The sequence below is a fragment of the Amblyomma americanum genome, chromosome 9 (genome assembly GCF_052857255.1).
Source record: "Amblyomma americanum isolate KBUSLIRL-KWMA chromosome 9, ASM5285725v1, whole genome shotgun sequence".
In the NCBI taxonomy this organism is placed as follows: domain Eukaryota; kingdom Metazoa; phylum Arthropoda; class Arachnida; order Ixodida; family Ixodidae; genus Amblyomma; species Amblyomma americanum.
The window spans coordinates 104,494,068-104,622,114 of NC_135505.1; the positions used below are offsets into that span (position 1 = coordinate 104,494,068).

Below are 128,047 nucleotides of genomic sequence, written 5' to 3' on the forward strand. Positions count from 1 at the left end.
AATGCGTGCTTTCTTTTAGTGCTTGCCAAAGGTCATTTATTTTCCTTCACCAGACAGGTACAAGCTGTGTGATCTGTTTCTCAGTTCCTAATTTGATTTTAAGATATTTTTGGTAATCTTGTTTCAAATGTGATAACCTTCAGTTTTAATGATGCCAGCTTTTTGTTGGAGTCTTTTAATGAACTATATTTCTGCATGTTTTCTTGTATTGCTTGCCAAAGTCATTTATTTTGCTTGACTGGAGAGGTACAAACTATGTGATATGTTTCCCAGTTCCTAATTTAATTTAAGATTTTTGATAATTTTGTTTCAGATGTGTGTTAATCTCGAATTTTAATGACATCTGCTTTTTGCTGGTGTCTTTTAATGAACTATATTAATGCGTGCTTTCTTTTAGTACTTGCCAAAGGTCATTTGTTTTCCTTCACCAAAAAGGTACAATCTGTGTTTCTCAGTTCCTAATTTGATTTTAAGATTTTTGATAACCTTGTTTCAGATATGTGATAATCTCGAATATTAGTGACATCTGATTTTTGTTGCTGTCTTTTAATAAACTGTATTTATGCATGCTTTCTTTTTATTACTTGCCAAAGAGTGACATTTATTTTGCTTCACCGGAGAGGTACAAACAGTGGTGTGTTTATCTGATGTGAAAACAATAGCAATCACATTAATAATCAGGGGTCCTCCTGACACTTTGACTTCTGCACCCTTTTGTGTTGTTCGAAAACACATTTATATTTCTTGTATGTGGTTTCTGAGACAAATAAAAAAGAAGATCTACATTCCAAACACGGCTGTATAATGTATTTATTTATCACATTACCCAAAGTGCCTGTTTGGCAGTACAGTGGAGGGAGAGAGTTACAACATAATCATACAATATAGTGGCAGGGAAAAAATTCTCACGGAAAATACATTGCAACATAATTTGATACAAACACAAGCATAAAATTACAGCAATGCGGCAAACAATTCATTAGATTTTGTTGAAATGACTTCCTGGGGCAACTTATTCTATTCATTTATTGTTTTTGGAACAAATGACATTTTTAGTTAATCAGTAGTGCATTTAACTTCTTTTACTTTGAAAGTGTGGTCCCTTTTTGCAGACATATAGTCTGGTGGAAATAATGGTCACGGTCAGTACCTGTTTTAGAATGGTATATAGTTCGGAAGAATTTCTGCCTAAGTTAAGGCGCGCATGTGCTGTGCAATGTCAGTGCAGGTTAAAGATCCCCAGGTGGTGAAATTATTCCGGAGCCCTCTACTCTCTTGCTTCTTTTCTTCTTTTACTCCCTCCTTTATCCCTTCCCTTATGCACAGTTCAGGTGGTCCACCGATATGTGAGACAGATACTGTGCCATTTCGTTTCCCCCAAAACCAATTTTCATTTTCACTTTAGCGGAAGCTACTTGTGCGAATCGGGAAGTTATGGGCTCAATAATTGCTCAGGCAGTCCCTTACATCCGACTGTTGGGTGCCTGCATAAGGCCTGCTGACGGGCTGCGGAAAGTCTTCTGATTCAGTAGCTGAAACAATGGCACCCCAGGAGTCCTCATAGGTTTCTGAATGCTGCTCACAAAAGTTGTGCAGCACGCATGCTGTGAGGGCAACAGTGGGCACAAACTTATAATTTATGTCTGTGCGCTTAAGTAAAACGCGCCAACGCCCCTTCAGCCTGCCAAATGCCTGTTCTACAACATTCCTCCCAGTGTTGTGGTACACGTTGAAGGACTCAGCTTCTTTCGATAGCCTCCCTGTGTAGCCTTTCAAGATCCAGGGCAGTGGGGGATACGCAGGGTCAGCGAGAAGCATGAAGGGAAGAAGCTTCCCCTCAAAGAGCTGGCTGCCCTTTGGCACAACAGTTGGTCGCTGTTCTTGTAGAGTTTGGACATCTTAAATGCTGTTGAGTCATGCGCACTGCCTGGTGCAAGGCATGAAATGCTGCGAAACCTGAATGCAGAAAAAATGGGATGCACGTCAAGACAAAGAAGCTTTTGAAGGCTATCATTTACACCATCTATTAGGTGCTAAAGCACTGGTGCAAAATAAAAGCAATAAGTTTGTATTTGAATTGCACTAAAGGGAAGCAAAACTAGCCAGCAAAACAATGTCAAAAAGGAAATAGAAGTAAATACAAAATATCTTGAAAAAGCAAAAACAAATTGCAGACCACCCTGAATTGCATTCTAAAAACTTTGTGGCATCACTGCCACGAAATGTGCCACTGGACACATCCACAGGAGCTGTGTTGAGCTCGTTTCTGCCATCTTTATATATTTTTTTGCTGTAGCTATGATCCTAATTTCAAATTATTCATGTGTTGCATTCATATAGCTTGTTTTTATTTAGGTGCCAAAAAGTTAGTACAGGTTTAAAAGAAATAGTTCACAAGCAAACTGTACAACACCACTAGATTGCTCAGTGGGAAGTGTGCTGAAAGTCTGCAGTGAGATTTTAAAGGCAAATAGATTACTTATGGATGTCCCACAGTTTAAATAGAACAAGATACATGCACTACAGTACCAACAAATGGATGCCGTGTTAGTCAATCATGATAAGCATATCTTGGGAGAGGTCCTAGCACACAGGAATGTCAAGTTTGAAAATTCGTCATGCCTGTCCTTGCACACAAGCACAACAAAATAATTATCTGGCTTCGAATTTCAGAGTACTTAGTGTGAAACACTTCATCAGCATGCTTCATTACTGTTTTCCGTAAGTTTCAGTTGTTGCTGTTGCATACAAACAGCAAAGCTTAGTTCCAATAACGAATAAACAAATATACTCACAGTCCACGGTCGTCCACGACTGCCTGCATGTTGTAGAATGCCCACATTTTGCGATTAATAAAGTCTCTGTACCCTTTTCTTGGTGCAGTGATAGGAATATGAGTGCCATCAATGGCACCACATATCTGTGGGATGTGGCACTTCTCAGAGAACCTCCTGCCAATCAATGTGGCCTCTTCAGTTGATGGCAGGTAGATAAATTTGTTTGAAAGGTGCCTTTTTACGGTAATGCAGAAAAGGTACAAAAATTTCTGCACAGTGCTTTTGTGAATTCCGAACTGATTTGCAACTACTCGGTACTCACAACAGCTAGCCAGTTTGTACAGTGCAATTGCAATTCTTTTGTCAACTGGCACTGGCTCTCGAACGTAATTACATTCTGGTGACATAAAAGGAGCAAGGGCAGCAACCAATTCACAGAAATTTGCCCGTGACATTCTGAAGTTTTCTTTCCATTCACCATCGTCAAAGTTGGAGCAAACAATATTGTCCCACCAATCACTACTTCTGTTCTTCATCCACATGCGCCGCTTTGGTGGTGGTGCCAGGGATTCCAGTCCTGCAAGATACCTGGTGTTATCAATTTGACACGCACTTTTTTTTTCACTACCTTTTTATGAATATGCACAAACTGCAGGCTAGTGCGTGGATATCACAGTCCTAAAAACGAGTGTCACAAAAGATGCCATGGTGCTACATAAGGTATTGGAAAGCATGAACTCTGGTGCTTGATTTTGAGTATTTCCAATTCGCTTGCTGCTGGCTTTTAGTGCAGTTATTAAAAGTAATCATTGAAAATACAGGATTGCATATTTCTTTAGGTTACTCCATCGTTATGAGGTTAATGAACTTATGCAGCACTTACCAAAATCCTGCTACGTTATATAATTAGTTTTACCACATGTGCTTGCATCCTGCTAACCTATGAAAACCAGAAGCAATTTATGAAAACCTCGCGATTGATGAAGCGTTATAAAGTAACGATGTTTAATATTACGTAATGCGATCATTTGCAGCCGCGTCACCATGCTGTTCAGCACTACACCAAACACAGGAGAACGTATTCCCGTAACAGCGCAGTGCATGTTTGGTAACGAGCTGTACCCCCTTTGTAAAAGCAACGGAGCAACGGGGCTAGCTTTTCAGCCCCCTTACGGCACTCCTACTGAGTGAAAAGTCCCGAAAGGTGAGTACAGGGGTTCTCCTGACCTTACACAGAATTAGAGCTTAAGGTCTGCCATAAGTGTCATGCTACTCGGCTAACATGCAAAACGCGTTGATCGGTTAGTTTTGGAAAAGGCGGCACTTCCGCACTCCATTTTTCGTCTCACACTCCACCGTTAAAACTCATGCAGCCTACTGTATTCGAGGTATGTAGCTTGCGACTTTAGGAATGCCAAATCATCCGCTATATTAGTTTCTGCACTCCAGGATTAGCGAGGACAGGCGTAGAAGAATAGATACTAACCATACATGACGGCGACTTCGTGGACGGACCAACCGGCGGTGAGCGGTGTTCGGCTGTTTGATATACTCCGTATACGTTGACAACGAGCCCGGTAATGAATCACCGCGGCAGAGAGAAGCATATTATGAAAGCTTATCCATGACATCAAAAGGGTCATGAAATAAAGCTGATGGAGAGTGAGCATCATAATCAAAACAGCAGACGACATGGCCATTGCGAACGCGCGGGAACCCGCGGGCCAAAAACAGGAACCGGAAACTTGCACGATAACTGCGAACCTCGACGCTAGGCGCCGCTGCGATACTTACGCGCTTGAACAGAGTTCATGTAGACACCAATCGAGGCGAGTCAGAGGCGGGTCACCTAACCCGACGCTGACTCTACCCGGTCCTGTCGGGTTCATGTAGACAGGGCTTATGAAACCTTCGAGGCACCTTAAGTAATTCCCGGGACATGCATGAAGCGACTGCAGGGACTTTCAAAGACCCTCTGGAGAGAGCTAAGCTTATATGTGAAACCTTCGAGGCATCCTGAGTAATTCCCGCGACATGCTCAGAAGCAAGAAGCGACTGCGGGGACATTCAGAGACCCTCTGGAGAGAGCTAAGCTTATATGTGAAACCTTCGAGGCACTCTGAATAATTTCCGGGCCATGCTCAGAAGCATGAACCGTCTGCAGTGACTTCTGGTAGAAGTCCCTCTGGTAGAAATGATGGGTGCTGGATTCTCGCTTCGAATGGGTGGGACTCAGAACGACCAACTTAGCCTCATCCGAATTGCGCCATCTCATAGATAACGTTCATTTATGAGATACTGTAGACTAAGCGATGGAAAAGTGACAAGCATTTCGACACCCGCAAATATGTTATCCCTTCGTGGAACTGACTCATATGGTCTGCCTCCGTCCAAGCTTCTTTCCGATTCCGCTGGATGTACGATACCAAGGCTCAGTTCTCCTTCGGATCTAATCAGGCGAGGTTAACGGTTCCACCGCAGCCGCAAAGCCACTTGGAGCAGACACGCTCCGTCGATATTTATGAGCGCAGCGACAGGTGACACAGAGTAGCCTAGGAGCGGTACCTTCTCGCACCTATACTCAGCACGACCGCAATCCAGGTATTTCGCTCTCAGTGCTTCGAAGCCTATGTTAAACTCGTGGACAGCCACTCGTGGTTCTTCAGCTGGGAGCGCCAGATTGAGTGGCTTCGACGTCATCTAGCTGTTTTCTGGTGTTCCGGATTCAGCTACGTCGACGTCAGCGGGCAAGCACGCTTTTCTTCGTTTCTCGGCATTGACTCGTTCACTATTCGGTGCTGGTCCTGATGTCCCTGTGGTGCTCGAGAGGTTGCCAACTGCGTCGCTGAGTGCGGTCAGCTTCGCCCTGTTTTCTTCATTAGGCGTGGCAGTTTTGGTGTCATTCTCTGCTGTTCTGTTATCGTTTCGCCCCGGTGTTACTTCGAGCTGCCGTTCAAGAGCTTTACCGAAGGCGTTCATGGTGTGAGAAAGTTTCCCGAGTGCGTCGCTCTGTGCTGCAAGGTTTCTGGCCAACTACTACATACATGCCTTCGTTTCACATGCGTATCCTGAGGCTCGGCTGGACGATGCCAAAGACATTATGTCGTCACCGCAGCTAGTCTGCCCTTCACATTCTGAAGAAGCAGGTGACACCAAGCAGCCCGATTGCAGATGCGCTCGCACGTCGGTGCAGAGAACCGTGGCCGAGCACCTGGGGCAGCTGGCAGAGTGGTGTCGACATTCTTGATGGAAATGACGGATGATCTCCGACGTAGCCACCACAGCCTCGCAGCCATTTGCAGCGTTCCAGCACTTGGCCTGCGTATAAGACATGTGCGAAGAAAATAAACACTGTACACTTTGTTCGGAATTATGCTTTCTGGGCTTTTTTAAAACGAACTAGGAACCCTGCAAACAAGATGTTCCAAAGCAGATTGATTATGCGACCAAGCCGGCAGAAACTGAGTGCATATTGGTCGCCGTAACCTTACACTTAGGTGTAATCAATCAACCAACCAACATTTAGTCACTAAATTTAGCGTGTCTACCTGTTTTGAACGCTTAGGGGCCGCCGCGTTAATAAACTGGACCATTTGGTAGAACTATAGCACGCCCGTGTTCATAGATTATCGCTCACAAATCTTCAATTCAATTCAAGGCAATATGTATGCAAAACGACAGGTTATGCTCGGCAAGGTCAAGTTTTGAGTGCGCTATCAAACAGCTGACCACACTAACGACTGCTTGGCTATTTTTGAAACCACTGCAAACACCTTTTTTTGCCGTTTGCGAACACCTTCATTTATTCACTGTTAATTTCTCTTGAACCATTGTCGCCAGCGCCTTGTTCTCCGCTTTGTTCCCCGCTTCCCTGGAGCAGCGTATAATATATAGGAAGCAAATGATTTTAAAACATTTCATTCGTGGGAAAGTGCTTGGTGCCAAGAGATCTCCTTAAGTGGTCGAGAGTACAGCTACCCTCGACGACATTGTCAGCCGACTCCGCCGCCAGATCTTGCGTTCTTCTGTCAGAGCTGGCGAGCACGGCCTCCCATCGCTCGAGAGAAAGACCTGTAACTAGGTCACCTGTAAGGTGGCTCGATTTTCGATATGATCGTAGGTGGCTCGTTGGCCGCAGTGTTTACAGCTCGGGTTCTATTGATCAGCATAAATGTTAATAAGGTAGAACTTTGGGCTTGTTGGTGCATAACTTTTGAAAAAGACACAGCGCATGAAGACAGGACAGTGCAGAGACAACCCAGGACGAGCGCTAACTGACAACTGCAGGTTTATTTGAAATCCACACTCGAGGAAACCAGTGCGCATGTTCAGCCACGCAACAACAAACGGAAAGATTAGGACGCCGATGCAGTTATCATGAAAACATCACATGTACAAAAATTCGGCGCCCCAGACAAAAGGTAACAACAAACACCCCATTTGATCTTTAACTATAAGCATGAAGAAACATTTTTTTTTGTTTCAATTGAGGAAACAAAATTCTTTATGCAAGAGAGCAAGGGAAGGTTCGCTAACACACTTGTCCCTTCCAGTCATTTGGATGTTAGACGCCTCAAGAATTTCTCTGGCAAGCTGGTCTTTGGCGCGGCCAACAACCTTAGTTTTGTACAAAAGAGGACGGCACCCGCAGTCCCTACAATGCATGGGCAAGTGCCTACCGCATACACCCCCGAGTGAATTGTAATGCTCGCGTAAACGATCATTCAAGAATCGGCCAGTTTGGCCTATGTAGACGCTGCCGCAGCTTAGAGGGATTTCGTACACAACGCAAACAGTGCATTCAACAAATTTAGTAGCATGCTTGATGTTGCAAGCTGGTCTCTTGGCAATATTCCCGCTAGTGGTTTTCCCTTGTCAGTTCTCACGGCAGTGGCAGAAACATTGATGAAGAAATTACGTCTAGAAGAAACGCGGTCTTGTTACCAAAAAGAAAATCATAAAAGAAAATTTGAAGTACTGCCTTACGTCCACAGCGTTTCGCATAATTTAAAAAGAGTAACTGGAAAATTCGGAGTAGATGTGGTTTTCACAGCCCCCCGAAAGCTTCTAGGTCTTTGCGCTCTTTCTAGCAGGAATATTGCCAAGAAACCAGCTTGCAACATCAAGCATGCTACTAAATTTGTTGAGTGTACTGTGTGCGTTGTGTACGAAATCCCTCTAAGCTGCGGCAGCGTCTACATAGGCCAAACTGGCCGATGCTTGAATGATCTTTTACGCGAGCATTCCAATTAACTCGAGGATGTAAGTGGTAGGCACTTCCCATGCATTGTAGGGACTGCGGGTGCCGTCCTCTTTTGTACAAAACTAAGGTTGTTGGCCGCGCCAAAGACCAGCTGGCCAGAGAAATTCTTGAGGCGTCTAACATCCAAATGACTGGAAGGGACAAGTGTGTTAGCGAACCTTCCCTTGCTCTCTTGCATAAAGAATTTTGTTTCCTCAATTAAAAAAAAATGTTTCTTCATGCTGATAGTTAAAGATCAAAGGGGTTGTTTGTTGTTACCTTTTTGCTGGGCGCTGAATTTTTGTAGATGTGATGTTTTCATGATAACTGCATCGGCGTCCTAATCTTTCCGTTTGTTGTTGCGTGGCTGAACATGCGCACTGGTTTCCTCGAGTGTGGATTTCAAATAAACCTGCAGTTGTCAGTTAGCGCTCGTCCTGGGTTGTCTCTGCACTGTCCTGTCTTCATGCGCTGTGTCTTTTTCAAAAGCATAAATGTGCGCGAGGAGTGATGGGGTGCGTATCGATCTTGTCTGTAGACGACGTCACGTAACCTCTTGTTCTTTAGGCAGGGCATTGCGGAGGGAGGAAAGATCATGATACGTGATCATGGGGTACCTTCGTGAAATTCAGGGAGCCAAACTCATCCACTGCCCGATCGACAAAACCTCGGGCTTTATCGTGGGCTGCCTCGTTCGCCGGATTCCCCGGACCACATCATCATCATACCACCATCATCATCGTACAATTACATTATCATAGCCACCGACTACCTAACCCGATACACCGAGTCCCAAGCACTTCCTTCTGCGATGGCTGCTGAGACCGCCCAGTTTTTTATTGAGTGCATTGTGCTCCGTCATGGTGCCCCTGCTGTTTTGATCACTGACCGGGGTGCCGCGTTTCTGGCACAGCTCACACAGGAGATCCTCCGTCTCAGCTGCACCAGCCACCGCCGAACTACGGCGTACCACTCACAAACCAATGGGTTGACGGAGAGGCTGAACAAGGCGATGGCTGACATGATCGCCATGTATGTGGACGTCGCCCATCGCAGTTGGGACGAGGTACTACCTTACGTTACCTTCGCGTATAATACCGCAGTCCAGGAGACGACAGGTATGTCGCCTTTCCAGCTGGTGCATGGCGGACAGGCCACCACAATGCTTGACGCTATGTTGCCACACGAGCCGTCTGTCGACGTAGTCGATGATGTCCGTCTAGTCTGCGAGCGCGCGGAGGAAGCTCGGCAACTCGCTCGACTCCGCCTCCAGCACCAACAGCATACAGACGCTCATCGGTACAATCTCCGTCGACGTGATGTCCATTTTTACCCTGGGGACAAGGTATGGGTGTGGACGCCGGTACGGCGTCGAGGATTCTCCCAGAAACTCATGAAGCGCTACATTACCCCGTATACGGTTCTTCGCCGCATCGGTGAGCTGAACTACGAGGTGCTTCCCGGACTGGGACCGTCGTCTCGCCGTTCCTCCCGCCCTGATATTGTGCACGTTGTCCGGCTTAAACCGTATTACACGCGATAATCGCCTGCATTTTCCACTGCCTTCTACATCGGCCAGCAAGATTTCTGGGCCCCTGTGTGGTTTTCCGCCGCGTGATTTTTGCTCTCGGGTTAGCATCGGGACGATGCTTCTTTATAGAGGGAGGTAGTGTAGCGAAGAGAAAGTTGAAGTGTGATTGCCGCGTGCCGAAGACGACGCTGCTGCTGGCGGACCAGTGTTCTGGTTCGTGTGTTCTTGTGCTCCGGCTATCACCAGCTGGGCTCGCCGCCGGCCTCTACGTCAAGCAAGCCGTGACAATATCATAATGAGCCTGACTACGCCCACTGCATGGCAAAGGCCTCTCCCATGTTTCTCCAATTAACCCTGCCCTTTGCCAGCTGCGCTCACCTTATGCCCGCAAACTTCTTAATCTCATCCGCCCACCTAACTTCGTGCCGCCCCCTGCTACGCTTGCCTTGTCTTGGAATCCACTCCGTTACTCTTAAGGACCAGCGGTATCTTGCCTTCGCATTAGATGCCCTGCCCAAGCCGATTTCTTCCTCTTGATTTCGACTGGGATGTCATTAATCCGCGTTTGTTGCTTCACCCACTCTGCCTGCTTCTGGTCTTTTGACGTTGCACCTACCATTTTGCTTTCTGCCGCTCACTGTGTTGTCCTTAACTTAAGCTGAACCCTTTTCGTTAGCCTCCACTTTTCTCTTGAGGGACAGTGGTACACTGACATTTATGATCTGAGAGAACCTGCCATATGCACTCTATTCCATTCTTATCCTTCTATTTCCGTTGATATTTCGGATCAGCGGTCACCAGTTGCCCTAAGTGAACCTATTCCTTTGCCACTTCCAGCACCTCGCTACCAAGTGTGAACTGTGAGGTGCTGGAACTGGTACTGCCAATTTTCTTGCTACGCGTTTTCACCGCCACAGTTAGTATCTAGCTTTCACGCACCCGCAGTTTGGAGTCAGCATGTTTATGGTTGTTTCATCCGGAGAGAATTACCAGACATATTCAAATATCGTGCTTCTGTCAGAGAAAAAGACTCCTGCTTGCGCGAATAAACATGCATGTTTTCGTTGCTTCATAGCGCTTAAATTTCGAAAGATACTTTGGCGTTCATATCGAACGTGCTTAGTGTTTGTGAATATTCATCGAGGGATTTTTCCAGTGGTTGTAACCGCGCTTTCTATGAATACCTTGGCGGCGGCTCAGCGGCCCCCAGCCAGCTCACTGAAGAGCTGCAAAGAGTTGGCACTGTCGCATCCCACATGGGGGTTCGCTCGGCCAACCCATTCGACAGTGATCGCCACCAAGCAGACCCAGGCGGCGAATCCCAACCCACACCATCGGTGGCCGCCCTGCTTTCGCGCACTCAAGAGGCTTCTATTCCAGGAGCCAGTGGTGACTTTTATATATATATATATATATATATATATATATATATATATATATATATATATATATATATATATATATATATATATATATATTGTACTGCAAGCTCCAAAATATATATTAAATTATTTTTCCTGGAATACATACTCTGTGTATGTACTGCTTTTCTGTTTTTATGCCTAGAGGATTAGATGAGACACTCCAGCAAAATGAATTGCAGCATCCCTGCCTGGCGCTTGTGCCTGACCATTTTTGCTGTTGTAGGCTGCTTCTGTGCTTATTATTTTCTTTTTTCTGTGCATAAAAGCTCTTCTGTTATCATTTAAGTGTGCATAACAGCTGTAGCCATGTCCAATTTTCTGTGGCATCTGTGTTGTCTTGACCTGTCATTAAAATATTTTCCTGTGTGACCAATGTTATCAAAGCTACAGCTAAGAGGTGCGAATGCACTGGCCGAACATATTTTTCAAGATGGTCATCCAAGGAGCATGATTGGCAGTGTACGCGACAAATGTATTCCGGAAATGTTTCCCTTCGAAGCAGGCTAAATGCATGTTTTATGCCTCCTAGCGCTGTTTTGTCACATAAACGAACTCTAACTGAAGCATTGATTGAGTTACTGCACGACCAAAAATGGTAAAATGTCGCCTAAAGGACAATGAAAGCAACGAATTCAAGCGTACAAAAAAGCGCAGAATGCATTTTAAGTACCCACTTCATTGTAAACCATTCAGAGGCTAAGGTAGCCTACAGTACTAGCAAAGATTGAAGTGTTTCTTGATCTAACGCAACATTGCATTGGATTTGCCCTCGTTTCAAGGTCTAATAGCAAGCACTTCCTCCGCATTAGGTGATGCAGAGGACCCGCTGTGGTCCTGGCACTATGAAGAGGGTAGCCCGCAGCAAGATGAGCAAATGGAAAAGGAGCCAGTGGCCATGGCAGCCTCCTTAACATCAGCCACAACGGCAACCGCAGCACCCTCGGTGCTTCCTGCTGCCTCTACAGCAAGGGCAGCAGGTACCAGCCGCATGAGCTCACAGAGGCAGTCGCCTGCGGTGCCACCTGCGCCAAGCGCCTTTTTTGTTCCGGCAACACCGGCAGCCGCAGCACCCTCAGTGCTTCCTGCTGCCTCTGCAGAAAGCGCAGCGGGTACCAGCCGCACTGCGGGCACGCATAGGCAGTCGCTGGTCGAGCAAGAGCTAGCAGCTCGCCTTAATGATAGTTCTGCTGAGAAGGCACAAAAGTGTAAAGAGCACCGGCTGCCGATGCGACTCTTACGAGCAGACCACCGCGACAAGCTTGCAAATCGAGCGGTAATCCATCAGCTTGAGATAGAAAATCTTATACTTAATAATGACATGAAACGGTCGAAAAAGATCCTTTTGGAGCTGCAAATAAAAGCAGTAAAGGGGGAACTTTGATGAGGGTGATGTTGGATGTGGGGCAGGGGGACATAATCTGAAAAATGAAAGCACTGCAACTATGGCCAGGTCGCCTGAGGGAAGGGATGAAGGGGGGGGGGGGGGCATACAAATAAGGAGCCAGACTCTGCGGTGTTCTTTAATGTGCACTGACATCGCATGGAACAAAGGAGTCTGCAATTTGCCCCCTAACGAATGAAGCTGCCACAGCCAAGAGGCTAGTACCATAGCCCCTGAGCCATCGCACCAGGTGAAAAATTTGTAACCTCTTATAGGAGCTCTGAAAGGGGCTCTAATAAAGTTACAATATGACTGTGACGTTAAAGCACGCCAGTTGACGAATGTTGTGTAGCAAGAATTTTTTTAATGCGCTTTGTAGCGGCTGAGCTCTCTGCAGTCAAAATTTGAATTCTCTCCTCTCATCACAGTTTGCACGCTGGAAGGTCGGCGCTTCTCCGGCGGCCCCACCTCCGGGGTGCGAAGCTTCCTGACCCACCAGAGCTACGCGGCTTACTGGCCGCGACCATAGTAGCTGCCCGACGTCTGAAAGAATGTAACCAGTAGCCATCTCTCAACTTGTATACGCATTTGTGAGCGACGGAGAAGGGTGCGAGCATGAAAAAGTCGCCGGGAAGTGCTGGCCAACATTGGCCCGTGATTGTGGGTTCTCTGCTGGTGTAGAGGTGTATTACTTGGCTCGGATGTTCATGACAACCCAATGCAGTGATTGAGAGAGCTGATGTGCTCTCCTCGGAAGGTGTTTCACAGCGCCTTTAAGTCTTGCTTGAATTTCAACCTCATCCAGCTTCACTTAGTTGCTTTTTACTACAGAATGTTTGTGGTGTTTAGGATAATCAAGCTGCCGCATTGCCTCAGTGGTTATGGCGCTCGGCTGCTGACGCAAAAGCCGTAGGTTCGATCCCAGCCGCTGCGGTTGAATTTTGGCGGAGGCGAAATTCTGGACGTTTGTGTACCGTGTGATGTCAGTGCACGTTAACGAACCCCAAGGAGTTTATATTTACGGAGCCATTCACTACTGTGTCCCTCATAACCCGACTCAGTTTGGGACATTAAACCCCCTTAAAGATAGCCAGTTGCTATATCCAGTTTGTAGTATGGTTTTATGCAGGGTAAAAGCATGCAGATTCTGTTTTTTGCTGTCACATGTTTGTGCAGTATGGTTTTAGTAATGTGTTCGGCTTGAACAAAATGTTTTGTCACTCTTATTAATCAGTCGAGGAAAAGAGCGCGGCACTCCTGCCGTGAGTTATTTCATGAGGACGTAACTGCCACTTTGAGGCCGATTTGGCACTCTCTACGGAGTTGGTTGACTGCACTTTTTAAAGCTTCTTGTGGTCCAGCCACTTATTTCCCGGAACCACGGCGGTAGACTAAAAGCTGGTTTAAAAAGCGCCTCTGCTACATTTCCTGTTTGATGTTTTGAAGTGTACGTAGTGCTATTTATTTGCTAATTCCCAGGTTTCCTGCATATCTAAATGAATGCTGTTTTTAAATCCACTTTTCTTCCTTTGTTTGGTACAGTCGTTTTCTAGCAATGTTTTTTTCTAATTATTTCTTTTGCATAGCGCATAGGTTTCTTTACAGCTTTCCATCATGTATGATCATCTGCTGAATCAAATGTACAGTCATGCCATGTTTTTTTACCCCTATTGAAAGGGGCAGTTTTTCTGGGACCAAACTTTTGGATTGTATTTATGCCTCATTCAAATGCAATGTCTGTGTCGAGACAATGGACAGGGTGAAAATGCATATAGCCTATTGGGACATATGTATTTTTGTCTTGTTATTATGGACAGCGATAACAACCAAATTCCAAGTACCTCTACCAGATGTTCTACCACTTGTATATTGATATTGATGGTTTTAAAGCTCCTCGCGATTACACTAACGCTCCCGTGTTTCCCAATTTCCATGTGCCACTAAAGCAGGCTGCAGCCATAAAGCTTTATTTAAAGAATATTTGCTTCTTTTTCTTCACAATGCATTATTACGGCCAACTCACTTTATGGACACTTTTTCTGGGGAACACTGTCAAGCTTTTTTGCTTGTGTGTGATGTTCCTGCCCCAGTGTTGGCCAATGTGGGTATTGCATAAATAAGCAAATAAAATGCAGCAGCAAGTGCACACAGGGTTTTTTCTTCATTTTGTAACAGTGAAATTTACAAAACTTCCTTGAGTTGTGGAAAACACTGTGTTCAACAAACTATGGCATATGCTGAACAAATTTTAAGAGAACCTATAAACTCTCAAACTGCACATAAGAGAAATGGGTGGGAGGGTTTTCTCAGGAGGAGGAGGAAAGGCAGGGAGGTTAACCAGTGAATAATCGGTTTGCTACCCTGCACGGGGAGAAAGTATTGAGGGGAGAAAAAGATGAAGGAGAGAAGACAGTTGCAGGAAATTAAAGTCACTATGTAAAGTCACAGCGTTCAGCAAAATCAGCCTATCGTGCAGGCCAGAAGTCTTCAAAAACCGGAGCAGTGCCTTGCAGGCCTTCACCGCCGTGGCCAGTGGCCGAGAATCTTTGTTTCCGTCTGTGGGTGCAGGTCTAGATGCTGCAGTGCACGGCAGAGAGACTGCCTTTCGGCGCTGTAGACAGGGCATTCACAAAGAATGTGGGCTATAGTCTCATCACACCCGCAGATGGCACAGCAGGGCTGTCACACATACCTATTAACGAGTAGTACTTGGTGAAAGCTACACCAAGCCACAGGCGACGCAACAAAGTTGCTTCACGTCGCGGTACGCTAGATGGAAGCCGAAGCTTTAGATCTCGGTCTAAGGTTTTTAAACGCGTATGCGAGAATTGGCCTGAATTCCACGCTGCAAGCGTGATGTCCCGCAACAGTGCTGCGTCGGCTCCCGTGATGGGGATGGACACACAGTCACCCTCGTCGTGAGCAGTTCGCGCGGTCTCGTCCGCATGGTGGTTGCCTGTGATGCCGCTGTGTCCTGGCAGCCATTGATAAACAATATCGTGCCCTTTGTTGATGGCTGTGTGGTGGAGCTCTCGGATTTCGGCGACAAGTTGTTCATGGAACCCATGACGTAGAGCAGATTGTAGCGCTTGGAGGGCTGCTTTTGAATCAGTGAAAACAGACAATTGCTGTGGTGTTTCTTCACTGATATGCCACTTGAGAGGTTCATTGACTATCATAGCCAACATTACTGGACCCATATTGCCAGCCTTCACCGAGGACAACCGCGTCATTTCCACATTCTTATTTCCAAGTTGACCAGTTCAGTCTTGCACTGGCGTCTGCTAGCCATCCTGATTAGCTTTGTTTGAAGAGAAACTGCCCCAACGGGCCATAGTCATAGGCTTGGTCCTTGTACCGGGATGAATTTATGCTTCAGTTGGCCGTTAGAAAGATAGAACAATGTCCTTTTCACACTTTGGTACCTTTGGCCGCTACGAGTGTAATTTTGTGTGATACAAAGCTTTGCACTGGCATTTTCTCATATCCATAACATATAAGCTGTACGCCCGGGAGGTCACTTGAAATTAGTGGCTTGAGCTAGTGGCTTGCAAAAACCGCTTGTGTCTAACCTCCTAATTTTCCGGCACCACTCATGGATGTGCACAGTAAGTAGGTTTTTCTAAGTGCTGGCACAGGCATTTTTAAACAACAAAATCTAGGCTCCAACTGCCCGTTCTTCCAAGTGACATTGAAATTTGAAGGTTTCTTGGAGGCAGCTGTGTGCACAGTGAGTTGCATGATTCGCCGAATCTTCGTCATAACTTACCCGTGCTTTGTTCAACAATTTACATACTCAAGAGTTCAACAAAGCTCTCTGTGGTAAGGTATTGCAATGGAAGTGAAGGAATGCTGTCACTGACCATAATTTTTTGTAGCTGTGTGGCTGGGTGCAGGTGCATGCTAATCAGCGATTCCTGCCTTGCTTGAAATCTATATGTCCTTAGAGGGTTTCGCTAAGCAATTTGAATGAAATTAGCATTTCTTAGAAGCAGGAAGAATTATAGTACATACGTAATCACATGCCGCCGGGGCTGTAAAAGTCTGAAGGCTTGAACCGGACGCTCGGTGGATCATTTACAAATGTACAACAAGCAAGTAAGTAAGTGTTTATTAAAATAATAATAATAAAAAAAGAAAGGAAAAGATTTTTGCTAGCCTACCATCGATATTGAAGCACCTGAGTTGGGCCAGCAGAAATAAAGGATAGCAGGCAGAATGGAGAAATTAAATGAAAGAGGTGAGGGGACAGGAAGAGAGGATAGGGGGGGGGGAGGTAAAGTACACAAAAACTATTTACACAATAATAAATACATACAGTTTGCGCGCGTGATTAGTTCATGGTGAAACAATAAAAACGCGCACAGCACAATGTTCACTACAGCTGGAGTTGGCGCCCAGCTGTTGGTCGTCCAAGGTAGCACTCGCTGAGCATTCGGTCACTGCGCGTAACTACCTGGCGGACACAACAACAAATAAGGAAATAAAAACTGGTGTAGTGCAACAGTGCATAAAAAAAATGAGTGAAATATGATACAGTACAATATGATACATTATGATACAGATATATGATACAGAAAATGATGAAGTACAGTCTCAGTACAACACTACTAATAGTGTGAAAGCAGAAATGCACAGGTGCAAGAGAAACAGTTTTTCCGCAGGTAATAAGGACGGAAATGCAAGAACCAGAGAAGTGTACAATGCGTATGTCGTGCTATTCATGTCGGCGCATGTTAAACGGCTCCAGTTGTCCTAAATTATTCTCAAGCCTTCCATTAGAGCCTCTTTTATAACTCACGTCATTTCAGGGAATTAAACATCACCATTTGAAATTTTTATACCAATTCTAAGAAATATTTGAAACATGTGCAATGCAACAAGAAACAATATTCCATGGGTAATAGTGAACTTTTGAAGGGAAGGCTAGGATGTAGATTTTTATGTAGAAAAAAGGCAAGGAAAAAGATAGTTGTCCTTCACACATCACTTCTGCAAGCTGTATGTCCAGCATGATGATGCCCCTCAGTGAAAGTACTGGGCAATGATCCTGTCTCTGGTTCTAAAACCACTTGCCGAATCCACTAGTGGCACTGTAGCTGGCGGCTGGGCTGCTCCAGAGACAGGAACAGGCGCAGTACAATCACGAGTGGCATCGTACAGCAGAGTAGGTGGGACGGAGTCCTTGAGCAGCCGGCCCAAGCTGTGCAGCGCCGCACATGCCGTAATCATGATAGGCACCGTGGCCATCTTGATTTGTAGTGTCATGTCGAGGCATGGAAACCTCTTCCACACCCCGAAGGTTCGCTCGATGGTGCATGGCGTTCTTATTTGTGACTTGTTGTACCTGTAGAAAATAAACGTTTTCTTTATTGAGAGCTGCCTTTACCGTTGTTAAAATTACAGCTTGAACTTACTTGTACTGTGGACTTCCTGGTAGAACATCATCTCTCAAAGGAGTCATCAGGTATGGCCTGCATGCATAGCCCATGTCACCAAGGAGGATGCCGGGAATGTCCCCCTGTTCGTACTGCACCCTGGCCCGACTGTTATCAAAAATGCGGCTGTCATGAGCCGGACCGGGCCAGCTGGCAACGAGGTCCAGAAACTGAAGTTTGAAACCTGTGATTGCCTGCAAAATAAATAAATTAGCACGAGTAAGATCGACTTGACCTGCACTGCGGCCAGAATGTTATTCTGCAGTATGGAAGTAAAAGTGTTGGGCAGCTGAATAAAAATGCGTGCTTGTGTAAATCACTTGCATATAACATCAACACTGCTTGTTTTGAGCAATTTATATTCGTGGACACTGCATAAAAAAGTTGCAGCAACAATGCTACATATGCAAAACAACTCACTACCGTAATAGGTTACCTCTGCATTGAAAACAATTAAAGCGAAGGCTTATTTGTGATGAACTATGTTCAGGTAATTATTGTCAAAGCTTACTCTATTCAAAAATAAGAATTAAGTTTGCACACAACACAACATTCCTACGGCCTGTACTCAGCTGCAAATCCAGGAAAAATCGCCGATTTAAACATTTTTCACAGAACTGTTTTTTAGTAGCAACATATTCTTTTGTTATGCTGTTATTGTTGTGATTATCAGCAGCAACAACGTAACGATGGTGAAATTACGAATTTACCTTGTCAGTAGTAACATAACTCGAGAAGGCGAGAAAATTAAAAATACAATTGCGGTAGTAACGCAGCCTCGACCCCTGTTTGCGCCAGGGCAACTGAAATGCTGGCTTCTCCAAGCAAGGTGTCAAAGGGTGGCTGACATACCGTCATTAGCTCAAGGGAAAAAAAAAGATCGCCCTACTTCAATACCTTGGAACCGATTATAGCGCGAAGGGCATTGCGAAGCATTAAATGGTGCCTCCCGCCGAATACTGAACACTATTTTTTTCACATTTCGCCGAACATAAATTTTTTCTTCGCAGAACTTACCAGAACATTGATAAAGAAGTATCCTTTCCTGTTGCGGAAGACTTCTGCGCCATTTCCTCCCGGACTCTTTATCGGGATGTGGGTGCAGTCGATGCAGCCGGTCACGCCAGCGAACTTCGCCACTCCGTAAAATTCCTCCGTAACTCCCGGGGCTTCGGCGGCGCTCGGGAACTTCACGAGCTCCGCGAACAATGTCTCGGCTATCATGTGCGATATGCGCGCAATGATCCGCGACACTGTCGGTTGAGACACGTTCACAAGGTCGCCGGTGACGATCCGGAAGGTCCCCGCGCCGTAGAACCGCAAGGCCATGAGCAGCTGAAGCAGCGGCGGCACCGGGAGACCGCGTTCGTCGGTGTTGGCGCGCAACGGAAGCCTCCCAAGCACCTCCAGCACCGCTTGCTTCGAGAAGCGGTACCTGCTCAAGAATTCGGCGTCGTTGTATATCTCCATGGGGTTTTGCCGATTCCTGAGCACTGGCCGCGGAGCGCGCGCGTACCTGTACGCCCTGTCCTCGGCGATTTCGGCGGCGCGAGCACAGAAGTTGACGAAGTCCGAAAAACTGCGCTAGAACTCGGCCATGTCGAAATGCGGAAAGTGGCACTTAAGCTAGCAGAGAGCCTAGCTTAAGATGTCGGGTCGGTAAGTGCGCCTTTGATCTTGACTTAAGTGAAAGTGCTGTTTATGAAACGCTTTAAGCACCGGAGAGCCACTTAAGTCGTACTTTAAGCTTAAGTGTCGTTCTTGAATACGGCGGTAAGCCTCCTTTTAAGATCTTCTCTTCAGAGAGAAGTTCCTTTTGGACCCTGACCGTGTAAATAATGTAAATAAACACAATTGTATCCTTCCTCCCATGATCCAACGCCTTTAACTCGTCGTCTGTCCTGCCCTGGTGGTGGCGCAGTTCGGAGCAAGCGTCGTTTTTGACCCGTGGTCCCGTCGGGAGCGACTCGAACCCAACACTGCTTAGACGGTTGCACAGCCTGGGAAAATAAGCTGTGCAGGTCGAATGAAGGAGGTGGATGCTGTGTGAATGGGGATGGTGCAGGATATGTGAACGATGGTGCACGCTGTGTGAATAGTAATGCTGGCTTCGCCAATATTCGTGTCGTCAGAGTATGCGTGCCTTGCAGCATTGTAGCGGTAAGGTTAGTCACCAGCTCATTAAAACTGGTGCGCTCTGTATCCAGCAGCTCCTTTTGCTGCTGGAAAATCGAATGCGATTTCCCCTTCAACTGCGCATTGCGCTCCAGGTGCTTGTCCAGTGCCTCCAAAAGCTCCACCATTTTGCTTTGTCTGGCTCTACATCCAGGGTCATGGGGTGACGCGCCACTTTCTACAACTTAAAAAAAAAAGAACCAGTAAAGAAAACATGAACGAACCAAAGTTAGTTTCTGACTACTGCAACACACTATATACAAGTCAGGTGTAGTATTACGCACACTAAAGGGTTTCTTAAAAGCATCTGAACAAAAACTGTAGATTACAACACGAGCTGCTCGCTGGCGATTTCGCATCGTTGTCTTCGCTCCCTTTGGGGAGTACAAATGACTCACGCTCAGGATTCACATCGTTTTGGTAGCAATCCGGGCACATATACAGATTTTTTTTTTGTTAGTAAATGACGGCACAAATGAGGATATGGCAGTGCTTCACGGTGTTGGTTTCAAGCTAAAATCGAAGAATATAGATGCATTGCCAGTCTTCAAAAAAAAAAAACGTGCTTTGGACTTACTTGCAGCAGCTTTACTACAAATTTTGGTCTTAGTCAACCGGTCACTTGTCTTTGTAGGTAGTAAGTATTCTGGTCGTGTATTTTCATTTAACCCAGTCAGACAATCAAAACTTTAAGGCTAGACATTCGTCAAATGCTGCCACCGCATACTGGTTGTTTTTTAGGTATCCGAACTTTTTATCTGAAAGGTGATTTAGAATAACAGGAATCTTACTATCAGATTTAAAGATGACTCACTACTTTAAGATCCCGTGTAAAAATACAACGAAGCTAAGCAATTGCAAACAGAACCCAGAATTTTCCTCTTGTGTGTCCTAAACTCCCCATTAATCTTAATGAGCGAATGCGACGAACTATTTGTTCATCAGTAAAAAAAAGCATTTTATAACACGCGAGGCTGTGTATTCGTTGTGCGTTTCGAATGGTTGGACAATTTCAGATCCAATCTTGCTGTGTCCTGAAAAAAAAATATTGTATTGCTTCTCATGACAGCAAAAGAAATAACTGAACTGTTTTACATTCTACTGGCAGTCATGCAAACGCGGCCTGATTTATTCACATAAGCGTCACAGAATTCAGTGCTCTAAGCACAAACTGTTCAAGAATAAGCAACAGATGCACGCTGGGAAAACTTCGGTTGTCATTCAGGGCGATAAGAAGTGAAAACAAATATAAACAAATTGTCAAAAGCGTACATGTAATAGACGCACCGGTAATTTTGTCATCAATAAAGTAAAAAATATTTCACCACACTGTGTGTCTCGTGTTCTGTGTGCACAAAGTTCCAGGCCATGCACTTTGTAAGAACACTCCACAAACGTTGGCACATGACAGCCGCGATGTCCAACGGCACGAGCTTCAGTCTTCTTCCAGTTATCTTTTTTTGAAACATCTTGTTGAATCAAATATAGCCTGGTTATACGAGCCACAGTCGCTGGTCCGCAGAAGCGAATACTTTTTCCACTCCTGACTGAAATGGACTTTCCGTGCCTGCAAACTGCTGCGTACTCGTCGCTTAGCAAGTGCGTTTCGGTGGGTTTTCTCTGTTGACGCGAGTAAGCAATGCAGTCTTCAGTCTTGTTGCGACTCCTCCGGTTAAAGCAGATAAGATGAACCACGTGTCAGAAATGCCACTGCAGAGAGAATGATAGTGGGAACGGCGGTACTTCTTGCCTTCTTGATTCGATGTGCAGTAGAAGGCGTCTTCCCTATGGTTCGGTAATTATATGCAATATGAGCCCTACCATAGAGCCGCGATGTTAATGGTCAGAAGCAGGACAATCGCGTTGGCCATAAGATTAACACATATTTTACGATCAAGAGCAGCTGCCGTTAAAGGAAACTACAAGAAAGCATTTACGAAAAAAGGAAAATTGCTAATGTTTGAAGCACTTGTCAGCGCTTTGGAATTATCTGTACATATTGGGTTCGTTTAAAACGATAGTGAAAAAGGAACAGCGTGTCTGCATAAACGTAAAGCGAAGCGATTGTCCGAAAGTAGAAGCTAAATAAAAAGATACAGTAAAGAAGTAGATGGAAGATTGGAGTCGTGAATTGGGCCACGGGATGCCCAAGCCCGGTAGCGAAGTGAGGCAGTGTCGTCTGCGTCCTAGAACTTGGCGATGAGGTTCTGGACGACGATCTGCTCTCGCTTCATCCGTTGGGCGACCGACTTGGGCATGGCGGGGATCATGCCGGCCACCACGCCCGTGATGAAGAACACCACGTGCTGCGCGAGGCAAGAAATGCGCGCTAAGCTCGAAATGTTGACTCAAGCGTGAAGAGTCTAGTCTCGAGGGACAATGCGTATAAAGCTTCAGAGTGTCTTTTTACACACCAAAAAATGGCCGTGATGACTAAATTAGGAGGTGAACGCTACACTAGACGAAGTCGTGTGAAGCCCATCACACCTTGACCACTTTTTTATGATTTCATAGAGACTGTCGAATAGGACTAGACACCCCTCAGATCAGTTCATCATTATCATAACCACCACCACCACCATCAGCCTAAGAATACTGTTGAAAAGAACTGTGGGGCAGCGGTGGAAAATGCGGGCAGAGGAGTTGCAATTACGTAAAAAGCAGAAAATAGCTTTTCGACGTTTTCGCCTCCTCCGAGGTCAGGAAATGGCAGTGGTAACACACCCTCTTTTCAAGCACCCATTCCGTGGGCCATCAGAATTATTGGGCCGCACAGGCTGTCATTTCAAGAGCGCTCTTGCCGCGGTCCATAACTTAGAGATTTTCACAAGTCTGCAAAATGAAGGCGTCAATTTTCAGCTGCTACAGCTTACAGTTCACTGAGGTCAACGAAGTTTTTACCGGAGAATTCCACAGTTGGAGCAACCACAAAAAGAGCCAACAAAAAATTTTCTTTTAGGCTGGACATTGCAGTCGAGTAAAGTACCGTACTTTGTTGTTTTTTGAGCACTTTCGGTACTTTGAAAGTCGTGCTGTCTTACATCATAGGAAACCGATCAAAAAGACGACTGATGAAGATAGGAATAAACAAAAAGACGACTAGTTTTTACTTGTTTCCTCTTAAGCATATGTTCTACCTGGTACAGTTTTGACTGTCTTGCTGCCCATTTCGCGAATAGATCAGCGCGTTCATGCCCAGGTCTAAGAATTCACAGGTCTGGTTCCCGTCAAGGAGAGGCTCCAAACTAGACAGGGCTGTAGAAGTAGAACTGCATGATCCTATGACGTTCACGGACACTCTGGCGTTTTACCGCAGCAGTCAAAAGCATTATCAAATACCTTCATCCCCAGATGACAGGAGCTCCGCGAAGGAGTGGCGCACGTAAACACGCTCTCATTCTCTAATTTTTACGTTGTGTCCAACTCTTACCCTGTAAAAACACTACGACTCGCTCTGCCCACCCTGCGAAGCCACGTCAACAATCTACCACGAAATCTGGGAATGCCCGAATTCCGGTGGACTACCCCGATCCCCTCACCCTCTCCTGAGGCATGCCGGGAGGCGCGGCTGATTCAATCTTTGCTCGCTGGATAGCAGGAGCTTATTCGTCGAGCTCATTTCATTGGACGTCCCTACGAAGTACTTGACTGAGGACCCCAATCAAAACATTGATGCCCAAAAACGCCTTTTCAATTATTTTTCTCTAAAATAAACCACTGCCACCACCAATTACAGAAATAAATGCGGCTTCCTAAAAGTTGCCGAAAGGAAAGCTGATAGTCGACGTGGAAGATGTGTAGTATAAGTTTTGTGGAAACAAGCATCAATGAAAATAGCATCATAAACCGTTCTCTGAAGTTGGTGAACCAAAGGTGCGTAACGTACATTCAGTGCAATCTTGCCAAACATTTTTTTTGCTTTGCTCAAGGGTACTGCAGAATCTGGTAGTATTAGATACTGTCTCATCAGAGACACGGATATACCACACTCTACCTCGAAGATGACGACGAAGCACAGTTGGGCGGTTGTGATGACCCAGAAGGTACCGGACAGCTGGTATTCGTTCTCGGTGCCCGGTGGTTCCCGAAACCCCACGTACCTGTCCGAGGAAAATTAAACGCGGATATTGTTTTGCACTGCATGTTGTTATCCTGACGTTCGAGAGCAATAATGGAAATGCTTTATGGAGAGGGTGCTTCGGCTAAGTAGGACTCAGCTTTGAAAATCAGAGTGCGTGATGTTACTATAAATTGCTAAAGGTGGCATGTGTCATCAACTAGCCACCCGTCCACATTTCTGCGGGGTGCAAACACCCGTCTAGTTCAGGATTTTGTGCAGCCTTCTAAACCGGAGGAGATGGTTCCAGACAATCCATTTAATTTTATTGTCATTTGATCTTCTGCCAATGGTCTTATCTCTGCGTAACGTAGGCCATGGGTGAAGACGTCGATGACGCCACTTCATTAAACACGCAACGCGCTTATGCTCCATTTAGAGATGAGCGTAAAGGCTAACGATGATTAAAACTATTTCCTCCGACGGAGACCCTTACTCCCCTCCCCTGACTCGCAGGCCTATGGGACGGGAACCGGGACTTCCGCGACTAAAGGCTCGCGAAGACACGTTGGTTCTTCGTGGCTCCAGCCGCCAGGCGTTGCTGGTCGGCGGGGACCACGCTCCGCAGCAGGGGCTTCTCTATTTGCATTATTGTCCCCAGCGCCCGGGGATTGGCGGAGCATGACGTCACGTTTGATACTTCGGATTAACTTTAGCGGCACTACTCCAGAACCGGAAAAGAAACTGGGTGGACGAATTAGAGCAGCCTGGCCAGTGTGGCAGACAGACCGCGCCCTGACCAGACCGGCTGTGTATGTGATCGGCCGTTTGCTTCCTCATGTCCTGTTGCTTTCGTCACACTGACGGCACAGGGAATTGAAATCAACGACTAAGTATATCGTTATAAAACACTAGACCAGGGGCCGTATTTACAACGTCCCTAGTTTTCGTTGTCAATTTCGTGTCCATTCTGTGCTTTGTCAGTGGTCACTCAAATATACCCGCAGCCTTCAAGCGTCTGTGGCAAACGATCTGCCCATTGGGCGATTGGTGACCGGACATCACTATTCGCTGCACATAGCAGCCAATGGCAGCCAGTGGGCTGGTCCGGTTGCCTACTGCTGACATAGCGCTGTTATGCATATTGCATCAAATTTCAAACAGTGGTAAGGCCCGGTCGCCTTCTACGCAATGACTGGGATGCGTGCCGCACACGCTTGAAAGCCGCGGGTATATCTGAGTGACCAATGAGAGAGGACCGAATGTGCACGACATGGACGACGAAAAATTGACAGCGCAGCGAATGCGCCCCGGGTGTCTTTCTTTTGTGCTCTCATTTAGTGCAAAATTTTCATTGTAAAAAAATATGCTGAATGATAACAACCAAATTCGTATTATCGAAAATAACGTTAGCATGCTTCGTTTACGTTATTTGAACTTCAGTCTACAAACTTCAAAAGTTACCATGTGACTGCGCCATGTTAGCACACTGAGAGCGCCGACATAATGGAAGTTGGCTATATAAGGCCATGCGTACAAACAGACCAACGTTCACGGTGATGGATCCGCGGTGAGCGTGAGAACTTGGTTTGGTTAAAATCCTGATGCTGCAGCACGGACACGGCCACGATTAAGTGCAAGAATCTGTCTATGGTATAGTATGAAACGGTGACGCCATGATGGAGCAGGAGCGAGATCAAGCTCGAGTATGGCTGTTTGTACGCGATGCTGAATTCGCTTCTTGTTGTCTCGTATTTAGTAATAGCGGATATTGCTTCCTACAGCACAGTGCAAAGCCATCTGAATAGCCTACACGCATTGCATGTGAATTCACAAATCAGAAATGAAAAAAAGGTTCATGAGGCAAAGGAGGAGGCGGAATTTTCTTTACGGTACCTGCACTCCCTGACGATGGATCCGTCGAGTGTGCCGTTGTTTGGTCGGTGGACGTCGTCGTAGTCGCTGGTGTCGAAGAGGGCCATCGTGAAGTTGACGTAGCCGCTGAGGCTGAGGCCCTTGCTGTGCCGCACCTGATACACCAGCCGAGGGATGAACTCGCTCGTGAAGGCGATCAGGAACGCCTGCACAAGTACGTGTAAGAACCGCGAGGTGGCACTGTCTTAGGGCTATTTTAGTTTTTTTTTTTCGATGAGCTGTCAGTTTGAGCTGTTCGGAAGGAGCTATCTCCCTGGGAGAAGTTTTCCTTTGCCATTAGGATATACACGTAACGAAGAATGTTTTCAGCGTGAAATGTGAGAGTCGCATTTAGGTGAAAAATTTTAGGGCCTATAGATGTTACGAGCGCAATTTCGTTTTCGTCCCAAGATTCATTTCACACCTTTTTTGGCAGAAATTGCAATTTTTCACATGTAAAAAAAAGAAGTTTGGCACTAGGTTTTTACGCAGCTGGCACGCATAAATAAAACACCAGTTCTAGCTAATCTATTTAGGGTGAAGCCAAGCGGATGTTGCGCAGACAAAACATGATTGCGATTAAAAAAATAGTGGCCTTCTTGTAGCCTTCTTGTAGGCTGTAGTCTTCTTGAAGCTTGTAAGGTTTTAAAAAAGCCACACTATAGTAATTCGTCAGTTCAGGATCAGGAAGCCTCCACAGCTCTTCAGAATGTACGCAGTAGTCTGGCCTGAATTCCACACTTACGTACCATGCGCCTATCTTTGGGGAGTTGGCCTACGGAGGGGCTACCTTCGACCCTAGTTTGAGGTTACCGTGGTACAGCGCACCTTTTTTTTTTGTACCACCATGTTTCATCCCGTTGCCCGCCATTTTTCTGGCTGCATCGGAGGGCACGAAATTCTTTCAGCTTCCGTGAAGACTGAGTCAGCTTGTCAAATTTGTACCCACGGCAGCTCAAGAACCGGCATTACCAAACTGCTATAAGGAGCTATCATTCATTGCCCTCTAAAGAGGTGACTTTGTATCAGAATAGCTATATATATGTCATGCTCACAAATTTCATCCAGGTCTAATAGTCACTCCAAAGAGCCAACAGATGAGTATTTACTTCCTTAATCTACTCAACGGTGCCCGGAAACGTCCGCCGACAACCGCAGAGCGGGTACTCACATTGCAAATTACGGCACAGCGCGCAAGGATCCTCAAGATGGCTTGCCAAGCGCCTGAAAGAAGAGATGGCGAGATATTTCCTAGCAAAGACTTTGATCGATGGCAAAAACTAGTTTTGCGCTTCAACATAGACAACTAAAGCGCGAATTGCAGGGACGTTTCTAAACAAGCTTAATGAAGCTACGTAGCTGCCGAAAAATATGTTCGTAGTGTCGAACGCTGGAATAATTCTTCGTACCTGCCGGAGAGTCGTGCGCTCATCGCTTGATCGCCTGGGTGCTGCTGAATTGCGCCAACAACAGAGTTTCAGTGACAAAAGTGCAGAGGCGCTTTGAGCAGCCAATCACGCTGCTGAATGCGTCTAATGAATATTTCGATGCATGCACACTGTTGTCCAGTAGGGAAAGTTGGCATCCAGTACTCGACCAAGAACCAAACTATTCTTGATTCTTCGGCGATCATAACATATCCCGTGGTTGATCTGCCCAGCAAAGCCCATATTTTCTGGTGTTTCTTTTTGTTTGCCTTTCATTTTGTTTCCAGCGATTGCTAGCTGCTCTCGATTATATAGCTTTGCGGGATGACGTCACGCTGGTGGTGGCAGAAACGGCCTCAGGATGCAACCTATGATGATGATGATAGCGAATTTTTATGGCGCAAGGGCATCTACGGCCAATGAGTGCCATGTCACAAGGTGTTTTCGTCTCCTCAATGTGGGGTCAAAGCCCCATTTCTACCTAAATTCTACTAAAAAAGCCGAGCATCATGCCAGGGGAAAACTTGTACCCTCCGTATCACCAGTGGGCACCCAGTGGTACTGGGGATCGAACCCCGCACCTCCTGCATGCTAAGTGGATGTTCAAACCACTAGGCCACCGCTGCGGTACATGATGCAACATACCTGCATGTACGCTCCTCACGCATTTGACTCACTGGCAGACCGCCGCTAACTATGAGGAATGGTAGAACACGACATAAAATCTAATATGTCTGCCGAGCTTTACCGACGCTGCTTCTGTCCTGGGTAAGATACTTTGCAGTGGTTGTGCGATTAGTGAGTAAAGCATGGTCCCGGTCTCTTACATGCGACCGACGTATTTCGTATTGTACTGGACGAGACAGCACTGCTTGAAGGATGAAGGGGTTTTCGCACCGATGTTCGGCGCCCTCTCGGCGACGGGTCGGCGCAGCCGCTTGCTGTATCGGTACGCGTCCAGTCTGATCTGACTGATGTTGTTGATGAGCGCGAACAGCGGAGCCAGGGGAAAGGCGGCCACGAAGAGGGTGACGAAGCCGAACTGGATCGCTGAGGGGCGAAATGAGTATATGGAGGGTGCTAAGTACTGGCTCAAACGAAGCGCTACGTAATATCTGGCTTGCCATGCGAGGTAAAAGTGTTCAAAACATTTTATATAGCATTGCCTAACATTGCCTAGCGGGGCGCGGCGCCCCGCCAGCCGCACGTTTTGATTTTCGCCGCTCCGGTGACGTCATGGTGCTAATCTTTTTTACTAGCGACTGTACAGCAGTTAGCATTTCTGGAGGCACTGTTAAGACCAGTTTTGGTTGCAACAAAAAGCCGTCCCAAGCATTCTGCTTTCTCTACTGGGGAGAAAGGACGATCACCGAATTTCATATCCACCTCCGAGAACGCCCCTTCCCTCCACGTGCAAAACCCTTAAGTAATGTGGTCACCTGTCATCTATTCACATAACCCTCGTTGCTGATTCCCGCTTACAGAACAGACCTTTTTGCTAGCAGGTAAACAACAAGGTGACTACCGCAGGATTCCCGCATCAGGACATTGTTGTAAAGTGAGTTGAATGTAATAAGTCAATAACAAAAAAAATGAAATGAGGAAGAAAAAAAAGACTGGAGGAAAAAATCACAGGACGGTTACAAGTGCGTAAAGCGAATGTTTGAGCCTGAGGTGCGGTGTGACAGCGAACAATTTTCCGCAAATATGTCCTGTTTGTTTTACTCGCAAAGTCCCAGGACAGCAGCCCAGGACTGCAGTCATACTTTGCAGTTTGAGTTGCAGTGGGTTTCGGAAAAACCCCTTCCCGCAGGCGAGGCGGACGCCCAAGCCACTGGAACACCCGTCGCCTCTCTCTCACCCTATCCCTCCCCCCATTTTTATCTACCGAGTCTTCTCTAAAACTGAAGAGGTTCTCCCTCTCTCCACGATGCAACCTGCCAAACGAGGCAAATAGAAGGCAGTAAATAGCAGGAAGGAAGAAGCTACGAAAGCCTAACGCTGTAAGCCTAACGTCGTCTTGATTTATAATTGTAATTTCCCTGCAGCTCACTCATCTCGAGGTACTCGTCGAAGGGCGCCAGCTTGGGGCACTCTTCGAGCAGGTAGTCTTCCTCCCAGCGTGCCAGCGCGGCGCGCTGCTCGGGCAGTAGTTCTTTGCCCTGCCGCCGGCGACGCTGGCGCCACCAGGCCTGGAAGATCCTGCACGCGGGTACGTGGTTTAGGCCGCTGAAGGTCAACATCGCCAACAGTTCCGCATCCTCTAAGAAAGACGATAAAAAAAGCAACCTTTTGAGTAATCGATGTTTTGAACTTACGGAATCACAACTTTGTTTCCGGTCTTGATGAGTTGCTGGCCCACCATGACCGTGGCCAGCTGGACGAATACTTCGTACAGGCAGCCTCCTTCGCACTGCGAAGTGTCCAAGTTCTGAGTTGAAATCCGCAACCAATTCCTCCCTGTGACTAATGCTAATACCGCCTCGCAAACACAATCATAAATTGCCTCCACTTCTGAATACATTTCGCACAGGCTGCCTGAGTACGCCCACTGCGGAGGCTGTCCACACTACCCACGCGTCTATATAAGTCTTTCATGAAGCCGCTGACATTTTATTTGTGTTCACAATCATCATCATCATCATCATCATCATCAGCCCTACTACACCCACTGCAGGGCAAAGGCCTCTCCCATGTCTCTCCAATTAACCCTATCCTTTGCCAGCTGCATCCACCCTTTGCCTGCAAACTTCTTAATCTCGTCCGCCCATCTAACCTTCTGCCGCCCCCTGCTACGCTTACTTTCTCTTGGAACCCACTCCGTTACCCTTAAAGACCAGCGGTTATCTTGCCTTCGCATTACATGCCCTGCCCAAGCCCATTTCTTTCTCTTGATTTCGACTAGGATGTCATTAACCCGTGTTTGTTCCCTCACCCACTCTGCCCGCTTCCGATCTCTTAACGTTACACCTATCATTTTTCTTTCCATGGCTCGCTGCGTTGTCCTTAACTTAAGCTGAACTCTTTTCGTTAGCCTCCACGTTTCTGCCCCGTAGGTGAGTACCGGTAAGATTATGCTGTTGTACACTTTGCTGTTGTTCACAATAGGGTGACCCTATCGGCTAGGGGCATAGGGCATAACGCCCCTCTGGTTATTGCTCTGGGCATACGCACTGTCGATCGCCCCGTTATTCCCTGTACCGCTAACCGACGGGGTCATTCTATTATAAATGTCGCTAATAAGAGATAACGTATGACGTTAATCCGCGCTGCAGTTTATTGGTCATTCCAATCGACAGGAACACCTATAGAAAGTATTCACCGACACAACTGCAGCCGTCATTTTGTTGTTTGTGTAGCACTGCGTAATGCTGCCTGCTCCAGCCTGCCCAGCTGAATATACGCTGCGGACAACAAAATCGCGCCCGTGTTCATAGATGCTCCAGTAACAGTGAAGCTTTAGTACGCACCATTCACAGGGCATATCCGGGATTTTCATATATCTTTTTTAAGATTCAACCGTCAAAATTTGTTCAGGTATCTTGCAGAACTGAGTCGCATTTGCGACTGATAAAAAGAGGTTTGACCCCGCTGAAAACTGATTCCACGCTTTTTTTGCGGCCCAGTAGGTACGGTTAGTGTCTTATTGTTCGCGCCTTTTGGAGATTTTGTAGAAAGGCGGAACTAAGTGAGAGCCCATTTACGGTGGCAATAAAAAAGCCACTCGAATTCACATGCATTTCAAGAGGCGGTAAGTATTAATAGCTTCTTTAGCTTTCGTAACACTGCTACTAATACACAAACGCGTGCACTGGAGACATCGAGGGTTGTGATCTTTCGCCGTCTTTTGAAAATGGCAGTATTTTCAAAAAGTCGATGACAGTTTCCCCTACTTCTCTGAGGGAACATATCTATGATCCTATCGACCGGAATAAAGAGTTGGAAGTAGGCCTTGCGAATGCCCTCGTTTTCACCTCTTCCTCTTCTCTCTTTTTCGCGAACGTTTTTAACTGAAATAATAAGGAAAAGAAGAACGAAAGAAAGAAAGAAGGAAAGAAAGAAATAAAAAAAGAAAGAAAGGAATAAAAAGTTTTGAAGCGAATTCAACAAACCTTGTCAAGAGTATAGCCTCTCCAGTGGGTCTCGCGTCCCGGATCACCCGAAAACCTGGATCATTGGAGAGAGGTGTAACGGTTGCCGTAAGCAGGAATGCACCGATCAGATTTATTATGCTCCTAAACCCGCTGCCAGTGATACTTGAATGAACGAATTCTTATTTTTATTTATTATTTCCGCATCCTTCCTCGTACTTTTTCCGCAGAAAGAAATTTCTATTAGCAAAAATTTATCGCCTGCCCCTTTAAGCCACCTTTCGTCTGCAGACGAACATCCTGCCCATTAAGAGGTCCTGCTCGACTCGGCTGACTGCGTTTCGTGGGCAGTCTCGCACCTGACGCCTATGAATGCTCCTTGTGACGTCATTTCCTGTCCATCGTACTGCCACTGGAAATCTCTAGCTGGTACTTTATGAAAACATTACAAGTTAGGAGCAGGAACACACATCATGATGCTAACTGACTTTCATGGGCCTGCCTTGATTTGAGGTCATTCACATTGTGTCTAGTATTATTTTCACTAATACTATTTGACTACTTGACACAACTTTGACACAAATTGTACACGCATCGAGGACAATACAGCCAGCTATTCAAAGGAAAATTGTAGGCGTGACTTTCAGGGACAAGAAGAGAGCAGACTTGGTCAAAGAAAAAACGAGCGTTGATGACATACTGGCAGAATTGTAGAAATGGACATGGGCAGTACATGTAATGCGATACGAAGATAACAGACGGTTGTCAAGGGTAATGGATTGGATTCCAAGAGAAGGCAAGCGTAGCAGTGGATAGCACAAAGTCAGGTGAGTGGGTGAGATTAGGAATTTTCCGCGAATAAGGAGGGCGCTACTAGCAGAAGAAAAGGTTAAATGGAGAGATATGGGTGCTGTGTTTGCCCTGAGTGGACGTTGTTAGGTTGCTAGTGAAAATGATAATTTTTCCGCAGATTTTTTTATCTTAAAGGTTTAAAATAAGCATAATTACGATCGTGAATATTAACTGTACCCAGAGAAAGACATTCTGAAAGAATAGAGCAGAATACGAAGCTTTTAGCACACAAAAATAAACCGACTATCATTTTGGTTCAGTGCCACAGGTTCTGCTGCCAAGAGCGTCAATATCGAAGGCCTGCGTGGTACCTGAAAATTTTCGACTCATCATCATGGTTCAATATCTCAAACAGGAAATAATATTACCAAATCAGCCGATGTCAAAGCCCGCCATGAATTGTGAGTCGGAAGCAGCGCAGCCCCAGATGCCCTCGAAAGCGTTAAGCACGAATTTCGGCCACGATATTCTAATTCCATCTGTCAGAGCGGCGCTGTGAAAAGAGAAAGATAACGTTGCCTGTCCAGCCAGCGCCTCCTAGAGGAGGCGCTGGTCCAGCTTTGCCGAGCGGCAGCTTTATGCAGGCCGTGCTCACCTTCCTTTGAAGAAGGCGATATAGATGAGGGTGGAGTAGTTGTTGAGGAAGGTGAAGAGGAACATCTTGAACGCGAAGCTGTACTCGTAGTCACGCTGAGTACGAGGCCGTTCTGGAGGACAAAGGAAAAGGACAGAAGAAAGGAATGAAGGAATGAACGAATGAAGCAAGGAAGAAAAAAAAATTGAAGGGAGGCAAGAAAAAAAAGCAAAAACGAAAGGAACAAAAATGACAGAAAGACGACAAACGGCAAATAGGGTGCCCTGAAGGAGGACTGCATGCAAGTTTTTTTTTTTTTCCCCCGTGAACTTCCAGTTAGCTTCGACGCTATCCAATCGTTACCGGTGATAGCTGATAGCATGGCTTTGAAGGCTAAGCAAGAAGAAGAATGTAATGACATGCCCTTTCAAGGTTCTTTTTTTCTTTTTTTTCTGTCGCGTCACTTTCATGGGCACGATTGCCAAGTGGTTTTGATGTAGCCAGCTGAACCATGCTTTTCAGTCGTGCTTTGTGTACCATATGAATAAAGAGTAAAGAAAAAACAAGCAGAAACACAAAGATAAAACAGGAAAGCAGCAGTGCGGGTCTTGTAGGGTTTCCTCTTTACAATGCTGTCTCTCAGTGACGTACACTCTCAACGAATTGGCATGCATATATATATATATATATATATATATATATATATATATATATATATATATATATATATATATATATATATATATATATATATATATATATATATATATATACTGGTAAAAAGGGAGTGAACTTTGCTCTAGCACTTCCAATTAGGAGCAAGGTATGCTGCCTATAGCCCTGACTGGCACAGGTTTCCATCACTAAGTATAATGACTATCTATGGTTGGAAACGGAATGAAATTTCTTCTTTAAAAATGCGAAGTTCTAGCAGTTACAGAAAATTTAGCGAGTTTGAAATCACCTCTAATTGACAACCTGAAGCCCTCCAGTGCCACGGTTAAAAATTTTGTCTCATTGCTAACTGCATCAAGTTACTATGCGCTTGCAGTGGTAATGTATATACTACTGGGGACAACAGTTTCCGGGACTCGAGTTCTAGGATAAACGTTTATTGTAGCTGCAACTCGCTACCCAGTCGCCTGACATTGTGTGAACGCATTAAAGGCCTAATGCTTCTTGCTCTCTTCACAATATCAGGCGAATGGGTAGCGAGGTGCAGCTACAATAAACGTTTATCCTAGAACTCGCTTCCCGGAATGTTTGGTCCCCAGTAGTACCTCCCTTGCCAAGAGTAAGCATTCCGTATATTTCGTGATCGAAAGCTACTCCGGAACTAAGGCAGTGCACACTGCCCCTTAAAAAGCATGGGCACTAGAGCACAAGCTTACACCGTTCTTAGTCCCATACATGTGTATTCGTTTTCAGCGTGTATGTGACATGATAAGGTGTATTTGATAAGGTTTGTATGGGCCAAATTGAGAGAGCTGCTGTAAACCACTCTACAGTGGTGAGCTCCGGATGAATTGAACGTCCACATTAATATCCTCGCACGATTGTTTCACTTTTACTTTTATCGAAACGCTGCCATCGAACCAAGGATCGCACAAGCGGCGTCTAGAGAGGTGGAATGGTCATGTAATGAAGCCATTACTGGTGCTACTTTGCCCTACGTTTTTGGTCATTGTGTCACTGCGTGTGCACAGAACTTTATTCTCAGTTTTAGTCACAGATGGGATGCGATGCACCGCGCTCGCTTGGGACTAACATTTCCAACCCTTTGGTAGAAGCCACGGTGAGCCATTTCAAGTCAGGCACACTAAATGAACGAAAAATTGACAATTGGTTTTTGGGGTGACCCCGCCGTGGTGGCTCAGTGGTTAGGGCGCTCGGCTACTGATCTGGAGTTCCCGGGTTCGAACCCGACCGCGGCGGCTGCGTTTTTATGGTGGCAAAACGCTAAGGCGCCCGTGTGCTGTGCGATGTCAGTGCACGTTAAAGATCCCCAGGTGGTCGAAATTATTCCGGAGCCCTCCACTACGGCACCTCTCACTTCATTTCTCCCTTCCCTTACGGCGCGGTTCAGGTGTCCAACGATATATGAGACAGATACTGCGCCATTTCCTTTCCCCAAAAACCAATTAATTAATTAATTTTGGGGAGATGAAAGGGCGCAGTATCTCACATGTCAGCGGACACCTTAACCGCGCCTTAAGGGAAGAGATAAAGGAGGGACTGAGAGAAGAAAGGAAGAAAGAGGTGCCGTATGGAGAGCTACGGAATAATTTCGACCACCCGGCGATCTTTAACGGGCGCTGACATCACACAGCCAACGGGCGCCTTAGCGTTTCGCCTCCATCGGAACGCGGCCGCCGCGGTCGAGTTCAAACCCTGGTACTACGGATCAGGAGCCGAGCGCACTAACCACTGAGCCACCGCGGCGGGTCAATAAATGAACGCGGAAATCTGCTTTTTATGATGAGCGCGCCCGTGTTTCATGGAAGAGCCGGTGTGGCGCTGGAAGCGCTGCTTTCATGTTTTCTTGTTAGAATGCGCGTTGCGCTATATCGATTACAAAACCAACTCAATTGTTTACATAATGGCATCTTCTCATTGAAGTGAGCCAAAACAAGTACAACTGAGACCCTGAAGCGAGTCCGGAGTCACGTTCTAGAAACACGAGGACCTGACAAAAACTGACAGAAACCACCAAACGAAATCGATCGTTTTCTCAGCAGTGTACGTGTGTTCCTTACGGAACTATGAAAACAAAATTTTTTCTCCCAATGAATTGTACTTCTTCAAAGGGGCTTACAGAAGCCGAAGTATCAGGGGTTGTTGCCATTTTTCCTTTGCTCTGCTCCCCGAGAATTGAAATTGGTACTTACGAAGCCAACACTGCTAAACTTTTTAGCGGAGCCAATTCCCTTCTCGCGTTAATCTTGCCATCACACAATATTCTCACCACCTGTGTACAAATCTAATTTACCAATTCGCAACGCATCTTTTGAGTACCAACTAGGCCAACATTATGCATATTATTGAGACCTCCATGGCCTGATCATCTGGGATACGTTTCATGCCTGAGCAGTTAGGTGTAGGACTCATATTTTCTAGCGCTTAGTGAACACAAGGGACAAGAACACAAACACACAGGACGTACGCTAGTCAGGCACACTAAATGAACGAAAAATCGACAATTAGTTTTTGGGGAGAGGAAAGGGCGCAGTATCTCACATGTCGGCGGACACCTTAACCGCGCCGTAAGGGAAGAGATAAAGGAGGTGTAGGACGTTTCTACTGCAGCGCACAGGGTTAACGATGCCAGAGGTTACACCACTTATTTCGGACAAATTCATCTATGGCGAAGTAACACAAATGGCGAAGTAACCTGTCTTTATTTAATCAGAAGTACGTCATTACAGCTTTTACAAACACGCGCACTAGCGTTATTGCGCATTTACGCTCCGTAGTGAGTCCGCTCCACAAATTTTGCAGATTATATATACACGTAGCAGGAGGCTTCGGTTGGATTTATTGGAAACACTTATTATCTTCTAAGCGAAAAAAAAAACGGCAGGAAATCGACTTTCGTTTTATAGAAATATTGAGCAGAGATTCGGAGAGCTGGAGCTGTGATGCATTCATGGTTGGCGGACAGCGCAACAAAGGCGGGAGAAGACAGGACAGGCGCTTGTCTTGTATTTGTCCCGCCTTAGTTGCGCTGTTCGCCCACCATGATTGCTTACCGACTCGCCCAGATCTAAGCTTTAGTCGCTTTGACACATCTTACGGGATATCATCCCGCTCCCCACCCCCTCCCTCACACCTGCAATGAAGGTGTAGTAGTGTGGGGCCTAAAGTCTAGAGTAGCCTGTGGGGTGTATGCAACACCATAGTGAAGGCCTCCGGATTGATTTCGACTGGCCGCGGTGCTTAAACGTGCTTTGATACCGTAGAGCACACGGGTGCTTGTTTTCGTTGTGCAGCATTTTTGAAGCTCTTACAGTGCTTCTGTTTTCTCAATATCACCCCCATTCATCACAGCCCCCACTGTTGCACTGTTTCAGTGAGAACAAATGCCTAGTTTGCACGCACAACATACCTGTTCCGCTATGCACCGTGTGAGCGAACGCGCGGATTATAGTCCTGATCACGAGAAAAAGCGAGATAAATGCTGTGTACTTCATTGGTTGTGTTATGTTTTATGGCTTATAAGCGACGAATGCTAATGTGCGAGAAACACCTTTTTTTTTTGTCGCTTCTTCAGAAATATCTTAAATAATTTTGTTATTTTTTTGGCTTCAAAGAAAAGTTTGCGGCAAACAAAAAGTTCATGGCCAAACCATGCTGTGACGGTCACCAAATATTCTTGCTCTAAAAAGCACTTTCAGTGCAAAGTAAGTAAACATGCTGAACTGCGCCGTTCCTACAAAGTCTCTTTTGAATTAATTACTCAAACCATTGAAGTCATAAGTAAACGTGCTGCTGACTATTAATTTATTCAACAAAGCCAGGTAGCCTCGTTTGTGTTTCGTGCTGGTGTGTTGTCGTCCTAAGCAAAATTACAATATCCGCGACGAGCGGCAGTGGTTTAAGTGTATGCATAACTTCAGAACTCTTAAATTGCAGAATTCACAATTGATACTTATATATTTCCTTCATTCGGTTCCGCAGCTGTATTATACCTGGTAATTTAATGAAACTTCTTTCATTATCCTCTTTACAGTTATAAACTACTACGGAATGAAAGGAAAACTTTCAGAAATTTTACATTTTTAAAGAGTATAGCTAAAAAGAGCCCTAAGTATTTACACTGGCCCCGATTGTTACTTATGCACTTGCTTTCTGTTCGTGATAAGTACGCATTCTGAATCAGCACTGTTTGCGCGGTTTACATTATACTTTAATGTCAATATTTCTTGATGTGTGCATAACAAGCGAACGCGTACACCCACGTTCCGAAGCTGCACTGAAGTTTACGTTGAACTCAAAAGGAGTTCATCCTAAAAGCCCTCTTTTTTCATTAAGCATGCCTGGCCTAAAGTGGTTCTACGCGGCTTCTTGCAAAGGGTTCAAGATATGAGCTGCTGCCATTCGCTGCGCATCGCATCCCTGCAATAACCGAAGACGACATCAAACAAGTTGCGCACGCTAATGTGTACGCGGCGAATGAAGTGGCTGAATGGTAGATTATGTCGCGAGTGAATATAAAAAAAAGCAAACAGCACCGTTGATAACTTACCGAGGTCAGTTAAGCGGGCAGCTACCCATCCATACACCTGATGAGGAAAAGATACACATGTGTATGACACCTTCGAATATTACGACAAAGGTTCAGGGGGACGCAGCTTTAAGAAATATTTTAGACATTAGTGACATGACCAAGTGAATGAAAAGCGACTCTCATGCCGTAGTCAGTGCGATGACAGATGTGATCGGCCGAAGCTTTCATTCTATCACTGTACTTTTTGTTTTGTCGGCAGCTTTTCAGTTTCATCACAATGATCGAGATTCCCTGTTTTCTCTAATGGAACTGTGTGAGCAGCAGTTTGTGTTTGTTTAGACTTGGGTATTGTAGAAGTTGTCCGAAAACGACCTCCTCTATAACACGGGGAAAGGCGGATAAAAGAAATTGAGCATAAAAGTCGCGCAATCAAGTGTGAAATGAACAGTGGCTGCCAGCTTTTCGCATTTGCCGCGTTCTGCCTTGGGTGCCTGGTAACTTCGGACATAAAGGAAGAACAGCCAGGTGTCCGCGCACGATCACACACCTTGTTCATGCCCAGAATGATGGCCAGGTTGAACATGGACGCGCTGGCGCTGGTGCCGATGTGTGCCACGGGCCGAGAGAACTTGCTCGACAGGAAGGTGACCATGACGATGCGGTAGCCGATCATGCCCATCACAGTGCAGATCACCACGCACAGCTGCGCGAAGAGAGTGTATGCACCGTGAGCTAAAATGCGTCTGGTTTTGGAATGGCACTCCAGCGCCCCCTCTGCCGTCTTTTAGACATCATAAGTAGCGTAGCCAGTCTAGCGTTGTCCGGGCGCAACATCAGGACTGTTTTTTTAGCTCCAAACCAAAATAAAATTTTCTTGAACTATAAATATTCTTGAAACTTGAAAAGGTGTCACTTGCAGCCTCTGTTCACAGCTCACGGTTATAATAATTATATTACTGTTTCTGTTTTAGGCAACAAAGGAGCGGCCAACTTATATGACAGCTGTGCGAGATAATAAATGTTCTGGGGGACATGATGCAAATTTAATAGAACAGGCGCTGAGATCGACGTCAAAATTTTCTTCGCAACACATTTATTTACTGTTGAACTGCCTTCCGTCCACGTCATCCTTATTCTGCTTGTCCGGTGTCTTTTTGAGATAGCTGATCAAATATCATCATCATCATCAGCCTGACTACACCCACTGCAGGGCCAAGGCCTCTCCCATGTCTCTCCAATTAACCCTGCCCTTTGCCAAGCTGCATCCACCCTTTGCCCGCAAACTTCTTAATCTCATCCGCCCACCTAACCCTCTGCCGCCCACTGCTATGCTAGCCTTCTCTTGGAATCCACTCCGTTACCCTTGAGGACCAGCGGTTATCTTGCCTTCGCAGTACATGCCCCGCCCAATCCCATTTCTTCTTCTTGATTTCGACTAGGATGTCATCATGGAATACCAACTAGACCAACTTGTCTAAAAACAAGTGTTACACTTCAGCACTGCCTTACGTCGGTAACTATACTTTCATCAGGGCTACAGTCATAATCCGCGCATTTCCTTACTTGCTTATTGCCGTAAGTGGTGGCCTGCAGTTAGCACTTAAAATGCTTCTCGCTCATGAAAAGGCTTCTGCCCGCGTGCTTGGTGACAGAAGTATGCCATCACTTCTTTGCGTAGCGCCGTCCTTTCCTCTTGAAAACTATAAACAGATAATACGGTACACAGCACTCTGCTGCTACTTGTTAAGCTTGACGGTACCCCTGAATCTACACTATAGCGGAATTTTTATACTGCTTTCCCACTTTTCATGTTCCTTTGTGACGGGTAGTGAATAAAGCGAATTTATACGATGATGCACTTATTCATTCAGTACATGACGGGTTAGACGGGTTTCCATTCGATTAGATTTGGTTTGGTTTTGTACGGCTTAACGTCTCAAAGCGACTCAGGTTGTGAGGGATGCCGTAGTGAAGGTCTTCAGGTGATTTCGACCACCTGTGGTTCCTTAACGTACACTGACATCGCACAGTACACGGGCTTCTAACATATCGCCTCCATCGAAATGCGACCGCCGCGGCCGGGATCTGATTGGGCTGGAGGGATTGGCTGCTGGTTATGGTTACATTTTCTTTACACTATGCGCTGTTACAGTATACCTTCTCAAACGCGGAATAATAAAAAAAAACTTCGCGGGAAGAGTATGGTAGAGATTTTGATGTCTATTCATGCTCCACAGGAAGGGTCTTATGTTTTAAGGGGTTTAATGTCCAAAAACAACTCAAGCTATAAGAGACGCCGTATTAGAGGGCTCCGGATGAATCCTTCACTTGGGGCTATTTAACGTGCACAGACAAGGCACAGTACCAGGACCTCTAGAATTTCGCCACAGTCTTGGCCGGGATCGAACTCGCGCCTTTCGGGTCAGCAGCCGAGCATCATTACCACTCAGCCAGCGTGGCGGCTGCTGCACAAAAAGGCCCCTGGTGGATTTATTGGAGAAGACAGAGCTCAAAATTTGGCAGTCCCGGTGAGAGAAAAAAAAATGTAAAGGTTACGGCTTTAAAAGACGTCGCCATGCGAAGACCCATCGCATCATTTCACATTCACTCCGCATATCTCAGTTCTTCACATAGTTCTGAGCGTATTCCTCGTCGACCGACATGTTTTGCTTTGTTGGAAACACAGAGCAAACGAAAATCTCAAGATCGCCTTCATACGATCCGAAACACGGATGACAATTAGAGTTATGTTGACTACGAGTTGCCCCCTGCCATTCCGTTACGTTAGTGGAATGTTAAAAAATAAATATAGAAGCAACCCCAGCTGACATACCATTAACAGAAGGATGACATTGGCAGCAGCGACTCTTCCGATTCTCTCCCAGAATGGAACGTGAGGTTCGTAACGCTGAAAGGAATCAGTGCAGTAAAAATACATGAAGTTTAATTTTGTATCTGCATCAACGGATGCCGTTTAATTACTGACGTTGTCTTCCTGTCGCGGAAACATATGCAACGAGCGTTTTGGAGCCCTAAAACTTCAAACCAAGACGTTTCCAATGCAGGGTCATTTCACAGCGTGAATAGCGTGAGCTACATTGGACAAGAATCGGCAATACGCACTTTCAGGTACCCCATGAATGCAACGGTGTCATGTTCCGCATCTTTAAACATGCTGATGAAGTTATACGTAGACCAGTCCGAGCTGAAATGCTAGTCGTCTGGGACACATGCTTGCTAATCTTTACATCACCTTCGCAAGTGCGTGAGGAAACTATTGAAGGTGTTCGAGCAAAGCCTTGCAACTCTGGCATTCTGCTTCGCTTACGAGTGTGACGGGATTGAGCTTGTAGACCCGTGCTTTGGCTTCATAATCCGGGTTCACGACTTCCTGAATGTAAATAAATGCAAAATGGCAACAATTAGGCAGGAATATTAACGCACATGGCAAACGTTTCCTAAAAGGCGAACCGGTCACATTAGTGGCTAAAAGGGAGAGCTCTGAGGAGAGGCCTCTTTAAAGCAACTTCTACAGGTCAGAGAAATCAATTCTTTACTGCCTATTACTGGTCAAGGCGTTTTAGTTGCTTCCTGGAAATAATGATGACTGGCATATTCATAACAAAAAATTGACTCATTGTCACGGCATGTAAATTAGGTTTATTGGTAGTCGAAGCCTTGGTGATCCCCTTATAATTGCAGCATGTGCCGGGTCAGAAGTTAACATAACTATACCTCCAGACTCCCGTAATTCAGTTGTCTATTAGTGTATTCTTGTGCTTCGGCATATTCCGTTACGAACCCAAACTTCACACACGATTACAGCTCGACGTGGAATGATATGCGAAGGCTGTTACCCGTCAAGTAGCGCAAACAAAGAGAAAAATGTAAATCCAGTGTCTAACAAGATCGAAAATTATGACAACAAATTATTTTGGTGTTCACAACTATTATATAAACGGTGAAATAATTTTGACATCACTCAATAGCGACAAGTTATCGTATTATGCTTGGGATATAGCAAACGGTTGTGAGCCAAATATAGAGAAACAGAACGGCCTAGTCGCGTCTGTTTGATTGTGCTTGATTTTAGATGTGCACCCGTCTAGAGTAATCCCTCTCGCGTTTGCTGCTGAAGTTCCCTGATGTAATCACCCGCAAAGATGATTAAAATTATTGCTAGTTGTTTCAGATGATCCAATTTAACGTCTTCTTAATAAAGCCCGAACTAAAGTGTTTGTCTTTCAGAGATGATGCATCAAAGCAGCAAGCTTATAAGTTTCTCAACAACCGCAATGTTCCCCTGGGATGGCGTTAGTGCCCGAGGCTGTGGCGTACGTGCATATCTTTCAGAGAAGCGTGAGCGCAAATCTGCTGGTGCGACTTCGGAAACAGAGCGGAAATTATTGAAGGGCTTCATATATATTTCAAATACTGGCCTGTGTGGCGGGCCGTGACGAAGCCGTACATCCCCAAGCTCTATCCAGAGACAAGTGGCAGTGAACTCCTACCAATCACAAAAACGATTTGACTGCCACTTCGAATTATGTGTTCTCAGATTGCCCAGTTAATACAGTCGCATCAACCTCCGCGAATCTGGCCAGCTATGACAAAAAAAATCTTATGCAGCTTTCTTATCTGTTGATGTTGCCTGGTGGTAGAGCACCTGCCTAATACGCTGGTGCTGCCAGGTTTTATTTCCAGTACCGTAGAGGACACGCCCGTTTTGTCCCCGAATTGTCCCCGGGTACCCGAATTGTCGTGTTTGACTTTCCCTTTGTTAATGAAACAGCTATTTTTAAGAAAGGCCTTGCTAGATACAATTCAATATCTTTTCAAAGTATTTATTACCAAATGGGAGCGTAACATAGTGCCACAACTGTATGACGTTCAGGTTGGTGCAAAATCTAATAATTCGCTTAATTCAGCTCCACTCCACATAGGATAATCGTGCCAAGCTATAAGACTACAACTAATACTCATACTTGGTCGATGCAGTGCACATCAGAGAGGTATTTCACTTTGAGAGGAGGAGATTCAGGTTAAGTCCCCACACTGACCGTGAGGGTGTCCACGTTGCTCAGGTTCCACTCCCAGGCGAGCACGACCTGCTGTCGCTTCCAAAACTCGATGAATATGGTGGCTGCGAATGAAGGAGGCAGAACGAAATGTTCTTTTCGTGGTAAGCAACGGATATTACCTAGCGGCAGGGTATGCAACGACTGAACACAAGAAAAAGTTCCTCCTCCAGACAGGAATAGCCGTAGAAAGATGGCGTCAAGAGAAAAATGATGTGAGGATGTGATATCTGACCCCATTTTCCATTCACCCTCACCTCGGAGACATTAAAATGGCCATCATTTCACAGGTATTTCTTCTTCTCCGCCCTTCGTATTTACGTCATTTATTTATGATCATGTCTCATCCTGCAGTGCGACAGTTGCTGCGACAGTTGCAGCATTCTGCTTCCCTGCTTGGGCTTTTATCTAATACACTGAACCAAATGCTCGAAATGGTGCAGCGGTCGCATTAAGGCGGTAATGCAACAGTGCCGGATAGAACTCTTTCATAGGGTTACGACAAGTCATTACGAATGGTAACAAAAAGCCTGGGTGTAGTATAGCGTACCACATGACGAGACTTATGAATACACAGGACGTCATTTGGAACACTCGCCATTTAAGATTAAAGGAAGTTCATAATTTCTGACGGATTTATTTGAACGTGTTGACTTCATGTATACTGAAGTTTGCATTCCCATTATTATAGCCAATAGTTTACCACGCCCCGCATAAATTTGTTGCTTTTCAGCTTTTTGTAATGTTTGTGTGCTTTTGGAATATAAACTGCGTCGTATGATGAGCGTATACACTCACCCCATAGCGACATGAATACCGAGAACCCGACTGTGCCCGAGTTGTCGAAGATGGAAACAATCTGCGAAGTAGCGAAACACAGCGCAACAATTATTTTCTGCACGAAACACCGTTCATAAGAGGTTTAGAGCAGGTATTCCACTGCACTCACTGGCCTTTCATAACATGCACGGCAAGCGGCATATTGCATTAAGAAAGCCCCATTAAGGGCAGCTCTATAATACGGATAATTTGCTAACGAATAAAAAAAATATGGCAGGTTCTAAGTCGTACGACAGGTGCGATGGACAATGTGTTGGTTTTCATTTTAGTCGTGCATTGCGACCATTGTTAAATACAAAATATCAGCAGGTGACATTATCATCATACCACCACGACTGAAATTACGCCTCTGCAGTCGGTATCCAAATGCGCATTCTTATAAGTTGAGTTGTGTAGTTGAGGCACAACGGCTCAACTGCAGCGTCAGGTTTCTCTCGATCCGATGAGGTCGGACACTGTTCGCTTCCCTCTCTAAGAGTTCGATTCCTGAACAAATGTATTCGAATTCACGCTGGGAGGGACACTTTTCCTGTGTTCACTCCCCGATCGATTCGAAGCATATGGCTGCCGCGGTGGCTGAGTGGTTATGCCGCTCGGCTGCTGGCCCGAAAGACGCGGGTTCGATCCCGGCCGCGGCGGTCGAATTTCGATGGAGGCGAAATTCTAGAGGCCCGTGTGCTGTGCGATGTCAGTGCACGTAAAAGGACCCCAGGTGGTCGAAATTTCCGAAGCCCTTCACTACGGCGTCCCTCATAGCCTGAGTCGCTTTGGGACGTAAAACCCTCATAAACCATAAACCATCATAAACCATAAATGATTCGAAGCATATCCAGACGCCGCTGACCAAGCCAAGTGGTGTGACGGTCCATTGAGGTCACGCTTTCTGATGCACTTAAGCTTCCCCATATGTATTTAAAAAAATCTGGTCCGAGTTCTCCGAGAAGTGCTGATCGAGATTATCAATGCTTTAGCACCCGTCTATGTGTGATCTAAGATCACAGATTGTTGAAATTCTGCGATCCGCCAAGTCGTCTCATTTGAGAAGAAAGCAGCCGTCAAACCTAAAACCAATCTCACGGCGAGTGCGTGCTCAGAGCGACGCAAAACACAGGAAAAGCACGCGAAACATTCGTCATTTTCTACTTCAGATAGTGGTTGCCCGGTCAGCGTATCGAACCGTTGGTCATCATTTGCGCGGAGCCAGCTCTCCTGTTATGCGACTCGGGCACCAGTTTTGTACAGCCTTTATATTAAATAGTATACAGCCCACCGGTTTCTCTTCTTTAACTATGGTTCATATTGCCGCGAATCTTTGCAGTGTCTGTTTGTTCATTCTTCAAAGCTGCCGGCACGCCGCTTTATCGTTTTGTTTGTGCTACAAGACGCGACCAGATTTATCTCGATTGATCGCCTCCAGGCCGAGTTAACTCTACGTTGTTCTAGAATGTTCGAGCAACTTTTCACGCTTTATTTCGAAAGTTCACTATGCGCTTTAAATTGAGCACGCCGACAGCGGCGGGCATTCTGTTCGACGACCACCGAGCATGCTTGCTGCTACGCCGCCACCGAGTGATTCAGTCCCTTGTTGGGCGCAAGTCAGCCCAAATAAAGAGTTTTGCTTAGACACCATTTTCGCAGCCTTTCTGCTCTCCGGACTGCATTCAGGTACCACTTCGTGACAATAATAGGCCGTGAGCCTAATGACCTTTTGAAGGTCAGGTTGCCCGATGCCCTCATCCTTCAGGAACCAGGACTTCTAGGGGTGGCACAAGAGGCGCGCAACATCGCTTAGAAGCAAATCCCGTAGTGTGCGTATGTGCTTAGAAGGTGTACACCCTATGTCAAATGTTTACAGCCCAAGAAGGTTTACCTTTCAGCCGCGCAGTGTGGCAGATTATGCATCCCGAGTACTATTACGACTCGCTTGAAGCTCAAAATAACTGCAGTACCGCTCTGCCCAAAGGTTAGTACTTCCACCGATGCTAGAAGGGCTCCACTGCGTTGCTCAGAAGCAAATAACCCCTCTGGTGTCTAAACCTTTTCCAAAAGCCAAACATATGCCGATCGCACTAAGCTCTAACGTAAGGGAAATGTCGCGCACGTGATGACTGACTGGTGAAAGTCCATGTTCACGTATAGATCCACTCAGGAAAATAAAATTTACAAGCATGCCAGGGAGGTAGGCATGCCTGCCTGCTGCCGCACCGCTGGTCTGGGAACCGACAGCCTCTATCACAAACCCTAGAACTTGACGGCGCTCAACCAGTAGACCCTTGCACTGTTGCTAGGGCCTCTATTGATTGCTGCGTGCTTTCTCTTTTTTCTCCTTTCTCTCTTGCCTTTTCCTCGCCTAGGTAACAACGACCTCAACAGTTCACTTATGGGGAAACGTTGGCTATAATGCTGACGCAGTAAAAAAGAGAAAATGAAGCTGCGTCCAAAGCATGTGCCCAGACCACTGAAGCCATCGTGCGAACTCGTGACGTACTATATGTAACAGAGCCCCCTATTGTTTACCTTGGTGATGGTGCACTTGTTCCCGAGCCGATCGTAAGGGCAGAGCTTCATGCAGCTCGGGCACAGGGTGAAGTTCCCGAAGGTGTTGGGGTCGCAGGCCTCCTCCCTGCGGTGGCCATTGTTTCCCCAATAGAGTGAGCGTTTCGCAAAAAAAAAAGTGAAAAACTTTGTTTGTCTGCGCTTGAAGCTAGAGACGCTTGTGGAGGTTGGCTGGACTCTTGTCTCTTTTCCAGAACGATTCTTCAATGCTAGCCAGCCGCTGCATAGCATGGACTGTTATTCACAAGACTGCAGGGATGATAGCTGATTTTTGTGAAAAACGTGCTTCGATCAGTGCAAGCTTCACGTTTTTATGATTTGTGTATATTTTTCAGCTAAACAATTGTGTTATATATCATTGCTTTTTCATTAAAAAAGCTATGAAAAGGTACCGACCTTCACGATGTGCGATGGCTATTATTATTCATTCTAGCCAGCAGGAATGCCCCGAATATGTGGTCGGCCGTTTCCACCATTTTTTCTAGCTTATTTTGACTTTCAGAGAATCGCGCCACTGCTATAGGGCGCGCGCACGCGCGCGTGTACACACACACACACACACACACACACACACACACACACACACACACACACACACACACACACACACACACACACACACACACACACACACACACACACACACACACACACACACACACGCACACACACACACGCACGCACACGCACGCACGCACGCACACGCGCACACACACGCACGCACGCACACACACACGCACACACGCACGCACACACGCACACGCGCACGCGCGCACACACGCACACACGCATAGAGGGAAAGACAAACACACACTAAGAGCACTTAGGCCTAATAAACTGCAGAGTGGTGGCGAGAATTTTTTTGCAGGCATCGTATGCTTGAATGTTTGCATTGGTTTGAATCCTGAAGTTCGATTCTAAAGCTTGTTCGGTTTAATATAGGACAGGAGGGAAAAAGTGACCACTTTGACCTGTCAGCACATACTAATGAATGCGCAGCTGCATGTACCAGGACCCACAAGTGGCGGCAGAAACATACCAGTAACGACAATGGACGATGAGGAGGGGTGAAAAAATTCAGTCGTGGAACATCGTTTGTAAGAACCATCATGTAGGTGTCGTTGCTGCTTAGCCTCAAAGTGCGCTTCTGCTTAACGTGCAGTGCTGGAAAGTTGTGCATTAACGGCATTTCTCAAGAGCAAATTCCGAACCTCATACTACGGGCGCTCAAAACAAGGGTGGCAAAGCCGATGAGAGGACAATACAAGGGGAAGGTATCTCAACAGGAAGCGCGTGAATGTTGGGTGAAGTAGAATTGGCTCTTAAAATACAATGACACCATATAAATAAGGTAGAAAGCTGTAAAGAGGGACAGATATAACTCTGGACGACGGTATCACTGATTTCTAAAGGCAGTCACTCAAGGACATTATTTAGAAGCAAGCGCTGAGCAATGAAGCTACGTGCTCTTATAAAATAAGACGTGAACGCCACCTCGATCGAGATTCAAATCTTTTTAGAGTACAGTAATACGGTCGGAAAACAGCAGGCACCAACCGAATCAGGTTCCGTCTGCGTGCATTCACACTCACGTGGGCTTGTTGGTGAGCATGTAAGCGAGTCCGTAGAGCGACGTGAAGATCCCGACGAAGGCCGGCAAGATGAGCATGGTGGTGTAGAAGCCGATCCAGGCGAAGTACAGGCCAACCTTCTCGCCGAAGTAGCGCCTGCGGGGTGGACGGTTACGGGAAGTGACGAAACGGCCACCCCCCGGTGACTGGCACGAACTGGTCGTGCGATAGCGCGTGCTCCATGTGCCTTAATTATTCTTTGTATCAAGAGCGAAATCCAGCATGTAACTCTGTGCCCTCACTATGCAGCGCCATGGGCTAGGGCGCCTGCATAGTCGCTGTGAAGCCTTTGAGGGGAGGTTAAATGAAAAAGCAATAAATCTGCGGAAATTATACAGACACAAATAGTCATCCCCGAGAGAGGTTTCAAAAGAAGGAAATCCCTATTAAAAGCTTATTTCTCCGTAATATGTCTAACACTTTAGTGATCGAGCACCCTGGACATGCCGAAATATTTAATCGTACGGCTATTTTTTTACTAATCGTGGAATGGCCTGTGAATGCTCATTAAGGATGCTATGGAATCAGCACAAAATCCTGCAAATATTGCCAACATAAAGGGTGCAAATATATTTATGCATGGCAATCGAATTTTGCCGAAGCACAAAAAATGCCATCAGTTGCAGTAATTCTTTGAAATAATTTAAAAGAGAAATAGTATCCTGTAAAATGAGAAGAATCGCAGCTAAATTAAGCAGTGAGCATCAGCCACAAAAGAAATTATGAGCAGAACACAAAAGAACATTAAGTTGAGTAATCTGCTATAACATGATTAAAAATCAAGGCATAAGACAGAGGTTGGTCAGATATAACCTAAATTAATCATTTGCCCTTTTGTCCCAGTGTGAAGAATGAATGTATTTTTATGGCAGTGTGAAGGGGTCACTCAGGTTGAATGGATTACGGAGTAAGCAAAGTCGACACTAATTTTATTTAAATTCTATAAACTACTTCACAGGCATGCGAAGCTACTAACCAGACCACAATACACCCCTCATGCCACTGACGTTGCCAGCTATGTGGCGCCTAACCTGAGAGCAAGAAAAATTTGTTCCCCTTGTGTTGCAGAGTCACCGCTTCCCCTCTTTCTAGGGCGCTTCACTGCGTGTTCTTTAGTTTTGGTAGAACTGAGCAGCTGCTTTATTTACAGAGCTTTCGCAATGTTGGCGACCGAAAACTTGAAGGGACGTGATCTCACTTAGATATGCATACAGTAGATCTGCCAAGCTCCTCATATGGATATGCATCTTTGGTTCAGAGTCGTAAAGCCCTTATACGCAAGTCGCCTTTCATAAAACAAGTTGGACACGGACGTCAGCTCACCTGATTAGAACCAGAGGCTGCTCCTTGTACCAACAACGCACTCTCCCCCACTCGGCGTACAGGACCTGTAAAAGTGAGACGGTTTATTGATTTAAATTAAGCGCGTCATTTTTTCGAAGACGGAGAGGGTTCACACAATAGTTTTAACCAATGGAAATCGCAATTTTGAAATAAAGAATGAATGGCGCCGTTTATGAACTTCGTTTTCTACTTTTCGCGACTTCCACAGTAGTCACGGCCAACAAACTACAGGTGTCAACAAGCCATGCACATTTGTCAAGGGCGAGGAAGTCTCTGTGCGAAACGACGAATATCACAAATACGATATGCCGATGATCATCGCAGTACACGTTCGAATTTAAAAACACAACGTTTCATACATCATATATACCAGCTGTTACAGGGAAGACTAAGTAATTTTCAAAAATGGGCTTTTGGCTGAAAAATATGGCTTTTGCGGCATAGTATCACCAGTGTTGGAGGACACCAGAAAAAGCGTGAATCGTCTTATGTAGTAAGATGGTTAACTAATTTTTAATAATTATTTTAGCTGTTACACTTAGGCGCTTAATTGCAATTAGAGATTTACAGCCGGTCCTTAGTAATAGCCATAGCAGTTTTTAAAATTTTGAAAACGTGGTTGCCGTTGGCGCTGTGGCTCGACAAGATTTGTCTTTTTTACTAGTTACGTGCAATGGAAAGGTTGCTTTGCGTGCAATGCTTTCGAAAGCACATGTATTTTAGCATGATGTAGCCAAATTTGTCGAGCCACTGCAGCGAGGGTAATCGAGATTCCGAAATTCTAAAACTGATAAGGCTATTATTAACCACCGGCTACAAATCTCTAATTGCAACTATGCGCCTAACACTAATAGTTAAAAAGGTTATTATGAAAAATTAACAAGCTTACTACTTGGAACGATTCACCGGATTTCTGGTGTCCTCCAGCACTGGTAATACTCGCAAAAGCCATGCTTTTTACCCAGAAAGCCTATTTTTTTTGAAAATTACTTAGTCTTTCCTTTAACACCTTGTATATATGTATCAAAGGGTGTCTTGAAGCCAATGGCCGTAGGGCACGAAATCAATCGTTTGAAGTTGCCAGTGTTAAACAATGCGCGTTTGCGCTCAATCGGGCTTCGGAGTAGATACTGCGCAGGCGAAATTCGGCGCCGCAACTACTCCCTTTGCTTGCGTCAAGACTGAACGTCTCTTGTCATCCTTTCTGCATGCACTATGTGCTATGACGCATCTAGCTCTTTCAAGTGCGCAATTACGCTGATGGCTCAATCAATGGTTGCTTTATTTTCAGTGGCAGATTTTCTACTCCGATCCTCTACAGAAGGTAAATGACATTTGGCGTCGCCAGTTGCTAAGTATTTCACGCTGTAACAATAATAACAAGCACGTTCATTTTCTGTTTTAATATAGATTTCTCCTAAAGAGTGGGGCCCGATTTCTAAGTTTCCAGTTCACATGTATCACAAGAGGAACACTCGAGTGTAGCCAGGCATGGCTCCTCTACAAGATTGCAATGGGTCTCTGTCGTTTAATATCTTGCCTTCTTTTCCCGTGAGCATGCTATCAACCCCAATAAGAAAGGAACGTACTCGACGTTCCGCGTAGGTCTCCGTCGCCTTGTTGAAGCGGCCTTTCCCGAAAGGCCCCTAGGAAACGGCACCCGGGGAGGTCAAAGGAGAGAAACGGAAAGAAAATAAGTAATTTCTTCAAACAGGAAAGCTCTCACAGAGTAACACAATTTTCCAACTTTGAAACTATTATTGCACATCAGACCTTCTCCAGAGCAGCAGCAGAATAGTACGTCGTAGCAAGAAATACTGTTCATCGCCCATTGGCCTAAGGCAATGTTATCCAGGAGAACAACGGCCGTGTTTAGGGGACACAGTTGGAAATTGCCTGTGCCAGAGTACTACAAAGAACACAGAAACAATGAAAGTATTCGCATGCAAAAGACGGCTCTCCTGGGCAGCAAGTTTGCCGTCTCGACCATGTTAGTCCCCTCTTGGACGTATGTTTGTGAATTCTCAAGCGCAATCATACGCCAACAGGAGCTACACATCAACGGGCCCCCCAAATAATCTGCACGTGGTGCGAGTGTAGAACACGCAGCTGTTCCTTCCATTTATTTGCATTTGAGGAAGGCAGCGAACAATGTTGCAGAAACACTGATTTCCGCCAAATATACAGTATTCCTGTGTGGCAATATTGATTTAACACCTTGAATGAGACCGAAATTCCTACTGAAGAATGTGTAGAGGTCTGAACAGGTCGGAAAATAGGATTATGGCATATAGGATTAAGCACCGAAAGCGACTCAGGCTGTGAGGGACACCTTAGTGGAGGGCTCGGAATAATTTCGACCACCCATGATTCATTAACGTACACTCACATCACAAAGTGCACGAAAGTCGCGGGTTCGAACCTGCTTGCTGCGATAGCATTTCGATGTAGGAAAAATGTAGAGGCCCGAGTACTGTGAGATGTCAGTGCATGATAAAGAACCCCAGGTGGCCGAAATTATACGGAGCCCTCCACTACGGCGTCCCTCATAGCCTGAGCTGGTTTGAGCTGTCCATCCTATGAAGCCAAACCAAAAGAAGACCGCGTTTGGGCGGGTTTGTATTCTTTCACCGATTAAGAGGAAGCTGTGGTCGTGTTGGGGAGAAATGCTGGCTCAGCGTATTTCTTATTTTGCTTTCTTCTTGCGTGTTTGTTGCAGTCGCGCGTTGGTTCTTCCAGTTTCTGTATTAGGAAGCTAATTAATCATCGCAGCTTGGACTAACTAAGCAAACATGAACCATTGGCTTCTCTCAAAGGCCTTGAAAATTTATAGCACTGATGATGACGTCGGAAGAGGTACCAATATAAGAAATCTCGTAGATGGACACTGGCGCTTGGAAACGATGTATTTAACGCTTGAATCACTTCCTTGCAGAGTCTACACGGCTCAAGATAATTTGGCGCAAAATTCCGCTAGTGCAGACACTGCGCATGCTAACGGCGTCGGTTCGACAAGCGAAACGAGGCTTGTGAACGTCGGTGCAGTGCCGCAGTCATGTGATCACTTTTGCAGTGCAGGCCACAGACGGTAAGGAATACGATATTATACGGTGCTAGTGCCAAGAAAGATGAGTGTGTCTGGTAGACGGCCTTGTTGAATGACAGGGAGTACAACTCACGTCGTGCAGAGGGTACGCTGCTGAGTACACTCCCAGACTGAGGAGGTTGTGCACGCCTGCAAGTGGAAAAAATTGTATGCTGCGCTTTAATTTCGTTCACCTACCGTGAAGTTTATGGAACACGATGCTAGCAAATAGGTTCAACATTTTTATGTCAAGGGCAACGATGCTCTATGCTGGATTACACATTGTGTAATTCACACAATAAGAGTGTGGCTTCTTAAATAGGTGGGCTCGAACGAGCTCCCAATCGGACTCTGCGAGTGACGCTTGCGTCACGTTATAGCTGGTCCACGCAGACTGTCCGTGATCCTTTCCGCTTGTCTCAAGTCACACCCTGAAGCGCAGCTAATAGGACCAGCATTAGAATAGTATAAGCAAAGGCCGGCCCTACAAAGGACCAGAGTAAAACCACCAATTTATAATACTGGGCCGATTACCTGTGCTGCTGTTCCAGGCTAGTCAGAAGACTGCGATGCAATTTAGGTTTTGGTAATATTTCGTTCCATAAACATCTGCCGGAACGGCTGTACACGAGTAAGCCACGCAATGAGCGGCAGAGCACTATATTTCATAGGAGTTTCTCTCTGGAGGTTTTTATTGCGAACTTCCAGGGGTTCAATACTGTTCTCGTCTTGAAGTACCTACCGAATTTAAAAAAAAGCTGTCCCAAACACCTCGCTTCAAATCTCCCACATGTAGCAGCTCGCCGACTGCTGCGCTGATTTGGGGCTTGCATGAATATTAGGAACCAAACTGAGAAGCGTATGGGGAAGCTTAGCACATTTTGATACGATGTGCTAACGCCTCCGATTATGTATTCGGTTAGCGCAGCGCACTTTGTTTTGCTGCGGTGTATTTTACGCGTAGCATTGTGCGTTGTATTTGCGGAACACGCCATTACATTAAAAGGTGCGTTGCGCGTTCGTACGCATAGCGTAAGGGGAAGCGATGGAAAGACTCGCCTCTCTGGTGCTCGGCCTCGTCGTATTTGGCGCGGGTGAGCACCTCCCATGTCATGCGGCTGCGCGCCGCCTGGGAGAAGAAGGTGTCCTTGTTCCCGATGAGGTACCTGCGCGGTGGAGAATGGACAAGGGCTTGCCCTCTTGGCTTCTTGGTTCTATATTGTGATTTGCAGCTGTTGTACCAATGTCTGACAACAAGATACTCTTCAAGCACGCATCGACAGAGTACTTTAGAGGGGTGCTTGAAGAGCGAAACTTTCCTCATTTGCTTATCCGTGTGACAACCCATGCCTACCTGACCAGAGCGGCCATACTCGTAAGATTTTTAAAAGAGCTACCACGTTACGTACAGAGCTGTCAAAAATTGTGGGATATCACACATCACTTTGAAGTCTCAGAAGTATGCCTCAACCGGACTAAGTAAGGAAAGGGGTGTGCATGGCAATGGGTGAAGCAAACCTCAATTTTGGTGATGGCCCTGCAGGATAAGGAGGGCAACACATAGTATGGCACCTGAGTGTCCTAAACGTGGATAGGACCACCCGATATTTGACCTTAAAATGGTCTCGACCAAATTTGGCTACCAGTGAATCTGGTTGTGCTTGGGTGTGCTTCGGCTTGACCTTGTCCAAAAATAAAATTGGCCCACTTACAAAAATGGGGTTGGCACACCCCCAAAATTAGGGTGGCCTACCCACCAAGATATGAAAATTGAGTTAACCCACGTTTGGAACCGGCTTGAAAGTCCCCAAAATAGGCTTGGCCTACCCGCGAAAATTTGATAAAAGAGAGAGAGAGAACCGACCTGCGGCACCCATTGAATAGGCTTGGCCATCCGCGAAACTTGGTTGGCCCACCCTGACTTCGCACAAAATTGTGTGCTTATCGATGCTAAACCACCAGCGATTTGTTTCCTTTTCTTTCCATTTTCGGAAGCTAAGGTGTCGACCTGAACGACGTGTCAGAAATGTGTTGAAAACTTTTTTGCACATCCTAATATTGCGCCAATGAACGTAAGCATAACAATTGCCCACCAAATAGAGTTAACTTCTAACTCAAACCCATACTGCTATATACTTTAGCAACGGCTCGCCTGGAGTTTGAAGGTATACGTCGACATGCGGCGGTTTCTATACGTTTATTCATGTACGCTTATCTGCATAGCCCACACCCCTGCCAGGAGAACGGAACTTTTAGCTCAATATTACCGAGGCTTTTGCAAAAATGTTCAATTCTGAAAGCATGAAAAACTTGGACCATCAGTCTCCTTTTCTACTCTTCACAGACACAAAACTAGAGTGAACATTACGATGAAAGCATATTTATAGAGTGCTGGTCTCCTGTCCTGAGTCAATGGTGTCAAGTTCCCGCATAAAAAAAAATTCAGGTCGAAACAATAGCTTCATACATGGCTTCAGGATTTTTCTTTTTTTTAGGATATATCTGTGCAGTAACACAACAGAAAGACATGAGCACACAAGAATAGATAAGTCTGCTGCTATTCGCAATTAAACGAACGGCTGTTGGCTTTGAAAATGAAACCATTCAAAGCTATCTAAGTGCACGAACAGTATAGTCCCATGAAGTCAGAGCAGTAACCAAGATAGAGTTCATTTCAATGATTGGGTGGATTACTGAATAGGGACAATCACTGTGGTGCCCCCTTCTACTCCACTTTTGCGAATTCCCTGAACTGCGATTTGCAAATTTTTCTTGCTGGAGTTGACATACCGAGACTCGTTTCGCCTCGAAAAAGACCTCCTGGTGCACAGATTATCTTAGTCTGATGCACAGATTAGCTTTCCTCATAAAATTAGAAATACCAGCTCAAAAGATGCATCAAGGGTTGAAGGCAAACCCTGCTTTGGTCTTTTTACTGAGTGTAGTTCCGTATATTGTTCTTTTATTTATAATTTTAAAATATGCCAAGTTAGCCCACGGCTTAACCTTAAATAGAGCCTCTTCGTAGTCGTATGACGGAGCTCTTGTGGAGTATAATGACTATGTAATTCTTCAAAGCAAGCGCGAAGAAATCATACAAATGAAACATACAAAACCAGTTTATACAAAGTATCACTAATATGATATATCGAATAGAAGCAATAATTATTATATACACCACTATTATGTTCATGAACGTGCTTGTACAATGTGTTTTCGAAGGGGTGCTATAAACAAGGCGCAGCCGAAGTGGGCGCCAGCGAAGGAGAGTCCGCGGCCCGCTCACATGGCCTCCCTCTGGCGCACGAATTCGGCGTTGTAGAACTCGTTCTCGTCCGGGATGAGCTTCTTGTCGTACGGGAAGGGCGACTTGAGGCGAGACAGCTTCTTCTTGCTCGGGGCCTTGCCCACCACCTCGATCTCCACGGAGTCGCTCTCGAACTGCGACACGGGAGGGAGAGAGGCAACAAAGTTTTCAAGGGATGTTGAACTAACGACGACAGCAAGCAACGCAATGCGCCAGGAATACAAGTTCAATGAACCTAATGTCTTTTTCAGAATATTGGTGGCAAACATTAGACGCTGTCGAAAACAAGGCTCCGCACGTCCATTAATCTAATGGGAACTACTAGCACACTTTGGCAGGACGCAAAAGAACAAAAAAAACTATATATTGCAACTCACACCGCTGTAGTGTAGAAAAGAACAGAAGCGTAATATGATTTATGCGGTATTTTTATGCAACACATTTCCTGCACACATCACGATAACTGTTTTTTTTTTCCAGGAAGGGAGCTACATCCACCTCTGGATACCTAAAAAGTATAATCACTAGGAGTGAGCGCATAATATAGTAAGTGCATCAGCAGGTTTAAATTCAGCGGATTGAATGAAAGCACATGTACTGGAACTAGGGTGCGCCGGTAACACTGTGATAGAGGAGGTAGGGGAGCTCAGAAAGATTATTCAAGAGGAGTCTTTCTTGATACTCGACAGTGTCTAAGGTTCCGGAAGACCTCAACATGACTTCATTTTTACGTATTTATAGCAAACCAATGTAAAAAAAATTAGTTTCTTTCAAACCAGGATGCACTGACTGAAATTTATTAGCGTACTGTGTAACTCATTTGTTTAGAATCAATCTACACGCAAGTATTCTAGGCAATGAGCATGGATAGCGATTGAACTAGGTATACCGCTAACGTAACACTCCAGATATTTTTCAGTAACGGTGCAAGTGCCAAAATCACAATTCTTACTAAAAAAATAACTCGTGTCTATGTTTCCACTATTTTTTTAATTTAATGCACGGCTATGCGAGGAATATGTTTATTGTCCATGGTTAGAAAACTGCTGAGGTGTTTGAAAGGCCTCTAAATTAATTATTGTTTTTAGTGTTTCTGGTGTTGAACAACTGATGAATTTCACCCCAACTTTCTGCTCATTGCAATGCATACGGCAAACAGGTGGCGAGAAAGAAAGCTTTGAATGACAACAAAAAATTGCCGTGTATTACCGGCATGAGTGGCTCGACAAGTGGTATCACTCTGAAGGTTACTCCTCACTTGAAGAAATGTTAAAAATCTTTAAGCTAGTTGTTATGTATTAACAAATATTAATTGAAGTGACATTTATGCATAAAAGCAGCGATATGGCCCAGGAGACACGCCGTAGTAGAGGGTTGTTAATTTCAGCCCATGTAGTGGTTTTGTAGTGTATGCTTGTAAGTACATCCGTCATTGAAATGAAGCTGTCGTTGCTATGGCTACGGCAGCTGTGAAGCCCCATATTTGTCGATACACCATGGTAGAGCATACCAGCCATGGAACTGCTTTCCAAAATCGTAACAAGCCTACGGCCCTCTTCCAAGTTTTGCATATCGAAGGAGGTCTGCATTTCACCTTTTGCGGCAGTCTGCAACAGCTTGACAGCGCCACGGAGTAGGATCGTTTTATTGCATCAGATGGTGCGACACGCTGATTTTTGCTCAATATATGGAAGCTACGAAAATCGTTAATATAGAGGGACGAGCTTGACGCGTTATAACATGGACTACAGAAGAATTCAAGAACTGGTATAACCAACGTGTCTAGAGCGCTGTTGTAACAGAAGAAAGTACAGTGTAGACATAGGGCGAACCAGTGTGCGCAGGTGTGTAATTTCTACAGCGTCTTCTGTTAATGGTTTGTTTTAGGGCAGTTTAACGTCCCAAAGCGACTCAGGCTTTTCGGGACGCCGTAGTAAAGGGCTCCGGAATTTCGAGCACCTGGGGTTCTTAAACTTGCACTGACATCTGTTAATGCCCCCCCCCCCTCCCCCTTTCCGTTCTGAGCACAGAGTTTTAGAGGTCATCACCCGCATTAAATTAGATCATGACATACGAAAGGCCATATAAAGCAGCCTCAATAGTCATAAGACGACTGGGTCATGGAACCCATTTGCCACTTTAATCGATCATAAGCCTCATTTATTCTCATATGGCGCACTGAATCCCTTAAGCGTAACAATGAGCCGCTTGGATGTGCAGGAAACCCGTCAGCTTCTAACAAAACATAACACGGAGCTACAAAAAAACGTGACCATTTTTGCAGAAAACATGGGAAAGAAAGTTTCAAGACTCACAACTCTCATGTCTGGGAAGATAGGCTTCTCGCCGGGCTTGATCTTGATCTTGGGGAACGCCATAGCAGGGCCCTTTTTCTGTGAGGGAAGACGCCAAAAAATAAAGAATCGATGGTGTGAGTATCTTGGCTGTGAAACCATGAGAAGCTTCTGCTCTTTGTTCTCTGAAGTGCGCACAGCCTTCAGAGTTTCGACAAAGGTTTGAAGGCGCTGTAGGGCCATGCATATCAGTCATCTTTAGTCGTAATAAACTATCTGGTGCAGTATTACAAATTGAAACTTACTTTAATTTCAGGGACACATGCTGGAGATGTTTGAAATAAAAGTGCGCCCGAGATAAGGGTTATTGTAATTTTGCATAAAGCGTGGAAGTTGGCGCAAAGCCACAGTCGGTGTGACAACTGATTGCTTAAGCATGTGATAATTACAGGCATTTTGGGCACCAAGGAAGCATGGTAAGCTGTGAAACACACCGTACTGCAGGGCTTCCGCATAAATATGGTATCTAGAATACCGTAAATATGCAGCCCGCTTTGTCTCACTACCGGAATGATAACTGGCAAGACATGCAGCTATTTCACGTGAGTGCAGCAAACGCTGGAAGAAATGGGGCTTCTTCAGTTACTCTCTTTAGCCAGTGTTGCTCAGGCCCAGAGTCACAATTCTGTCTTCTAATGGTTCTCAGTGAAACAACTGAGGAACGTCAAGGTACGTGGCCGCGTACCTTGACGGGCATCCGCATGTGCAGCTGCTCGGCGTACTTAGAGAGCACGGGCCAGGGAGCGTGCACTTTCACGAAGTACGTGTACCCGTCCCACGAGTCCTGCAAACAGAGAATGCCTTTGCAGTGGTGCTCTTAACCCCTTATACCACATGGCATATCATATATGATACGATGAATTGTATGTGTCTTAACTGATCATGAAAGATAAGGACTTATTACTTAGCCGTCAAGCTATTCCGCTTTGTATGGAAGCCATGCCCGCACTAAGCCTTCGTGCGGATTTCTTTAGTGGTTTTATTTTCAAATAAACGTGGAGGTAGTGTAAGTATCTTCAGGAAACTCGATAGATAGAGGAAATATTTTCTTCGTCTTAACTGGAGGTAGCGTGTTAAAAAAAATGTCCATGAAAAAGCTTTCTATCGTTCTGCGACTGCATATTAAGAGCGATTATCCTTTATACTGCATTCTGCGAGATATTTAAGTGTGCATAACATATGATACAATATGAACACATGAGATATTTGGTCGCTATATAGCGTGTCATAATTTTGCGTACAAAAATAAATTACATGCAATCGAGTGATTTTACAAGCTTTTCCAACCCAGACGATTACGAGCCGCTCGTAATTAGTTACTACTTGAAATAAAGCAGGGTTGCAACACCAGCTCATTTAATGGCGGAACAGAGAGTGAGGTCATATATCTATTTGGCATGTGGTGTCAAGAGCAGCGCAGTATACTTAGTGACGGCGACTAAGAAAACGATCTCCTTGCGCGTCTCCTGCGCTGTTCCATCGCCATGCAAAAGTGCCAACTAGACCGGCAACTCCCTCTTCTAGGCAATTAAGGTGAGATGACTGGGGTTGCATTCATGTATTTGCTGTTCTGCTTCCAGCGTGCTTACAAGCCGGCTAACAAGACGGCAGCAGTTGTTGCTACGTTTTAGCAGGTCCGTTTGCCAGCTTGAGTCTCCCCTGCGGTGCTGGAAGACCCTGGCGCCCAGGCGCAATAATAGTAACTCAGTGTCAAGACGTAATCACCAAAAAAATGATGACCACGCGTGACGTGCTTTCTTTTGCTTCTTATACGACGACGAACGAGCACTTGCGAACCTTCTGCCAGTGAGAACGCCACTGTCGCGCATACGGTGACGCCATAGCACGGAGGATTCTTACCACATGATGAAAGCAACTGACTGATCGAATGCTCATCGCACTTCCTAGGAGCTCCACTGTGCCTCAGAGCAGCCTAACGTAACGTGACACCACAGCATATCATAAAATTGGGTTGGAATATGCCATCGCGCTTAAAATATTCGCACCAAGTACGCAACTGCAGGTAAAAATTTTTAATGAAATGTGCAAGTTACGTGTAGGTGCACGTCACCAGAATCAGTCTTTCACACCCCAAACTGCGAGCATTTGTTTTCCCATGCTTCGTCATTAACCGCTCACTTTCTCAGCCATTTCAGGTCCTCTGAGAGCATTGACAGCTCTGAGGCGCTCATTGTTCCGACGTATAAATTACTTTGAGAGGAACTGTAAAAAAATTCAATGTCCTGCTTGGACAGTGAGGTTCATGGTTTCTCTTGCGTTAGTTGTAGACAATCACAGAGACACTGTTTTGTAAGCGGAGGCTGCAAATGACCATGATGCCCTGCGACGGACAGTTCGCAAGCAAGTCGCCGCCGAATGCAGGGAAGTGGGGCGTGTTAGCGTGGCATGCATGAACCAGTTGCTGCATGGCTTACCTCGCCGTTAACGATTTCGATGTCGAGCCCCTCTTCCTCCAGGTTCTCTTGGAAGATGCGCCTGTAGCGTTCGTGGGTCGGGTTGCCGTGGTCCTCGTATGCGAGCACGATGTCGATGCGCCGCAGTCCGTCTTCGAAGAACAGCGTGCGCTGATCGTCGGGTAGCAACGGGACGTCCTCCGGCTGGCCTTCGACGACGGGCTGTATGCGGAACGTCCGCCGGGGTGACGACGTCCCAGAAAATAATGTCAGTGGAGGAAAACTCTTACAGTTGTTCCATTCATAGGCTAAGTCACGGCAACACTGTGTTCAAACGTTTAAATGGAATTCTAAGATATCTATGCACAACAGGGACCGGAAAGATCACAGCAATTGCACGCGCTTTTTTTCAGTCTGTGTCACGCTAACATTTTGGTATGCAAACGCTATTGTAAAGCAGGAAGCTTTCTTTTCGGAGGCAGTCCGAACAAAACGCTGAAATAAATGAAACTGACCGTGGGCACATATCAGGCGCGTCGTCCTAAGAAATGCGCAAGTTTTCTTGAGACACCGACGAAGACAAGTTTCTGAGGCGAAACCTTTGCACAAAGCTGAGGCACCATCACTTTTGTTTCTTTTCAGTTCTTCGGAGCTTGGTACTGATACTGTAATCTTTAGCAAAAGAAGACACTCAATAATAAGAAAAGCGCTCTTAGGCACTTTAATATCTGAGAAATGAAGTGAAATCTGTTTTGCCTGTGGAAAGGTAAAGCCATGGGTCAGTATTTTCAACAAATACCGCTCGCTGTCAGGGTAGCTGTTGAGAGTTCAAGGTGCCTTATTTGGGACACTACTTTTAAGTACACCACAAAAATTAACATGATGGTGCTGTGCATTCAGGAGAATGCTACCTATTAAAAGAGCTCCATATACGGTCATAGTGTTATGTTGGTTCTTGTCTTTTACCACAACAGCTGAACCAGGAGTGTTGAAAATGGTCAGCCAGCGCAGTGCTACCAAAACCTCACACTGTGTAAGCGGAACAGTATGAGGATGTTATTTTTTCTGAAGTTGTAGGTGTGTGCGCTCAGGTAGGGGGGGGGGGGGGTATTCAGCACATCTCCAGAATGAGATGAAGTGGCTTGCCCCACCTGTCCAGTGTCGCCTCCCGAGATGATGCTCATTTCCTTGACGCTGGCCTCCTCAGCGAACCTGGTTGACGGCCTGCGCAGCAACTTAAAAATGCAGAGAAGCGAACTGGTAAAGTCAAACCTTAAATTAGGCGCTATGTGCGCCATGAAAGAGTCTTTAAGAAACTGGCATGACAAGCCATTCGCGCGTTTCAAGCGCACTGTTTTGTCGAGTCGCTGTAACACGACCGGAGGGGGGACGCTCGGCCAGGAAAACGAGGATGACATTGCTAGACCCACCCATACTACCATACTAATCTTCGAGCTGTTTGGCGTGGACTAGGTTCAAGCGCACTGGATTGCACTCCTCTTTGTTAATTATAGAGGAACTACACTCGCAGTGCTGGTACAAAGTATTTCCAGGATAGTTATCTACCTTGTCCGCTTTCTTGGGTGGTTTCGCAGGAGGCTTTTTCGCTGGTGCTTTCTTGAGCGTCTCCTGTGATGTGTCGAAAAGAAGGCGCCATGCGTTCAATTTAGTTCACCGTTCATTACTTTCAACTCATAAAAAAGGCCCTGTACCGCATGCAAAGTGAAAGAAAAGCACAGAAAAAGAACTCGAGGAATTGTTCCTCTTGCGCACAGAGAATGAAACACAAGAAATTGGCAAAGAATAACGCTGCGTTCTTAGACGTTTTTCGACATGCAAGATGCGTGTGCAATCTTTGTAAAAAAGTTTAGAGCCCAGGGGTTTGTTTTAAGCCGTGTAGTGGGGATCCTGTAGCATTCATAGAAATCCTAACCATTAGAGTGGGAAGGACCAAAAATCTTGCCATCATTAGGAGATATTGAAACTAAGGAAGCATTACAAGTCACATGGTGTGGCTTCGAACCAAAGCCCCTGGGCTCTGAATTTCAGACAGAATGTGTACCTCAGCCTACCACGAGCGCCACTGTCCACCTCTTGTCACTTTGTACTTAGCCCGCAGTATGTGGCACAACGTTACAGGCAGTGAACTGCCTCTGCTGCTTTAGGAGAGCAGGGACCAAAAGGACATGGTGCATGTTCGGATGTAACGAAACCAGACATTTCAAATATTGGCTATATCGAACACAGATATTATTCCACTTCAAATCATTTGAAATTGCATAGGGAAGTGGCGCAGTATATCAAACGACAATTTCGCCAGTCGTTCGATGTATCGAACTACGCGCCGGCACTCTGCAGTTGGCTCTTTTGCCTCTGCTGGCAACACTGGCGGTGTGAAATCGCGCGACGAATTGAACGTGGCGTTAGCTTGCGGGTGGCCTTCGGTCTCGTGTACTTATTTTCCACGCCACATCGCTGTAATTCGGTGCAGCCAACCTATCTAACCAAAGCATAATAGCGGCCCTTGCCTGATGTGGTTTGCTCGCTTCTTTGCCGAATCGCAGCGGAAAACAGCTCGACTTTAATTATAATGAGCGATTATAAACGCGATAATGCTGAGGATCTCGTGTCGCAGGAAATCCGCTGTCGGCGTCGTTGAACATGAGAGATAAATTCACGAAAAATCCCCAAAGAGGCAATCTAGGATGTAGGTGCGCCCCGCAGCTCACGTAACTTTGTGGCGTCATCACAACCTGCCCACCAGATTGCAAGCAAACTGCTCGTGATAGGTTACTCGGAAAGACTAATTTGGGTCACGCAAGGCACACTGGGGCCGAACCTGCCTTCGCAGTGCAGTGGCACAACGTTTAGCCGCTGCACTACTGCGCCAGGAGTGGTATGAGGAGTCTCAGGGATCAATGAATGCCTAGTAGCGAATTACCAATTCTGTATATATAAGCATTAACCCATGACATCTATCGAGTCATAGCCTTAAGGCGGCGCTTATGTGTCCCCTCCATTTTTTTTCTATTTATAGCGTGTGCTGGTGACTGCGTAATCATTCTGTGACAGGCAGTGGCTAGTTTGAAAGAACCAGCCGCAACGGCTTCGGTGTGAAAACGGGTTTGAGTCTACCAACGCTTAGCGAGCGGTGAGCTATCAGCACTTCGGAGGGTGGCACGTCACTGCTGGAAGCGCGTAACTGTAGAGTGGGCGCAATGTATTATTGCTGCTAGATAACAGAAAGGATTACTTTCTCGCATTTTTTGTATACTGAGTTACCGATATATCAAAGTGTGTCGCCACCGTTTCTAGTTCCATATATCCGACTCGTCTCAGTTGTTCTTTATTGATAATTGCCCAAGATTAATTAACAAATTATCAGAGTAAACTTTCCTCAGCCAGGTAAATAGTTTGCAACGAAATTACTCCTCACACTTCGTTTCGGCTCCGTTTTCAAACACTGAACCGTTAAAGCTCAGCTCTAGTGACAGGAGTTCAAATGAAAAACGCGAAATCGGAGCTCGTACCGTAGCCTGCGCCATGTGCCGGAATGATTGATGAATGAACAGCAGCCATATACCACCATTTATGCATGCGTTACGTGTCCTGAATTGAACTGTGGCGTCATGAGCACCGTTCAGCGGTCGTACCAAAACCGAAGCAACTTTAAAAGAAAACACAATTATGTAAATGGTTCCGGTGAGTCATTGACAGTAATGCGGTGGACACCATTCCGAGAAACAAGCCACAGGAAACTTGATTTCCTATAGTCCTCTAAGTTTTCAAGAAAAGAAAAGCTGGGAATAAGGGGGATTAAATTTTTCGTATTGAGCAATATGCAATGTCACACTACGTGTCACGGTAATTCCTAGCGTCTGCAGAGCTCAGGAGCGGATAATAGTGGACGTTATTATCCGGATGCATCGTTCATACTCAGAGACCTCCAGTCAGAAGAAAGTTCCCCTGAGACAAGTTTTGGTGGTCACCCGTGCACGCACCGAATGAGTGCAGCAACTCACTTTGCTTGAGGCAGCGTTAGAAGCCTTGCCGCGTGCCTTCTTTCCTTCGGACTTCTTCGTCTGCGATAGATGCTTCTGGGCTGGTTTCTGAAAGGTGGCAACAAAAACATGTGCTAGGAGGAAATTATATACGTGCATGTTTGTAAGAACCCTTTTGGAAATTTAAGGTTGTTGCGAACGCGGATAAATGTTATTGAAAGCAATGTTATTGGAGTAACAGCCAGAACAGTTCTAGTAGACGTAGCAGCGGTAGTAGGAGCAATAGCATCAGCAGTAGTCGTAGTAGTAGTAGTGATAGCGATGATAATGGTAGTTTGGGCAGCGGTGGTAGTAGCACAAGTAGTGGATATGATGATGCTAGTAGTCGCAGAATGGTTAATGGTAGTGGTAACAGCTGTTTAATAGCGCTATAGCTATAGTGGTAATGACAGTGGTAGCATTGGTGCCAGCAGTGGTGGGAGCAGGAGTAAGCGTAGTAGCATTATTGGTAGCATTTGTAACTAAATAATATTATTCAAGCTATTATTTGTTACACAATCTTTATACACATGTGAGGCCTGCATGAAAGTAATACGTGCAGTATTACTTCCTCGCACCTGTGATAATGTGGCTCAACTCTTTTCATATTGTTACTTAAAAAGTGTAAGCTGTATTCTTTTAGTTGATTTTTGCACAACTCGGGCAAATTATTTGCGAAATTAATGGATATGGCTGGTGTCATATTTAGGCTCTTGTAGCTGAACAGGCTTCTCTAGTTGCTGTGCCGGCGCCTGTAGTATAGAATGTCATGATGTTACCGCACAGATAAGATGCTGCACCTTGAGCTCTGCATTTAAGTTTTAGACAGTGTAAGCGCTGTACCCTCGACGATATTGGTTGGCTCTTAATTAGATGCACAAAAATTACGCACCCTAACTAACGGCGAACTGTTCAGTTAAACCACGTTCAAATCCCGCATACCAACAGTAAATAGTGTTTAGCATGCGGAATGCAATGATCGCGGATCGGCAGTGGATGAGAACGAAATACGCGGACTCGTACCTTGCGTTGGGTGTCCTCTTCGTGTTCCTCGTCCTCAAGAACTGCTGTTTTCGAAGGGTGTTTTATGCCGCTTTTGACGCCCTTTTGTCCTTTCTTTGCAGAACCCGCCGTGCCTTGTTTGGCTTTGGATTTCCCTTTCGCCTTGGCTTTCTCTGACCTCGTCTCGTGGTATCCTTCGGGCTTGTCTTCCGTAGGCAGCAGATGGTCTTGATCGTTCTCATCGGCCGCTACCTCCGGTTCATCCGGCTGCGGTTCGTTCTGGTCCTGCTCATCGTGAACCACTTTTTCCTTGCCTTGTTTATCTTTGCTTCCCTGTGCTTTCTTTCCTTTCTTCAGTGTGCTTCCATCAACTTTGTCCTTGCTGGACTTGGGAGGATCACTTTTGCCTTTGTCTGCATTTTTCTTGACTGGCTTGTCTTGGCTCTTATTCGTCGCTTTCTCTGATGGTTTTTTCTTGCTTGTCTTTTTGTGGACAGACGGTGGCCCCTGGAATAGGTTCCGTCTAAATAAATCCTCTGTTTTTGCATGAGATAATCGTATGCAAACATATCTGAATAATCCCCCAACGTGCAATTGTGGACGTTACGTTCAGGATACATTTTACTTGCCCATTCTGGATAGAAATTATTGCAAAAGGCGCGCTTTGTGAGATACTGCTTTCTAGTGTGTTGTTGCGTCTGCGTAGCGCTACCACACAGACGCTAGCATAAGCACGAACCACTTAAAAATTATACGCAAAACGGGTGTGCGATCTCATTCTAACCGGCCATGAACTCCACAATCCGACGTTGTGGTATGCTGGTCTGGATGCTCTATCCACCAGATACCGCACCTGTTTAATTCTTCATCAGTGCCCGTCACATTACATTAATAGGAGAAGAATGCTCACTTTACTTCAGGAGAACTGTCTACCGCCTCTTAAACATGAACCCTGACCACAGGGTGCCGACATGCAGAGAGCCCAAGACCGCATGATGGCTTGGTTAGAACTGTCATGCCTTACCTAAAAAGATTTCTATAAAGCGCGTACGATGGTAGCATGCCACACGGTCGAATTCGCATGGAAACTTTTGCAGAAGTTTGCACGTATGGGAAAGGTTAGACATGCGAAACTCATGTTTACACTGACGCTTGAATACCTGGTGCCACATTGGACACAGTAGCCATGGTCGTGGCCAGAGGAACCGCAAGACACAAAAAAATTAGGTGCTGGAAGCAGCGTAATAGAAGCATGCCAGTTATTTAAGTTCTCTCTTTTGTGTCCTTCCGTCCCTGTTTGCTTTGTCGAAAACGAAATTAGGAAATTGTATTGCTACGGGTAAAGCGCTTCGCGACTGACGTTATCACTAGCGCTGGTGTTCCGTATCTCGTCATTTCTGTGTCCAAGTCATTTCACCTTATTGCTCTGTGCGGAACATGTCCAACTTTCTCGGACCAAAATTTAGAAAACTGGAAAATTGTAACATACACTTATGAAAATATTGAAGGTAATGGTCCATTCTTCTGGTGTGTAAAAAATCTTTATTTAAAGTGTTTCGATCGACCGTATCGAGCAGTTAAGAGCTGCCATAAAAAAAAAAAACAATGGAGAACGCTTTTGAGGATAGGAAAAACGTTAATAGCAACAAAAAATAATGCATGACTTCCGTAGGGTGGTCGGTGGACATATTAATTATTAAACTTAAATCTTGCATTGTACCAAAAATTGTGCTCGTAAACTGGCTCCTGCTCAAAAGTGCTTTTATCCAGAATTATTGAGTACGAAAACGTAGGCGAAAAGACAGATTCCAACTAACTCGTTTCGATAAATGAGAAATAAATAGCACGGCTCTTCCTAATGCTTTTTAATGGCTTGCATTTCTTTCGTAAGATGTCAAATGGTCGTAAATCCAAAGCAATTTCTTGTTTCGTGCGAACATTAGAAGGGCATCAGCCACATGTACCTCTGCTAAAGGGAAACGCCGTGATATGTGCCCTACAATTAAGTTGCTCCTGCAATCAAACAGAGTTGAACAACCGTTTTAAGGCGATAAACTAACTAAAGTCACATTGAAAAATTTCTTACCTTATCAAGCTCTGCATCAGGCTCGTTGGGCTGAGCGGGGTCATCACCCAGGTCAGTGTTCACGTCCTTAGCAGGTTTCTCTGTAAGCAAAGAATGTACAGTTTTTTTTTTTAACTTGCCAAAATGTTCCAGAAAATTATCCTGTTTTTTTAGTTAGTCGAAGGCAGCATAAGGCTTGCGAGGTTGTACCATCGCTTTCATCAACTTATAAGCTAAACAGTAAAGCAGCGCAGGAGGTAGTAGTTGTACATGGCATGAATGTTATTAAACGATGTTTGTGATGAGAAAAATGACTTCATTGGCTGTGACAGCACAATGTGACTTATGAAAGCGTGTGGTATAGTCATACGACCGACAATAAGCGTACGAATCACGGACAAATATTGCGGGCACACAGCTTTGCATGAATCAAACCGCTGAGCGCCTTCAACATCGTGTGTGAGCGGCCATTGCGGCTGGAGCATCGATATGGTTTTACGGAACACTAATGAGTGGTTGATGAGGATGATGGCGGTTTAATATTCTTCACGTCCATAGAACAGAACACGAACTACAACGCATCAGCTAGAAGACAGTGCGTCATCGGGTGCAATCTATTTAGGCATGGGCCCCGGCACAACAAGCATGCCTACCATGCAATAAAAAAATCATAAATACTGGGATATTGCAGTGGTCCACCAGGCGTCCAGAGCACAACTGAGAGGAGATATATATCGCTACAAGAAAAGCGCAAGGAAGAAGAGCAGACAATGTTTTTCGGGAAGTATTTCAGTCTCTCGTTTATGGGCTTCTTTATGTTTGACGTCCCAAAGCGACTCAGGTATGACGGACGCCGTAATGGAGGGCTTCAGATAAGTTTCGGCCACCTGGGGTTCTTTAACGATCACTGACATCGCACAGGCACGGGCCTCCAGAATTTCGCCTCCATCGAAATTCGACCGCCGTGGCCGGGATCAAACCTGCGCGTTTCGGGCCAGCAGCCGAGTGCCATAACCACTGAGCCTTTGCGGCGGCTCGTGCAGCAGTTCATTTTTCAACAATTCAAACGACCAAAGGCCCTCTGTAGAGCATCTCTTGACCATAACCTTCCTTCCGGCTGTGACAAGCGCTATTAATGTCCGTTTATGGATGCGCATAATTTAGCAAAATGACTCTTAGTCGCTTGGCTGCCATGTTCGCCAAGGTAATTCGTATGCGAAAAGCAGCACCTACCGCGAAGAATCTTTGAGCTCACTGCTGCAAATCTTGGCTGGACTCGTGCCGTCCTCAAGTCTCGGTTTACGATGCACCGGACGGCGACGAAGGTGTTCGTCAAGCTCCGGCTGCTGAGGAGAAGTTCCCTGGGTCCGATGCAGGCCCACGGCACCATGCTAGCTGGGATGGGGCGTAGGCGCAAATCCAGGATGGCTTGAGAGCTTGACGTGGGTCGAAGGCAAAGGCACGGCTGTAGCGGGGTCGTCTACTCGTCCAACAGCTTCGAGAGGTTCCACGCCGAGAACACTGGCAACTTCGGTCTCGTTGGACGGCGCCAAGAACCGCAGGACCCCAAGATTAGGGGCTGGTCGCTAACTTTCCCGACTCCCTTGTGATGTCTTCGCAGAACGGCGAATGTTGAGATGCGAGGTTGGGATGCGAGGCTAGCGTTCCAATCACGGTTTTCTTCTTCGTCAATGTCTCGCGGTGATCTTCTTCTTCTTCTTCACCCCAGGTATATGGCATATACCCACGCGGGGGGATTGGCCAAGGTGTAGTTGAATAAACAAAGAAGTTTCCATGGAAGATGACGACAAAATTGTAGCACCAATCGTGAATTTTGAAAAATCAATGAATAAAAACAACAGAACAATATTTACAGTTAAATAACAGACAGCATTTTGGTGAAAAAAGAAGAGCTCGTAGAACTTTAAAAGAATTAGCACATCAACCTACCAGTTGCCATTATGTAATCGTGGAGAAACTCACAAATACAACCCAATGCAAATTCCTTGGCGTTCGCACCAAACGATAATAATACTGGCAAAGATAAAGGAAGCCCTAACCTGGAGAGAGGGACCTCCAGGTAAATCTTTCTCTGAAGTGTGAACTTTGGGCAGTAGAAGAGAAAATGGTCCAAAGATTCAACTTTCCCACATGCGTCACATAGGTTCGTCGGTGTCAGCCCACACCTGCATAGATATAAATTCAAACTTGGAAACCTGCACCGCAACCGCGTCATTGTTACCTCATACAGCCTGGATTTACACGAACGGACGTTCCAATTATATGCTAAGTGCTGATAGTCAGTGGTATTTAGTAAGGTATCTCGTAACCTGGCTGATATATGTAGGAACCGCTGAAACCTGGAAATCGCCATCAGGCTGAAATTCGGGACGGGATGTGTCACTGACCCGTCAAGAGCCGACCTTGCTAAGTAATCAGCCACCTCATTTGAATGAATACCTGCATGGCCAGGGACCCACACAAAATGGACCACCTTCAAAGTGCATGGGACAAAAAATCGCAGGATACGGCTCAAAAAATCTTCTTGTGAAGTGTCAAGGGAGACTAACACTGACAAACAGTCAGCGAGAATAATAACATGAGACACATGGCATGGAATTTTGTGAAGGGCCATTCCAAGAGCCAAAAATTCCGCAAAGAATATAGGAATATAATCTGGGATGCGGACGGAATAGCTCCATGCCAAATCCTGCGAAAAGATGCCAACTGCAGCTTTTTGGCAGCTGACGGAGGCATCGGTAGCAAGCACCGTATGATGGGGGTATTTCTCTATGTGATCCGAGAGAATACCTTTTAAAATGTTTGCTGGCATGTGTTTCGCATGAGATGGGAAGATGTGGTCGAAATCGAATTCCACTGCTGCCAGCGTGTCATCAACCCACTGCAAAGAACTGAGATCAACACCAATCGGTGTTAAAAGGTTCTGCGTTAACATAATTTTTGGCATTTGATACCGTGGCCAATGATGAGAAAAGAATAAGGCCGGCTGAGACACAAAAATAGGAGTACTGACATCAGTCACTGGGTCCATCGACCTGAGGAAAGTTCGCACCGTGAGTATTTGAAAACGGGAAGTTAGATCATGGATACGGGCTTCCAGATAAAGCAGGGCGTTTGAAACTGATTTTGGGAGACCAAGGCAGAGGCGGAGAGCGCGCCTTTCCAGTAAGATTAAGGGTTGAATCTTGTAGCTTGCGCTACCAGAGAACACAATGCAACCAAATTCAAGTATAGGTCTTACGTAGGCTTTGTATAGTAACAATAACGTGTCGCGGCGCATCCCAAACTTTTTATTGGCGATTCTTGTCAGCCGGCCTAGAGCGCGTTCTCCTTTAAAAGCAATGTTCTTTATATGAAGGCTCCAATCTAATGCTGGGTGATAAGTAACACCCAGATATTTTACGGATTCCACTTGTGGAATCTGGAGAGAGTGATGGACTAATGAAATGTGCAAAGGCCTGTCTGGGGGAAATACCAAAACTCCGCATTTGTCTACATTCAGGGATAAATTAATACCCTGCAACCATACTCCAAGAGCATCCAAATATCCCTGCAGAATGTGGTAAAGGGAGTGGATATCCCTGGCCGAGGCGAAAAAAGCTATGTCATCTGCATACACAAAAACTGTTATGTCAGGACGAATGGGGATGCCACTGACCAAAATATTAAAAAGCAGAGGGGATAGCACCGATCCTTGCGGCACACCTCTTGATTGATAATATGTATTTGAACATAGGGTTCCCTCGGCGCAGTAAAAGAATCTGTCCTTCATAAATTCAGATATCCACGCATAAATGTAGGTTGGAGGATGTAACTGAGCAAGTCTGTTAAGTAAAATAGTATGCTCTACACTGTCATAGGCCTTTGCTACATCAAGAGTGACCAAAGCTGAAACTCCTCTTCTGCGTAGCGAGGGCCGGATTCTGCTCTCTAGATCCACATGCGCGGACCATATAGAGCATCCACGACGAAAGCCAATCTGGGCTGAGCTGAGACCGTTGATGTCATGAACATGTTTTGTGAGGCGACTGTGCACTATTCTTTCTATTAATTTGACTAAATTTGAAGCCAGCGCAATTGGCCGAATATTATCTAAGACGTATCCTTTTCCTACATCTTTCATTAATAAAATAATTTTCGCCATCTTCCAAATGCTTGGAATCCATGCATTTTCCAGAGAAGCATTGACCATATCTAAGAGGGCGCTTGTAAACTCCTGGGCTAAAATTTTAATCATACCAACAGTGACACCATCTGGTCCAAGAGCTGCAGGATGCAACATTGCCAGGACTGAGAGGAGCTCTGATGCGTCAACCTCGGTATAATCTGAAGCGGGCGAAATTGTGCACAAAGGGACGTTGCTCTGCGTCTGGAAGCGTAACGCCAATCCCTGAGCAATACACTCCAGGCTCTCCTGAGCCTTTTGTGGTGATAACACTGTTGAACTAGTGAGAAGAGGGACGACAAAACTCTTGTTACGTTCCATGAATCTATACAGGGCTTTGCGATGACGAGGATTTGAAAGATATGTGTTTAAATTTTGGTTGTACTCCTCCTTGGCTTTTGCAAGTGTTCTTTTGAAAGATGCAGAGAAGAATTTGTAATTTAACCAATTAGCCGGACTCTGGTTGCAGGACAGCCTCTTCCAGGCCGCTTTTCTGCGACGATAGGCCTTCTCACATTCTACTGTCCACCAAGGAGACGGCTGTTTAGTAGAGGCTGCTGCGGGCACAGCGAATATTGAGAGGTCTATTGCATTTTGCAAAAATGAAACCGTCTGCTGAGCTCTGTCATCCCGGCTTGTATTAACTAAAGAGGCAAGTGAGGCGGACATCAGATTTTTATAATTTTTGTGGTTGACAAATTATGGGTTACACAACCAGCTTTAAGAGGAGATAACCGGATAGTGAAAGTTATAGGAAAGTGATCACTTGAAGTACCCGAATCCTCTGTCGACCAATCAGTCATATCTAGCCTACCTGCTGATAACGTTAAGTCAATGGCTGAGCGAGCAACCCCTCGCATAAAGGTTATTTCTCTAGAACGGCAGCAGCGTACAGCATTTGCAGACAGCCACGACCAGAGAAGCTGGCCGCAGGAATCAGTACGACTTCCCCAGTCACTATGGTGAGAATTAAAATCTCCTGCGATGACTGCACTGTTTGTGCCAGTCACCAAGCTGTCTAAACAGTCTGTCCTGTGTACACCAAAAGGAAAATAGACATTAGCAATTGTAATATCACCACAATGCGGAAATGAAATTTTGATCGCTAAAAGCTCACAGTCAGGGAGAACAATTTTCCTAGAGATAGATGCCTGATGACATAAATTTTTAGATAGCATGGTTACCAAGCCACCTCCCCTGCCAACATTTCGATCTGACCGGAAAACTCCAAAGTTTCTCATTTAAAATGACTTATACGGTGATAACCACGTTTCTTGTAAAAGTACAATATCAGGCTTATGCGTGTGAATAATTATGTCTAGATCTGGAAGAGAAGAGAAGACGGAACGGCAATTCCATTGTAATACTTTGATACCTGCCATGATTATTGACCATTTGAAGAGGCCGAAACCGCCTCTTTAAGGATATCAACATGGGGATGAAGTTTGGGTGGTCCCTTTTTAGCTTTCATCTGTGGAGAACTAGAATTAGATGGTGATGAGGAAGCACGGCGCTTCTGCGTAGGGCACGACATTTCGACATCTGTTGTGCAGATGTCACTGCGACATTCACTGCTAGGAACAGAGATGTTAGGTGGGACCTGGGGAGCATCAGAAGGTGATGTAGAGCGGCTAGCACTAGCTGCAGAAGCTGAAACAGATGCAGACGTTGCTGCCAGGACGGGTGTTGATGGTGACGCAGACTGAACTGCAACAAACTGCGCCAACGCCTCAGAGAAAGTGTTTAGCATTCGCTCAACCACATTATTAAGAGCTTTTTCGACTGTGGTCACAATTGAGGCAGTCAAGTTGGACTCAATGTCCCTAACAGAAGCGCGCACACGACTAGCATATGAATCTTTTTTTCCTGTTAAGAACAGCGTAAGCATCTGCTCTTGAGCACCGCTTCTCTTTGATAATGTCCAACAATCTACGCTCTTCACTACGTTTTGCGCAGTTGGCATCATCAGCTGAGTATTGCTGCAGAGGCAGCAATGAGGCTGCTCTGAGGTGCAGTGTTAGCAGAATGACCTTTTCCACATAAACGGCAGCGGGTCTCCGACTTGCATGCTTTGCCACTATGCCCGAACCGCCAACAGTTGGTGCATTGAAGAGGGCGGGGTTCTAGAGGGTCCACACGGTATACAATCGGCCAGATTTTTAGTTCAGCAGGGCAGGAAGAGCCAGCAAAAGTTGTTATTACAGACTCAGTAGCAACACGCGAGCCGTTTACCTCTCTACTGCAGCGGTAGACTGAAAGGACCCCAACGCCTGCATCCTGAAATTCCTGTAGAATTTCTTGCGGGGATAATGCTGGGTCGACACCTCTTACGATACCCTTGACACATGCAAGCTGTTCGGGAATGAATGCTTTCACCGGCAGCGAGCTGAAATTTTTGCACTTAAGCAAGTCTGCAACACAAGCGATGTCCGAGGACTTGCACACAATTCCTCGATGGCCAAATAGACGCACCTCAGAGATCTGCAGGTATTGGGCAGTCAATGATCTTAGCTCCTGTTGAATTAGTTTGGGGGTTTTCATTTTGATCACACCCTCACCGATTGGAACGATAGCCACGGGAACCGCATCAATGCCATTTTTGTGAAAGGACTCAAGTGGCAGGCTTTGGGCTGGCAAGCTGGCAAACCAAGCTGCCGATCCTCCACCTGGGAAGGTCAACGACATCTCTCAGCAAAACGCACTCTCAGGTTCACATGAACTGCGTCTTAAACTACGCCTTGGCCAAAACCGCCCAACGTAGAACGAGTTCATCAAGGATGAACAAGCCGGAACCACCAGAAGAAGCAGAAAACAGCAGCGGCCAGCAAGAAGAAGAAAAAGTTGCGGTGATCTTCTTGTTCTTCTTCTTCGCCACCTCTATCCAGTCAACAAAATGTTGGTGTGGATAGTGATAGAGGAAGTAGTAAAGGGAAGAAACTTTTATGCTAGAAAGGGACCGCATAGAGAACCAGCCGGAGCTGCAGGAGCTATAGAAATATACAAAATGCGACTTCTTTCAATCCGGAATAAAATTAATTAAATATCACAAGGCAAGGAAGCACAACTAACAGAAAGCAATAGCGGAATTCTCCTCGCTGGGCGGTCTAGAGCGATTTCCGTTTTAGTCACTTTCGACTTTGCTAAAGTGTATAACATTATATAACATTGTACATTGTACGCGCCGACAAAAGGCTTTTGGTTTCTCGCCTCATATGCGGTCGCAATCCGGCCTATAGTGTTTACTGTATCCAGGAGGAGCACGACGAGGAAAAACATGTCAATCAAGAAAAAGTTGCTTCAGCTTATCGGTAGGGTCCTTATTCCAGGTCTCCACTGGCTTGAGCTCCCCTGTGGACCTGTTGGATGGGGGCCCGCTGGTCCTTCAAATTATAGCTGGTTAGAAGCGGCTCCCGTCGTTCAAAAAATGTGCTTTGGCTCTGTAGATTGTCTAGGAATTAGACAGGAAGAGAATTCTTTTCTTTTGAAGATGGCCTATCTTTTCGCAGATACAGGAATCTGGAGGTCTTGCTCATGGTTATGACCTTTCCTTACATCTGTTCAAGACTTTTCTGTCTTTGATTCCAGAGTGGGATATTTCCACATCTATGTTTGCAGTCAACACCTTTCTTTTCATCATTACCAGATATGCATTGCCTGTAGTACTTTTTGCGATGTTAGTTTTCCGAACTCGAGATCTTTCTTGATTGCATTCCTTCCTCAACAAATGTCGCCGAGTATTCGAGTGTTCTTTTTCGTGTTCATCCAGTGTACAATCTCCCTCGTACAGCCAGGAGCCTGTCCATCACGTTGAGTCGTTGAAATGCTTTGAAGTTTTTTATGCTGTTGCTATGAACTGGGAACCGCATATTGCTCACATCGTGCTTAAAGGAGAGGTGCATTTTAGAAGCGCAAAGACAGGCCTTGCTGCGCTATGCCTTGGTTTGCCTTGTTTTGCGGCGAATAATCTTTTCGACCACGAGGCTAAGGTTATGCCGTCAGAAACCAGTCTTCAACAGCTGACGTTGTTGCCTTAGTAACAGTAACAATGCCATTTTGTCGCATTCATAAACTGTCTTATTTTTATCTCCAGATATATTTTTCCGGTTACATTGTCTTTGCTACGAAAAACTGTAGTCCCTCATCGTTCAGTGGCTTCTCTGGCAGCTGCTGGTATATATGTGTTGCTTTGTCCATCCAAATGATCGTTGATCTCAGTTTATCTTGTTTTTTGACAACATATTCCCCCAACCATGTACAAAACTTGGCTACCCATGTGCCAATATTATGCCAACTTTGGCCACCATCTATCTCACAGGACCACATAGAACAATACCCATCGCAAGCATGATTGAATTTGATGGTGCACAATTTGGGGAAAATGATGACGTAGGCATGTATTCCTCCAAATCTTACTGGGCTTACGCTATTCGGCTGGCTGATTACATCCTAATTTTCATCCCAGAATCGGTGGTCATGATTGTGACTGTCAGAAAGTTATGTATTCCGCAATGTAGCGTCATTATTCTGTGTAACGCATTTCAGTTTTTGTCTTGGATGTTCCGCAACCGGAAAAATTCGAATTTTTCCTCTTGTGCCTTGCCATGTTCGTTAAGTGCAGACTTATGTTCATCCCGGGCCTCAGCGGTATTGACATAAGACATAAGACTTTCTGGCATGGTCATCCTTGAGCGGGCCTATTTTGCGCTCGCCTATTTTCTCTTCTGGACGGCTGCCTTTTCAGGAAGTCTGTTTCTATGTCTTTCCAAGACTATAGCTATCACAGTATGACTTCCGGAATTTAAAGTTTCAGTGGATTCGTCAATGTGAGTCGACTGTCCAGACATCCAAGTAGCCTACTTCATCTAAATTTCGACCATCATCCTTTAGGGGCCGTTCCTTCTGCAATGAACCACAAACAATGGAGCCTTTCCTCCAGTCGCCGATTCGCCTCCCAACTGAAATATTTAATTTAAAATCCTTTAAAAAAATTGAGGCTGCCTCTGCCTACAATTTACTCTAGTTTGCAGTACAATGCTGGGCTTCAGCCACGGGACAGTTCGCTAAACTGTCCACAAGCTCATTTCATTCACCACCTGTGTTTGGAGCTGCGTTTGAAACAACCACCTGCCGTGGCAGTGGCGCATCGCTTAACCCCTGCACCAAGGAAGACAGTAGCGACAGTTGAAGCGCAAGTTGAAGATTAGTGATGCTCACAAGGCGTGATCTAAGGCTTTCGAGAAGGCCGTTCTTGTGGGGAATATTCTTCTGAAGGTATTTATTGTTTTTTAGATAATTTAAATCAGGAGCGCAGTTTACGGGCATAGAGTGCAATAATTAGCAGAGAGTGAGTTCGTAGTACCATATATACAACCTCAGACACATGCTTAGATTCACTGAAGTGATTACGTTGCCATCCGGACGTATGAAGATATCATTATACGAATAGTCAAGATGCCTTCCTGGGTATACCTTCGAAGTGAGCATATTTCCCGGTAGATATCAAATACTCCGCCATTCCTGGCAACAAATTTCAAATCTTCCCTTATTCAATCAGTGCGTTCCTGGCAGTGAAAATGTACCGGCAAAAAAGAACTTCAGTTAAGGCAGCATAATTGTTGCGTTATTCGAAGAATGAAATAACTTATGAGAGCTATAATGAGACTGACTTCCTATTAGAAAAAGGAAATGTTCAGCATGTTTGACCAAATTTCATCAAACCCCAGTGCTCTTTTAAAAAATTAATTTGTCTAACTCACACACCCTGCAAATACAAAAAAAATCAGTTTCATACTTTAGTCAAATCAGATTCTTACTCGTTATGACTACATTTCAGCCCCTATCTGACTTAATAATTCCCACTAAGAAGGTTCCATGCGCAAGTACTGGCTGACAACGCACTCAAGTGTTCAGCTTTCGACTGCATCACAGCTCTTGTTTCTAATTATCTGGAAGGGTTATGTGGTAGCACACGTTAAAACGACTGACATGCATCGTCCATTGTCATCAAGATCACACGACTTGAACATGAAACGAGAGTGGATATCTTTCTATCGCGTACCCTCTGATCGCATTGTACCAGCTCATAGCAATACCCACACTGCTGGTCATTGCTGCATCAGTGAAACACACTAATGAGCCCCAAGCTTCCAGCCTTCAGGATGCCTCGAATGTCTGCTCACGATCACAGCAGTCAAAATTATGTTCTGAACATTGCTCTCGGCGCACATATCCATTACTGTTGGTGCACAGTTCCTTCTCGTGATCATGTCCCTAGGTGGACTTCCTTACACGCAACATAATTGTTCGCGATCCGAACGCCACCCAGAGACACTGAAAACTGAATTACTCGGTGAAGCTCAGAGGCAGCATAGATAAACAAGAACTTTCACTTACTTGCAGGCATGCTTGATTTTTGCCAGCTTTATCAACTTGCTCTGGAATACAGTTTTCTCCTTGGTCGCAGGCTTGCCGTGAAGTGTCTGTTTCCGATTGTCCTAGTTCACGAACGTCACAATGACTCTCCTAATGTCATCGCGGTTTGCCAGTTCTAGTGACATCAGGAGCGCACAGCTGATCTCACTCCTCTTCAGTTCTTTGCCGATCTACTGACCAGTGCGCATCCCAGCAGACGCGTTGCAGCCACAGACTAGCGCTGCCACCTGAACTACGTTGCGTACACCTTGTTTTCTAGCCGGTAAAGTTGCCCTTTACGCACCCAGCACCGTCGCCTCAGGTCGTTGACACTTCTTTTTCTCTAGCACGCCAAAACCCAGCCTATCTTCTTTTTCCTCGGTCGCTTAACTGTTCCCAGAGGGAGCGACTGATGAGAAGAGCTGCCATTATGTGTATTTCAAAAGCCACTCGAGCCAAAGTTTTTTTGAAAAAGACTTATTGCAAATCGTCAGGGGCATGCCCCGATTTCCTCTGGACAATAAAGTTTTTCTCTCTCTCTCTCTTCTCACGAGGAATCCAGCATGTTTGCCGGAGCTTCGCTATCTTCGTGGTTTGAAACTGGGCGCACAACGACGACGACGCTAGGCAGAATTCTACGACAAAAAAAGTTGTTCCTCTCTCTCTCTTTCTGGGCAGACAAGTTTCAGAGTGCTTACAAGACACCTGAGGAGCACAAAATTGTGACACAGATTGTCGGGCGCACGGCCTTATCGCATCCGAACGTAGCCGGAAGAAACGGCCGCCGCGGTTGTGTGCGTGTACGCGCGGGCGATTCGGCGCGCTCAAGAAACAGCCGGCGCTTTGTGTTTCTATGTGTGTGCTTGCCGCTCAGCGGCGACGGACGAGAGACCCCCCCACCCCCGACCAGCAGTTACGGGGGCATCATTCGATAAGATCAAGGTCTGCGCGCCGCCTCTGTAAGGACGGGAACCAGCTCAAGATGCCTTCCCAGGGAGCCGACCGAAGGGAGCAGCGGGGAAGCAAGGGCGATAGAGGGCAAGCTGGAAAGGAGGACCGGGAAGAGAAGAACGAGAAGGGCGGGACAGGCGGGTGGTGGAGGCCGAGACGAGAGGCCGCATCCCGACGGCCGAGTGGTGTCACCGCAATTGTGAATAGATGTGAAAAAATTAGGCACTGTGTAATCGGAATGTTCGGTGTGGTCTGGCTGAATCGGGAGGAGAGGAAAACAAAATAGAGGAGGGAGGAAGGAACCTGCCTTACCCAGATGGTGACACTTCTTTATTCATTATTTTAAACACTGGTCTCCATGATGGAACAATTGCTTCCAGTAGTAGCCACCGACGGAACCATTACTCAAAGAATCTGGAGGTAAAGAGGCGGTGAAATGCAAGCAGGCGTTTTTGAAGACGCGGCGTATACAGAAAACGCACAAAAGTCGGAAGAAAACTCGTCACAGAGTTCACGTATTTGCATTCGGTGTCTTGTATCTATTTGCGGCGCCGAAGTACTTATTCAATATGGATCACCAATATGCCGACAACACACTTCCAAAGCAGATAGGTTGCATGGCCAAATGCCCCAGGGGAATACCTCAACGTGGAGTAGATTGGCAATAAGGGAGTGATATTACTCGTTAGCGCAGCTATATGAAGGAAAGCTATACAGCTTCCGCAACAACTTCGTACTTAAAGAAAAATTCGTCCTGGTCCGGGGTTAGAACACGGAACCACCACTTGACTGGAGCAGTCGCTCTACCAACTGAGCTAACATTTGATCAATACTATTCCCACATCGAGCTATCGATCAATTCAATCTCGCCCTACCATACGCCAGCCGTTCCGGTTTGCTCAGTTGGTAGAGCGACTGCTCCGGTGAAGTCGTGGTCTCGAACTCCGGACCAGAACGAATAACTACGCCGTTTCTGTGAAAGCAGTATAGCTTTCCTTGGTAACGGCACGGCTGTGATTTGGGCAAATGTATATGATTAATTTGCTGCCTCACTGCCTTCACTTACTTGAGGCAGGCTAAGTTTCCACTTCATTTGTCAATGTTTTTCTTAGCAAATTCAGTAAGCACAGCACCGGGACGTAGTCAGAAAGCGCACTTAGCACGGGCACACCTTTCTCGTACCAAGGTGAGGGTTCCGGCAAGTTTCTTATGGCACGAAATATAGTCGAAGCACGAATATGGGGCGCGAACTCGCAGCACAGACGACACCAATCAATCGTTTCTGTTTTCACTGCCTCGAAATATGAAGCTCCCAGCGTGTAGTGCTTTAAAGGCTAAGAATTTTTTGAAAGAATATTAAAAAAAATATATTTTAGACGGTTAGCTATTTTCGGCAACATGAAGAAAGCCCTCCCACAATGGCCAAATTCGGTGCCCGTTTATACCTATCTCGTTTTCTTGTCGTTTCTTACAATGTACAGCAAGCATCTTTCAACAGACGCCATATTGATAGCAAAAAAAGCGTTTCCTTGTTTTCTTTTTGCCAAAATTGTCATTTTTGCAGTCATAGTTGCCTTCTAGGGATTACATTAGTCAAGCAAAGTGTCCAGAAAGTACTCATACTCCCGGAATTCCCACGGTGGATATATGCCCTTTTAGGAAGCCCAAAAACGGTGGCGCCAGCTTCTACGCTAGGTAATAGAAACTCTATGGTGGATCACAGATTCTTCTTCCCTTAAGTGTGCTTGTCGCACTCGTAGAGGGCGCTCCGAAAAACTCAGCAGCAAAATAATGCTGGCATGCAGACATGGCCATCTGTCGTTTGGTTGTACAGTTTGAGTCGAGATTGAGTCAATGTAATTGAGCAGTCCGTTTGTTCCAATATTTTCCCCAGCATATTATGGCAATATAAAGAAGAGCCTCCACCAGGGATCTAGTACAAATTCTTTCTCCTGAGCAACAGGAAGCCGTTCTGGTCAACTCGGGCCCAGGCATTCTAGCCTTCGCCACCGAGTTGGCTGCTAAGATCACCGCTAGCCTTGGGCTAGAGGCCATCTAGTGCGGACCGTCTGCCAATGCATTTTGTCGAAATAAACGTCTTCCAATCCAAACCATAGCAAAGCAATTCCAAAGTTAATATCACTTGTTTAAGAAAATGCACCTGAGCCCTGAAAAACAAATGACATGAGATTTAGTGGTGTGAAAAGCATACAGCACCCTTATTCATATTTTTCACAAGCATTAGCATGGTATCTGATCACAGCGACAAGCGCGTCGCCGCCGCAACAATGATTTCCCGCGGCTATAATCCTAAACGACTCAACGTTTCAATCTCTGCTAGGGAAAGTGTTTACTACTTCCATGCGGCCGGCTCTCTGCCGTGCTCCGGTATGCTGTGCTCGGCGGATACATTACTAAGGCCTCTTGCTTGATTGCAGTGCCTCTGTCTGTTAGTTTTCCTTCTAATAGTCTAATAAAAATGCTTATTTCTGCATTAGAGAACCGAATGATATCAGATTCCGAACACCAGCTACACAAAACCATGCACACACCGCATCGTCAGTGTCGGTGGCCAGAGTTCAAAGCTGTAGCAGCTGCAGTTCTTTTCATACATTGAAGGTGCTATGGCTGCCAATACGCTAGGCCTAAACAGCACTCTGGCACTCCGAGTGCAGTGGATAAGGCAGAAGATAAATGTTTTCATTCTCTGTTGGGCAAAGGGTGAAAGTTAGTTAACGCTCCGAAATAAAGAAAAACAACGCATTTGGTATAAGCGATTATTTGGCTTACACCAGAAAAGATGCATTAAAGAAACGAACTCCGTGAGGGCTATAGCACCGGAAGGCTAGCGACTGCCGCGGAATAAATACAAAAACTAAGAGCTACAAAACACACTAGCTTGCCATAGTTGGAGGTCCAGTGGCGATGCAGGGTGATGAGCAGGGGAACTGCACATATCCCCACAGTTAGAGATATGCTTCAAGGGCTGCATATAAAACCTAAAACCAACAAATGCGTATGATATCCGATGAAAAATAGTGTGTCGTACGCTGCACTTTAAAAAAGAGCTAGACACAGTGCGGAGAGCTGCCTCCTGTGTCTGCGGGATGAATTTCGCACTTGAGTTCAATGGAAGGTGCAACGTTCGGGCAGGTTAAGCGCTGCTCCTTCTGCGCACTTGAAAGCCTCCACGAAACGTTTCTGGTTGGACACGGGAAGATTGCATCGCAGAGCGAATGCGGGATAAATTGCCCCCTGCTCGTAGCCGGCGTCGTTGCAGAACTCAAAACATCCCGCGACATAGAAAAGCTGATCTCGCGAGTAGCCCAGGATCCCTGGACCATCGGAAAGCGTGTCGAGGGCGAGGCGGGCTTTCTCCACGCCTGCCGTGTCGGCGAAGGTTTCCGAGAGGGCGTTCTTAGCGTGTTTCTTGTCTGCTGTGTAGATGGCCACCTGCTGCTCAACGCAATCGAGTCTTGCTGTGAAGTTGATCAAAGACTGGTCGCCCCACCACGTCGCCACTTCTCCTGTCCTGGTAAGGTCGCTGAACAATGGATCGAACGAGTGAGTCAACTCGTGGCCGAGGACCTTGCCGATGGCGCCGAAATTCACTGCAAAGGGTTCTTTTGGTAAGAGGAAAGGAGGCCCCATGATGGCAGCCGGTATTATCATGAGGTGGGTGAGAGGCAGGTAGTAGGCGTTGACAAGGGTCGAACTGTAAGGCAAGTCGTCCCGGTGTACGTCACCAGTAGCGCCTTCCCGGAGAAGACGCTTGTACTTCTTCGATCGCTTATTGAGTGCGATCAGTAGCCATTCGATGAATGGCTTAGAAGACAGCGTTGGCAGGTAGTCGTGGAATGCCTCGAGGTCGACACTAGTGTTGAGGTGAGCTGGGAAAGGGACGAGGGGTTTTAGGTTATCGACATGGTCCTCGGCACCTGCAGCTGTCTGGCCATCTATCCACGTCAGCTTGGAAAAACTGTTTCGAGTGGCCTTCCGGACAGCTGCCCAGGTCATCTGGGTGGTTTGGACGGCACTGGACAGTCCCAAGGTATCCACCACCAGCCGAGTCATGGCAAAGGCTGCAACCTGCATTTAAAATCGGTATGTAGTGAAGCTTGCAGTTTCCCCAAATGTGCTTGTATCTTAATAGCGCACGTTTGTCACATTGCTCGGTAATATTTCGTTTGCCAACAGTTCGTACTCCACCCAACTGGGTCGCTCAGTAGCTTTGGCTTGGGGCTGCTAATTCAAGGTCACTGCAATATGGAAAGCCTGGCTAGGTTTCATTCCGTTCTAAACGAAATGCAAAAAATGCACGTAAGCTGGACCCGCCGCAGTGGCTCAAAAGTTAGGGCGCTCGGCTACTGAACCGGAGTACCCGCGTTCGAACCCGACCACGGCGGCCGCGTTCCGATGGAGGCGAAACGCAAAGGCACCCGTGTGCTGTGCGATGTCAGTGCATGGTAAAGATTTCCAGGAAGTCGAAATTATTCCGGAGCCCTCAACTGCGGCACCTCTTTCTGCCTTTCTTCTCGCAGTTCCTCTTTTATTCCTTCCCCTACGGCGCAGTTCAAGTGTCCGCCGAGATGTTAGACAGATACTGCGTCATTTCATTTCCCCCCAAATCAATTTCACTCGTCGGCTGCGCGACATAATCGCACGTGAAAAAAGATCGAGGCGTCTTAACGCGGAGCCCTCCAGTGCTCATAATTATTAGTTTGTGAGGAAATTAAATGGCGCAGGAGCTGCCTCACTTCTTGGTGAACACCTCAATCGCACCATGAGAAAAGGCTCCGGAGGCAACAAGCTCCGGCGGGTGCCTATTGCTCCAGTGCCGCGTTTGTGCCACAACGTTGTCAACGCCAGCGCAGACAGCGCACACCTATCTCACTACTGCAATGTAGCTCAAACCGCGATTGAAGTGTGCACTGACCTAGGAAGCCAGTTAGGCGCGTTACGTTTCGTTTCGTGGCTATCTCAAAGGCTTCATGTCCGCCCGCGGATTTCGCAGGGTTGGAGGCTAATGTTTCTTTTTGCGCACGAATGGAAGTTGGAGATGGCATGCAATGCACATCGCGAGAGTGTGTAAGTTAATCACCGAGACGTGATCGGTTGCGGCGATAGCCTAGTGCTCTCTTGCAGTGTGCAGGGAAGCTGATCTGTTCGCGCCGCCGCGGTTTCGGTTCCCAGTCGCGGCAATTTTATTTCCTGTTTGTATTTTAATGGGTAGGACGGTAACAGTACTTTCGCACTAAATGCAATTTCGGAAGACGTTCACATCCATTATCCGCAACCAGTTTGAAAAACTACAACCGGCAATAGCTGAAGGCACATGCAAAGCGTTGGTGAGAATGTGCACCGAAATTAATGCATTTTTTTGGCGACATCAAGCAGGTCACTGTGCTTATGAACGACATTGGGTAGCCGCTTTCTCTTGGACTTTTAAAACCAGCGCCCATTAAAGAAACAAAGCCTCTGTGCTAGTCAATTTGACAGGAATTTAAAGCCACAATCTGGATCCACCCACGCAAGTGCCCGTAAGAAATAGATATAACGAAATCCGTGAGATCGATCGATAAAGCGTTTGGCAGTTTCCGTTAGACACGCAGCGTAAAGTTTCCTCCATTGCAGACGTCAGCTGAGTAGTGAACGGCCATGAGCCATTGCGCCAATACCGCTGTAACAGAGCAGCAAGGAATGTAGGTAAAAAACAGTGCTGACTGGAGGTCTCTGTCTACTCCCAGCGTGAACCAGTGCCAACGCTTGTTAGTTGTTGTACTGGATTTCTAAGGAAAACTGCTAGCGGTATAGAGGTATACACATCGAGACTATGGTGACGATGTAGCGTTAAGCCACAAAGCGCGTAGTCGGATGTTGCCGACAACAGGGGCGCTTGTCACGTAACGACCATAAACAAGAGCGAACTATGAGAGAAACAGAACTATCAGACATTGCAAGTAGCATACTACATGCATATAACACGCACGTTAGCATATTACGTGTTAGAATATTACACGTTTTGATATGTTTCTCTACTCTTAAACTCGCAAGTGTCGGTTAACCCCCGACACTTGCGAGTACAGTGGCGCAAAAATAAGCTCCTAACGCTTGCGAAAACTGCAGTGCTCACAAAATATTTTCTTGTTAGAATCACAAAGGTGCACAAATTATACCTAAAACTGATAACGGAAGTAGTTGCAGCATGTGTTCCTGCGTCTGTATACAAACAACTCATTGTTTTATAGCTCAATGTCACTCGTTCTGACCACCATTTTATATTTTATGGTATTCCGCGCACAGCCAATGTCTTTTAGGCCTAGATACTGATGAAACCAGCTCAGACATTTCTTCCTAGAGATCTAACTGGTCGGCGCATGGTAAAACTCCGCACGGCACCGATCCCGCGTATACAGTGCGCTGCCAGCGTGTTCAGGGTCTATATCTCACCTCGTCGACGAAGTTGACGCAGCTCAACGCCGCATGGATGTTAATTTCGCCGAAGCAATCTGTCAGCGCGTGCGACACCGCAGCGTGCCTGCTGGCAAGGATATTCCACCCCGCGAACAGCACCAGATCCACGTATCGTGAACGTTTGGTTCGGGCAAGTGTCTCACGTAGGATATAGCCGGTGTTGTTGAAAATTAGCACGTGTTCGTCCTCGCCAATTTGTCGATCTTGAGGCAGGTGCTTGTTGATGACCTTCAGCCATGTATCCAGCGTGGCGTATGAAGCGGTGTCGTTAGCCAGGAGCTTCACGGTGCGGTAATGACGCGTGATCCGCGCGGTTGAAAAGAGAGCGTCGATGATCGAGTTGATGTCAGTGCGAACCTTGCTAATACGCTCGGCCATAACAGAAACATCGCTGCTTTGAAGCGTCGGCGCGATCCTCGGCATGCATTTCGCAATGACTTGGGCGTCGAACTTCTTTATCTTTCCTCTTTCGTCGCTTTCGATGACGAGGTACAGCGACAGGCCGTAGCGCTTATCAGTTTTGAGATATGGCTCTAGACGTAACACAAACGGGGTGGGCAGGTCGTAGTCGAGGGAAAGGCCAAGCAAGAAGTCCATGGCATCGAAGTCGCCCGGAAGGCTCAAGGACGGCCACTCAGATTTGAACCCCTTGAAGAGGTCGAAGAGCACCTGCAGCCGGCAAATAACGCATTACTGGATTAGGCGCCACAACTGAGCAACATCACTCACATTTGGCGCTTAAAGACATGATTTTGCACTGACTTGGTTCGCGGCTATGAGTGATAGTTTAGCGTAATGAAGGGCTGCAAGGTTTCAGCAGTGAGAGAAACTAAAGAGAATGTTTACTACATTCGAATAGGAGCGAAAGCACGGATTTGTGCTACGTAGAAGACGACGGTGAGCAGGCAGTGCCGCGGGACGGAGCAGATGGAAGCTGATGAAGACGACGCTCTAAAATGCACAGCGCGAGACAGTGGTGAAGTTTAACACGAGGCGTGTTGGCTGCGGCGATAGATAAGTGGTCTCGCTGAGAGGCCCATAAAGGAGATCTGTTCGCCCAGCGGCAGGTTCGACTCCCGGTCATGGATATCGATTCAATTCCTTTTTCATGGCTTGATCTCTAACTCTGCTGAAGGGGAAAACTAGGCACACGGCGATCGAAGCACGACATCGTGCTATTAATCAGCGTGTTTTCGGACTGATCCATTTAATCCCCTCATTGTTGTGAAAGATCATGTTAACCCTGCCCTCAAAGCCGCGCTTTATGGCCTAGTGTGATTTATCTCTCAGTTTACCGTCATTCACAGATGATCGATGCAGTGGTCTTGCGATTATAATCGATCTCTGCGCAACAGTTTCTGGAGTCTTCCTTTCTGCCCCCCCCCCCCCCCCTCTAAAGCACAATTCATCGAGCTAATTCAAAAGGCATATAACGGCTCAATACATGCATGTATGTGCCTGCATTTGCGCGCAGTAGCAGGAGTCGAATCACAAATATCACCTTCTATTTTACCGTCAGGCTGCCAGCAGACAGTCGCTGCAGTTATTTTGTACAGCCGCCTTTTCTTTCCTGAATGGCGAATCGCGTTTAGTTTCATTCAAAATGTACATCGCGTACCGCATCGCAGAGTGCATATCACTGAGATTGCGCGAGGTTCCTTCACATGCCACATTTTTCATGCAAGGAGTTAGCTTACAGACTACCTTGTTAATCTCCTATAAGTGTTGGCAGCGTCTATAGTTCCTTCCCATGGGCTTCGAGTGCCGTGCGACGGCGCAGCGACAACGTACTGATGCACAGTCCCACGGCGCTGAAGTTACTGATTCCGGTGCTGCGCACCAGCAACACTGGCTCTCCTGTGTCTGCGCTGCTCACTGTCAGGAGCCGATGCTCGCTCAGAAGTAACCCTTGTGCCACTGACCGTTGAAGAGATGCTAGATTTCGGAACTATCATTTCAGAGATGCCCACCTCATTCTCTTCAGAAACAGTTTATCTACCTGGACAGTGCTGGAAGTGGTAAGCGAATAAGTCTAATTAAGGCAGGTAGTGACAGCTGATACGGATCATGTGAGTGAAGTAACCGGAAGAACAAGAATGGGGTGGAGCGCATATGGCAGGTTATATCAGATCATGAATGGCAATTTACCAATATCCCTCAAGAGAAAAGTGCACAACAGCTGTATCTTTCCTGTATTCGCCTATAGGGCAGAAACCTGAAGGCTAACGAAAAGTGTTCAGCTTAATGACAACGCAACGAGCCATGGTAAGAACAATGATAGGTGTAACCTTTAAGAAACCGGAAGCGGGCAGAGCGGATGAGAGAACAAACGCGGGTTAATGAGATTCTAGTCGAAATCAAGAGGAAGAAATGGGCATGCGGCGGCTCGGCGCAGCAGGGAGGCGAGCGGCGCAGGCGGAGTTAGGCTCCAGTGGCGGCTAGTCACATGGTGGGACGTCGGGCGCGCGAAGCCTTGATCAAGATCAGTGTGAAATCTTGTTCACGTTGAAAGTTGCAGCTAAGAGAGTTGAGCCTTCGCTCCTATACCGGTTCCCGAATACGGCCCCATTCACGGACGCCGCGCTCTACAAAAGCAGCGCCAAGAAGCCAGTATATCAGTGGTCACACGCCGCGGAAGAACCTTAACCTCTAGCGCATAGTGTACGCCTACCAGTTCGGTCATCTTACTCTCTTAAAAAAAAGTGGTGAAAAGGTAGTAATTAAGTGCCGCAGTTATTACCTCTGACTTCATTTTCCTACTTTTTTTCTATATACTACCCTCTTCAAGGTATAGTTAGTAACTGTAGCCCTTGCTACCTTTTTACCAAGGTCTCTAGTTACTACCTTATTAGCAACCGTTCCTTTAACCCTCTAAAAAGTCAAAAATATAACTGACACATACTGTCGAGGGAATAAATCGGTTTTATAATTAAACATTTCTGCAAGGGCGTGCTGTGATGTGGACAAAGCTGTCTCTAAAATCTCAGCCTCGTAATTAACGCTGGTACCATAGCTCAATAGGTAAGAGCGATTAGTCCGTAACTGAGAGTCGCATTTAAGGAGCATATAAGACAGCAAAAAATTTATCTGCGCACACGCAGTGCATGTGTGTGACACTTCTGGTTTGTGCTTTTCTTGCATTCTGAACGTGTCCATCCGGTAAGGTTGTTTGATGCCATCACCTCGCTAAATTTGCATATGCAATGCGCAATAAACCTAAACCTAAGTGAGCAATTGACGGCCAGCACGCTCCGATAGCGCTGACTGCTTTCGGGAATTACTCAAATGGACAATTTAGGTTTGTAGTTTTTTCAGTATACAGAAATTTAACAAGCCATGACAGCACACCGTACGAAGATAGTTTAGTTTATGGGGGTTTAACGTCCCAAAGCGACTTAGACTATGAGAGGCGCCGTAGTGAAGGGCTCCGGAAATTTCGACCACCTGGGGTTCTTTAACGTGCACTGACATCGCACAGCACTCGGGCCTCTAGAACTTCGCCTTCATCGAAATTAGACCGCCGCGGCCGGGATCGAACCCGCGTCTTTCGGGCCAGCAGCCGAGCGCCATAACCACTCCGCCACCGCGGTGGCTTGCACCGCACGAAGAACCTTGGAACATATGCGAAAGTTTCTACTCACATTCTTAGTAAATACTGCTAGCGTCCCGTTACTAACTGCGGGTATCAGCCGTTACTAACTCAATGTGTTAGTAATTTCTACTAGCTTTCCCGCTACTAACTGCAGTTACTAACAGGATAGTAACATATATGACAACTAGATACTACACCAAAGCTAGTAAGTACTACTACCTTTTTTCTGAGAGAGTAGAGTGGTGCCTTCTTACCTTTGTGTCGTCTCGCCTTTCTTTGTAGACGCTGAGGCAAGACTGGAAGGCCAAGACGCTCGTTCTGACTACAGGCAGAGGATGAAGTGGCGGGCGTTCAAGCGTGCGCAGGATGACGTTCAACAATCGTTGCTGGAGCAGGAAGAACTGGCTGGAGCCGAACGGGATAGGGTGGTTTCGATCCCAGCGGCCACACACGTGCTCGAAGAGGTTGTCGCACGGGTCGACGCTTGAGTCCACGCTGGCGGCCAGTTCCTCGGTGTAGTCGAAGCAGTGCGTAGGGTGGTCGCACCAAGGGAAGGCCATCAGTGACGCCTGGTCCACGATGTACCACATTCCTGCATAGAGCAGGCCCAGCAGGATGACCAAGTGGATCTCCGGGGTGGTCTTCATGGGGCAAAAGCTTCGACCTGGAGGCCAGGCTCCATGAAAGAAAGAGACGTGGCTGTGGTGCTGCTTCAAGCGTGGCTCTGGGAAACGATGAGAGCGTGCCTCGCGCATCGCGTGCTCGTTTTCGTATGCCGAAGAGAAAAGAAGAAGACATTCATAAGTATTTTAATATCAGCATCTTCTGCATCTTTAGAGTAGCAAATACTGGCGCTCACGCAGACTAGAGGTCTCTTTCACGCGCTTGCGTTGCCGGGTTCCCCTACCAAATTTCTACCTTCACAGATCTGGCCTGGCAGCTTCCTCACTGTGCCCTTTTTGTGCCGAACCTGAGACAGTAGATCACTTCCTGCTGTTCTGCCGCCGCTTGTCTCATTTGAGGAAGCGTCTTTTGCAAATTTCATTTCATCAGCTGGGCTTGCCTCTGTCTTCCGCGGTTGTGCTTTCCATTGGCGCTTCTTTGCTTGGACGAAGCGACAGGAGTGTGCGCTCTGCTGTGCAAAATTTTCTTCAAGAAACGCAGCGCCTCCCATTCTAATTTCTTCTTCCAGCTCTCAGTCAGTACGACATTGAAACATTACAGGCATTGTATACTATTATGCACATTAAGCCATTTTCCCGTCTGGATCTCCAAGTTAACAGGACCCCTGTCCTTCCCTCTTCCAATCTATCAGACTACATACTATTGCCACTCCTTTTCCCGTCAAAACTTTCCTGTATCCAGTAATTAACCGCCTGTGTATTGGCCACTCCCCCGTAGTGGGTATGTGCCAGCAACGTCTGAGGCCTTCCTTCCTTCCTTCCTTCCTTCCTTCCTTCCTTCCTTCCTTCCTTCCTTCCTTCCTTCCTTCCTTCCTTCCTTCCTTCCTTCCTTCCTTCCTTCCTTCCCTCCTACCTTCCCTCCTACCTTCCCTCCTACCTTCCTTCCTTCCTTCCTTCCTTCCTTCCTTCCTTCCTTCCTTCCTTCCTTCCTTCCTTCCTTCCTTCCTTCCTTCCTTTCTTACTTCTTTAATTTTTCTGACCAACAATGGTTCGCGAAGAAATAAATGAAAATCACGATATACGCGACTTTATTAATAAACATTGATGATAGAGACCAGGTGAATAGCACGAGAGCACCTGTAGACAACGAGCGCACTGTCGCAAATATTTTACTTGTACAATTTTGCGCATTCACTTTAGTAGTGCGCACAAGTCAGTTAACTCATACCTCTTCATGTCTGTTTATTCCAGTTTTCGATCTCTTCTATTTTCTTCTACTTCTGTTTTTTTCTTTCCTAAAACTACTCACCAGAGCAGAGTGGCATGTGACCACTGTTTACAAGCCTGCTCAGTTCTCTGCCTTTGATCACAAATCTACCCCCTCTTTCACCTACTACACGCGGCGGTGTCAAAGTCACATTTTCAAAGTACTTGAGTACGGTGGAGCCGGAAGCCTGCCCAACGGAAAGCCTCCATGCTTTGGAAACAGGTTTGGAAAGCTGTTGAGCAGACAGGGGCGGGGAAATGAGGGGCTGGTTATGACATACATGTGACGGAAGCCAGCAGCCGCCGGAACCGAGTAGCAAAGGGGAGTGTTTCTATGTTCTTTAAATTGTGGTGTTGATCAGCGGGAAATAATTGTGCAATTATTTAGTGGCTGTTAGGTAACTGGTTGCAAAGTAGAAGAAAAAAAAACACATGCCGCCGGAGGGATCAGATTCTAAATTCTAGGTAAAGTTATAGAAAGGACACAGTGATACCAAATGAGTGCTAAGTGAAACCAACTGAGTGCTGTTGACAGTCACGAGGCAGTGTGTGCCATATTTTTTTCTCTATGTGAAAATGATTATAGAGAACTGATTAGCAAAGTCCTTAATATTGGCTTCTGGAATAAACTGCCAGCTCAGAAGTTATAGATGTTTTTTTTAATCAATTGGCTGAATTATCATTTAATGTATAAGCTATCAGTTGTATAATTCGTATCAGATAAAGCACATTTTGCTGCTCGTCTTGAGACGCTGGAGTAGCACCGGTGCGGTGTGGCGCCGAATACAGTGCTTCGCAACGGCCAGAAGCTCGCCTCCAGCGTGAAATCAGATATAGTCCCATGGAGCAGTCTGCTCGGGCACATTTAAGGCTCCTGTAAGTGTAACTATCAGTTCACTACACTCGGCGTCAAATTACAGGTGTTAGTGAAGCAATTGCTTAGCTTTCTTTTCCAGTTACTTGCAGCTTGTCCCTGGTGTTGTCAGGTGGCGTGGTCAGGACGGAGAGGGGATGAGGAAGGCGGTGACGTGGTAGGGGGAGCCGGAGCGCGCTGAAGACTTTACAAGTCTATTTACATAGTTTATTTACATCTATGTAGATGTTTACATATTTACATAAGTACGGGTAAACGACAAGTATCTGAAGGGATCCACATGCAAAGCATGCGGCGGTTTTATAGCCTCTCATGTCCATAGCTCTCTAGATGGGGAATCTCGGCACTTAGGGAGTGTTCAATCAGGGGTCCCTCGAGAAGGCTTGGGTTGCAGCCTACCTCAGCGTTACTCCCTCGCTGTAGATCTGGTGGTGGTGATGATGATGCCATTGTGACACAGACGGCAGTGGCAGATGAAAGGAGGTAGAACCCTCCCTCCATGGTCGGGGACAGTCCCCTTCCTGACATTGTCGCTCCGCTCTCTGCATTTTCGCGCTGGCCGGGTCTTGAGAATCAGCCGATGCCATTGGCTGGAAGGTGATTTTTTGACGGAGAAAAGCCGCTTCGTTCTTGAGTTGTATCCGACTATAGGGCTGGAATTCACACGCTAGGCGATGCACAGCCCCACTGCCTGGGATCGCAGCGACATTACGAATCCACCTCAGTGCGACTGCGAGCAACCGATGACGAATGCGACCGATATGAATTGCTCGTATTGCTTGCATGGAATCAGAACTTCCTATGAATTCCTGGATCCACGCAAACAGGTAAACGGCAGACCGCACCTCCGCTGGTGTGTTCAGTACAAAAATATCGTCCACGCTATGATATTCCTTTGCGTTGTCTGGTTTAAAAAAGCGGCAGCTTTCGCGCTGAAGTCCCGGATAATGAGATGGCGCGTTGCACTGTACGCGAACTTCAGTTCCAGGCGTCTAGGAACCCCTAACCTTATCTACAAACTTGGGACTTTGCTAGAAATCATCACATTGATGACATTATAATGTTTATTGCTGTGCAAATCGGTAGTAGCCAACCAAATACAGCAAACACGATGTAATCCAATTTATACCTTACTGCAGGCATTAAATACTATGCCATGTTTAGTGAAGGGACTCCGCAAAGTACATACCTTGAATTTCATGAAGTTCGACGTTAGAGCAATCATACGGATGAAAACAATTTGCTGGCCTTTCAAGCGCTAAAGTCAATCTCGTTTTTTTCAGTCATGCGGCAGCCATGTTTTCTGTAGGGACATGATCTGCAGAATGATCTGGATAAATATTTGCGGCGTAGTTTTCTCCATACCAAATTTGACACCGCCGAACTGAGAGGCTGCAGCCTGCATGCAATGTACTGTGGGTGTAGCTAAGACATGTCGACCTCGGTAAAGCCTTTGCATGGTTGGCGCAGACTTATCAGAACACAATTCATCGCGTTAAAGCACCGAGCAAGATGCCGCACTATATTGTCGTTGTGGTTTCCGTCCTGGCAACACTAGCTCGTTGTATAAGACTCCGACAAATTTGAATTTCCCTCTAGACCAATTAAGTGCTTTCCTATTCAGTGGAGGGACGTAATAGTTTATATTTTCTTAATACGACACCATGGCCTTGGTAACTGGACTTTTAAGCGAAACGGCAAATAATATACAGTTTCCATATTACACTCAGGACCGAAAAAACTGTTTATTAGTTAATGGCTTTACGCTGGATGTAAAACAAACACGGGTACTCTATTTGTTAAAAGTAATCAAGCAGCAGGGTTTGCTACTTAGGCGTGTAGCAAAAAACTTATGGCTCCCCTTCAGCCATGAATTAGTGTAGGCAAGCAGAAGCCTTCTCCTTAAGGCTTTACGGTGTTGAAAGTTGCCGCAAAGGTTCGACTGTATGGCTAAGAAGCAAATCTCGTTGCCTCGTTAATTCTGGCAATGAAGGTATGCACATCTCAGTTCAAAATCACTTTGACATACTACCTTGCATACAAAGAGTATAATAGGCTAAAAAAAAGAACTACGGAGAAAATTGCACGACCCGCTCCACCAGAGACATGACTTGTATACAGAAAAAAATATATAAAAAATTGAGGGGATATTTAAGCTCCGCCTTAAGGGTAGGTCGTGACAGCTATTGCGGGATAACGCCCATGTACGCGAATTGATCACCCTCGACTTTGCATTAACAGATGCCTGAGAGCGTTGATATCCATCCTGGCGCAATAGAGCAGCGGTTAAGGGAGCATCTGCTATGGCAGGTGCTCCCAGTGGTGGGTCTTGTTCGACCCAGGTTGCTCTTCCACCTGCCACAGTGAGCAATTTGCTCACTATCCGGTGGGCTGCTTGTGGCACGCCGCAAAGTCATGGGACCTAGGTGGCCCACCTGCCTCCTATTTTGCTCTCTGGACACCACCTGCCAAAGCCATGATCGTGATATTTCCAACGCCGACCCCGACAACGCTGACGCCGGATTTTCTGGGCAATGAGGCCCTTAACGCTATCGCGTTCAAATTAGCGGGCGCCTTGGCAATGCCCAGCCTGGTTTGACGATAACACAAGGCCAAGGTACAGCGCAAGACACAAAGAAAACGGACAAAAGCAGTGAAGGAGACACACAGGCGCTGACTGCCAACTGCATAGATATAGTCAGATATATTCGCCACGCAGACAGTGGGTAGTGCGAGCCTTGTCACTCTTTCTGCCCTTTGTATTTGCGTCTTGCGCTGTACAATCTCCATGCAGAACCAACTAGCTCGTCAGCTCGCTCTCGACTGCAGACGGATCTGGCCGGTATCGCGAAGCACAACATGTCATGGCCACACGTGCTCTACACGCAAATCGAAAATGATTAGTCACAAGTTCAAGATAACATTTTTGCCGTCGATGTAGAGGCCCCTCCGTTGCCTCATTCAGAACCTAGGGATCCTCCAAGGGAGAGGGAGCCCTGCAGGGGAACGTCTTTCGCAAAGCGTCCCGTGCCGGACGGATTGCTCGAGCTTGCTGCTCGAGCCCTGAGGTGAGCATCCCAGGTTTCTTTCACGACGTTCTGCACTTCGTCTGAATGTGGCGCGCGGCCCTAGTTTGCAGATTGCCCACGAGGCCTCCGAGGGCGCCACCGCACTCGCGAAATTTAGCGGGAGAACCCTGGCGCAGCTGTATACGTTGTCGGCCCAGCGGCACCAGCCCAAGCGCTATGGCGCACGTCTACTTAGAAAGGCGACGAGCTCTTTAAGCTATCGGTTATTACAAAACTGTAATACAGATCCACAGTAAATTGGCATTTAGAACAGGACAAGTGGACGTACGTTGATGATTTTTAAAGCGCCAAAATTACGGTCAGGAAAAAAAACTCTAGCAGATAGGGTTAAGAGCACTGTAAGTTTTTATTGCAGCAACAAAACTTTCATGAATGGCACCTGTAATCTGAACAAATAGAAATAAAGATTTTAAAAGAAACGCGGGACAACTTTCTTCTTTCTTAGACATCAGTTCTCAATAAACTTGACTTCAAAATATATGAGATTGAACAATGACTCATGCTACTGCCTTTCTGATATATTATGCCTGGACGACTTCGCGCACTGGCTGATCTTACATCTTAAAAATGACAGTGATTGCATTAAGAACGGCAAAGCAATATCGATCACAGGAATGAGAGTCGTCTGACAGAGGGGAACGTTCCTCACGTGTAAAGACATTATTGTGCTTATTGTGCCTTGTGTTCAAGGATAGCAGAGCTTAGTCCACGTAAATTACTTTGTGCTGCATGATTTGCACCACTGAAGCGTTTTTTTAGGCTACCATTTTCGCAGCGTCCCCTTCAGCCCTCATACGTTTCCACTTGTCAGGAAAATTGCAGACAAAATTTTCTGCTTACATTTTAGAAGCTGGTCTTTGCAAGACACAATGCACCGATTCCTTGTGTTTTCCCCTTTTTGAGACTGGCAATCTTTTAGCAGCCGAACAATAAACTCAAATATTGCCTCCAGTGCACGGAATTTATTGGAAACTCAGCGATTCGTTTTTCGGATTGTGAAAAATCGATGGATCTAGTCAGTCGCAGCATCGTGCGCATCATCTACGGGTCGCTTGCTGGAGTTGGCAGAAAATACATGGTAAGGGAAGCTAGGCTAGGACGTCGGATATCCTGAGATGGCGCACAATGGCACGCCAGCAGTCAGTGTTGAGACGATCGCATTGCATGCGGCCATCTCCAGGGTCGCACGCGACCGAACGGCGGACAATCCCTGTGATGACAAGGTAATTGTCCAGCAAAAAGTACTCTGCAGATGCTATCGCCCGCAGTGCCTCGGGTTCTGTCTTTCCAGAAGTCTCAATAACTTGGGCCAGCAAGCAGTGTTTCCCGGAAAAAAGTTCGAACGCCTCCACGCACAGTCTGTCCTTACAGTGCAGGACAACAAAGTCCACGGCACGATTCAAGGCAAGCCTGTTCCTGATTAACCTTTCTGAAATAAGACAGCGAGTGCTGACGTCGGTGGAAACTTCATCTATTTGAAATTCCAAAATGACTGGGTTCATCACAATTCCTTGGGACAGCTTTTCTATGAACCAGCTTAAACCCAACCCTATAACAGACAGCTTGAACTTGGTGATTCTCCTGTTACGAGCAAAGAAATCTGACAGTGACGAGGCGATCTGCGCTCCTAGCTCAAAGCTGGTTATCTCTAGTTCTCTTATTGTTTCGTTGGCTTCCAGGACATTCAAGAGCTCCTGGACACTGCGCTCTTGGACGCTATTCAAGGTAATTTTGAAAGTCCTGATAGAATGGTTGGCTCTCAGCATTCTACATAGCGCGCCTAACTTTGCCTCCGAAGTCGCGTCGGCGACAACACTGAGGGTTCTCACACGGTTGCTTGAGGCCAGGGCATTGAGGAAAGGCTTGACATTGACGTGAGAAACTCCGGAAAAGTTGATCTCGCCGAGTTCCTCGGGACACGATGTAGGGCAGGCCAGGAATGTCGATAACGGCGGCAGATCGGGCTCAGCGAGAGGCAACACCACGCGGCTGTAACCACGGACGTAGTTGAGTTTCTCCGCCAATGCTGCCCTGAAACAAGAAAAAGCCGTAAAGGGGAGTTTAGGAAGAGACAACAGGCTTTTATTCAGCCTGCGCTGAAAAGAGCGGACTCCCTTTTATTAAAGGGATTGCACTAGAGGGCAGCTTAATCACTTTTCACTCATTTCTGTTTACAGAGCAGGGAAGCGCCGCCCCCATTCATAACCTCCGCACACTATTCTTTGCGACTACAGGAAAATAATATCTTGTATCACAACTGCAGCGAAGCAACACGTCCACATAGAGAAGAAAGAAACACACAACACACGGACGAACGCAGCGTTTTTACCCGTGTTTCTTCGCGGCAATGCGACCAACTAACGCAAAAGCTCATTTTACTAAGAAAAATATACCTTTGTTAAAGGTTTCCTTCTGAACAAAAAAAAACACTATAAAAAGAGTTTATCACAAAAGTATTGACGCTTCTCCCTTTATAAATTAGTGAAACATTAAAATATCAAATTCGTTTAATGCTGTAATGGGTTAGAGGAGCAATAAAAACAGTCTGCTATGCCATCTAACCAATTGCTAATTTTTAACTTATATTTGCCAACGTCTGGTAATAATGTAAAAACACATTTTCTGTCTCGTGTTGTTTCAAATTTAGTTTCACCAGCACAACGGTGGCTCTGACGTAGAAGAAGAGTTGAAGGGACCTAAGGCGTATAGAACTGCACTAAAGCACTGATCCGACTTTTTTTATCCATTCTAACCTTACACAAGACCGACCAAATAACCAGAATGATAACAAATAAACAAGCAGCTATTATATCATCGTATATTTATGCCTAAGGGAAAGCCAATTAATAGTATGCGTTATAGCCACCTTTAGAATGTTTGAACTGAAATAACTTATGCGGAAATATTCGTTCACAAATTGCTTGCCGGGATGCGGTCAATTTTGTGTTCAGTTCTATATATACTGACTATAGTCCGCAATTCCAAAGAAAACGAATGCTACAAAATGTTTTATGGCCATGCTCCTCTAAAAGAGGATAATGCGCGATTTGAGTAGGAAAAGTCTGTTGTGTTACACAAAAACGCAATTTTTGAAAACTGTAATATGATAAAACGCCTTGGGGAGGACAGTGATGTTCATAACGCCTAGCCTACACGGCAGAGTTATTACTTGATGGAAACGCAAACGGAGTCGGTAGGTAAAAGTTGCAGAGGTGAGCTTAACAAAGTGTTGCGAATCTAGCGCGCAAGAACATAGTGCGACTGGTGAACGCTGAGAATTAAGGGGGGCTTCGAACCACCTCAGACATGACTTGGCTCTTAAAGGGACACTTAGGACGAGTTTAAATTGGCCTTTGTCAATTCACTGCCCTATTCTACCCACGAAGAGATCACTGTCTACGAAAGCAGGGCTTTTATAAGCTAGAATAGAACAAAAATCGAAATACAGTGTCGCCACCACTGGCAGGTTCTGAAAGTAAACGGCTTACGTCGACACTGAATATCTACACTGATAACAGAGCCGCAGCTACAAAGACGTTCACTTGAAAACGGCAGCTACCATCCTTCACGGTGTGTACGTCACGTGGTTAAATCGAGTGGTGGAAAAATCTTTAAATTTGATTTTCTCAGCCATAGATGGCTTTTCGTTAACCAAAGTTCTTTAAGAAAACATTAAAGCACCCAGAAAGAGCTGGAAAATAAATTTCACTAAGAAGAATAATTGCGTGGAGTCGCCCCCAGCGTTGCTTCAGTAGTGTTAGTAGTTATCAGTCTTGGTGACTCTAGATCCGCCGTGGCTAATTAGCATATAATTAGCGTACACTCCACGCTTATTTGGATTCACATGGAGGTTTGTTTGCATGCGCCAAAATCTCAGCGCCCTAGGGTTTATCGGATATCAACACTATAGGACTGCAGTCATCGCAGCTGGGTTCGAACACTCGTACTAACTCTCAATACTTTAATGCCACGGCCTCTAAACCACCAGTGCATGTGCACTGGTTCTTGTGCAAGTCACGGGTGGTGCACTCGTGCGTTATTTGGTTACTGTAGGTATTTAATGTACGCAAATCAGCTCACAGTTTCACAGTCAAAGTACTAGAATATAATTATGAAAATGCTAGTATAATGAGGCATTACGAACAAGCTGCTGATTTCAATAACTAAAAACAAACCGATGCAAAGCTGTACCCTACATACCTCTGTATCCGGGAAGCCCGGAACTCAGGAAACTCGAGCCTCTTCAATGTCTTGTTAGTGCGAAGTGCATCACACAGCGCAAGGACCCCGTCGAAGCCTTCCACGGCCCCGCTGAACCTCAACTTTTCCAGCTTCGTGTTCTGCGACAAGGCCTCTGCCATGCTAATCATGCAGTGGTTGTCGACATGTGCAGCCAACTCCAGGTGGAGCAGAGAAGTATTTTTTGACACTGCCAACGCCAAGGCCTCTCCGCAGCTTGGATCAATAAAAGTGAAGCCAATGCGCAACGACCTCAGCGTGGAGTTGACCTCAAGCGCAGCAAACAAGTATTTGGGTGAGTTAATGCTTCCACGCATTTCCAGGTCGAGCGTCGTCAGAGTTGCGTTGGTCTTAAGAGTGTCAGCCATGGCAGAGACATTCCTATCCAAACCTATGGATTGAAAGCGCACCCTGCTCCGTACCATTCGACTCAATGCAGCTCTGAATGTGTCCCTGTCATAGCGGTCGGTCCGAACCCAAAGCGTCAGGGACTCGCACTTGTCGAGACACTGCAGAGCCCGCATAACGCGCCTCGACAGTTGCAACTCGGTCATCTCAACAGACCTGAGAGAGTTAGAGTTACATTGCAGAATCCTTACCAGTACCGACTCGCTTATGACGTGACAGGAGCTAATCTTCAGATGCTCGATGCAACGAAGAGCGTTGACGTATGGCGGTAAGTAACACAAGTGTGTGCAGGCTTTGGACACTGCTACTTGGAGACAGCGAATGCTGCGACCGTTGTTTTTTCCTTCCGGTGGCATTGGAAAAGAATCGGCGCACATGACACGCAGGTCGTCGATGCAGCGGTGGTGTTCCAGGAGCCATGAGATGAGGAAGTCCTTTTCTAGGCAGGTGTCCGCAGTTTGCACATGCGCAAGATAGTCCAGAACGTAGCGAAGACTGAACTTCCCCGGCAAGGCCTCGACAAGTTCATACCCAAGTCCGTGCAAAACCCGGTTCCATGCGGTCAAATCTTCAATGAGCCCGCACCTATCTCGAGGTCCTACAGACGCACAGGACCTCTCAAAGTTTAACTGACCCTTCCAACTGTCGGTAACTGCGTTGTATATGGCCATGGCTCACCAAATGTGAAGGGGCGAATAACTGCAGAGGAACGGCCGGTCAGGCCTCGCTGGGCTTGGCTCGTGGTCTTAGACACTCGTGGGTCAGGCGCTGGGTGCGGCTTTTAACTGCAGCAAATGCCATGTGAATCGGTCACGAAACTAAAGACGACAAGCAATCTAAAGCGTGCCCCGCATCGATAATTTTTCCACCGATCTGACGCGTCGGCTGTAGCGCGAGGAATGTCACATGGCGGGATGCTTCGCTGCGCCGGAACTGCGTTATCAAGACGACCCAGGGAACAACAAAAAAAGGAAGTCGACTAAGAGACAGAAGCGGCAGGAAGTGGCTGGAAGCAATGCGAGCGGCAGCATCGTGGTATGATGCGGTGTTGGCGAAGTGCTCTACGACATTGGGAAATTTAGTTGCTGCCATTGAGCCATCGCTGGTTCAAATTCCACTGTCAGCAATAATACAGTGAGACTTTTTTTTGCCGTGCCAGAAAGTGTCAGAAGATTTACACGATAGCTCTTGCTTTATATACTACTCAAGGAGGGGAATATATCTCGAGGCTAACAAAAGGGTTCAGCTTAAGTTAAGGGCAACTCAGTGAGCTATGGAAGGAAAAATGACAGGTGCAACGATAAGAGTCCGGAAGCGGGCAGAGTGGGTGAGGGAACAAACGCGAGTTAATGACATCATAGTCGAAATCAAGAGGAAAACATGCGCTTGGGCAGGGAATGTAATGCGAAGACGAGATATATGCAGTTCCTTAAGGGTAACGGAGTGGACTCCAAGAAAAGGCAAGCGTAGCAGGGGGCAAAAGAAATTTAGGTGGGCGGATGAGATTAAGAAGTTTACGGGGATACGGTGGCCGCAGCTGGCAAAGGATAGGGTTAATTGGAAAGACATGGGAGAGGCCTTTTCCTGCAGTGAGCGTAGATTGCAGGCAACAGCTGAGCAAGAGACGAGAATGATTATTAGGGTATCAAACCACAAGCACGTAATTAAAGAAAAAGGAACCATAAAGTTAATACAGACTTTTATTGTGAGCAGGATAGCTTAAACAGCACCTTGTCTGAAATGGAAGAAAAGTGAGAAGAACAAGCTGGACGTCATTATACGCAAAGTATTAAGAGCACTTGCTATCCTGGTCAACGCACGAACAGAAACATTACTACACATGTTCATTCACAATACTGTAGATGAAATTACTGAAGGCCATTAGATATCGCAGAGGATACGGCTGTCAGGAAGCAGGACAGGAAGCGACGTACTTGATATGCTAGGGCTCCCATGAATTTGGTCTACGGAGGACAGAGAGGACATGAGAGATCAGCTTAGAAGCAAGATCGAGGTGTAGCCCATTCCGAAAATATGCACCCCGAATATCACAAGAAAAGAAGTAAGGCTAGTGCGAACGACATCTTGAGAACATAAGGCGGGATGGAAGAGGCAATTTACGTGAACGCGGCAGGACCGGCCGACAAGATATTAACGATAGCATGCGCGGGTGCGCAAGGCCAATTATTGCGGCATCAATTCGATTCCAGAGAGTCGCACAGGCTGAGGAAGCGGCGATAGCTTTGGCGATGGTTTCTATGGAGGTATCGGGTGTAATTACGGACTCCCAGACTACATGTAGTAACTGCACAAGACGAAGAATTGGTAAACTCGCAAACAGAATCCACAGAACTTAAGAAGATATATTAAACTTTAAATACACAGTCATATGGACTCCAGGACACTGTGCGGATGTTGGAAACGAAGGCGCTCAAGCCGCTGCCCGCGCGCTCTTACCCCGGGTCCTCCTGCATTCGTACGAACATAACTATTGGGAACCACTACTAAGCTACAGGGATTTACTCTAATATTTGAGATGACCGAGGAGAATATACGCCGAACCACACAAAAACCTATAAAGTGGGCAAGGGGACATTTTAAGGAAATTGTATCGAATACCTATATAACTCCTGTCAATATCAGCTATATCCAGATTGGTACGATCCGCAATGCGCCTTCTGCGTTGACGTGGCTAACTTATATCATATGGTATGGATATGCCTGAAAAACCCAGCTCTACTAAGAATCAAGAACTCAACAACTGTGGACTGGGAGGCGGCGCTGTCCAGCTGACATTCGGATGACCAGCATTCGCTGGTGAACCGCGCAAGAGCTGCGGCAAAGGCCAATGGTCTCCAGGTAAGAGGGCCCACCCAAACATGCTTCTTCGTCTTCCTCTTAAAACATGGCACATACCCACATGGGGGGATTGTTATCGTTGTTTGCCTCACAAACAACAATAATCCTTAGGAATTGGCCAAGGTTGTTGTTGTTGTTGACTCAGAAATGATGGCGCACACCCACGGCGGGGGATTGGCCAGGGTTTGGTGCAGATCCAAACAGGGAAAAACTCATCCAGATTTATCTCAAGTGGCGCATAAATAGAAATGAATCTGAAAGAAAAGAAAATCACGAAATTTAAGAGATCTTGGGATATCAGAATGAAAATCGGGAAAACAAAGCGGCGTGGATTGAATAAATAAATTTAAAAAATGAATCAGAAAAAAATAATTTTGAGAGGAAAGTAAGGGCTTCGAAAGGTTAACACAAAATTCTCCCGGTTTAAATAATATACTTGTGAAGAAGCTGACACACCTGCCTAATGGCATGCCCTTTGACGGTTGCCCTGAAGGAGAAGAGGACGGGAAGAGTAAACGACAGCCCTAATTGAGCGAGAGGATTTTGCGAAAACTGAATTCTCTGCCGCTCAAACCGCAGGCAGTAGAGGATGAAATGATCTATCGTTTCAACGTCCCCGCATGACGCACATAGATTCGACGGCGTGAACCCAGAACGGCATAAATATAGATTAAGGCAAGGAATCCTACAGCGCCACAGCTTCATGGAAACCTCACATTGTCTTGATGCTCAAGAACGTATGTTCCATGGGTATTTTAAATAGTTAAAATCCGCTGTACCAATGATGGGCTCATGGCTCAGGTAATGGTGTATTTGGTAACGTTCACAACGGGACGTGGTCAGCAGGATAAGGTTAGAAACGACACGGGCAACAGGCCCATTGATGGCTGATTTCGCTAAGAAATCGGCCATCGAATTTGAAGTAATACCACAGTGCCCTGGGAACCACTAAAAGGGCGCCAGTTAGACATGACATGGCATTAAGGATGACATGGCATTAAGTGCATTAAGGATCTGTACAAGAGACTAGTTGCCGAACTGTCTAGCGCTGCCAATACTGAGAGAAGGTCCGAAAGAATGATAACTTGAGAAATATTGCGGAGAACTTTTTGAAGGGCCAAGTCAATAGCGAGAAATTTAGCAGAAAAAATTGGTGTATAATCAGGGACCCGGGTAGAATAACTCTTTGCGTATAGCTGCAGCGTATGGTCGAAGCAAACAGCTGCTGCAGCCTGCACATTGCTAACGCACTGCACGGACCTAAGCGAGACTGCAATTCTAGACAAGAGGTGCTCAGTAAACACATATTGAGGCAGTTTGTAAAGCGGCCAACTTTTATCTAGAAACAAAGCTTGGTTAGTAAAAAATTTGGAGGAGCCACACCAGGCATAGGCTCAAGTCCTCGTAAGAAGGTGCGCACTATGAGAAGCTGGAAGCGAGAATTCGAGTCCCGTATGCGAGCTTCCAAAAATAGGACACAATTTGCCACTGATTTTGGTAAGCCCAGGCAAAGCTATAGAGTGCGTCTCTCCAAAAGAACCAGAGGTTGAATTTTATATACAGGGCAACCGGAGAAGAGAACGCATCCGAACTCCAAAATTGGTCTTACGTAAGTCTTATGGAGAAATAAGAGAGTGTCTCTGCGCATACCGGAATTCTTATGGCTGATTCGCGTCAAGCAACCGAGAGTTCGCTCACCTTTGAGGACTATACTTCTGATATGAGGTCGCTAGTCTAGATCAGGGTCGTATATTACGCCTAGGTACTTTAAGGACTCAACTTGCGGAATTTGGGTGCCACAATAGAGTATACAGATAAAAACAGGGGAGGCTGCAGGAAAAACGAGAACGGAAGATTTGTTCACATTGAGAATCAAACGTAACTTGCCCAGCCATACTCCCAAGGAATTCAGGTAGGCCTGCAATAGCTGGTCAAGTGAATGAATGTCTCTAGCAGAAGCAAAAAAAAAAAGCTGTCTCGTGCGCATACACATAAATTTTGATGTCACCCTGAATACGTATGTCCCGTATAAGTATGTTAAAATGCAAAGGAGACTGTGCCGATCCCTGAGGCACACCTCTAGTCTATGAACACCCTAAACAGAGGTGCACAGAAGTGAACACATCTCTAGTCTAGTTTAGTCAGAACAAAAGAAACGTCTATTTTTTAAGGAATTCCTGCACCCATGGAAGAATGTAGAAAGGCGGCCAAATTTCGTCAATCTTGTTAAATAGTATTGAGTGCTCTGCGCTGTCATATGCTTTAGCGATATCCAAAGTGACTAAATCCGCGACCTCTTTCTTGTCCATTGCAACCCTAATTCTCCTTTCCAAATCTAAATGAGCAGTTCAAATTCCATTTTTTTGCCATTAGCGTTTTGCAATCATTCAAAGCCTTCCCCGTTAGTTTTCTATGGCAGTCTTAACTGCTCGATGTGAGCGATGAAAACATTTTAAAATAAAGATTTTACTACACATCGGAAGAATGGACCATTACCTTCAATATTTTCATAACAGCATCTTACAATTTTTCAATTTTCAACTTTTGTTTATAAATGTTGGACATGAACGAAGCACTTCAGAATACATGATTTGGTCTGGTTTATAATCGGAATAAAAAATATTATATTGTTTGTTTTAGGGGTTCACATTACATGTTTCGTCCACAAGGGCTCCAGAATTCATCACATTACCTGTGTAAGAGGTCAGTAAATTAAGCTATTGAAATCCGCAGGAAGTAACCCCTTACAAACTCAGAATCAGTAGAGGACAAAATACATTCGAATGAAGAACAACAAATAAGAGCACTGCATTACATTCAAGCTAATATATTTTTGTCTTTTTCATGGTCTTTGAAATTCGAATGCATGTGTTTTCTTCCGCAACAAGAAAGAAGCAGCAACAAAAAATTTCATCTGTGTGATGCATGTGTGTGATGGCAGCAACTTTGCGTACATTCATAAGCAGTTAAAAAATGTAAAACTATGCATCTCAATTCAAAACCACGTACACATTCCATTCTGCCTTCTGTGCGACAGTCAGCAAAATCAAATGCACATCATAATGAATGAATAATGGAGCTACCATTGGAAACTGGGCCTGTTGGTTTTGGGCTCGAACTCCACTGCTGGAGTGAACGACGCTAGGGACGATCTTGCGCCTCAAAGGAGAATCACGTGACCACCCTTTCCACGGAAGAAGTGTGGACTTGAAAACAATTTCTGGCTTTTCAGTTACGCAGGTGAAGTTATTCCATTCGTATATTCGTGCAAGCGAGTCCCTGCATTTCACACCGTGATGTGTCGCCCTGGTAGGAGCGGCACGTTGTTCATGCTGCCGTCACGCTCGTTTATAAGTTGTGGTACAAATGCGCTGAGTATTACGATCACAACACAAGACACGGTTGGACGATTGGTGTTGTGATTGCAAAACTCAGCGCATTTGCACCACAGCTATGGAATACCAACTAGCCCTTCTGTCCGCCTCATTAGCGTTTATAAGCGCCTCAAAGCCAGACATACGCGATGGAGCTGAGTGCAAGCTCGGATTTCGATCTCAAAGATTGCAAGATTTTAGAATCGCAGTTATTTACACTGAGAATAGACAAGAAAAAAAGATTCACAGTTTTGCATGCACAGCAAGCAGTTCAAGACGCAATACTGCTTTCATGCGGTTGTCGCTAAACTGGTTTGTGAGTAGCAGCCGACGCCGACTGCAAGAAACCTCCATAATTTAATGATTTAAAGATGGCTCGTTGTAGGCGAAGACAGGGTATTGTCCCAATTAGCATACCTGCCTACTCTAAGATAGTTTAGAGACGCAGTCTAACTGTTCCACATCGACCGTTGCAAACTGCAGTGTAACCGACTTGTCCCGAATTTGATTTATACTGCATCGGTGTAACCCGGCGTCCTTCACAGCTCCGCACCTTGAACACAGATATTCTATTTTCAGCGGGATTTAGTGACTTGGTGACGGCTTACCTCTGACTATTGGCGTAGTCGGTTTATTGGTTTCAGTAACAGCGGCAAAACAGACGCTGAATGACGACGGCGGATTGTTGGCCGTTGAGACGTTTTAGCGAAAAATAAAAAAATAAATGAGATTTGTCGCCGAAAAAGTCGATTTAAAGACCCAGATGAACTTTACCGCAACACAAAGCCATAAACGCGAAAACTAAATGACCTAGCTGAGACGCATTCTAAACAAGGAACTGGTCCATGTGACCCCCCTTCCAGCAACACGCGTACGCTACGAATAGATGGCGCCACGGTATGCTATCGAGCACAACAATTTTCGGAGCTCGGAAAAAACAAGGAATGCACACTAGTAGACAGGATGGCAAATAACTATTTATTGCAGCGAGGAAGCTTTCAAAAGGTGAGATTAAAATCTGAAACACGGAGCCACAAAATTGACAAAGTGACGACAAAAACCAAACTATGAAACAATACAGAGAGGAAAAAGACTAAACCGCACATTTTCTCTCTCACCTAAAGCAACAATTTTCAATAAATTCTACTTCTGGATCTGTCGGTGCGACGGAAGCCCGGCTCACGTGCATGCTACCTCCTTTGGCGCTGTGATAGTCCTCGACTGTTTTGAGCCCTTGCTAAGCTTTATCGTTAGAAATGCCCCATATTTAATCTAAAACAGAGAAAATAGCGATCGCGCGAACGACAGCGATTTGAGATGGGAGCGTTTTTCATTTTCCAAGGCATTCATGCGCTCATTAAGCCTAGTTTCCAAACATCGACCAGCATAGCCAACGTAAATCAAATTCGTGTGTCATGCATGGTTCGCACCACCGCATTGCTATTTGGTTTTTGTATTCATGCAGCATCCTGACTTGCCCTGATATACGTTTGCACATGTCAGGAGAATTGTATATATACACAGTCGCTTGCTTACATTCTAGAAGCTCGTCATTTCAGCACACAATACGCCGATTCCCTGTTCTTTGATCACGTTAGTCGTCTTTTTCCGCCTGCACGCATACGTAATTAGTTATCTCTTGAATAGATGGCTTAACAAAGTTGCCTAATAGATCGGTTGGTTTAGCATGCCGAAATTTAAAAGCGTAATTGAGAACAAGGACAGCTGAATTCTACCGGAAAGTTTTGAGTGGCCCCCGGAATGTCCAGTTAGGTCGTTCTTTTGCGTCACTTGCATTTTCAAAATTCTTAGTACACGGAATTCATTGACCATCGAGAATTCTTTTTAAGTTGATTACGAAGCCCATGTGTGCGGTGAATCGGTCTCAATTGCACACCGTCACCGTGCCCTGTGCTGCAGTTTACAGAGAAGAGACAACGAGAGAAGCTAACTCAAGACGTCAGAAACCTTGAGATGACGTACAATGGCCCGCCAGCAGTCAGCATTAAGCTGATCGCATTCTGTTCCGCTACCCCTAGGATGGCACATGACAGAGCGGCGGACAATGCCTGTGATGACTAGGTAATTGTCTAGCAAACAGTTCTGTGCTGAGGCTACTGCGAACTGTGCCTCGCTTTCTGTCTTTCCAGAAGTCTCAGTGACTTTGTCGAGGAGACAAGGTTTCTCACGAAAAAGCTCGAAGGCCTCCGCAGCCGGTTTGTCATTACAGTGCAGGACAACAAAGTCCGCGGCACGATTCAAGACAGATCTGTTCCGCCGTAACATTTCAGAAATAAAGTAAGTTGCACGGTCGTCGGTACTAAATAGACATGTTTCAAATTCCACAATCAGTGGGTTCATCATCATCCCTCGGGACAGGTTTTCTACAATCCAGTATGTGTCTGGTGTTAAAAAGGGCAACTTGAACTTGATTATTGTCCTGTTACGAGCAAAGAAATCTGACAGTGATTCGATTGTTTGCATTTCTAGCTCAAATGCGTCTATCACTAGTTCGCTTATATTTCTGTTCGCTTCCAGGGCATTCAAGAGCTCTTGGACACATTGACCTTCGTCGTTTTGCAAGGATATTGTGATGCTCCTGAAGGACCGGTTGGCTCGCAGCAGACTGCAAAGTGATGCTCACCTTGCTTGAGACCTTGTGTCGATGGCAATCTTGAGCGTTCTGACATGGCTGCTTGAGGCTAAGGCATCGAACAGCAGTTTGACACCGGCGTCGGAGATGAGGTCAACGTTGAGCTGGCCGAGCTCCTTGAGGCTCGACGTTGGGCAGGTCAGGAGAGCCGATAAGCATGGCAAATCTGGCTCAGCCAGAGGTAGCAGCACTCGGCTGTAACCGTTGCAACCGGCGAGCTTCTTGGCCAGCGCTGCCCTGAAAGAAGGAAGAGTTGTGCAGGGCGTTCAGGAAGTACCCATAGAGGCTCCCTGCCATCCTTAACGTAAAGGGCACTTTAGTAATCACCGTCACGTGCGCAACTAACTGCACTGCAGGACAAAGCCCTGTTCATGTCCTTCCTGTTAACGACGGCAGCTGACCACGGAAGCTGTGCATCCGCTTTAGATAATTTCCACTACTTTTATGTAAATATGCCTAGCCTACATCCTGGTTTCTTAGTGCCTGCATGACTGACGAACTTTCGACTGAGTTCAATACTTTCTCGTAATCTCTTTCTCGTAATTCAAGCACTGCATGGGTTTGGCCAGGGCTCGGCCTTGACGATGCGGGCACGGTCTGTGCTTGGGCCCACAAATTGAGCGCCTTTGTCCGAATTTTCTTTCAATATTCCAGATGAAGTACACTTGGGTCGCTTTTTTTATTAGTGACCAACAGATGTGCTTTCTTCACGCTAGAAAAATTACAAGCAATAGTGATTGTTTTCAGTTATTTGCTTTTGCCTGCTGCTCGGAACTGCTCGGAAATGAAAGAATCCCGGCGATGAAATCTTTCCAGAGAGTACTTCGTTGGTGCCGTGTTATAGAAACTTAACTACGTCGTTGTAAAACGAAAATAATCAGCATCACTCGCATTGCGATGTCGAAGTAACTTGGGGCGCACACACACCATGCTGCGTAAAATGATAGTAGGCGAGAAATTAAATGAAGACTTTCAGTGTCTACACAACAGCAGCGAAATTCCGCTCACGCTGGTTCTAAGGCTTTCAGCATCAGGCTCACTACTGCGGCATATTCATGGTGGAGGGTTCTGTAGTGCGTTCGACTACAAGTTTATGGCTCCGCTGGCTCGCGCTGTCTTGGCTATCAGCGAGCCCATGCTGTCGGTTCTTCCTAAAGGCGCTCCACATCTGCTACGTTTTGTATTAACCCTCACAACACGACATTTGAAGCCTTATAGTAACCGCTGGAAAAGGACCGTCTCTTCCAAGATTGTCTTTGATTGGGTGCCTTGACATCCGAAAAACACATCTCTGCTCACCGAGAAACACTATAAGGGAACAGCATTTGGGTTCAGGCCACTTCAGGTTCTTTAACATGCATCACGCAATAAGCAGGCGCTTTCCTTCCCGCCTCTATTAAGCCGCGGCCAGTGCAGTCATAAATTCAACCCCGCGAAATCGTGCCCATTAAACACACACAAAAAAAATCATTGCTTTGTTGATTTCATCCTAAGGTTGCTCAGGTTGTATTAGCGATTACTTCATGAAATACCTTATAGGCAAGGGCCAGTAAGCTGATCTGATTTTTGAAGTCACTTACGTTTCCTTTTTTTATTGGTTTAGATAATAATATGCAAATGGCAGCGCTGGCGTTCCAATGACAAAGCCAAGAAATGAACACAATTGTGCTGCCTCACTCAGAATGATTACCAAACAACTAGCTCAGCTATATACCTTGCTCTGGATAATATTAGTGTGACTTAAAGAATCCCTTACGCTTAGCGTTTTGACGCATTGCGTATAGAGGGTGGCCAGTTTTGAAGCGAAAAGCTCCACTACGCTAGGTAAATCAGTCTTCGGGTAGGCAGAGCAGCGACCTTGAACGACCTTCAGCCAAACCAAGGATAGCCGTGTATGACCATATGTGGTACAGTTATGGTGTCAGACCCTTGACCCCTTACCTTTATTGACCTTTGACCTCTGACCTTGAGTTGTGTTCTGACCTTTGGCCTCTGACATGGGGTGACTTTTGAATTGACCTTCGATCTTTTGCCTTTAGAACATCCGATGTGGCGATGTGAAGCCACGTGATGGCATCCAATGGGGGTGTCGTAAGAGCATGCGATCCACGTCATAGCCACGTGGTCACGTGGGATTATATAGAACGGCTGTCTAGAACGTGTAGCGGAGCTGCAATGAATGAGCCTCAGATGCTTAGCAAGCGTGCTTACTTTTCGCTTAATTCAATGTTTAGTCCAGTTAAGCCACTGCCAATTTTTTCGAGCGCGATTTTCTGAGCGTTCATTCACAGATCTGTAGTTACCTAATCCTCACCAAATGCTTTCACACTGTGCATTGCGCCTAAGGCTTTTTTTTAGTTTCTATTTCTATTACTGACGGGTTGTCCAATTCCTCGGCATCTCTCCCTTCATTACTATCGTCCTCATTATTCCGGCTGCTGCAGAGGTGTAGTACTCCCGGCTGCCTTACTCCATATTGGAAATGAAATTTCCCTCCTGGCCTCTCAGTGCATGCATCTGATTATTTGCCTCTGCCTAATTTCCTCGACACTTCTTTTAGGCTATACCTCTGTTGTTTATTGCAAAGGACAGTTTACTCACACTTATTCGCCGTATTTTCTTTTAGGTAACCGAAAGCCAGCTCCTTGCCCCAAATGAACGTATAGCCGGTTAAGAACAAACAATTTAGAACAATTTAAAGTGTAAGTTTTGATAAGGAAAAGTCCCTTTTCCGAGGTATTCGACGCTGGCAATCTTTGACATTACAGAGTAGGCAACGACTGTTCTTGATTATGAAATAATGAGCGTAGCGCAATAATGGGAGAATTCTATTCTTTTAAAAGCGCAGTATTCAAGCACTATAGGTGGTTCAGAAAGCTTTTCGGTAAAATTGGATTGGTAATAAGTATTACTGATATCAGAAACAGTTTTTTTTTCCGTAGCAGTGCTGATGAGAGTAGCCCCTCCCCCATCATGGTGACCGTCTGCATTTTGGAATTAAAATATTATGAAGCAGGATGGCTGAATCGAGCGTGAAGGGGTGATTAGTTCCAAGAGACAGAAATGAAGCACATGTATTGTGTTCAGTCCTATTAAATAAATACAGCTATGATCACCCCAGAAGAAGAAAACCGACTGCAAGCGAGGCGAAGAAATTTAAGTCACAGTGCGAAGCCACAGTTACCTACGGACTAACTTTTCTTTCAGATATAATAATTCTTGAGAAAATCACGAGTTCTTCTCTCGCTGTCGCGATCATAGGAAAATGTCTGCAGGATTATGCCAAATCCATTAAACTTGCAAAAAAGTACTTGTCTCCGACAGCAGACTGTTCCTTTGAAGGAGTTGGAACACCAGATTTGGCTGCGTGTTGCTCCTTCGGAATGATGCACAAAATATCACCAAACACTGATCGCAACAGGAAATTCTCCCGGGTCCGGTAAACAACTTATAATTGAATCTGTTCTCTCATGATGCTTCAGTTTCGGTTTGAAAACCCGAACAACAAATCCACTTACTGTCACTTACCTATACTGGATATTTGCTAGGCAATCGCTAAAGTCATCAGAGTAACCTTAGACTGGAGTAAAACAGTGGAACAGACTGGCTTTTGCAGAGGGTAGTCAAAAATTAATTGACCATACTGATACAATCAGTCTGGGATAGAAAATGTGTAAAATAAAACCGACCCCCTTGGGTAGCCTTCATAGATTACGAGAAAGCATTTCACTCGGTCGAAACAACAGCAGTCATGCAGATATTCTGAAACCAGGACGTAGAAGAGCCACATCTAAAAGTACTTGAAAACGTCTCCAGGTGTTGCTCGGCTACTAGAGTCGTCTATAGAGAAAGAAACAAAATTCGCATCGCAAAAGGTGTGAGGCAGGCATACACTATCTCTGCAGTACTATTCACCGCGTGTTTACAGGCCATATTCAGATATCTGAATGAGAAAGAGTTGGGGATATAAGTTAAAGTCATGAGCAGTTCGCGCTGCGCTGATCACATTACCTTTTTAAGTCAGAAGAGAACAAATTACAAGGCATGATCAAGGACTTCGAGAGGCAAAGCATAACGATGGGTCTAAAAATTTGCAGGAAAAAGCTAAAATATTTTTAAACAGTATCGGGAGGGAACAGGAGTTTATGATAGGCGGCAGAACTGGAAAGGAAATACATCCACTCAGTGCAGTTAGCGACAGTCGATACGGACCACGAGAGTGAAATATCCAAAGGAATAAGAATGGGGTTGAGTGCATATCGGAGACACTCTCAGGCCATGACTGGCAGTTTACAAGTACCCCTGATAGAAAAGTAAATAACAGTTGTGCGTTACCGGTACTCACCTAGTGGTAGACACATTGAGTCAACGAGGAAAAGTTTTTAACTTAAATTGAGAACAATGATGCGATCTAAAGAAATAACGTTAAGACAAACGAAGAGAGCTGCTGCGCGGCTGCCTTGATCGTCTCTATAAAAAAGGGTTAGGGTTATAGGGTTAGCATGTTTCGGATCGAAGCCGCGCGCAGTCGGAGTACTCCTGTTGAGCCTTTACTGTTGGACTTAAAATCTTCCCGCCAATCTATTTAACCATTCGACATTACAGTCGAAAAAAAAAACGGGTTGCCGCCGTTTTGAAGCGAACGGTGATGTAGCGCATCCTCTGGAATCCGCGCAATTTTTTTTTTCTCGACGCACGCATTTCACTTTCGAAATCAGCCGCTGGTGGCGGCACCTAAATTTTTTTTATTCTTATCTCATGAAAGGTCCGTTTTCGATGATAGTGATCTCTTAGTGATTAGAAGGAAGGAAACGCACATGCAGTCGATGATTAAAGGGATTATGCAATAAATTAATTGAGGTTACATAAAGCAGACGAGAGAATTGCATTCGTTCACTCGTTACCCCAGTGCAAGAATTTTTGAGCTAGCATCAATAACAACCAAGGTATAGACGATTAAAAATTACGCTCCTCCTCTCTCCCCTCAACTTGTACACGCGGGGCACCAGAAAAAAAAAATAAAGAAAACGGGTCCGGGACTGGGCCCCGCCTATGAACACTGCATACGCTGACGTTCGGTTTGCAACTTCCCGTTGTCGCACCCAGCACCCCAGCAACAACATCGGCAGCGTCTCCGCGGTCTGTCTTCGCCTTTCTGGTTTGCGGTGCGCTTCGAATTCTTTTGGTTGTCGTCTGCTGTTGCGGACGAAAAAGACACTGCGGGTCGCCTCGCAAATCTCGATAGGAGGCGGCACAGGTAAATTGAAACCATATGCGCGAATGCAGTGACCTGGTTCGAGCTTGCCAGAGGGGCTCGCGCGACGGCACGAGCAGACGGCTTTCACGGCTACCGGAAGTGTGCCCGTGACGTCGTGGCTGCTTGTGGCTCCAGCGAATGACAGCGTGTGGTGGCCTGCCGGCATCACGGAACTAGTGACGTCTATTTCTACGATTTTATTGTCAAAGCCGGCCACTACGAAAACACCAATCGGGCCGCGAATTTTGATAAACACGGTTTTTAAGAATTCATAATATATTGCCGGCTGAGTTCCAAAGACACATACTTAGTGCAAATGCTCATTTGCATCATTTCTAAGCATTGGAAACATTTACAAACAAGTTTTAATTCATTGCATTGTCCCTTTAATTGCTGTAGTAGTGAAAATTTTCCAGCATTGCGAATCCGGCGTAAGAGCCGTGTGGCTGAAAGGGCTAAAAGGGTGCCTTCGGCACCAGATTAGACCGGGCCCAGCTTCTAATAATGATGATGACTGTCAGCTTTGCTAACTTGAAGTGCTGATTCGAAGTCGGGCAAAGAGCAGGGTACATTCCACGCTCTCAGTTATGGTGTCATGCACATCTATGTTATTTATTGAGTCTGGCATTGGACTTCCTTAATATTGACGAAAATTTCAAGGAAGTCCAACGCAGACTCAATAAATAACATAGATTATCTGCATAGGATTTCCTTAATATTAACAAAAATATCAACGCCACCGCGGTGGCTAAGTGATTATGGCGCTCGGTTACTTACCCGAGATACGTGGGTTCGTACAGGCCGTGGCGGTCGAATTTTGATAGAGGCGAAATTTCTATAGAGGCCCGTGTACTTTGCGATGTCAGTGCACGGTAAAGAACCCAACGTGGTGGAAATTTCTAGAGTCCTTCACTAAGGCGTCTCTGACAGCCTGAGTAGCTTTGGGACGTGTTAAACCCCCATAAACCAGAAACCTTCTCCAGAAACGTGGAGGCTAACGAAAAGGGTTCAGCTCAAGTTAAGGACAACGCAGCGAGCTATGTAAAGGAAATTAATAGGTATAATGCTAAGAGACTAGAAGCGGGCAGAGTGGGTGAGGGAACAAACGCAGGTAGAAACCAAGAGGAAGAAATGGGTTTGGGCAGGGCATGCAATGCGAAGGTAAGATAACCGCTGGTTCTTAAGGGTAACAGAGTGGATTCCAAGGGAAGGCAAGCGTAGCAGGGAGCGGCAGGAAGTTAAGTTGGCGGATGGGATTAACAAGTTTGCGGGCATACGGAGGGCGCAGCTGGGAGAGGACAGGGTTAATTGGAAAGACATGGGAGAGGCCTTTGCCCTGCGGTGGGCCTGGTCAGGCCGATGATGATGATGAACCCATAAACCGTAAATCAAAATCTCAGCACACGAGGGTTTTTCGAAAATCAACTCCATCGAAATGCGGCCGCCGCAGAGGGGGTCGAACATGCGATCTCGTGCCAGCTGAAGGGCACAGCCGCTGATTGACTATAGCTGGTTCAGGCAAAAGATAAGGACGGCACACTCAAGCGTGATTAGGTCAGTGTAGGCCTACACAGCATCAGAGGCAGCCATGAAACGCAGCCATGAAACGGTAATGAAGTTTTTGCAAGTGATGAAAATTCACACACAAAATTCGTTAAAAACAAAACGCAAAGAGTACTCTTTACATACCTCTCCTCCTGGGTAGCCGAGAACTGAGAAAACACGAGCTTCTTTAACGTCTTGTTGGTGTAAAGTGCATCGCACCGTGCGAAGACGCCGTCCACGCCTGCCGCGGCGCCTGCGAACTGCAGCTTTTCCAAAGTAGTATTTAGCTACAAGCCCTCTGCAATGCTGGTCATACAATGGTCGGCGACATGGCCAAACAAGACCAGGTTGAGGAGGGAAGCGTTCTTCGACACTGCCAACGCCAAGGCCTGCGCGCAGCTTCCGTCGGTTCTGCTGAAGCCAATTAATAACGTCTTCAGGGTGGTGTTCACCTCAAGGGCAGCAAACAATTCCTTTGGCGAACTGCTGCATTCAACAGTTCTAATTTGAGAGTCGTCACCTTTACGTTTGTCTTCAAGGCGTCAGCAATGGCCGAGACATTCCAATCTAAACCTGCGGATATAAGGCGCAACTTCTTGACACCTGCCATGCTTCCCATGAGGATAGTCATTGCAGCTGTGGCAGTGTCCCTGTCATAGCGGTGTTGACGAACAGAAATTGTCAGGGACTCACACTTGTCAAGACGCTGCAGAGAATTGACCACGACCAGCGATAGTGTCGACTCCATCAACTCTAGAGACTTGAGAGAGTTTGAGTTACACTGTAGCAGCTTGACCAGCGCGGATTCGCTCACAGCATCACAGAAACTTATCTTGAGCTCCACGATACCCCGAAGAGCGCAGATGTAAGCCGGCAAGTGGCAGTTTTCAGCGCGGTGGTTCGACATCGTTACGTCGAGAGAACGTACACCGTGAGCGCAGTTTTTTCCTTGTGTTGCCTCCGAAAGGATGGGGGCAGGTGGTTGTTCTGGGGTAGAATCAGTGCACAGGACTCGCAGCTCGTTGATGCAGCGGTGGTGTTGCAAGAGCCACGAGATGAGAAAGTCCCTCTCCAGGTAGGCGTTCGCAGTTTTCGCGTGCTCGACATCAGGTGACACGTCCCGAAGACTGAGATTTCCTGGGCTGTCCTCGACTAGATCGTAGGCGAACTCGTGCAACACACGGTTCCATGCGGTCAGGTCTTCGATGAGCCAGCACCTGCCTTGAGGCTCTGTATGCGTACAGGGCTTCTCAAAGTTTAACTTACTGTTGAAAGTGTCAGTACTCACTGCGTTGTATATGGCCATGGCTCATCGGGATGTGGAGAGGCGGAGACCTCGCAGCAGAGTGCCGTGGTTTGCTTCTCTGAGCGCGGATTGCGGTCTGGCAGGATGGCAAACTACCTTAGGCTCGGTATTTGTTTGAATCAAAGTCCACATGCGATAGTCAGGAAAATAATCTAGAAAAGCAGACTAAAGGCTGTTGCGCTTGCACCGTTGTTTTCCTGATGATCCGTGGGCGTTGGCATCCGCGTGAGGAAAGTTATATGCCGAAGTGTCTGTCAGCACCGGAAGATTGATAGCAAGTCCTGCTGCCACGAAATAAAATAACACAAGAAATGCTGACGCTGCGACGCCGCCGGAAACCACGCTAGCGGTTCGAGCCCGACCGCAGTGGCCGTGTTTCGATGGAGGCGAAACGCAAAAGGCGTCCGTGTGCTGTGCGATGTCAGTGCACGTTAAAGATCTCCTGGTGGTAGAAATTATTCCGAACCCCTCCACTACGGCTCCTCTTCCCTCCTTTCTTATTTCACTCCTTCCTTTCTATCTTCCATCACTGCGCAACTTCCTTTCCTCAAAAAGCAATTTTTTCTATATATCATTACAGATAGCTGCCCCATCATTTACACTGGAATTCCTAATAGCCTAAGTGGGAACGAGTTCGTGCTTGACGCATGCTAGTTATACAATCCAGGGCGGGTGGGAGATTTGATGCACATCGGAATATGTAAGAATGGGCTGTCACGAAACCACATGCGGGTGTTCGTGGAAAAAATGGTAACGTAACGTGTTTGATAAGCGGCAGTAATACGGCTCACGCGCTGGAGGACAGCGTTGGGCGTGCCGAAATTATAGTACCCGTTAATCACGTGCATATACGCAGTATTGATTGCGATTGCAAGCGGGATGTGCGCACCACAAGTCAATCGCAGAGGTCGCACGAAAATGGTGCAATGTTAACTAATACGCGTGCTACACAGGTATGTTCCAATGACATTCGAAATTGGACTTGAATTCGGGTCCGACGCATTCCCGCTGTGCTACGCAATAATTTCTAAACGCATGCCAAAGCTTCAACATTCAGCCGCCATATTGCAATGGCGCTGTTGCCATCGAGTTTCACTTTTGCCCGTTCTCTTGTTTTCACAGTGTGCAATTGCTATAGTACGATGCAACTTAAGCCTGCAGTGAAACTCCGCCCACATTCAGGGGCGTCGCCCAGAATTCCTCCACGACAAAAAAGTAGGCTGTTGTTAAAACTCTTCTTGTTAGCAAAAAAAGGACCCAATTACAAGAAAAAAATTATAAGCCCTAGAATTTCGATAACTGGCTCGTTTAATAAAGTCAAGCATCAAAAAGCTGATTGCCTTTGCAGTTGTGATTGGCAAGCGAAGTAGTACAAGACGCCGCGGACCATGGCCCAGTGTTAACAACTGCTGTTTTTTTTTTAAGTTGTATCCTACTATACAAAGCTATGCACAAAACTTTAGCGGGTTATCATTTAAAAATAATTGTCACCAAAGTTGTTTACTTTATTATTAATCAATGAAATCTACTTTCTATGTTATAATCTTTAACTTTTCGGTAAAAATATGTTATCGCTATCTGGCGTTCGAAATGCGGCTACTGGCAGGTTATTTGAAAGTATGCGTCACCATCTCTAGCTGCACTGAGTTTTGTCGACAGCAACATTTAGGAAAAAAATGTTGAACGTTTCTTTACTTTTTGTAAAGTGAAATGAAATGGGCACGCGGGGCTCACTTCAGCGTGCAAGAGTGAGACGCACTTCGTACTGGAGCATTCTTATCATATCTTATTGAAATTAAATTACTGTAATGAAACTACTCTCAAGATTGCTCAAACGCATGAGCTGTATACCTGCGTATAGATCAGTGGGTCAAGTTGGAACGTTTTTGGCAAAAATCCACTTCAGCGTGCAAGAGTGAGACGCACTTCGTACTGGAGCATTCTTATCATATCTTATTGAAATTAAATTACTGTAATGAAACTACTCTCAAGATTGCTCAAACGCATGAGCTGTATACCTGCGTATAGATCAGTGGGTCAAGTTGGAACGTTTTTGGCAAAAATCCACTTCAGCGTGCAAGAGTGAGACGCACTTCGTACTGGAGCATTCTTATCATATCTTATTGAAATTAAATTACTGTAATGAAACTACTCTCAAGATTGCTCAAACGCATGAGCTGTATACCTGCGTATAGATCAGTGGGTCAAGTTGGAACGTTTTTGGCAAAAATCCACTTCAGCGTGCAAGAGTGAGACGCACTTCGTACTGGAGCATTCTTATCATATCTTATTGAAATTAAATTACTGTAATGAAACTACTCTCAAGATTGCTCAAACGCATGAGCTGTATACCTGCGTATAGATCAGTGGGTCAAGTTGGAACGTTTTTGGCAAAAATCCACTTCAGCGTGCAAGAGTGAGACGCACTTCGTACTGGAGCATTCTTATCATATCTTATTGAAATTAAATTACTGTAATGAAACTACTCTCAAGATTGCTCAAACGCATGAGCTGTATACCTGCGTATAGATCAGTGGGTCAAGTTGGAACGTTTTTGGCAAAAATCCACTTCAGCGTGCAAGAGTGAGACGCACTTCGTACTGGAGCATTCTTATCATATCTTATTGAAATTAAATTACTGTAATGAAACTACTCTCAAGATTGCTCAAACGCATGAGCTGTATACCTGCGTATAGATCAGTGGGTCAAGTTGGAACGTTTTTGGCAAAAATCCACTTCAGCGTGCAAGAGTGAGACGCACTTCGTACTGGAGCATTCTTATCATATCTTATTGAAATTAAATTACTGTAATGAAACTACTCTCAAGATTGCTCAAACGCATGAGCTGTATACCTGCGTATAGATCAGTGGGTCAAGTTGGAACGTTTTTGGCAAAAATCCACTTCAGCGTGCAAGAGTGAGACGCACTTCGTACTGGAGCATTCTTATCATATCTTATTGAAATTAAATTACTGTAATGAAACTACTCTCAAGATTGCTCAAACGCATGAGCTGTATACCTGCGTATAGATCAGTGGGTCAAGTTAGAACGTTTTTGGCAAAAATCCACTTCAGCGTGCAAGAGTGAGACGCACTTCGTACTGGAGCATTCTTATCATATCTTATTGAAATTAAATTACTGTAATGAAACTACTCTCAAGATTGCTCAAACGCATGAGCTGTATACCTGCGTATAGATCAGTGGGTCAAGTTAGAACGTTTTTGGCAAAAATCCACTTCAGCGTGCAAGAGTGAGACGCACTTCGTACTGGAGCATTCTTATCATATCTTATTGAAATTAAATTACTGTAATGAAACTACTCTCAAGATTGCTCAAACGCATGAGCTGTATACCTGCGTATAGATCAGTGGGTCAAGTTGGAACGTTTTTGGCAAAAATCCACTTCAGCGTGCAAGAGTGAGACGCACTTCGTACTGGAGCATTCTTATCATATCTTATTGAAATTAAATTACTGTAATGAAACTACTCTCAAGATTGCTCAAACGCATGAGCTGTATACCTGCGTATAGATCAGTGGGTCAAGTTGGAACGTTTTTGGCAAAAATCCACTTCAGCGTGCAAGAGTGAGACGCACTTCGTACTGGAGCATTCTTATCATATCTTATTGAAATTAAATTACTGTAATGAAACTACTCTCAAGATTGCTCAAACGCATGAGCTGTATACCTGCGTATAGATCAGTGGGTCAAGTTGGAACGTTTTTGGCAAAAATCCACTTCAGCGTGCAAGAGTGAGACGCACTTCGTACTGGAGCATTCTTATCATATCTTATTGAAATTAAATTACTGTAATGAAACTACTCTCAAGATTGCTCAAACGCATGTGCTGTATACTGGCGTATAGATCAGTGGGTCTCATTAGAACGTTTTTGGCAAAAATGTCAAGACACATATGCTTCTTAAGGCAGTTTAGCAGATTGACGCATGGGCGTGAGAAGGATGTCTAGAAGGCTTCAACTCCAAGAAGTACTCAATACGTCAGTGCAAGTGCTTAGATTAGCACCAGCCGCGTAAAGCGCGGTCAAGCCGTCTTGTAGACGAGTTTGGTTTCTTGGGTAGCACGCGCCAACATCTGAAATTACCTTTTGTGAAATAAGCCGCGGCAAAATGGAGGCAAAACGCTAAGGCGCCCATGTGCTGTGCAATCTCAGTGTACGTTAAAGATCCCCAGGTGGTCGAAATTATTCCGGAGCCCTCCACTACGGCACCTCTCTCTTCCTTTCTTCTTTCACTCCCTCCTTTATCCCTTCCATTACGGCGCTGTTCAGGGGTCCAACGATATATGAGGCAGATACTGCGCCATTTCCTTTCCCAAAAAACCAATTATTATTATTATTATTATTATTATTATTATTATTATTATTATTATTATTATTATTATTATTATTATTATTATTATTATTATTATTATTATCGCAGCTTACGCGAGGAGCTTGAGAGGCGCCCTGCTTCATCGCAGCGTGATCCGCCTTTCGTCGAGCTCCTGTCCGCGAGCAGTCCTTCCCGTATGTTCCAGCCATCCAAGAGCTACTCTCTTGCCTTTCACTGTGGGATGGCACCCGTTGATTTGGCCACCTACCCGACATCTGTATCTGTTCCCCCACTTATAGTTAATTCGCCTGAGGCGCAGAAGAAGCACCGAAGCTCAGCCATCACTGGCTCGTCGAGCTCATCCAGTCTGAACGTCGCCAGACCTCAGAAGCGCCCGAAGGCTATTTTCAACTCCAAGCTGCGCCCTGAGACAACGTCGGCTGATCTAACGAACCATCTGAAGTCCGTGAACGTCACCCCCCTTTCCTGCCAGCAGTTGAAGACGAAATATGACTCTTACTCGTCCTTCTACCTCACAGTCAGCGCGGAATTTTACGATCAGCTTGTTGACCCTTCGATGTGGCCTACGGGCTGCATCTTCAAGGCTTTTCGTGGAAAGCTCCTGGATGGTATGTTGCATCCTTCCGAGCTGACGGTTGATCGCAGTCAACCCTAACTTGGATATATATTACCAAAATTTCCGAGGTCTCCGGACTAAGGGACCTGTATTTTTTTCCAATGTATTAGCCTCTTGTTATTCGGCTGTTGTAATTACTGAGACCTGGCTGTCTAGCGAAGTTAACTCAGGTGACTTCTTTCCTAATAACTATTTTGTTTTTCGAAGTGACCGCCCTGAATCAGCTTCTAAACAAAAGGGAGGGGGAGTGCTCATTGCTATTGACAGTTCCGTGCAGTGCGTTCGGCGGTCCGACCTGGAAACCATCGAAGAATCTTTCTGGTTAGAGCTCACTTTAACTCGACATCAAAAACTCTTATTGGCAGCTTTCTACATTTCCCCTAATCTGCCTCCTCCTGCCTACGATGATGTAGTACATTCTATCGAATATGTTATCACTTCTCATAGCAAGCACAAACTACTCATTTTAGGGGATTTTAATACTCCAGGTATTAACTGGAATACCTTTACATATTCTCACAACAATCATTATATAGTTAGTAAGTGCAACCGGCTTTTAGATTTCATAGCTTTTAACACCTTGCAGCAACACAATTTAATTGAAAACTGTTGTGATAATGTTCTTGACATTTGTTTATTTTGAAAATGTTCGAGTCTCGACATCTGACATCTCACTTACTCGCTGTGACAAATTTCATCCTCCAATTCTAATAACGGCTTCGTTTTCTGCCCCACCTTCTGCTAATTCAAATCGTGCGGGGAATTCCCCCAGTTCCGCTTACGCTCTTGGCGACTATGTTGGTCTCTTCTGTTTCTTCTCTTCTGCCGACTGGTCCATTTTAAACGAAATCAGTGATGTTGACGAACAAGTCAGCCGCTTCACTGAAATAGTTCTCAATGGTATGCGCCAGTACATGCCTATGCACACTCCTACTCGCAGCAAGTTTCCGCTCTGGGCAGATGACTTTCGCCGCTTGCGTTCCCTTTGCAAACGCCTGTACAAGCGGGATCATGAGTCCCATCTTGATTATTTAGAGAATAGTGCCTCTAATCGTCCTACTGAATTCTGGCGATACGTTCGCAAGCGTTCGAATAAATCTGATAGTCATATTCACTTAGTTGACTCTCATGGGAATGAAATTCGGAATGTCGCTGACGGCTTTGACCAACACTCTTCCTCCGTGTACAAATCTCCACGTTGCGATTCCGTATGCCTTCCAGCTGGCGCACCTAATTCCGTTCTTCTTGACGAGAGCTTCCTTCTCTTAGCTGCCGTCGCGTGAGAGCAGATATATTTTTCTTGTATAAACTTCTTCATGGTCACATTCTATGCCCTCAGCTCCTAGCGCGTATCCTTTTGTGTGTACCGCGAAAGAGCATAAGGGAATTCAGACCATTCCAAGTTTCTGCACTCCTGCACTCCCTCTCCCCTCTGGACAGAATGCAAAAGTTGTTTAATATGAGACAGATACTGCGCCATTTCCTTTCCCCCAGAACCAATTATTATTATTATTATTGTTTAATTCTCTTTGTCGTCACCTTGATATTTTTCGAAAATTCTCTCCCTTCCTTTATATTGGATGTCCGTGACGTTCCACTTTGAGCACTCTTTTTCTCATACATAACTTCCCCTTTCATGCATTTCGTCTTTACTACAATTGTGCATTTGCACCGGTACTGTATTGTTTTTTTCTCCTTAATTGTTCATGTCTACTTGTTTTCATTAATATTATTTCTTTAATACTGTTTACTCACGCCTGATTGTCTGTAACGCGTTCACTAATTACATTTCTTATTGTGTATGATTGTATTTCTAGCTTGTATTTCAGAGGTTTCTTATTCGTTCATATTAGTATTGGCTTTATTCTTGTTTGTATTTTGCTATATGCTGTACTCAGCTGTTATCTGTCGTTCTTGTGTTCATTCTCTTTGTTTATTGTTTCATTAGTTATTTATATGTCTGTTGCCTGTTCTAGCTGTTTTCATTTACCGCTGCTCTCGCTGTTTTCTTGTTTTCGCTTTCTTGCTTCATGCTTGCTGTCGCGCCTAGTTTATGTCTTTTTTTTCTATCGCCTTGACTGCTGCATTACCTCCCCTGAGTGTCTTCCTTTGTGGTGAAATAAATTTACATTTTGTGCGTGTGAATGGTGTACCAGGACCAAGACCTTTGGGTTGTTCCTGGGCACCGAAAAATAAAGATTGATTGATATTGATTATTATTGAGTGCAAAGTAACCGCAAATGTTCATTACGTACATTTGGTTTCGTTCACTGGAAACTGCACTCTCGAGAAGGCGCATATTCTGTCGAAATCGGGTTTAATCCGATTTAAAAAAAAATCTGTGCGCTGTGCGGGGCGGAAGAATGGGTCAAAACCAAGTTTTTGACTAGAAACTAAAATTCTTATATAGAGAAATTTTTTTTAACTTTGCAGATTTTTCTTTTTAAAAAGCCCTGAGAAATACTTCAAGGGCGCCTGTGCAGGTGGATTGTGCAGCAGCGCGGACATTGCTTACGCTGTAGAGCTCCAATAAATTAAGATTAATTAACTAAAGCGAAGTCATTAACATTTATCAACATCATCTTGTTCAAGGTTGCAGATTTATATTGCGATATTGAAGGCCGTGGACATCGAAGGTGAGCCAGGTTTTTAAATTTCCAGAATCAGCATTGCGGTCCAAATTATCGAAGGTGAAAAGTGCGGATTTGAAAGGTAATTAAGTTGGCTTTCGGGCGTTGCACTTGGTTAAAATAGAACGCTGATGTTTATAATGTCCGTGATTTCCACGTGCCACGATGCCATTTTTCAAGTGTGCAACGCGGGAAAGGCAAGTCAACCAGGTTTTCAAGACCGCATTTTTTGCTTTAGGTATTTCCAAGGTAAATGCCTGTTCAGAAAATGTAAATGCTAGACTCATTCTCTATGTTAACTGCCTTCAGTGTTGCAATATAATTTTGTGACCTAAAACCAGGAAACTGAAAGTTCTGTACTTAATCAACTTACAGTAGACCTCTATCACGTACCATTACGCGCAAAAGTTACAGAACTCCCTCCAAGTTGAGACCCACGCCACGTTGAGTGGGGGCGCCACCTGTCAAAACACTACTGGTATCGAGACCGGCGCAGTGGGGCCGTTCCGACACCGGAAGTGCTTTTTCAGGTAGTGCCCCTACACAGGGTGGCACGGGTTGGAACATGAAGGGGGGGGGGGGGGGGGGCTCCTTTTGCCCCCAATGGTACATTATCGCCGCCGAGCTGCACAATCCGCATGAATAGACCTTACTGTTGTATTTACGGTTACTAAAAAACCTGCAAAGGTAAAAAACAAAAAGAAACTCACGTTTGGTTTTTAGAATGTTGGGCAAGTCAGGTGGGCGAACTTAGTTCAGGACACCCATGACTTTCGCTGATGTCTGGATCCGTCGGATAGTGTAACGTTGGTCCTCTAGACCATTGCGCCTCAGGTGGGTTGTGTATGGTGCTTTACTCTGTGCCTCGCAGCTGCGAAGATAACGCTCATCATCACCTCCATCATCATGCGCTGAAAGGTAAAGCACGAAGCGAGCGCTCAAATGTGCAGCCTCTCGGGTCTATGTTTCGGGTGGATGCCCCGCCATTTTCATTGTTTTTTGATGCAGCACATTTTTTAGGTGTCTTATTCGTTCTCTGCATTGCTGAGTGCTGCAAGTAACGTGGTTTTGGAGGACATATTGTTGGGCCACCACACTTAACGTGTATGACCTTCTGTTATGGTGCTACTATGGCGGGCAGATCGAAAGATGCCCAAGTACTGTGCAATGTCAATGTACCTCCGGGAGTTCAGTGGCCCAGTACGAATGAGTGAGGGAGCTACGGCGCGTTTATTAAGTTCGAAGCAATTACAGGCAAAACCTCGCGTTTCCCGCGAACTTCTGACATGCGCACAACGGACGACGTAACGACGATCGACAACTAGGTGCCGTCCTAACGCTGATATTTTACCCCTTAGCTGTTCTTCTTTCTTTTAAGAAGCCCCGCCGACTCCATTCCCGTCGTTCTTCCGGTCTTTCTGGGTATCGAAACGAAGGTGCATGGACACTGCTGAAATTGCCCGCTCGACACGCGCTGTTCGCGGTTAGTGCGGCGGAACCACTTTGCACAGCAACGACACTGCTTGTGACGCAGCACCAAGCGCGTCGCATCGTGAAGTAAGCCGCAAAGGCCAGTTCCATTTCGAAGCACTGCTGAGTTCACATTCCCGCCCGACAATGTGCAGGTTGTAAAGTTCCTGAAGAAACTCTGAAAATTCGTAGATGTTCCCCGACCAATTCTCCACAAAATAACGCTAAGCTCTTGGTCGCTTGGCGTTCGGCACAATCTTTTTTTCCTTATAAGACTAACCAGAAAACATCACGATGGAGGTCGAAGAAAACCAGATTTTTTTAGTGTTCGTTCCGGATTCCCATTCATAGATACCTTTTAGAATCGGATTGGAGGCGGCAGCACTTCACAGCCGCCAAACGCTACTTTGCCTAAAAACCCAATAGATGGCAGCAGCTGTCCTACAATTGCCTTCATGTTTTCTCGCCTGTCCCAAGCCGTCGGCTCAGCCGCTCAACAGTGAGCAGCCGGATCGTCGTAGTGGTGGCTTATATTTGTCGCGCGAGAGCCTGTCCAAGTCCTTTGTAGCCTTGCCTCAATTTACTTCGTTCCGGCTAATAACCCTTTCTGTTCGCGCGGTTTCGGTCTGAGGGCATATGCGGTCCCATAATTCCTTGCGCTGCAGCGGCTATCAGAACTGCATTTTCGAAATACTGAAAACTGATCGGGTTGTTACGGTGATCTGCATAGATAAGGAGGCTAACATTGTTATTTCCAAAGCTCCATTAAATTTAACTAATTAACCAGCCTTCTAGCTAGCACGTCTTAGCTGCATTCTGATGCACTGCACCACTGGCAATGTCATGTCGAAAAAGCGCTGTTTTTACTGAAAAAGTCTACTTTTAGAAATTGCTGAGTCTTTAGTGAAACACCCTATATATGCAGTGGGAGCTCGCGCGAAGTAATAAGTCAAACTGAGTCTGGAAATTTGTTGAGCGGCGTGTTAACCTTTTGTGTACATCCAAATAATGTACAGCCCCAATCAAAAGTATACAGCCCAAGAGGTTTGCTTCTAAGCCGAGTAGCGAGGATCCCTGTCATATCAAGGAGTCAAGGCTTGGGAAGATTGAAAATGCTGTTTCGAGAAATTACGGTCGCTAAGGATGCATAAAGTGGCATGCAGCAGGAGTCGCAAGCAAACCTCTTGGGCCGTACACTTTTGACGGAGGGTGTACACACATCGATCTTACCTGTCCTTTCTCACTGTCGCTTCCCTGTGTACTTTACCTCGTTGTCGAATCTCCGACCTTTTTACTTCCGCCAGCCGCAGCTTGTGTGCTTAAGATATTAAGATCATCATCATAAGCCAGACTGCGCGTCCACTGCAGGGTGAAGGCCTGTCCCATGTCTCTCTCCAATTAACCCTGTCCTTTGCCGGCTGCGGCCACCATATCACCGCAAACTTCTTAATTTCATCCGCCCACCTAATCATCTGCCGCCCCCTGCTACGCTTGCCTTCTCTTGAAATCCACTCCGTTACCCTCGAGGACGAGCGATTATCTTGCGTTTGCATTACATGCCCTGCCAAAGTCCATTTCTTGCTCTTGATTTCAACTAGGATGTCATTAACCCGCGTTTGTTCCCTCTCCCACTCTGCTCGCTTCCGGTCTCTTAACGTTAAACCAATCATTTTCTTTCCGTAGCTCGCTACGCTGTCCTTAGCTTAAGTCGGATGCTTTTCGTTAGCCTCCACGTTTCTACCCTATATGTGAGTACCGGTAGGGTACAGCTGTCATATAATTTTCTCTTGTGGGACATAAAATATTAGGTAGGAAATGAGGCGTCCCGCAACATCATTTCCTTTCGCTATTTTTCTGTTTTGCCTTTTGTTATTAAACCACTACCGCCACTACCACCCCTGCCTGTAGCCAGTTCAGAGCTTTTGTATTCGACCCGCTCGATGTCTCAGACGCGCAGAGACATCACACCGTAAGGATATGCTATAACCGTAAGTAGTAACCATACTGTAACCATCTTGCAAATAGTAAGCTGTAAGACCGTCGGA

At 45.8% G+C, this 128,047-nt stretch overlaps 3 protein-coding genes and 1 long non-coding RNA gene across 7 annotated transcripts; all 4 read right to left on the reverse strand.

The window, feature by feature from the left end:
• Positions 1–20,093: 20,093 nt before the first annotated feature.
• On the reverse strand, positions 20,094–78,879 carry LOC144103938 (anoctamin-4-like). 4 transcript variants are annotated; one of them, XM_077636658.1, is made up of 31 exons: positions 78,406–78,879; positions 67,848–67,927; positions 65,783–66,268; positions 64,742–64,828; positions 62,286–62,348; positions 61,871–61,954; positions 60,741–60,941; positions 58,991–59,089; positions 58,267–58,344; positions 55,931–56,085; positions 53,704–53,810; positions 52,739–52,794; positions 51,149–51,205; positions 49,539–49,603; positions 48,177–48,311; positions 46,546–46,651; positions 43,987–44,047; positions 43,171–43,253; positions 41,439–41,501; positions 40,944–41,018; positions 38,658–38,813; positions 38,129–38,165; positions 32,905–33,016; positions 31,479–31,533; positions 29,685–29,779; positions 29,420–29,568; positions 28,264–28,416; positions 27,111–27,163; positions 25,922–26,106; positions 23,963–24,068; positions 20,094–22,274 (listed from the first exon to the last, which is right to left on the reverse strand). In XM_077636658.1, the coding sequence occupies exons 1-31, from the start codon at positions 78,413–78,415 to the stop codon at positions 22,155–22,157; spliced, it is 3,372 nt and encodes a 1,123-aa protein (XP_077492784.1). In that variant the 5' UTR covers positions 78,416–78,879; the 3' UTR covers positions 20,094–22,154. The 4 variants fall into 4 exon arrangements, with proteins under 4 accessions (XP_077492784.1, XP_077492782.1, XP_077492783.1 ...); XM_077636656.1 differs by lacking the exon at positions 78,406–78,879 and adding an exon at positions 69,060–69,542; XM_077636657.1 differs by lacking the exons at positions 41,439–41,501; positions 78,406–78,879 and adding an exon at positions 69,060–69,542.
• Positions 78,880–79,532: 653 nt separating this feature from the next.
• LOC144103939 (neprilysin-3-like) lies at positions 79,533–90,275 on the reverse strand. The gene is made up of 3 exons (XM_077636660.1): positions 89,695–90,275; positions 85,825–86,517; positions 79,533–83,463 (listed from the first exon to the last, which is right to left on the reverse strand). Exons 1-3 carry the CDS (start codon positions 90,193–90,195, stop codon positions 82,501–82,503), a joined length of 2,157 nt encoding a protein of 718 aa, XP_077492786.1. The 5' UTR covers positions 90,196–90,275; the 3' UTR covers positions 79,533–82,500.
• A 5,332-nt stretch (positions 90,276–95,607) lies between these two features.
• On the reverse strand, positions 95,608–103,334 carry LOC144103941 (uncharacterized). The gene is made up of 2 exons (XM_077636662.1): positions 99,493–103,334; positions 95,608–97,323 (listed from the first exon to the last, which is right to left on the reverse strand). Exons 1-2 carry the CDS (start codon positions 100,608–100,610, stop codon positions 96,381–96,383), a joined length of 2,061 nt encoding a protein of 686 aa, XP_077492788.1. The 5' UTR covers positions 100,611–103,334; the 3' UTR covers positions 95,608–96,380.
• A 3,795-nt stretch (positions 103,335–107,129) lies between these two features.
• On the reverse strand, positions 107,130–117,173 carry LOC144103942 (uncharacterized). Its single transcript, XR_013308385.1, has 2 exons — positions 115,772–117,173; positions 107,130–109,062 (listed from the first exon to the last, which is right to left on the reverse strand). It is a non-coding gene; the product is annotated as an uncharacterized LOC144103942 (long non-coding RNA).
• Positions 117,174–128,047: the final 10,874 nt, after the last annotated feature.

What these genes read in the sequence shown, in the direction of transcription:
- LOC144103941 (XM_077636662.1), bottom strand. Translation starts at nt 100,610, where the DNA reads ATGGCCATATACAACGCAGTTACCGACAGTTGGAAGGGTCAGTTAAAC. An exon ending in CGGGCTTCCCGGATACAGAG is followed by an intron (nt 97,324 to 99,492) that starts GTATGTAGGGTA and finishes TTCTTGTTTCAG; the next exon opens with GGCAGCATTGGCGGAGAAAC.
- LOC144103939 (XM_077636660.1), bottom strand. Translation starts at nt 90,195, where the DNA reads ATGCGCGAGGCACGCTCTCATCGTTTCCCAGAGCCACGCTTGAAGCAG. An exon ending in AAAGGCGAGACGACACAAAG is followed by an intron (nt 86,518 to 89,694) that starts GTAAGAAGGCAC and finishes TGCCGGCTGCAG; the next exon opens with GTGCTCTTCGACCTCTTCAA. An exon ending in GCGTCAACTTCGTCGACGAG is followed by an intron (nt 83,464 to 85,824) that starts GTGAGATATAGA and finishes TTTTAAATGCAG; the next exon opens with GTTGCAGCCTTTGCCATGAC.
- LOC144103938 (XM_077636656.1), bottom strand. Translation starts at nt 69,216, where the DNA reads ATGGTGCCGTGGGCCTGCATCGGACCCAGGGAACTTCTCCTCAGCAGC. An exon ending in CAGCCTCTGGTTCTAATCAG is followed by an intron (nt 48,312 to 49,538) that starts GTGAGCTGACGT and finishes TCCACCCCGCAG; the next exon opens with GCGCTACTTCGGCGAGAAGG. An exon ending in ATCGCCTTCTTCAAAGGAAG is followed by an intron (nt 31,534 to 32,904) that starts GTGAGCACGGCC and finishes CCAATGATCCAG; the next exon opens with GTTTTCGGGTGATCCGGGAC.